This window comes from Aquarana catesbeiana, linkage group LG05 (assembly GCF_042186555.1).
Source record: "Aquarana catesbeiana isolate 2022-GZ linkage group LG05, ASM4218655v1, whole genome shotgun sequence".
Taxonomy (NCBI): domain Eukaryota; kingdom Metazoa; phylum Chordata; class Amphibia; order Anura; family Ranidae; genus Aquarana; species Aquarana catesbeiana.
This window is the reverse complement of record NC_133328.1, coordinates 167057572-167201750: the sequence shown is the minus strand read 5'-3', so window position 1 is coordinate 167201750 and position 144179 is coordinate 167057572. Positions and strand designations below refer to the sequence as shown.

At 41.3% G+C, this 144179-nt stretch overlaps 1 protein-coding gene across 1 annotated transcript; it reads right to left on the bottom strand.

Moving 5' to 3' along the window:
- Positions 1-25386: 25386 nt before the first annotated feature.
- On the bottom strand, positions 25387-102409 carry ENTPD3 (ectonucleoside triphosphate diphosphohydrolase 3). The gene is made up of 10 exons (XM_073630329.1): positions 102199-102409; positions 68754-68887; positions 64888-65005; positions 48536-48686; positions 48171-48330; positions 38751-38981; positions 35025-35297; positions 28762-28872; positions 28112-28249; positions 25387-26555 (listed from the first exon to the last, which is right to left on the bottom strand). Exons 2-10 carry the CDS (start codon positions 68877-68879, stop codon positions 26367-26369), a joined length of 1497 nt encoding a protein of 498 aa, XP_073486430.1. The 5' UTR covers positions 68880-68887; positions 102199-102409; the 3' UTR covers positions 25387-26366.
- Between the last annotated feature and the right edge of the window lie 41770 nt (positions 102410-144179).

The window sequence follows — 144179 nt, the reverse complement described above, 5'->3', positions numbered from 1 at the left end:
AAAGATTCTATGTAGGCTAAAAGTTTTGTCCTTTTTTCTTCTGATACCGGAAGCGTAGTGGGTACCCACCTGAGTCTGGGAGGGTCGGTAAAGGTCCAGGCATGACCAGAGGAGACTGTCTTGATTGTCCAGAAGTCGTGAATCGAGGCCGCCCAGACATGCCGAAAGTGGAAGAGACGGGCCCCCACACGGTCTGCCTGAGCGGGCCCACTTTCAAAAAGATTTGGAAGGTTGCCTCTCCCCTTTCGACTCACTACCTGCAGCCTTCTTAAAGGACGATTGCCTTGATTTCCAGGATCTGGAGAATTCCCGGCCTGGCTTGTAAGTACGAGCCTCTCTGGATCGATCTTGATATTGCCTCTTCGGGAAGGATCTTCTTTGGCCTTGCAGGCGTCTATCCTGAGGTAGGAACCCCGACTTCCCGCCAGTAGCCCGTGTAATGGCCTCATCCAGTTTGTTGCCGAAAAGAGAAGAGCCCCCGTAGGGAATTCGGCACCATACCTGCTTAGAGGCTGGGTCATCCAGCCAAGGGCGGAGCCAAAGAGCCCGCTTGGCGGTGACCGACGAGAGCATTACTCGGGCCGCCAGGTGAATGATGTCAATCGAGGCTTCACCCAGAAAAGCCGATGCTAGCCTTAATTCTTGAATAGGCGAGTTCTTCGCTGTGTCATCTGAAATATTCCTTAGCGTATCTTGAACACTATCCGTCCACACCTCCATAGCTTTGGACAGGGCTGCCAGGGCTAAGGCTGGTTTGCAAGCCATGCCTGCTGTAAGGTACACTCTCCTCAAATCAGCATCAATCCGTCTGTCCAGAACGTCTTTAAAGGACACTGTGTCCTCCAAGGGGAGTGTCACGTGTTTCACTAGCCTCATCACCGCTGCGTCCACCAAAGGAGCTGATTCCAGATGCTTCACTTCTTCCTCCCGAAAGGGATAAAGCTTTGAAATTTTGGTAAGCATGGAGTTTTTCTTCTCCACCTTGCTCCATTCATCTGTGATGATCTCGCCCAACTCAGAAAAGAAAGGAAAGTTAACTCGCTCCTTCTTTAGCTGTTTAAAGAATTTTCTCTGTTTGGGAGGGACAGCCATCGCATCCTCCCAATTTAGAGTTTCTCTAATCGCCTTGACCAAGGGAGGTAGCAGAGTGAAGTCAAAACCCACACAGGTATTATCTTCATCCGAGTCACTGTCAGAGTTGACCACTGAAGGGTGGCTAGGAACAGAGGACTCCCAGGTGTCCTGCAACTGAGTTTCCCTCACTGGGGAACCTGGTGGCTCTGCCTGAGGGGTAACAGGCCGGACTGCCTCAATACCCTTAAGTGACTCCTTCACAACCCTCTCAACTAGGGCTTTAAGTTGCTGGTCCGAATCACCTCTTTCCCTGGAAGCTTTGGCGAAGCAGGAATCGCACAGCGATTTACCGACAGGTACTTGTGATCTGCATCCCCAGCAGACACTTGAAGAGTGGCTGGAGTGGGCCACTGAGGAGTGCGAGCGCTCCTCACTACGGTGTCCTGATTTTGAGGAGGAGCCGTAATGTTTAGATTTGGAAGAGGATTGCCGGTAATGCGACTTTGACGAATCACTTCCTTTGTGCGAGCTGCGACGCTGTTCTGACCTGGAAGGGCTAAAGCAGAAGACAGAGAACCACAGAAACAAAACAGAGCAGTTAGAAAGAACGATCATCTGCGGAAATACACCCCCCCCCCCACCCGCCTAAGGACCCTCGGCAATGGGACCTGCCCTTGTACCTTGTGAGAGGAGGCTGGCCAGAGGCAGGCGGTGGAGAGCTCATGTCTTGAGAAATATCCATCTGACTGCAAAGTTAACGTAAGGCATATAAATTAACTCTGCTATGAGCCAGGGAGCAACAGCCCTCCTGTATGTAAAGCTACTTACCAGTAGCTGATTCACTGGAGCGTGGGGAAGAGCCAAAAACAGCTTGCAGGCATTCCCAGAGACTGCAGGCTATTTCCCCAGTTTAAATAGGGCGCCCCAGTGACGTCACCGCCCGTGACGAGCGAACGCCAGTGCGCATGCGCGATTAGCGGCGATTTGCCGCTATCGCGCATGCGCGAAAACCAAGCCTCGGTTTTGTGCCGTCCGCGCATGCGCAGTACGGCCGGACACAAAGTGAAAGTAAAAACGGCGGCTGGAACGCAGGAAGAACCAGCCGCCATGCCTGCAACCACCTGAACGTTAAGACGAGGGGAAAAGACACACAAGGGAGAGGAACAACAAGGAATTCCAACAGAAACTGCTGCCATGATAGCAAGGAAACATCTCACCAATCCCACCACGATCATCAGGCCGAAGGTAAACACCGGACTTTCCAGGGGCAACAAGGGGTCACCTGCTAATAGCTGGCTATCCAACCCATGCGCGGCCTCGCCTGCCAGTGGCCAGGGGAAACGGCTTCTTCCTGCGCCTCTTCCAACGCCCCACTCCATACCCTGCTAATAGCTAGGGCTTAGCGGAGTAATGCGACTTTTCCCGATCCAAGTCGCAGCTCGGCCAACCTTGATCGTGGGGATAAACATCTTCAGGTAGGAAGACCAACACTAGGTCTTGCGAGGAGGACAAAAAAAGAACACGGCCGGGGGCAGGGAGCAAAGATTTATGGGAGTAGTGTCCTATAGGGTAGTAGAGGCGGGACTTAACCCACACGTTGCTGCCATGGAGTCTGTCAGGAAAAAATTTTTTTTTCTTAAATACAAAAAAATAAAATAAAAAAAAAAAAATATATATATATAAATAAAGTAGTATAAATAAATAAATAAATAAAACGTTTCGGCCTCAGCCAACACCTGCATCAGAACTTGGTTAGCTATCAGTCGCGGCATAACCAGTTCATGCCTTTGCCAGGGCAAACATTTCACTATTACATACCGCACTCCAATTCAAATCTAGTCGCATCCGTGAGGCACCAATTAATTCCGGCATGCACCAGCGTTTTTTCTGTTGCCTCATTTCAGTACATGCTCCAGAGTCTGGGTCGCTGTCAGTCGCAGCTGCGGCACGACCGATTCGTGCCTCTGCCATGGCGAAATGTTTTCATTCATTTCACTCTAAGGCAAACATTTCATTCATTGCGTTGTCGCATGCCGCGCCCCGATTCAAGTTTAGGGCATCCATCAGGCATCGATTCATCCCGGCAAGCCCCAGTTGGCTTGGCCTCATTGGCGCAGTCACGGCACACCGATTCGTGCCTCTGTCATGGCACAAACATTTCTTTCATTTTATTTAATGCCATGCACCTGTCGCTTAAACATGTTACAATTTACCTTTCAAGTCAGGTAGTCAAACCCTCCACCGGTTGTCATCTGTCATTTTCCTCTAGGTCAGTCAAGTAAAAAAAAAAAAAAAAAAAAAAAAAACAACAAAAAAACAAAAAACAAAAACAAAAAGGGGGGGCCACACCCCGTCTTCCTTCGGAGCTCAGTCATGGTCCCGATTCATTCGTTGAAACCTTCGCCTCACTACTATACCCCCTCGTAGTCACAGCACACATCCAAGTATAACTTCTTGCAATCGTAGCAAAAACGCATCCAAACACAACTTCTTGCATTTCGTTGCAAGCACACATCGAAACATAACTTCTTGCAATTGTTGCAAGCACACATCCCATCATGACCTCTTTCAATCGTTGCAAGTACGCATCCAAACAGAACTTCTTGCAATCGTTGCAAACACACATCCAAGCACAATTTCTTGCAATCATTGCAAACACGCATCCAATCATAAACTTCTGGCGAACGTTGCAGGCATGCATTCAAGCATAACTTCTTGCAATCGTTGCAAGCACACATCCAAGCTTAACTCCTGCAGTCTGGCAAGCACATGCAGCAATACGAACTTTTCACAGTCACTACAAACACATCTCCAGCGACAGGAACTCCCTTGCAATCGTTGCAAGCACACATTCAAGCACAAATCTTACAATCATTACAAGACACGCATCTTAGCATAACTTCTTGCAAAACGTTGCAAGCATGCATCCAAGCATAACTTCTTGCAATCATTGCAAGCACGCATCCAGTCACAACTTCTTGCAAATGTTGTAGGGACACACCCAAGCATAACTTCTTGCAATCATAGCAAGCACGCATCCAAAAACAACTTTTGTAATCGTTGCAAACACGCATCCAAGTATAACTCCTCGCAGTCCGTGCAAGCACATGCAGTAATACGGACTTCTCGCAGTCACGGCAAACACATCTCCATTGACACAAACTCCCTGGCAATTGTTGCAAGCACGTATTTAAGCACAACTCTTGCAATCATTGTAGGGCTCGCATCTTAGCATGACTTCTTGCAATCAGTACAAACACATTTCCAGTGGCACACAATCAGTCACACATCATTCTTCAGTGGCACTTAATCGGCCAGTTGTCTCCAGTGGCATCTTCATACGAACCACTCATCAATTTCTGTATCATTTCTCGCCTAGGTCAGTTGAGTTCAGGTTCCATCCCGCACCAGGTATCGTATTGCCACACACATCTGGCTCCTCATAACACTATCAGGCTATACCTAGCCAGCATCCAGCATTTCTTGCCCTTAGAGTCATCCGTGTTTACGACTCATACAGTAGGATCCTTTCTACGTGACGTCTGGAAGCATCAGCCCATAGCTAACGGCAAACGCTTGCCCATCACAACTGCCATCTTCAGGGACATGTCAAAACCTCAGACATTCCCCAGTCTAGTCATACAAGCAGCCATCTACCTGGCCCTCTGTGGTTTTCTACGGCCTAACAAATTCACTTGTACAGGCACAGGCAGCCAGGTACTATGTAGACACCACTTGACTCGCTGGTAATACCATTTTGTCCTTCAGCTTGTAGTCTCTAAAACGCAACAACCGGAACCAAGGTCTACAATAGCCTCCTCCGAATTAACAAACTCCACGCAGGCCAGCCTCCCCCTTGACAAGCTGACCCATATTAGGTTAGTTCCCCAAGACTTCACCCATACACGGGTGTGTACTAAGAAGTAGCTGCAGTCTTTCCTGACAATGTGGACCTATCAATGTCGGAAGGTCCCGTACTACGTAGATTGGTGTATCAATGATTATACCATCTACCTCGCCCTTGTCACCCCAGGTAGTAACAGATGCCACAGCCACCACAGGTATCGCGGCAATTTTTGGCCATCATCGGTTTACAAGTACATGGCCCCCAGAGACACTCCTAAACCCCGGGTTTACCCGGACTTCCTCCCTCTTCAAGCTACACCCGGTCACGACAGCCGCTTAACTCTAGGGTCTTATCTGGACAGGACAGGGCGTGGCTTGCCACCGACATCCAGTCCGAGGCGAGCCTCTTAATGAAGCCAGGTCCGCATCGCTCTGTTATGTCCTTCCTGCGCAGGCTGGTGTAATTATCTTGGCAACACCAGTTTAATGTCCACTGCACATTCGTCCCAGGCTGCCATCTTCTGGAACATGTCTACTATATTAACCAGTTCGCTATTTGGCCTTCTCCCCAGTTTGGTCATACAAGCAGCCATTTACTTAGCCTAACACAGGTTCTGGCGGCCCAGCGAGTTCACCCGCAGCAATCCCGTAGGCCAAGTTCTGTGTAGTTGGCTCGCTACCAACACCATTTCATCCTCCACCTTGCAGTGTCCAAAACCCAGCAATCTAGCTCCAGGATAGACATTCATCTCTATAAAATAAACAACGTCCGGGGGCCAGTAACCATACTCGACCGCCTACTGTCACTCCTACCGGAACACTCAAACTCTAGTCCCCTATTTCCTTTTCGGGCAACCCTCGAGTGCCTGCCACTTCATCAAACACCTGGGGGTTCTTCTACGCTGCCTACACCTCAACCCCAGTCAGTACTCCGGTCACTCTTTAGTATTGGGGCAGCCTTGGCAGCATTTCGGCATGGGTCCCAGACCACGTCATTAAGAGACTTAGCAGGTGAAACTCTGCCTACCTCACCCGGTACGCCCCCACTCCTTAGGTGAAAACGGCACAAGCATTCACCAAACTTGCTCAAATAAATAAAGCCAAAACTAATAAAGCTACACCCCTACCTGAATGTTTTTGCCCCCTTATTTTGGCATACCGACCAGCAGACCAAGGCACACTTTAGGTCCATTTCATATGGTAAGTCCACACTTCCAGGTCTAATTCCGATGGCAAGTTTCATATCGGACATAGGGCTCCAACCATAAGTAGGAAGGCCAGTATGGTGGCCTAAATTTATGGGAGGAGCCCGGGGGGTATTTAAGCAGCCCGCTCACCTGTGGTGCTTGTCGGTTTCCTGTGCGCGATATCCACTCTCCCATCCCCATTTCAAGGCATTCATTTCATTCATTCATTTCATTCATTTCTCTCTACAGAATAATCATTTCTTAAACCAGGGTATGCCCCCTTATTTTTGGCATACCGACCAGCAGACCAAGGCACACTTTCAGGTCCATTTCATATGGTAAGTCCACACTTCCAGGTCTAATTCCGATGGTAAGTTTTATGTTAACTACAAATGTTATCTATGTCCATATCAGACATTGGGCTCCAACTATATATATATATATATATATATATATATATATATATATATATATATATATATATATATGTGTTTATTGTTTTTTTTTTTTTCTTTTTTTAATGGGAGAGTTTGTGGACTAATAATTAAAACTAAAATAAACTGTTGTCTACAAAGGGAAAAAAGGGAAGAAAAAGGGAAAAGGCTGTGATGCAACACAAGGGAAGCAAAAAGAAAAAACTAAACTCCATACTCCATAAAAAAACATACAGGGGGTCCCCGGGTTACAAACAAGTTAGGGACTGTAGGTTTGTTCTTAAGTTGAATCTGTTTGTAAGTCGGAACAGGTACATTTTTTAAGTGTAGCTCCAGCCAAAAAAACTATTTTTAAGCTTTTTGGATAGCATAGGGAAGGGTTAACACCCCTGTAACATTTGTTTTGCTGTGTGTGCCCCTGTTCAGAAGATTTCACCTCCCTTTCTGTCCCAATGACAATTGGATTTTGAAAATTTTGGGTTGTTGTGGAAACAAGGATTGGTGATAAAGCATCAGTGGAGGTACCTTTTCCCCATAATAGCTCTTACAGGAGTGAATTTCCCTTCCTAGGGGTAGATTTGCTCTTACTTCCTGTTATCTCCCTCCGTTTGTAAGTAGGAGTCGTTTGTAAGTCGGATGTTTGTAACTAGGGGACCCCCTGTATTTATTATACACCTTTAAAATATAGCGCCATCTCTTAAAAACATGTCAGCAAGACATACTGGTTAGATCAAACAAATAATATAGCAGAAAAACCCTGTACAAACAAGCTTGTGGAATCAACGCATTTTGGAAGAAATTGCTTCTTGAGGATGCACGCTTGATGGTGATCAGCTGAAATATATAGAATATACTCAGCAGCAGAATTAAACAAAATTTTTATGAGTAATGAGTAATGCAGTATATATGAAAAAAATATAACATATAAAACATACATTCAAATGCAAAGCATGAAAGTAAATTGGTTCTTACAGTTTGCTAAAAATATGCTTTTTTTAAAAAAAATCACAATACAGTTTTTAAATCACATACAGTTTGTAATAGCAAAATGTGTGTCCTAACTACTATTTTAACTGCTTGTAGAGTTTGCTAGAAATAACTGCATTTTCTAGTGCAATGCTTCCTAGAAACTCATTTGTTCTCAGTGGGCTTCTGATGGCACCCTCGCACCTGAAAAAAGAAGAGCTCCTCTGTATTTTAGTAGCCTTGCAGCTTGTTATTTCATCTCATTGATGGGGGTATATGAATGGGCTGGTTGCACCTAGATTTTCTACTTTTTAGCTGGAAGCAGAAAATTTCTTTAGAGCTCGAAGCATCTTCTCATATTTGACTGCATTTCCCAGGCCAAAGAAAAAACATTGTTATTCATGCCAAGGTGTTGCCCTAGGGTAAAATAAAAAAAGTTTTGCCTGGCTGACCTGTATTTTCCAACAGTATTGCTCCTTCAGGGGCTCCTTCAAAAATACATCATGTCCACAGACATGTGGCAACATGCAGTATTTCAGCGCTGTGTGCATCGTAAGCCCCATCTGATTTGATTTGAGAAATTGAGAACTTTACTGATCTGATTTTATAATAAGAAATAGATATTATTTACAAAAACTGGAAAATATCTTGCATCTCTAACAGCCAGATGTTAGCTCTCTAATAAGAAAAAAATTAGAGCAAATACAGATTGGTTGCTGTGATTGACATACAATACATACTTTTCTTTTGCTAAATTTAGCAATAATGTAAATGTCACTTTGCTTTTCCTTTTGCCTTAACACATCATTTACATTTGCCACATTTCAGCTGTAAAAGAAAATGGTAAGGATTAGATAAGGACTGTTAAAATTACCACAAAACTTAAAGCTGAACTCCAGGTAGATATAAAATGCAAACATTTTATATAACTCTATGTTCACTAATACATTATAAATTTTTTTTTATAATAAAAATGCAAACAGCAAAGTAGCTGCATTTGACTTGTTATCCGCATCTTATAATATAAGTCGGATTGAGGGAGGGAGAAGCAGCACAAGTATGAGTTTAACACAGAACTTACTTAGTGCAGAACTCTTTCCTTCCACAAGATGGCAATGGCAGCTATGCCTTGTTTAGCTTTTACTGACTTTATGTACCATTTTTGAATGGCCTTTTTAGGGTACTGCAGACAGTCACTTAGTTTATGTTAAGAAGTTGTCTTAAAGACCAGAGATAAGGGTCTGGAAGTTATGCAGGTATTCATTCCAATCCATAATGACAGAGAGGAGGCAATTTTTACCATACTCCTTGACTTGAAACTTTTCTGTGTTTGGGGTGAAACCTTCCACATGTAAAGTATTCTTATCTGATCATGGGCTTGTGGCATACAGATGTCCCTAAGCTGTAATTTTTAATGTGTATATTTGTAAGAGGGGCTTTGTGGTTGTTTGGTCTTGGCACTAAATCACAAGTCCCTACACCCTCTCCAGCCGTGCTAGAACACGGTCCCTCGTGCTGAGGCAGAACTCTGTCATTTTGTGCCCTGTTCCTTGCCATTAGAATCCACACCACATTCCCAGCCATAGACATTTATATCCCGAAGAAGAAATCTTCACACAATAAATAGATTTACTGCACTTTAATGGTGTTGTTCAGGAAACAGCATCACATTCACATCAAAAGAACATACTGTACATTCCAGAGTCAGTTGACATACCCAGTGAATCACATACTGTAAAGTGGACATCCACAGTAGTCACAGGTGAAAGCACTTGCAGCATTTTAGCAGCCATCTCCCATCTCCTTTGCCCAGGACTCACAGGACTGTGCTCTCTGTAGTCACCCCCTTGCTAGGTACTTTTCTGCCAGGAAGCAGTCTCACACAGGGATTTGGTGGTATAGTTGAGTATGCCTCGTCCAGTCTCATCATTAAAATATTTGCATATTGTGGCATAAACTGCGTGTCCATTGCTTTTCCTGATTGCAGCTGGTAGAGGTCCTCTCCAAATGCAAAATAGTCCTTCAGAACCAGTCACATGTATTAGCCATGTGACTGGTTCTGAAGAAATAGTGGGCACCTGCTCCATGCCACTATTTTATCCTTCGCGTGAATGTTTTTGTACAAGGATTTCACATCAATAGTGGCTATGATGGTACCATCAGATATCGAGCACAGGCATTATTGAAAAAAAAAATATATATATATATATACCTAGGTATATGGGCTGTGGTGCAATGTTGAAAAAAGAGTCACACTTGCTGAGGGCCTAAAGGAGAGTGCACATACAGTAAAACACACAGCAAGCTACCACTGGTTCTCCCTACAACCTTCTAAATCCAAGCCTGCACAGTGAGCTTGCACTACTCCATGCCTAATTTTGTAATGTTTAGGGTTGAGGATGGAGCTATGAGAGAGACAGCAAGTTTTCTAAAAGTGGTATTTCAGCAGGAGGGAAAACTTGGCATTGTGATAGCTATTGGGATGTGTGAGCTGATAAACAACATTGGACAACTATGAACTGTCCTAGACCATGAACCATGTGGCATAGTAACACAACCAGCCCTGTTTCTTTTATGAGAGATTGGTACAGACAGGGACCTAAGCTCAGATGGAAGTCTGGAGAAACTTTTAGAAGTTGGTGGGCGGAGGCCAGGAGGGATACTTAGGGGACCCTAGCCAATACTTAGGGGAACTGCATACTTAGGGGAACCAAGTCAATCCCTAGGCATACTGTCCTGGCAGGGTGGCTAGGCCAGCCCTTAAATATGAATTTATATCCATATGGTCATTCTAGCAGGGGAGATGGGTGAAAGATGAAAGAGTGCTGAGGAGGCTGTCTGTGTCTCCTAGGTCTACGGGAGACCCCAGCCCCAGGCTGGGCTCGGGCTGGCTCAGGAGGATCCATTCAGCAGAGGTTTGATTTGGAATCTTGCCTGAAAGCAGTGGGAGAAGGAGGACAGAGTGAGTACATCATCACAACCATTTTCAAGGGGAGAGACTGCCACATGTAGCAAGCTTTCCAAAGGACAGCATTGTGCTTCAGGGCAGCCAGGAGGGCTGGTAGTGCTTGCAAGCAGTGTAACTGGGAGCAGTTCTACATAAGAAGAGAATACACTCCTGCATGCAGTTTGCCTCATCTTTTTGTGCTATTTCCAAGTGAGGCTGAGAGCTCCTAGTCTGTAATCGACTTTTGCTACTAATCTACTAAGAACTGTGTGAGGAAAGGAAAGGAAGCAGTTCGGGATCTTTTTGTACAGAAGAAGGAAGTTGTCCCCTTTTCTTGTTCTTTGCTTCAAGTTGGGCGTCCCATAAATCCCTTCACCCCATTCAAGCTGTTACCCCTAATAAAACATAAAAAACAAAGCCAAGGGACTGACTTTTTGTGTTTGGATGCAAGCGGAGAATGTGTGTTGCCTGGCTGTGCAGGAGTAGGGGAGCTAGTTACCAGCAGCTCCTGTAGGGGTAGTGCTACAGTCATATTTGGCCAGTGATGTTAGACACCATTTGTTTACATTCACTTGTCAGCCAGCATTCTTTGGCTGACAGCTGTTTGAGCTAGGGGGGATGCATTACTGATAGCTAAAATGCCATCAGTCGCCATATCTCCGAAAAACAGTCTGAGAAAGAAGCTGTCATATTTACAGAAGCAGCAGTAGTAATACCACTGCTAAGGCAAAATTCATTCTGAATTCAAAGCTCATCCCTGCTGGCTGCATTTGTTTTAATTTTTCAAGCTAAGAACAATTTAACAACTGTTAAGAGAATAGTTATTTAACCGCTTCAGATCCGGGCCATTGCCAAATGACGGCAACAGCGCGGATCTAAATTGCCGGGACGACGTCAATAGACGAGCGGCCTGCGCGCCCCCTGCAGGGCGCGCGGCGCGCTCGGTGATCAGCAAGTCTATGAGACTCGCCTGATCACAGATCAGAGTAAGGGGTCGGTCCCGATCCCTTACCACATGATCAGCTGTCAGCAAATGACAGCTGATCATGTGATTTAAACAGAGCCGGTAATCGGCTATTTTTCCTCCTTGCGCTGACAGCGTGAGGAGGAAAAAAGAAACCCGGCCACCGGCGGCCGTGATCGGGACATCAGTCCCGATCACGGCGCTCTTCTGATACAGAACAATAGGCAGCAGTGCCGCCTACCAGTGCCCACCAGCGTCACCCATCAGTGCCCACAGTGCCATCAATCAGTGCCCACAGTGCCACCCATCAGTGCCCACAGTGCCACCCATCAGTGCCCACAGTGCCACCCATCAGCACCCACATCAGTGCCACCCATCAGCACCCACATCAGTGCCACCCATCAGCACCCACATCAGTGCCACCCATCAGCACCCACATCAGTGCAACCTATCAGTGCCCATCAGTGTCACCTACCAGTGCCCATAAGTGCCCATCAGTGCCGCCCATCACTGCCCATCAGTGCCGCCCATCACTGCCCATCAGTGCCACCCATCAGTGCCCCCCATCAGTGCCGCCCACCAGTGCCCCCCATCAGTGGTACCTATCAGTGCCCATCTGTGCCACCTATCCGTGCCACCCATCCGTGCCACCCATCAGCGCCCATCAGTGGCCATCAGTGCCGCCTTATCTGTGCCCATCAGTACCGCTTTATCTGTGCCTATCAGTGCGGCCTTAAATGTGCCTATCAGTGCCGCCTTAACTGTGCCTATCAGTGCCGCTTTAACTGTGCCTATCCATGCCCATCAGTGCAGCCTATCAGTGCCCACCAGTGCCGCCTCATCAGCGCATATCAATGAAGGAGAAAAATTACCTGTTTGCAAAATTTTATAACAAACTATTAAACATGATTTTTTTTTTTTTTCAAAAATTTCCATATTTTTTTGTTTGTTTAGTAAAAAATAAAAACCCCACCTGTGATTAAAATATATATAAAACACAAAGCGCTGTGATGCTAAATAGCTGATAATTACACATAAAACCAAGTGAGGCTGCTATCAAAAGAGAGTGTTTTCAGAGTCACTTAAAAAGAATAAATAATGATATTTGAAGCGCTTCACAATGTGCATGAAAATGAATATATAAGAATAAATATAAATAGTCAAATAAATCCAGCGGTGAGTAAAAATTCCTATAAAATCCAGCAATCAAAATAGTGTAAAATTATAAAAAATTAGTGACACCAAATGTGTAAAAAATTCACATAAAAAATCCACATAAAAATAAATATATAGGGATGTATTTAGAAGGTTCAATTATACAGGTGTAGAATCCTGATTGGTATAGAGCTTTTGATCACTAGCAAAGCTGTTTAAAAACACTTGCTTAATTAAGGTGCTCATTGATAGTACCAATGTGTTTTTTGCTTCTATTCACAACCAATGTGAGAATCATAAACAGGCAGATAAGAGAAAAAAAACAATCATTGTGCAATAGTTAGGATACCAAGGTACACAGGCAAACTTCAATCCACTCACGTGTGCCTTATAATGATAAGGCATATGCAGGTTTTACTATAGCAGTCAGCCGCCTTAGACAGGAGCAGATTCAGTGCAGTACACTGTGTGAAACTGCTGATCTGCACAGAGCTTCCTTGGCTCCTCCCACGCGTTACATCACAGTCACGTGACTTTTTCAAGGATAATACAAGCTCTGACGGACTCAGCTTTATAGCACAACAGCAGAGTGGTTGCCATGGCTACAGCATGAGTTTGTCATCATTCTGCTTCCTGCATAAACTTCAGTCCTGTTAAAACCTACTTTTATTAGACATGTAATTCATATGAATATCGTTGGTTTATCAAAACCACGATTCAATGTGTAAAAAACGCAGTGTGTAAAAAGTAAAAAATATATATATTGAGATCTCTAATCACGTTTAATTCTTCAACTCCCTCCAGTGGTCACAATTGGTATAACATCTCACAGAGGGAGTATATGGCAAAGCATTGTCTCTAATGGTTTTGATAATTGACTAGTGCCCCATGATATCACAAAAATGGGGTATCCACATGCTCTGCTCATAAATGTATGGAAAACGGAGTAAACAAGATGACATGATATATATATATCTATAAAATATACATATATAAAATTAAAATAAGATATGATATAAGAAATAGGGAAATAATATTAAAATATAAAATTAAAATCTAAAAATTCCATGATAGAATATTGCAAAAATGGATAATGACCATTATTTATATGCTAGAACTGAACCAAATATTGCCACTCAGAAAAAACTGGTATTGGACAAATAATGAGAATATTGGACCAAAAAATAAATAAAAATAAAAAATAAAAAATATTAAAATAAAATATATACCATAAAAATATTTATATATATATAGATCTGAAAAACCTCTAAAAATCAGAAATAAAACAATTCAGGTCGAATTCAATATTCAAACCATGGGGTTCTAATGTACCCATCTGGAATATCCATTTGGATTCATTCTTGCTGAGTTCCCTCACTTTATGGGAACCCCTCCAATGAGCCTAATACTTTTGAATAGCCCAGAATTGGAGACCCCTAGGGTCTCTATTATGATACCTATCAAAATGTTTTGAAACACTGTGTTTTGGATAGCCTTTTCTAATGTTCTGGATATGCTCTCTTATTCTCTTCCACATTGGTCGCTTCGTTCTGCCAATGTATTGGAGGGAGCAGGAGCACTGTAAAGCATATACCACCCCCTCAGTCCTGCAAGATATAAAATCCTTTATTTCAAATTCTTGTCCAGTATTTGTTGAAGAAAATTTCTGACATCTGTATCCATTTTGATTAGTATTTATGCAGGCATAACACCTTTTACAGGGATAGAATCCTTTACCCTGAAAAAAGGTTAAATCAGTTATTCTCTTGGGTGGGTTGGGTACATTTTTAGCTATGATGTCCCTTAGAGTTTGAGCTCGTCTATAAATGAATCTCGGTTTTTCTGGGAGTATATTTGCTAAAGTAGTATCAGTTTTTAAAATAGACCAATGTCTTTTTATAATTCTCTCCATCCTCCTGTGTTGTATACTGAAGTCCATTATCAGAGGTATGTCATCTGTTTTGTCATTTACCTTGATTTTATCTTGGATCAGCGCTTCTCTTGAGGTTTGATTGACTTCTGTTATTTTTTCTTCTATAAAACATTTATTGTACCCTTTTTCTTCAAACCTCTTACCTATCCACTGAGCTTGTTTAAGATAGTCATTATTTTCTGAACAATTTCTCCGTAAGCGAATAAACTGGCCCTTCGGAATGTTGATTAACCATGGCTCATAGTGGCAACTCGTTACTGGTATATAGCTGTTCCTTTCCACCGGTTTGAAGAAAGTTTTTGTGCTGATGATATTGGCTGTTAGTTCTATTTCAAGATCAAGGAACTGGATTTTAGTCTCACTAATTTGATGTTCAAGTTTAATATTTTTTTGGTTCATATTCAAACGTTGGAAAAAGGATCTTAAACTCAGTTCATCACCCTTCCAAATAAAAATACAATCGTCTATGAATCTTTTATATAGAACCAGTTCCTTTGGAGTATTTAAAAAGATGGCATCCTCCTCCCATTTTGCCATGAATATGTTGGCTACACTTGGGGCATATTTAGCTCCCATCCCAATACCCGTTAGTTGTCGAAAATAATTGTCATTATATCAGAAGTAGTTATGTTGAATACCAAAGGCCAGGCTTCTAAGAAGAAATCTTTTCTGTTTAGAAATGAGATGGCTGAATGAATCCATAGCCCATTTAGATGCTTCTATTGCATCGCTATGTTCAATTATTGTGTACAGTGAAGCAACATCAGCAGTTGCTAACAGATATCTTCCATTAGGGTCCAGGGTCAGAGATTTTAATATTTGTAATAAATGTTTGGTATCACGAAGATAAGCTTTAGTGTTAGGTATTAGGGGTTGCAAGAATTTGTCCACATATTCCCCTAGTCTTGCATTGATCGATTGAATCCCATTAATGATGGGTCTTCCTGGTGGTGCCTCAGCATTCTTATGGATCTTCGGGATGGTGTAAATGATTGGAACTCTACATGTATCCGGTACTAAATATCTAGATTCTTTTTTGGATAGAATATTTTTGTTGATTCCTTTTTGAATCAAAGAGGACAGATCTCGTTTGTATTCTCTAGTAGGATTGCTACTGAGTTTCAGATATGTGTTATTATCGTTAAGTTGTCCCATCAGTTCCTGGTGGTAGTATTCCTTTGTTAGTACTACAATGGCGCCCCCTTTGTCGGCCGGTCTAATTATAATATCTTTATTTGCTTCCAATTGTTTTATACCTTGTTGTATATGCTGGGATTCCGAGATTCTACTGAACTTGAGTTGTTCCAGGTCTTTGATCACCATTTTTTTAAACACCTCAATATGTTCGTTATTTGTAGAGGGTGGATTGAATAGTGACTTATTTCTTAAATCACTATGCTGTACTCCTCTGCCAAGTTCCACTCCTTTGTTCAATGTAGATGGTGGTCTGGATAATAAGTATTTCTTGATATTCAATTTCCTGGTGTATTTTTGTATGTCAATATACATCTGGAATTTGTCCAGATTCTTTTTTGGTGCATATTTAAGGCCTTTGTCCAGTGTGATTAATTCCGCTCGTGTGAGCTCTTTGCCGCTGAGGTTGTAGATGCCTTCCCCTAGTACTCTCTTTTTCTTTTGGGTTTGCCATCCTGCTCTGCATCCCCTTTTATGGTGTTTGGACTTCTTTCTCTGTTTGTATATTCCTGTAGGGGTGGGGGATCTTCGTTTCTGCGGAAATCTAAAAAAGATCTTGACTGTTCTTCCTCTATGTAATTTCTAAGAGGCTCGTATCTATTGGTGGTAGGCAATGGGCTCCTCCTATCAGGATATCTGTATTGGTCGTATTCTCTGGTCCCATTCCTATTACCATTGGACTGGTGGTCTCGAGATTCACCATTGCTCTGTTGATAGTCCCTATGATCTCTCCTATCCTGATCATACCGATAATCCCTTGGCTGATCCCTATGAGGTTGTTGGTAGGAGTTTCTGGGGTCATTTCTGGAATTATATTGATTTTCTCTTGGTTCAGTTCTAGTTGAATGTTGATAGTATCCTTGTTCCCCATACCTGGGGTACCTGCCATTTTCCACCTGATCATATTGCGATTCATTACCTGATTGGTGCGATCTTGATTGATTGTAGGGTGGATAGTGGGGTTTGTTTGGTCTTTTATTGGCATTATTTTTCCAGTAAGGTCTTCTTGGTGATTTATTTTTTGTTTTGTTCCTCCACCAAGGTTTTGTTGTTCTTGATCCATTGTCATGTGTGTTACTTTGTTCCCATTGTTTCTGTTGGTTATATCTTGGGGTTTCTGGTGTCCTGGATCTCCTTTCTGGAGTCCTATAATATGTATTTCTCCTGGGGCTCACTATCCTCACCGCTCTATCTGGTGATGAGGCTATAGACCCAGTTTTACCTTGTTTGGCATTGATTTGCCAATTGAAAACCTGTTCTAACTGATAATCATTGGTGTCTCTGAGGTATTTTCTCTTTTTCCTTTGTTTCAATTCAACATCTTTCTGTTCTAACACTTTATTCAGTTGTTGAGTTAGTGATGAAAAAGGTGCTGTCTCTTTAAAAGGGTCCAGTATGGTTTTGCATTTAGCAATTTACTGGTTAATCATGTTTAATTTCCTTTGTTTCCTTTTTAAGGCAAAATGTACTAGATCCAGACCTTTATCGTTAAAAAATTTATACCACTCATTAGTTGCGTCTTGATCTGTCAAACCATCACAGATAGGTACATCCCATCTCAATCTTCTCGGGACAATTTTATCTTTAATGTATTGTTCATGAGCAGCTATGTCCCACCATAGGCTCACCTTTTTTTCCATTAGGTGGCCGAATTTCCTAAAATTGGTGTTTAAATCACCCTTATCGGTGCTAGGTGCAGTGGAAAAAACATTTTCCAAATTAATTGTGCGTTTTTCAATAAAATCAAAAATATCCATCACTGCAGCTATATGTGAAAAAACTGAAAAATAAGTGGAAAAAATATATATAAAACACAAAGCGCTGTGATGCTAAATAGCTGATAATTACACATAAAACCAAGTGAGGCTGCTATCAAAAGAGAGTGTTTTCAGAGTCACTTAAAAAGAATAAATAATGATATTTGAAGCGCTTCACAATGTGCATGAAAATGAATATATAAGAATAAATATAAATAGTCAAATAAATCCAGCGGTGAGTAAAAATTCCTATAAAACCCAGCAATCAAAATAGTGTAAAATTATAAAAAATTAGTGACACCAAATGTGTAAAAAATTCACATAAAAAATCCACATAAAAATAAATATATAGGGATGTATTCAGAAGGTTCAATTATACAGGTGTAGAATCCTGATTGGTATAGATTGCTGGATTTTATAGGAATTTTTACCCACCTGTGATTAAATACCACCAAAAGAAAGCTCTATTTGTGGGAAAAAAATGATAAAAATTTCATTAGGGTGCAGTGTAGCATGACCGCGCAATTGTCATTCAAAGTGCGACAGCGCTGAAAGCTGAAAATTAGTCTGGGCAGGAGGGGGGTTTAAGTGCCCAGTAAGCAAGTGGTTAATGTGGCTTCAAGGGCGATAATGAATCAACACCAATCCTTTAATTTACATACTTGGGGGATACCTTTAACCACTTGTCCACTAGCACCATTTAGAAACACACTCCCATCTGCTACAGTAGCTGAGAGTATGTTAATTTTGTAGAGCAGGTGATAGGCTTTCAGGTAGAAGTGATTTGGGTAGTTGTAAAATTGCCCAATCACTTCCGCAGCCTGCTGAAGGTACTGTATCGGTCCTGCCTGACTGCCCCCACTATGTACCCTGGGCTCCAATGTCTCACCTGCGGGTAAAACAGAATGAGATTGGTCCAGTGAATGAACACAGAAACATTATATCACTTCCATGTTTGGCTGTCACTTTCCCCGATTGTCCCAGTAATGAGGCCCTCTATGTGATAGCAAAAGAAGTTAGCTGTTAAAAAAAAAAGAAAAAAGTTACAAAAAAAAAAGTAACATGTAAAAAAAATAAAACACACACACAAAATTTCCCCTGCCCAAACATACATGTACATAAAAATAAATACATGGTGCACCTACACAAAACGATGATTGCTCTATACATGTTACATATTGCTGCAAACATCAGAGCAATAGCAATAATCCTATGGCTATCATTCATGGTTAACGCTAAACTATGGACACTAAACTAATTACATGTCTTGGTGCACCAAAACTAACTTTAGTGTAATTGTTTACAAAAATACAGAAAATACACAATACACAGAAAACAATATACAGAAAATAACTATCACCATTTTATTCTCCAGGGTCTTAGCTTTCAGAAACTATATTGTGTATGGAGGGGTTTAACTAATCTTCGGGCCTTAAATGTGCTGTTTTAATAATATGTGTGCAAAAGTGGAAAAATTGCTCTGGTAGAAGTGGTTACGTTGTATGTAGTGTTACAGAACCAAACAACTTTCGAAGATATCGTCAGCGACACTGTATTTTGCCATTATATAGTTTGGATGTGTTATCTATTTTTTAACTTTTGCATTTAGCTTGGCTAAATTAAATACAGCAGCAGCCTAATCTGATTTATTTAAACTTGAAAAACTGAACTTTTTGGGAGTCCTGAGTCCTATATTTTCATCAAGCAGTAATGAGCCTGCATTGACCAGTGAAAGTGGCAGCCATAACAGATCCAAAAGCTATAGAAGAGTTTTCTCTTCAGGACTGATTAACACCAGGTGCAGTCCAGTGTGTTTTTATTCTGCATCAAAAACACATGCACAGTGTTTTTCATGGATTCAAGTGGCCCTAGTTCACACCAGTGCATTGCATCCCAGTGTAGTGAACAAAGGTAGAACATGATACATTTTTTCTGAATGGAACATATTTGGAATGCGGCAAAACACATCATAAACACATCGAAATGAAAATGTCCTGCATTGAGATGAGAAAAAAAAAGAGGGGGAAAAAAAACACACCGAAATGCAACAAAAACTTACCAGAATGCTTTAAAAATGTGAATGTAGAAACATATCCGGAACACAGTAATTGTGGTGCCCCAAAAAAATCAGGCTGGTGGAGCTGCCCCTTGCTGAAATCTTTCTTGGAAAAAATAGCCCAGATCCACATACGGGTAACTTCCCCATGGTTAATATTTATCCATGCACTAATTATTCACTCAAAATTCCCAGGCTTGATATCTCATGCAAATAAATCTCAAAGGATATTCTTTATTTCGGTGGCCAGCCAAAGCACTTATCCCTATACACTGGTAAACCAATGTAGTTTTGACTATTTCAGAGTGGATTGACGAGGTTTGCCGACTAATTTAGGATGGAGGAATTCATAGCTTATAACCTTTATAAAAATATTGGTACAAAGTAAGCCTTGGGTTTGCACACAGGTTCTTCTCTCTAATGCCCTGTACACACGATCGGACATTGATCGGACATTCCGACAAAAAAATCCATGGATTTTTTCAGACGGATGTTGGCTCAAACTTGTCTTGCATACACACGGTCGCACAAAGTTGTCGGAAAATCCAATCGTTCTGAACGCGGTGACGTAAAACACGTATGTCGGGACTATAAATGGGGCAGTAGCCAATAGTTTTCGTCTCTTAATTTATTCTGAGCATGCATGGCACTTTGTGCCTCGGATTTGTGTACACACGATTGGAATTTAACCGATCGGATTTTGTTGTCGGAAACTTTTATAGCCTGCTCTCAAACTTTGTGTGTCGGAAATTCCGACGGAAAAAGTCCGATGGAGCCCACACACAATCGGAATTTCCAACAACACAATCCGATCGCACTTTTTCCATCGGAAAATCCGACCGTGTGTACAGGGCATAACCCTACCCACACCTCCCTTCACCCCTATCCCTCCTTGTCTCACATATCATCCTCTCTAGTCCCCTCTTATCTCTTCTTTTTTTAAAGACCTTTCTATTACTTCCTGGCAAGGTAACAATGGAGTAAAAAGTGCTTTTTTGGACAAATGAAGATTTGTTAGCTTGTATTGGTTACAATGATTCAGTTACATGATTGTACTTGTTTCCATTGGATCTGTATTTTTTATCATAGTCATTACAGTGATTAATATAATAGTCTTTAACAAATAAAAACTAAATGTGTAAAAAGAATAATTTTAAAACTAAGGCTCTCAACTTCTTACAAAATGGCCAGTAGCAAAACAATTTATTAGTATAGTTTGTAAGCTTCTTTTTTTTTTCGCAGTACCACACTGCATTGTCTTAAAACTTTAATCAAATGTCATTGAGGAAAGAGAGCAACGGGTGGTCACATTACTGCTGATCAGGGAGAAGAAATAAGTACACCTTCTTATGAAAGAAGAAAACAAATGCAGTCACCACAGGTAAGGGTACACCTTCTTATGAAAGAAGATGAAAACAAATGCAGTCACCACAGCTAAGGATCGGGAAAAATCGCCATAGAGACTGCTTGGAAAAAAACAGTAGTTGACCTAGCTGTTTTGAAACAGAAGCGAACGTGAATCATGCTTAATGAAAAGTTGGTCAGCATTCCGAAAGATCAGTCTTCAAGTTTAGACCGTGCTTGGGACCCTTGGATTAAATACCTACAACTTCCAGCTGCTTGAAGTGTGCAGGCAGGAGGAGTGGGCCCTCTGTTCCTTTTTCTTTCCTGTTCTTTTCTCTGTTTTCTCCTTTCTCTTCTTAGATTCTACCTAGTTACTCTGATAGTACTATTATATAGAGCATCTTAAAGAATTATATAGAGCATTATATAGAGCATCATGACCTACGCCAGTTGGCCTGTGGGTTGTTGAAAAGTTGAGATACTATTTGTTTTCTGAGTCCCCTATGTAGAGCTGTTATATATACTCTGGCGGGGTGACTTTTTGTTACGTGATCGTGTGTACACAAATCCGACACACAAAGTGCCACGCATGCTCAGAATAAATTAAGAGATGAAAGCTATTGGCTACTGCCCCGTTTATAGTCCCGACGTATGTGTTTTACGTCACCGCATTCAGAACGATCTGATTTTCCAACAACTTTGTGCAACTGTGTGTATGCAAGACAAGTTTGAGCCAACATCCGTCTGAAAAAATCCATGGATTTTGTTGTCGGAATGTCCAATCAATGTCTGATCGTGTGTACAGGGCATTAGTCTGTAGAAACAGCAGCATGTGTCTTGTAGTCATTGCAAATTTATGACTGGTTCGTTTTAATGAAAGTGAGACAATCCATACTCTCAGAGGACGGGTGGATTTGCCTCCCCAAAACTAAGACCCCTTTCACACTGGGGCGGTTTGCAGGCGGTATTGCGCTAAAAATACCGCCTGCAAACCGCCCCTAAACAGCCTCCGCTGTTTGTTCAGTGTGAAAGCCCGAGGGCTTTCACACTGAAGCGGTGCGCAGGCAGGCTGGTGAAAAAAGTCCTGCAAACCGCTTTTTTGGAGCGGTGAAGGAGCGGTGTATTCACCGCTCCTAAACCGCTCCTGCCCATTGAAATCAATGGGACAGCGCGGCTATACCGCGGCAATACCGCGGCTATAGCCGCGCTGTACGAGGGATTTTAACCCTTTTTCGGCCGCCAGCGGGGGTTAAAACCTCACCGCTAGCGGCCGAATACAGCTACAAGAATGACGGTACAGCAGCGCTAAAAATAGCGCTGTTGTACCGCCGACGCCCCCACCGCCTCAGTGTGAAAGGGGCCTAAAGCTCCAGCCTATAATGTGCAAGCTCCAAGCAGTGGTCTATTCTGAACACCTAAGGCTCCATTCACACTAGTGCATTTTTTGATGCATTTTGCATTTTGCAGAAATGCACGGGAATTTTTTAACATGGGTTCCTATGGAACATGTTCACATCAATGCCTTTTTGTTTCTCTGCATTTTTGGAAAGGGTCAGGGACTTTTTTTCATGCAAAATGCAGCGTTTTGCATGTAATAGAATTCAATGGACAAGCATCAAAAACGCAAGTGCACCGTTTTTGCAGCGTTTTTGATGCGTTTTTGGTGCGTTTTTGATGCGTTTTTGCCGTTTTTTTTTTTTTTATTTTTATTAAGACTGTAAAAAAAAACTGTAAAAAAAAAAAAAAAAAAAAAACGCAAAACGCAAATCGCGGCAAAAACACCGCAAAAACGCCGCAAAAACGCCGCAAAAACGCCTAAGGCTCGAATCACACCTATGCATGTTGCTTTTGAGCGTTTTTGGAGGTTTTTTTTCATGCTTGCCACGTTTTTGAGCAGCGTTTTTGTAGCGTTTTTGCCGCGTTTTTGCCGCGTTTTGCGTTTTGCGTTTTTTTTTTTTTTTTTTTAGTTTTTTTTTACAGTCAAAAAAAAAGTAAAAAAAAACCGGCAAAAACACATCAAAATCGCATCAAAAACGCTGCAAAAACGGTGCACTTGCGTTTTTTGATGCTTGTCCATTGAATTCCATTACATGCAAAACGCTGCATTTTGCATGAAAAAAAGTCCCTGACCCTTTCCAAAAATGCAGAGATACAAAAAGGCATTGATGTGAACATGTTCCATAGGAACCCATGTTAAAAAATTCCCATGCATTTCTGCAAAATGCAAAATGCATCAAAAAACGCGCTAGTGTGAATGGAGCCTTATAGTGCATGGGGTGTGTCAGCAAGAGTGTCAGCACCAGCCCTAGACTCAAATGAATCAGCAATCTTATGGTGCAGGCGCTGCATGACTGCTGAATCTGTTGGTTGTGGTTAAAAAAAGTTGAAATAGTGGTGCCTCCTCAATGTACGTCATTTTTTGGTCCCTAGGGGATGGTGGCAGCAGAATGGCCATTTACCCTTGTATCCAGGGTGTCATAGGGTGGCCACCCAATAGTGGGCTCTCTTTTTGATGACCCAAACCCTGGGGTTTTTCCCTAAAGTATTTGAGCATGAAAAACATTTGCCGCGGGTTTCACCCAAGTACAACAACCAGGGGCTGGAAGGAAATATTGTCATTGTTCTAAACCTGCCTCCTTGCTGCTAGCACCCAAACCCTCTTCTTCCCTTTATTCCTCCTCTGCCTACTGCTGCCTTTACCTCATAGGGATTGTCAAAGTTTCCAACTGTCTCTGAGACAGCGGGAAGTCCTCCTCTTCTCCTGCTGCTGTGCCTGCAGTGACCTGTCTATTAGGCCATACAATGTGGGCTCTAGGAGGAACACGAGAGGCATTGTACCAATCCATCGGGGCCTACCATTTTGGTTGAACCTTCAGAAAGTCCCAAAATTCTACACACATCCTAAATTATGAGCCATTGATGCAGTGAAAGAAGCCCAGCTCCCCAGATCCTGTGCTCATAACATACCTGCAGAGGTACTCAAGGTGCTGATAAAATGCTGCACCATCAGATTGAGAACACTGTACATCTGATTTTTCCCAGGTGAACGGTGGCCAGCAGGTTACTGTTGTCACACAAAATCCTGCCAGACTGAAGATGTTGTGGGTTTAGCTGCCTCCTGGCCTGGGTATGGTGGGTTTGGGAGATGTTGTATATGTTCAAGCTTTTGCTTTTTTGCTTTACCCTTCTCAGTGTGGCCCTGAAATCCTCTCCCCAACTCAACCTAGCATTACCTAAGCCTCTGAAACCCCCTGCAAGACTTAACACTGGTGGCTGCAGATGTTACAGCAGATAAATGTTGTGGAGGGGGAGAAGTGATGCAGAAAGTGAGGAACAAGGAGTAGTGCAGGCCTTTTGCTGCCAAATTGTCCCATTGAGGTGCTGCTCCCACTGAGCTTTGCGGTGCAGAGTCATTTGATTCCTCATGCATGTAGCAAAAACTAAGAAATGAAAAATAAAAAATGTAATTTAAATAAAAAGATGTGGGTCCAATGTTAAACTGCTCATGAATGTTACATATATACTGTATGTGCAAGGTCTTTGTAATCTTCAATAGATTTACCATGCATGAGGGCCAATGTAAAATATTCCAATTTATATCCAATCAAGTAGTCCCTGCCACTACATAGATGTTTTTAAATTCAAAAGATATCATACTGCACTTATGTGTGGGCAGCAATCTGCCTAAAGATGAACTCTTGGCATATATATAAGACACAATTATTGTTGCTCTGCATTTATTTTTCATGCATTATTAAATGTATTATATTTTAATGCAAGCAGTGTGCACATGAATTTTACTTGGTATCAGCCTCTTACAGTCGCTGTACAGCAGAGCTCAGATTGGGAAAGGGATAAGCAGCACAAGGAACCAATCAGAAAAAGTGTTAGAGGTATAGACAACGCAGCTTCTTCCTCCAACAAACTGTCACAGTGGAGGAAGGTGCTGGCAACACCATCTGCAGCATTGTCATAGCCAGCATTGCCCCTACTCAATGTTGACTGCCCCTCCTCATGGACAGCAGTGGCTCCAAGTCATGTACAGCAGAAAAGGTTGATATCTAGTGGTGTATCAGTGTCAATACTCCTCACTCAAAATCCCTGTTGTAAAACCCAGAAAGGACAGCGGAAGCATTCTTGTGACTGCAAAAAGAATTCCCAACAACAAAGCCAAATGCGCACTTTAAATAATTTATCTACGATGTTACACGGGTGGTGCACTTTATAGATTCTTTTTTTTTTTTTTATCCTTGAAAGCTACTTTAAGGAGTTATCCTGAAAAGCATAACCCTATTTAGAAGGGATATTTTAAAAAAAAGTGCAAAGTGGGAGAATATAGTGCAATTGGTCCCAAAGTCAACAGACCTTTCTAAGAAAATACTAGTTAAAAACTCATACCTGGTAAATAAGGCTAACCACCACATAGTTTTACATACCTTCATTGTTTTCACTTTCTGTTTCTCTTAAAAAATGTTTAGGCAGAAGATTGTAGTAACAAGCTAAATATGCCACAAAAAATGTACTTGATATTGTAAAGAAAACAAAAGAATAGGCTTTATTACATTTGACCTGTAATGTCAGTCACATAAAAAGTCTCTTAGCCATATACAATATAATTCTACACATTACAGTATAATAAAACTGATCAGCTGACCTTATTCTGTTTTAGATAGGAAACCACCTTACTTAAGTTGTGTATACAATATAAGAAAATTGAGCAAATAATAGTCTGGTTTTACTCAATGTTTCACAGCAAGTTGGAACCAAGGATGGAAATAATGTACAAAAATTCTCGTATGACAAATGCTTTTTTTTTGTTATTGTTTAATCCATCTGATCACGCGCAGTCTTTCGTATCTGATTTTTCTCGTACGAAAACAGTACACATTAAACAAAAATCTTTTGTTCAATTCACGTACGAGAAAACTTTTGGAGTTTGTCCCTTTGGAAATTTTCATTTGGAAGTCAAAATTTGTGTACACACTATACGAAAATTGATCGATTGTACAGAATTTTCCTTCTGATTTTCTCATAGTGTGTACCCAGCTTTAGAGGATGATTTACTGAAACTAGAGAGTGCAAAATCTGGTGCAAGTGTGCATGGTAGCCAATCAGTTTCTAACTTTAGCTTGTTCAATTAAGCTTTTACAAAAAAAAAACGATAAGCTGATTGGTTTCTATGCAGAACTGCACCAGATTTTGCACTCCCCAGTTTTAGTAAATCAACCCCTCCCTTATTTTCCATGAATAAAATTGCACATTTTCATGGAGTTTTAGTCATCATACACAAAGGTTCCCAAGTCTCTGTTATTGTCCATAAAACAATCCCTGAGGTGTGTCCATACAATGAGACCTAGCCATAACATGCCATCTTTTGACACAGTACATTGATAACATGACTATTAATATTGAACATCTTTCCAAGACAAATGATTGTCAAAATGTCCATGTGTAATAAGTAAACAAACTCCTGTTCTTATAGTCCTTGGAGAAAACATTGCTAGTATCCTCAGCATGCCCGGATTAGCAGTACCACAAGAAATATCAGACAAAGTAAAGATATTGTTGCAAACAGGAAAAGAAGTCCAGCAAAGACCGTGGGCCTCAATGGGAGAAGAATCAAGGGTCTCTCTGCAGGGATCATATTGGTGAGGTTCAGCATGTAACCCAAGGACCAGGCAATGCTGCTGTTCCCAACCTGTTAAACAAAAAGATGTTTAATTTATTTAAAAAAAAACATAAAATGAAAATGTTAGTTTGACTAAATCAATTATGTTTTAAAGTAAAACTAACGATATAATTTTATTTTCATTTTGTATAAAGTAAGAAAGGGATATAACCCCTGTCAGGTCAACCCACAGGTGAAAAAATTCCAACAGCTGTAAAGACTTAGTGAGACATATAGCCTTGCCCACTTAAAAAAAAAAAAAAAGATCTGTATGGTATGTGATTGCTCTTTAAAGTAGAGCTTCACTCACTCAATCAACATTGGCTGTTTTTAATCCTTATGCTGCTAGAATTAGTAAATAGGATATATGTACAGGAACATTGTTAAGTGGGATTTTTAATGGTGCCAGAGACAATATCCATGAAGAAGTTGTCTTTAAAATTGAACACATTTTATTTATACATCTTAAAATTTATTTAACATAAAAGTAATCAGAAAATCATTTTATCACGTCATGGGAGACATTTTCAAGGTAAGGAAATGATACAATATTTTTATCCCGACATGTTTCTCTCATAAGGGCTTCCTCAGGGGATTAATTTGATGAATCACCAGACAGAAACTCCCAAATAAATGCCAACCCGGAGCCACCGGAAAGCCACAGAGGGCACAGAGTTGAACGAGGATGCCAAGATGAAGTATAGATTATCGCAACCAACCAGGGGTAAACCTGGTGGTATTTGTATGGTATAGTGGTCACCCTCAGGCTTCCCACCAAAAAGATAGGAATGTATATCATAATTACTTGTTTTAAACTTTTTTTTAATTTCTTCAGTTACTTACTGCTGTCTATGCCTAAGCAAATTATGTCATACATCATAGTAGTCTTCAGGAGTTGAGGAGGGCTTTTCTCAGCTAAGCACAACCTCCTGCATGCATGCCTGAGCTAAGGGCAGGTGGATTCCAGGAAGAGTGAATGCAAGACATTTGTGATTGGAGGAGGGGAGTAAATACTACCTGAATCATCTGGCCTTACTCAAAATGGCCACTGCCAGAAATGCTGGGGTGTGTTTTTTCAAAGTGAATTCTCAGCAAAACAAGGCATAGAAATATGAATAGATGGGGAGTTTGCTATGAATAGTAAACATTAATTAAATAGCATTTTTGGTTTGTGGTGCTCAGATGCAGTGTAGTTCTGCTTTAATGCATGCCAAAATGTCCACAGAATGTGTAATAAGAAATCAGGCATCTGTGATTGGGGGAAAGGTAGATGAACGTCATGATCTCCCCTCCTCCAATCACAGATGTCTTGCATTCACTGAGCGAGTGCTGAGTGAGCAAGCCACTGTGATCAGAATACTGAGTGTATTTGCAGCTGGGTTTACAAGCTTTATCGCTGGACATTCAGCTCCAACAAGAGGATGCTGCCAAATTAAAGTAAGATATATGTAACAAATGCTTCAGACTCCAAGTATGGGGCACACATCATTAAAGTTCACGTATTTTACTGTGCAAATGGCAAAAAATCATGTTTGTCCATAGTTCACTTTTAAGCAATTTCAGTATGAAGTAATTAGTAAACTTACCTCTTTCTGAAACTGAATCTGTGGCCAAGACTCGCTGTCAAATTTATATCCATGAACCAGTAGATAGTAAATATAATTAGCTGAAAAGCAGTAGGACCTTGCATATTTTTCATCAAACTTTAGAAGCAGTTGTGGAAGCTGTAAAAAATACATGTTATTCATTATCAGCATCTTCTGAGCTCCTCATGTTGCTATAATTCAGATTTCATTACAGAAGAATTCCAGTTATGGATGTTTTTACACCCACGCTGGACCAATGTAACTATGCATATACCATACCTGTGAGATCCCCTTGGAAGCTGGAAATCCCTGTGGTAGAGACTGCTACTACAATGATCTCCGCTAGCTTCTGGGTCCTGTGCCGAGAGGCTGCCCTGTTGCATTGTGAGCACAGGAGGTCATTGTGGCCCAGGCACCATTCAGAGAATTTTTTGCATTTTCTCAATGAATGCATAGCATTTTCTGATTGGACAAGGTGGAGAACATGATGTCATTCTCCACTTCTTCCTATTAGAAAATGCTAGGAAACACTACTCTTTTAGTAAATTACCCTCTATGGCAATACACAGAGCAATAAAACCAATTTTTTATCATTCACAACACGGCACCATTAGTCAGCTCGTGCTATGATCTAAGAGAAAAATACAGACCTTGTTCCAATCTTGAGAACAGAAAGATGACATACTTGAGTTAAATTCCTCTAATGAGAAATGTCCAGTAAGATTTAAAGCATTTGCCGTATAGTAAAATCCTGAAAATGCCTGTAAAATAAATAGAATAAAAAAACACATGTATAGCATAAATTCATTAATACATTAATATGTTAGTTTTATTGTATGGTGATAAAGCCTTTTTCAGGTCAAGTTACAGTTTTTGTTTTCTTTGCAAGGTTCCCCTTAGAAAAGTAGGCTTGTGTTTCGAGTATTTTTTTGGGGGGCGGGGGTTTGTGATTTTTATTATACAACCCCTGGCAAAAATTATGGAATCACCAGTCCCTGAGGATGTTCCTTCAGTTGTTTATTGTTGTAGAAAAAAAGCAGATCACAGACATGGCCAAAAACTAAAGGCATTTCAAATGGCAACTTTCTGGCTTTAAGAAACACTAAAAGAAATCAAGAAAAATAATTTTGGTGGCCAGTAACAGTTAGATTTATAGAACAAGCACAGGGAATAAATTATGGAATCACTCAATTCTGAGGAAAAAATTATGGAATCATGAAAAACAAACAAACAAAATAACACTCCAACACATCACTAGTACTTTGTTGCACCACCTCTGGCTTTTATAACTGCTTGCAGTCTCTGAGGCATTGACTTAATAAGTGATAAACAGTACTCTTCATCAATCTGGCTCCAGCCTCCTCTGATTGCTGTTGCCAAATCATCTTTGCAGGTTGGAGTCTTATCATGGACCATTTTCTTTAACTTCCACCACAGATTTTCAATTGGATTGAGATCTGGAATGTTTGCAGGCCATGACATTGACCTTATGTGTCTTTCTTCAAGGAATTTTTTCACAGTTTTTGCTCTATGGCAAGATGCCTTATTATCTTATAAATGATTTCATCATCCCCAAACATCCTTTCAATAGATGGGATAAGAAAAGTGTCCAAAATTTCAATGTAAACCTGTGCATTTATTGAAGATTTAATGACAGCCATCTCCCCAGTGCTTTTACCTGACATGCAGCCCCATATCATAATTGACTGTGGAAATTTGCATGTTTTCTTCAGACAGTCGACTGCATAAATCTCATTGGAACGGCACCAAACAAAAGTTCCAGCATCATCACCTTGCCCAATGCAGATTCGAGATTCATCACTGAATATGACTTTCATCCAATCATCCACAGTCCACGATTGCCTTTCCTTAGCCCATTGTAACCTTTTTTTTTTGTGTTTAGGTGTTAGAGATGGCTTTCTTTTAGCTTTTCTGTCTGTAAATCCCATTTCCTTTAGGCGGTTTCTTATGGGGCGTACACACGGTCGGACTTTTCGTCTACAAAAGTCCAACGGACGCCGACGGACTAAAGCTGGCTGACAATCCGATCGTGTGTGGGCTTCTTCGGACTTTTTCAGCCTCAAATCCGACGGACTTTAGATTTGAAACATGCTTCAAATCTTTACGTCGTAACTACGACGGACCCTGAAATCCGCTCGTCTGTGTGCTAGTCCGACGGACAAAAACCCACGATAGGGCAGCTATTGGCTACTGGCTATCAACTTCCTTATTTTAGTCCGGTGTACGTCATCACGTACGAATCCGTCGGACTTTTGTGTGGTCGTGTGTAGGCAAGTCCGTTCGTTAGAAAGTCTGCCGCAAGTCCGCCGAAAGTCCGCCGGAAGTCTGTCGGACAGGCTGTCGGACGTTTGTAGATGAAAAGTCCGACCGTGTGTACGCCCCATAACAGTTCGGTCACAGATGTTGACTCCAGTTTCCTCCCATTTGTTCCTCATTTGTTTTGTTGTACATTTTCTGTTTTCAAGGCATATTGCTTTAAGTTTTCTGTCTTGACGCTTTGATGTCTTCCTTGGTCTACCAGTATGCTTGCCTTTAACCAACTTCCCATGTTGTTTGTATTTGGTCCATGTTTTAGACACAGCCGACTGTGAACAACCAACATCTTGTGCAACACTGCGTGATGATTTACCCTCTTTACCTACATACTAACAAGCAGATTTAATCTGATGCAGGTGTTAGTGTTTGTAATGAACATTTACAGGGTGATTCCATAATTTTTTCCTCAGAATTGAGTGATTCCATAATTTATTCCCTGTGCTTGTTCTATAAATCTAACTGTTATGGGGCGTACACACGGTCGGACTTTTCGTCTACAAAAGTCCAACGGACGCCGATGGACTAAAGCTGGCTGGTAATCCGATCGTGTGTGGGCTTCTCCGGACTTTCAGCAGACTTTTTCAGCCTCAAATCCGACGGACTTTAGATTTGAAACATGCTTCAAATCTTTACGTCGTAACTACGACGGACCCCGAAATCCGCTCGTCTGTGTGCTAGTCCGACGGACAAAAACCCACGCTAGGGCAGCTATTGGCTACTGGCTATGAACTTCCTTATTTTAGTCCGGTGTACGTCATCACGTACGAATCCGTCGGACTTTTGTGTGGTCGTGTGTAGGCAAGTCCGTTCGTTAGAAAGTCTACTGCAAGTCCGCCGAAAGTCCGCCGGAAGTCTGTCGGACAGGCTGTCGGACTTTTGTAGACGAAAAGTCCGACCGTGTGTACGCCCCATTACTGGCCACCACAATTATTTTTCTTGATTTCTTTTAGTGTTTCTTCAAGCCAGAAAGTTGCCATTTGAAATGCCTTTAGTTTTTGGCCATGTCTGTGATCTGCTTTTTTTCTACAACAATAAACAACTGAAGGAACATCTTCAGGGACTGGTGATTCCATAATTTTTGCCAGGGGTTGTATGTTAATAGGGTTTTTTTTTTAGTTTAAGGTGCTGAAAGCAGCATTCACTTGTTGCTGATCATGCTGCTCTTGGAGATGCCTTTTGTTCACAGCAGGCCAGACATAATTTGAAAGAAAAGTACATATGTGCAAAAATAGTGTACCTAAACCACATCACATTAATCACCCATATTAAATACACTCTCCTATCCCCATGGATAAAAAAAGTTAAGCATATACCAGTCATTCCTGATTAAAATTATCCTGCTGCTGGCCAATTTAACACTGTAGTAAACTTTGCACTTATTTCTTGTAGTTTCTTTGTTTGATTATACTTCAGTGGGCCCTCCTTTAATGCCACTATATACATTTTTCTAGATGATGTAATTTTACAATTCAACGGCCAACCTACTGTAATCAAATTTAATAAAATTACCATTTGAAAGAGACTAAACATGATGATATACACTGGATGTATATATCCTTTAGGACATTTAATGTCACCACTTAGCCTTCTGTACTTGATAGTACAGCAATGTTTGTTCTTTACTGACTGGTATTTTTTTATATATCTAAACACTTGTTACTAGCTTAGCACAGTCATTGCCTTAATTATGGAAATGGTATTAAACATAACTCTAGGCGGCTCATCTGTAGGTTTATATAGGTCATTAACCCCAGTCTAACAGACATGTATTATGGAATTATATACCAGACAGTTATTTTATGGACCCTGGATTAAAAGACATTCTGCATCCACTTAGTTATTTACAACTGGGCTCATTGAAAAGCTGTGTAAATTCTGGCTAAGGTGGATTTATGTTTAACCTGTTTTTATTGTTTTAGCATACCAAAGAAATATATACAGAAGATAACCAGTTCAGCATTAAAAGAAACACAAAAAACAGCATACGTCGTCGGACAAGGCAAAATGAGCAAAAGATCAGAGTATACCCTAGGAGGTAGCAGATTAGCAACCTACATCCTGAGCACATGGAAACACCACTTGGACATCCAAAACTGAGACAACCAGATACAGTAAATAGGATGTTGTGGGATCCAATATAAGGGCCTCCATGTGCTAGTATGAAAATAGCCTCTAAGGAGCCTATCTTATACATATTCCATATTAAGCTCACTGCCATTCCCTAGGTCTATGGGATCAAATGTATCCCTGTGTATCAAGATAAGCAGGTATGTTTATTCAACTTGTCTTTTTAACCACTTCAGCCCCGAAAGGCTTTACCCCCTCAATGACCAGGCCATTTTTTGGGATACGACACTGCGTCGCTTTAACTGACAATTGCGTGGTCGTGCAACAATGTACCCAAACAAAATTGATGTTCTTTTTTTCCCACAAATAGAGCTTCCTTTTGGTGGTATTTGATCACCTCTGTGGTTTTTATTTTTTGCGCTATAAACAAAAAAGTCTGACAATTTTGAAAAAAAAACTATATTTTTTACTTTCTGCTATAATATATATTCAAAAAAAATATACAAAAAAAACCTAATTTATTCATCAGTTTAGGCCAATATGTATTCTTCTACATATTTTTGGTAAAAAAATTGCAATAAACGTATATTGATTGGTTTGCGCAAAAGTTATAGCGCCTACAACTATGGGATATATTTATGGACTTTTTTTATTATTTATTGTTTTTACTGGTAATGGCGACGATTTGTGAGTTTTAGCGGGTCTGAGACATTGCAGCGGGCAAATCTGACCCCAAGTGACATTTTTTGGGGACCAGTGACATTATTACAGTGATCAGTGCTAAAAAAATGCACTGATCAATGTATAAATGACACTGGCAGGGAAGGGGTTAACACTAGTGTGTTCTAATTATGTGGGGGATGGGCTTACTGGGACAACACAGAGATCGCTGTTCCTGATCACAGCAGATCTCCTTATTGTCCCCTGTCAGAACGGAAATCCGCCTTTCAGATCCACATTCTGCTTCTCTGTACCGCAATCGCAGGTGGCCGGCGGACATTGAGTCCCACTGTATCTCATACATGGACCGACGTACAGGTATGTGGGTTTGCGCAGCCGGACCGCCCTGCTGCAGTATATGTGCGGTGGGCGGTCCGGAAGTGGTTAAGCTAGTTAATTTAGTGGAGATTAGAGATAATGTGTCTGTTTTATGCCTGGCCACAAAAAAAGTTGCATTGCTTTCACTAAATCTTGTGTCCCTCACTCGGTTTGGGGTTCCTCAGACATTCCATCATATTTCCCCCCATATTATCCCCACCCTTTTTTTTTCTGGCAACAAAGGTGGGAAAGGGACTCAATATCGGGAAAAGGGCACTTTGCGGGGGGGGGGCTTTGTTACTCCCCCTTGCTAAGTTTCCTCCTTCCATGTTGAAAGACATGTGGCATGGTCTTCTACAGGAAGAAGGGGAGGCACAGATCCGCAGCTCTCCCTTTTCTCGCCACGCAGGCACGCAGGCTGTATGCTTGGATAAGGGGCTTTTTTGGAATATTACAGAGAACCCCATTTCATTTTTCTCCTTTGTTATTTTACTTACTACATCCCATTGAAATAAATCAGTTTGGGGTGCTGCTGCATTTAAATCAGGCTACTTGTAAAAGAATTAATATCAATTCCCCAGCCAAATATGTGCTGCCAATGTACAATGTCACTATGGGGGGGGGGAGGTGCATTGGTACTTGTGATCACTGGCATCCTATGCCCATTGTATTTATAGTATTTTGCCTATTATCAAAAAAAACATAAGCGGAACTTGCTAACAAGATTTTGCTTGTCAATGGCCACAGCAGCAGGACTTGGGAGCTGGCCTGCACGAGTGCCCCCAGGGAATGCGGGTCTCCGTGGGGGCACTTGAGAAGAGGAAGACCCAGGAGCGCCTCTGGGGGACCCCAGAAGAGAATGACCCTTGCACAAAGGAGGTAAATATGACAAGTTTGTTATTTAAAAAAAAAACCTTTACAACCCCTTTAATTTGATATCACAGTAATAATATTCAGGTGGTATGGTCAAACTTTCGATATTCCTCTGATTTTGACTCCTTTATCTCTACAAAGGTAAGAAGACCCAGTCGCGTAATGGAACCTCCCAATGTTCCTTTTCTTTTTATCCCCACCCTTTTTTTCTACTTCTTCTTTTTCTCTTTCATACTTTCCTCCTTCTGTTTTCAATGTATACCTCATTAAATATATGATTTTCTCACATTGACTGCTACCTAAGATATCGTACTTCCCATCTAGTAAGTACCTTTTCCTTTCCATTTGACATTTTTTCTAATACACTTTCATGTTTTTTGGCAACCTGGTGGGTATGATACTGTACCTGATATATACGTACTGTTGACACTGGTTAAACCCATGCCATGATCTATATTGTACACTGAATATAACGTAATAATCTAGAATTATATGAGTTTGGACTCGTTTGACTAGATGAGACTTGTAACTGTTCTGTGGGATTGTATTGTTTGAAAACTCTTTAAAAAATGTAATTAAACATAACTATGCTCCTTACCGAAAATTTTCCTTTTACGTTGGGTTGGTAAACACCATCAAAAGAACAGTCTTGTTCCCCATGACATGCAGTGAAATTAAATAAAGTTGACACCCTGTGCAGGCACTGATCTGGGTCTCCTGTCCCCTTAAAACGAACAAACTGATCCGGGTTGTAATTAGCTGGCCGGAATTTGGCTGAGCACAGACTTCCAAATATGTAATTCATTGTTAGATTCAATTTGTAGTTGCGAGGATAGCATGGGTTATCAACAAAGGCTTGCCCACGTATTCCCTGAACAAAAAACAAAGCAAACGGTAAAACCATATATAAAAAGTACTAAGCATTTCAGTGTCGATATATATATAAAACTAGTTACTGGAAAATATATTTATAGTTCCTCTTTATAAAATTATACAAACACAAAAGGGAATGAAAACAATACAAATTAAAGGGATTTCCAAGAAAAATGGAAAATCCACCGTTTGATTGGAGCCCCTCTGTGTTTTGTACCATAGAATGGTTGCCACTTCTCAGATTTAGAAAGCTGTTTAAATAGCTGAGACACAGACAGGCTGCTTCAGGAACTGATCTTACAAAAACTTGAGAACACTTCACTTTTAATACAAATAAGGATCAAGGTAGCAGCTTCAGGTGGTTAGCCCAGTCTTCCCTCTCTTAATACACATATAACTGCATATATAATACATTTAATGTATGTAGTATGTATGATAAAAGGCCCATTATCTTCTGGTGTGGAAATTGGATCCCATCTTCCCCTTGGGGATTCTACTATTATAGATACTATTCCATATATTTGACATGTAAAGTATTGAACTGTAGAGTAACTTATCAAAGTGACCTACTTTTATAGTGTTACTAAACTCAGGACTAGGTATAGGCGAACAGTTCGGCCCGAACTTATGCTCGGGCCGAACATTTGCCTGTTCGACCGTTCGCCGAACACCCAAATTTGCAGGGTGTTGGCTGGGTTTTCACCCCGATGAACACCCTCAGCGCTGTGCAGTGCATTCTGCGCCCTGATTGGGCAAAGCTTTGCCTAATCAGGGTGCAGTGTAAGCTGGTTGTTAAGGAGTGGAGCTGGGATGCTGGCCGCGGCATCCTTAACAACCAATGACCCCAGCAACCACAGCCCGGGGTTATGGGGAAGAGGCCCTTGTCTGCTTTTTTTTTTAAATGTTGGCATGGGGCATGGGGGGCATGGGGTTTCCCTAAAAAATCTATACCAGACCTGAAGGGCCTGGTCTGGACTGGGGGGGGATACCATGCCGTTTTTTTCTTCATTGACAAACCCATTGACACACTGCACTGACACACTACATTATACTGCAGTAAAACTCCACTGACGCACTTCAATATACTGCAGTAAAACTGCACTGATGCACTTCAATACAGGCATACCCCGATTTACATACCCTCACTTTATGTGCACTCGCGAGTATGGACAATTTGGCGTCTATGGGAAATCTTGGTCAGCTTGACATGGCACTACTCCCAAACCATAAGTGACAGGGACACCAAACTTGGGGAGCAACAAGAGGGGACACAGAACTACAACCTATCCAATTTTGGGGCCAGCTTGCCTAGGTAATTAGTTATACGGTATGCCTGTAAATGACTATTGCAATGCAGTACATGCATTGAAAAGTGAAAAAAAGGTAGCTTCACTTTAAATACATTTTTGTTTTACAAACATGCTCTGGTCCCATTGTGTACCTAAAAGTGGGGTATGCCTGTATACTGCAGTAAAAGTGCACTAACGCACTTCAATATATTGCAGTAAAAGTGCACTAATGCACTACAATATACTGCAGTATGTTGAAGTGCGTCAGAGCTATTTTACTGCAGTATATTGTAGTGCATTAGTGCACTTTTACTGCAATGCTCTGGTCCCATTGTGTACTTAAAAGTGGGGTATGCCTGTATACTGCAGTAAAAGTGCACTAACGCACTTCAATATATTGCAGTAAAGTGCACTAATGCACTACAATATACTGCAATAAAATACCCCTGACGCACTTGAACATACTGCAGTAAAAGTCCACCGACGCACTTCAATATACTGCAGTAAAAGTGAATGACGCACTTCAATATACTGCAGTAAAAATGCACTAACGCACTTCAATATACTGCAGTAAAATAGCCCTGACGCACTTCTAAATACTGCAGCAAAAGTGCACTAACGCAATGCAATATACTGCAGTAAAAGTTCCCTGACACTCTGCACTGACACACTTTAATATACTGCAGTAAACCTGCCCTGACACACTAACTGATTGGGCATAGTCATCATCACTTTCTCTAATCATGACTCTTACAGTGTTCTGTGCCCTAATTGGGCAAAGCCTTCATTGTTTCAGCCAATGGGCGAACAGCCAATGCTCGGACCGAACTTATGCACGGCCAGAACCATTCGCCCAACGCTACCCAGGACTCTGCATTCATTATATCGGGTCTCCCACAGTACACAGAACATGGGAATGCAATTATTTTAGTAAATACAAACTGTTTAATACCTTTTCTCATCAGCAGTATGTAGCAGTCTTGTGACTTCTACCAGTATCCAGCTGAGCACTGGTTAAAGCTTGAAGGAGGAGTTTTCATTCTCCTCTGACTGTCCTACGAGGCTGCATGGCTCCTAACCCCCTATCTGGACAGTGCTGATTGGTCCTGTGCTGATCACATGCACTCTCCCCCAGAAAAATAACTCTCTAGCAATACACAGCAAACTAAGCATGTACAGAGTGCACCCAAAGATGTGTGCTATCAGGAGATCCATTGGGCACTGTGGTAGAAGGGGAGGATCAGAGAAGACAGGCTCAAATAGCCTTTTTACACAATACACCAAATTAACCCCTTTGGTTCCACAGTGAGTATAACAAGCATGCTTTACTGCATATGTAGACTGATTTTACTGTTGTAGGTTTAGTAACACTTTTATTTCTGAAAATATTTCCATGATGTAAGTTTTAGCCCGGGGATTGTACAGTTTGGTCATTATCTACCTTATCTTTTACACTAAGGTTGTTTCCTGAAGCACAGGAATGTAGTGCCCATTCCTGTGTTCTCCCCTGCAGTGCGATTTTCAGCCCATTCATTTGAATTGGCTGAAATCGCACCAGATCACACAAAAAGTAGTGTGTGCACTACTTTTGAAAAACACACCGCACCAAATGGCATGGTACTGTAGTACTATGTAATCTGGTGCCAGCAAACTCACTGCATTTTCAATCTGCATTTGGGGTGCTGTGAATATATTGGCACCCACAGCAGATCACGAAGGCAGTGTTATTTTAACCAGTCCTATCAGCAAAGTCAATTAATCCAACACTCTCAACTATTTGAGACAAATGTCCATCTTTTATCACTCTTTTTTTTTTTTCCTGATGTCTGGGCCTATAAAAAAAAAAACACAATTTACCTGTCAAGTGTTATGCCACACTAAACCTTCCATCTAGTCTCTAAATTATTGTGTTTATTTAGAGATGTTGCATAAAGGAAAAAAGGAGTGGTGAAAAAAGCACTCACGGTTTTAACCTATCACTTTTGACATATTGATCCTTCATAGTCCGCATACCTGATGACGTAGTAGGAGTTTGTCCTTTGCCTACTTTGGTCTAAAGGTGTCCTCCTTTCTCATATTAGAACATTAGAAGGAGTTTGTGCATAGCGCTTCCCTGGCAGAGCACACACACATATACCATGTCTATGTACATATCCTAATACCTGAGCCAGTGATGCCAGCAGACGTTTTTCAGATTCATCTCTACCATAGCACTGAAAGCTGTGAGTGTATACATTGTATTTATAACCATATAGAGTCACTTCCAGTGTGTTGTTTGGGTTCTGTTCAGACTTCTCTGGAATAAAAGATATCTGCGTTGAGGCACCACCCAAATCCAAAGCTCCTGTTGTCTCTGCACCATCAGGATGTACCCATGTACTCCAAATGTTTTTCTAAAAGAAGAAAATATGATTATATACACATTCTATGTTTTATATAAACAGTCAATTATTAAATCAGTTTTGGTATGTTGCTCAACAAGGTAAGCATAGGTTTCAAGGAACTAAAGTATAACTATACGTTCACATTTGAAAAAACCAGAAGCAAAAAAATAGGCACATTTGGCACAGCTTTCACATAGAATAACACTATCAAACAGAAACTGCAGCCTTAGTAACTGTCTAGAGGAAGACAGAGTAAAGCAAACGCATAAACCTGAACTAAGAGCACAAGAACTACTCCAAAACACAATACAGCATGGATGATAATAGCTCCTAAAATGTAGTACAACATATAAAGAAAAATTAATATTATATAAAAGAATTATATAAACAATCAAAAGGAAAGAAAAAACTGCACTTAATTACAGTGAAACCAAACCATTATTTGTAAAAAGTGAAACCCATTGATCAAAACTGCAACTCTACTGTGAGATATAATCACAGTCATATCATATTCACGCTATACATAACACAACATCAGGGCCATCTTTAAGGCAGGGCAAAGGGGACAGCTGCCCTGGGCCCCTTCATTGTTGTGGGGCCCAAATCAGCTGCCTCATACTTGCCAACTATCCTGGTTTAAATTCCCATGTTCCTTGAAGTTTTAGTCCCCTGCTGTGTCCCGATATCTCAGTGTGAAGTTCTGTTACTAATGCTGCCCAGCTCTGCCCTATTCCTGTGTACAGATGACTCACCTGCAGACCCTGCGTTTACATGTAAATAACTTGCACTGAATGTAAACAGCGGAGGCATTAATATGTAAATAGCTGTGGACCGGCTGCATTTATATGTAAATAATATTCATGTGTATATCATGCCCCCCTGGGGTCACATCCACCATCACTTCTGCTGAATGCTGCCCACTGGGGAGGTAAAGGGGCATACTTGAAAGTCTTGCCTGCAACTGTGCTCATTGAGACTAACACCAAACTGTTCTGCAAAGGTAAGCAAATTAGAGGTGGAACCCTTTTTCAAAAAAAATGGTGCCACAGCACCCTGAATTTTGGTGCATGTGAATACACACATCTCAGCAGATGCGTGAGGGTGTCAGTAACAATCAATGGCACTGCTGTGTAACTGCTAAAGGGTAGCACGTTTCTGTGGTGTCAGGAAAGCAATTTTGCATGAATTCCCGGCACACACAAATATGAACACAGGCTAAATGTCTCAGTTACATTGGTGGCCAGTTTAAATCTCCTCATTACATTGGGGCTTGGTGTACAATCCCTTCATTCACACTAGTGGTCAGTGTGAATGTCCCCCTTAGAAGTGGTGGTTACTGTGAATGCATTAGTGATCAGTGTAAATCTGGTGGTCAGATCTTACCAATGTAAATGTTACATTGGTGGTCAGTGTAGAAACTCCTCTTTATATTGGTAAAAAAAATCCAAACTTGCATTTGTGGTCAGTTTTAAATCCTCCCTTACATTGGTGGCCCATGTAGAAGCCCCCCTTTAAATTGGGGGTGAATGTAAGTCCCCCTGTACATTGGTGGTCAGTGTAGAAATCCCCTTTTATTGGTTGTTGATGTAAAATCCCCCATTACATTGGTTGTCAGTGAAAATTCTTCATTACATTGCTGATCAGTATACATTTCCTTTTACATTGGTGTTAAGTGCAGAATTGAACTTACACTGGTGGTCAGTGTAAATCCCCTTTACATTGGTGGTCAGTGTAGATGCGTCACCTTACATGGTGGTCATTGTAAATTTCCCATTACATTGGTGGTCAGTGTAGAATCCCCCACTATATACTTGCCAAATATTTCCAGCTTTGCTCTAAATGATTCATAATTTGCCACAGTGTACTTCCCCCTAACAAATCCCACCCCCCACCACTGCCACTGATCACATTAACCCCCCAGCATTGCCACTGGTCACATCCCCCCTCACCACTTCCCCAGCATTTCCACTGATCCTAGGATTCCTATGAGTTTTATGTCTATTTTCTATTTTTCTGTCTATTGATGGGCCTCCCCAGTCCATGGTATGCAGGCAGTGAGGAGATGATGTACCTTTAGAAACCAATCAGTGAGCAGCAATGATCTGCACTAACCTCTTGCAACTAATCATTGAGTGGTAAGGATATGCAGTAACCTCTAGCAACCAATCAGTGAGCAGTAATAATGTGCAGTAACCTCTCGCATATAATTTGTGCGTGGCAAGGATATCCAGTAACTTCTAGCAAGCAATCAGTGAGCAGTGTTCATGTACAGTAATCTCTAGCAACCAATTAACAAGCAGCAGTCATGTGCTGTAACCTCCAATAATCAGTGAGCCATAATTTGTTCTGTAACCTCTAGCAGCCAGTCATTGAGCAGTAATTATACACTGTAACCTCTGGCAACCAATCACAATCGCTGCCTGATCTGATTCATTAAAATGATTTGGAGTCTAGCTGCTATTTACTGTATGTCTCAGGGCAGGTGGACAGCGAAATTGCATGTAGAAAATGTTTGCCCAGGGTCCAATCAATATTAAAGGTGGCCCTGCACAACATATAAATATAATGCACCAATAAGTGCAAAAATTGTAATAATTTCAGTAAAAAATATGATGAGAAGATGTAATCCAGTGAAAATACAAAATGAAAAATGTAAATAATAAAATAAAATCAAACACAATGAAATACAATTAAGTAAAGTCCTCTTCATATGTGACCGGGATATCAAAACAGTTGTGTGTAGACACCATCCGTCACCAAATGTGAAATCTTGACAGGAGCACCACCACCCGTGTATGGTAAAAATGCCTGCTTACCAGCTATATGGGACCTTATATGATAGAAGGTCAACAACGCTTGTGGCTACACACCCAGCCAGGGCCTTTCAAAATTGCTCTTATAGGATCCCCCCAGGGCCAAAGGTGCTGGTCATTCAGATATTGCAGCTAGCTTGCATAAAAATTACCCTGTCCACTATATCAAAACACCATGGGTATCCCCCATCACTTATTACCTCTCTTCCCACTAAATGCCTTGCATCTTGTTATCCCAGATATATTGCTGATGGAATGGCATGCTAGTGGCATCACCACTGTTGGAGATCTATTTCAAAGCTCCCTACTGCTTCCCTTTCCAACAACTACAAGCTAAGTATCAGATCTCATCCAAAGACTTTTTCAAGTACCCCAGGCTCCGCTTGGCTCTTTCCCATATACAGGTCAGAAAACCTCTTCTTCACAAACCTCCTCACATTCTACTATTGCTTATCTCCCCACAAGAGAGGTATCTCTCACATCTACAAGTACCTCACTGACTCTCCTCACGTACCAAAAACTTCTGCAATGGCGACGATCTCCCCAACTACCCCTATAGATCTCTCGCTGCATACTCCACTGGAAATCGCTCCAGAAAATCTTCTACAATTATCATGGGAGCTGGGCTGCATAAAAACAGGAAGCGTGATGCAGTCCATTAGCCTGAACCTTTGAGAAAGCTCATTGGGTGCTACGCGCGAGGTGGGCAGTGACGTAATCACGCTGGGACTAGGTGGAGCTGTGTATGCAGAGGATTGTATTGTGAAATGCTTGTTTTTTACTTCTGAAATGTGAGTGGATTTTTATATTGAAATTTTAACCATTTGCACTATGGTTCTTTCCGGTTGTCTCCTATATGATTGGCACCGTGCTGAGAGCTGCTGAGAGCCATGGATTTGGAGTGTACAGCCAGTGGGAGTGGTGCCATTTATAACACTGCAAAGCGCATATAGACATCCTTTAAAGAGTGAGGTCCATTCAAGCAGGTGAGAAGACACCCATAGGTGGGGTGAAGGGCACTGTGGTGATCAGTGGCAATTACTGAAGAGTTTCTGGTGTATTGGACTGCACTTTTTTTTTCACGGACATTGAATCTTTTATTGATGGACTGTATATATATTTAAAAGAAAAGATGGACACGTAAATTTTTTATATACAGTTGTGCTCATAAGTTTACATACCCTGGCAGAATTTATGATTTCTTACCCATTTTTCAGAGAATATGAATGATAACACAAAAACATTTATTTCACTCATGGGTAGTGTTATCCCCCGTACACACGATTGGACTTTCTGCCAACAAAACCCTGGATTTTTGTTCAAAGGATGTTGGCTCAAACTTGTCTTGCATACACACGGTCACACAAATGTTGGCCAACAATTACGAACGTGGGAACATTCTGACGTACAAGAGGTATGATGAGCCGAGAAAAAGGAAGTTCAATAGCCAGTGCGGCTCCTTCAGCTTGATTCTGAGCATGCGTGAACTTTTGTGCGTCGGACTTGTGTACACACGATCGGAAATTCCGACAACAAAGTTTCATTGGCGGAAAATTTGAGAATCTGCTAGCCAACATTTGTTGGCAGAAAGTCCGACAACAAATGTGTGATGGAGCATACACAGGGTATGCTCACATTCAACAGCCAACAAGCTCACATTCAACATTTGTTGTCGGAAAATCCGATCGTGTGTACGGGGCATTAGGCTGAAGCCATTTATTATCAATCAACTGTGTTTACTCTTTTTAAATCATAATGGCAACAGAAACTACCGAAATGACGCTGATCAAAAGCTTACATACCCTGGTGATTTTGGCCTGATAACATGCACAAAAGTTGACACAAGGGGGATTGAATGGCTATTAACCACTTAAGGACCGAACCTTTTTCTGAGATTTGGTGTTTACAAGTTACAAACAGTTTTTTTTTGCTAGAAAATTACTTAGAACCCCCAAACATTATATATATACTTTTCTAACACCCTAGAGAATAAAATGCGGTTGTTGCAATACTTTATGTCACACCGTATTTGCGCAGCGGTCTTATAAGCGCACTTTTTTGGAAAAAATACATTTTTTGAATTAAAAAATAAGACAACAGTAAAGTTAGCCCAATTTTTTTTTTTATATTGTGAAAGATAATGTTACACTGAGTAAATTGATACCCAACAAGTCACGCTTCAAAATTGTGCCCGCCTGTGGAATGGTGACAAACTTTTACCCTTAAAAATCTCCATAGGTGACATTTAAAAAATTTTATAGGTTGCATGTTTTGAGTTATAGAGGAGGTCTAGGGCTAGAATTATTGCTCTCGCTCTAACGTTAAAAAAAAACTAAAAAAAACTATGTCTTTAACGTGAATTGTTCTCTAGCTATGCTGGGAACTCTCCTCCAATGATCAGACTTGTCCTGACACCCCCCCTGTACGGCCATTCACTGGGAAATTCAGTGTACTGCTGTTTCTCCTCCCCCAGCTCACGTGCAGCTGAGAACAGAGGGAATGTGATCACTTATAAAAAAAAAAGGGGTGGGCATGTGTATAATTTTTTTTTATATTTATACACAAATGTTTTGCCTTTCTTTTCTATATTAAACTGAATGGGTTGTTTCACGTGGTGTAAGTTTACATTTACTTTACGAGATCATGTGCATATAACACTTGTGCTAAAGTTTACATTGGTTGCTAGAAAGTAGGCAGCTCATTCCACTTAGTTACCAGAATTACTAGGATGCAGGTGGCTTCTCCCACCGAGCGAACTTGCTTGCTAGGACACAGCCAGCTTTAGCCACCTAGCGTCCTTGGTTGCTAAGATGCAGAGAGCCCCAGCTGCCTAGTATTCTGGGTTGCTAGGATGCAGGCAGCCCCAGCAGCCTAGTGTCCTAGATTGCTAGAATGCAGTTGGCTCTAGCTCCTAGAATTGCCAGGGTAAATTTTAGGAACCTCATTCATCCTAATGCTGCCTACACATATTACAATCTGATGGTGCAATCCAGTGGCGGGTGGTGCTCCATCGGTCAGGAGGGGATGGCAGGCAGACCTGACCACAGACATCTCCCACCCGATTCTCCAGCCCGCCACCGCACACTAACCCTCCCTTCACCGTCGCTCAAGCCCGCCACTACACACCATACCCCCACCCCCCCAGTTGCCAGCTTGCTCACCCTCTGGCCCGCCAGGCCCCCGTCAGCCCTGCACTTACCCCATGCAAGTAACGGCTGCAGCAGCGGCCTCCACCCTCCATATTCTCCTTGTCCCGGCTGTCGCTTCTCCTCCCGACCAATTGGGTCTTTGGACTCCTGGCCAAAGAAGTAATGGCTGCAGCAGTGGCCTCCACCCTCAGTATTCTCCCTGTCCCAGCCGTCGTTTCTCCTCCTGACCAGTTGGGTCTTTGGACTCCCGGTCAATGGTGTCTTAAGACTCCTGGCCAACAACGGGGTCTCAGAACCCGCTTCTTGATTGGGCGGGAGGAGAATCAGGAAGACAATAGTTAATATTAATTCGCTATTGCCACACAACTGGGTGGGATTAGCCCCGAGCCCACCCTTTTTTGAAGTCAAGTAGAGCCTCTGGCTCTAATCACATGCTTCAAATGTGTCCGGCACCCTGCATGTAGATTAGGGGCTGGGCGCATGGCTTAGAAGGCACTCGCCCCTGAGCCCCTAAAGAACTGCTGCCACTGGTGCAATCTCTTTTAGATTTACAAACAACTATGTGGAGCAAGCACCTGACTGATTGTATATAAATTAAATAGATTGTTAAGGTAGACCCTATCACTACATAGTTGTTCAGAAAATAAAAAGCAGATTGTACAAAAATGATAAAGACTGCGCATGTGTAGCTTTAATCTTTGGCATTATACAAATGCGTAATGCAAGTGTCTTGGCTATAGTAGAACAGCAGAAGTGGCTTCAGAGAATTACAGCCTTAGATGATAGAGCCCCTAGTGTTCAGGGGGGCTCCATGGGACAGTTTAAAGGGAGCTCTGCATGCTGTTTCTCATCCCCTTGTCTTTTACAGATTGCTCCAAGAGATGGCAGCATGCAGAGATGCCCAGCAACCAGTGTCCCATTGGATGTTTTTTGATGGGCTGGTGCAGTACTCAGAAAATAAATAGTACTGTTTCCCGACTCCAGTAGCTGAGGAGAGAGAGTATCAGTGGGGGACAACAGTCTGCAGCTCCCACCCACCCTTCCTTTTTACTATTTTCCTTTTATCACATTGTTTTTTAGTGGGGGTTAGTCAAAATTAATGGGCTCAAATTGCATTGCACTGAATTGCATGTGAATTGCACAGGAATGCACTGCTGTTACTATATGACAGTTATATCATTGTACAGTACATCTATAATGCTTTTCTGATATATATGCATTATCTACTTTTAAGATGTATGTAAACCCTAACAATATTCTCTTGTTTTCTCCTGTTTGATCTGCTAAATATATAATTGAAAGCGTTTTGTTATATCTGTTCCATAAGTATAAAAATACTTGTTGATTTTGCCAGAAATGTGGTGATATCAACTTCCAGTGCACAAGAAGGGGTTGTGAAGATGAAGGCGGGGCGGGGGGGGGGGAGTGAGAAGAGATCTGTTCTCCTTGTAATTCATCAGAAATGAAATAGGCATGACTGACACCCTGGGGGTTATTTACAAAAGGCAAATCCACTTTGCACTACAAGTGCAAACTACAAGTGCAAAGTGCACTTGAAATTGCACTGAAAGTGCACTTGGGGTAGATCTGAGGGGTAGATCTGAAATGAGGGGAAGCTCTGCTGATTTTATCATCCAATCATGTGCAAATTAAAATGCTGTTTTTTATTTTCCTTGCATGTGCCCCTCGGATCTACAGCGACTGCAGAAAAAAAAAACTCTCCATGTCGACAGGTTTTTTTTCTGCAGTATATTTAAATGAATAAAACATGGGAACATGTGTGTGTATTGCAGAGATGTACTAGATGTTTTTTATTTATTTTTAGCTTTTTTAGCTTTATATGTGCTTAAATAAAACATCTGCTTTAATACAAATTAAAAAGCCTTGCACACTCCTAAAGCCTAAGTACAGTCAAAATTAGGGATCCACTGATATGAATGTATGAGTACCAATACTTTTATTTTTAGTACTCACTGACACCAACTACCAATACCTACCACAACTGTTTTGTTTATACTTCAGCTGTCAGCAATGGTACAAAGCACTGAAAAGTTATTTATAAATGAAATAAATAAATAAAAAATATTTTACTTTTTTTTTTTTTTTTTAATGTGAAACGTGTAAATATATGTTAAAGGTGTAAAAATATCAATGAACAAAGCAAAAAAAAGTTTTAATTATTAACAGTTTAAAAAAATATAAGTGAACAAAACAAAAATCAGCAGGAAAATAATAATTAAATGGAGGATAATAGGGAATTAATTAAGGCTGATTAGAGTAAATTAAAGGTTAATAAGAGGTTAAACAGAAGAACATTTAATAAAAAACAAAAAAAAGTTGCCCGGCTGCTTTTTTTTTTTACAGCTCCATTTGCTGAGACTTCAGTTACCCTTCAGCTGTCAACAGGGGAACTCTGTTTATCGGGTTGTTAAGAACGTGGCTGCTCTTTACACTTCAGCTGTCAGTGGGAGAATCTCGCTGTCAGCTGAAAGAACCGAGCCTGAAAGTATCAGTTTCAGATATCAGCACATTTGCACAAGTACTGATGCTTGTGAAAATCCTTAGTATCAGCACTGATACCAATATTGGTATCGGTGCAGCCCTAGTCAAAATAAAAACACAAAAATCAGACCAAAGGATATAGCCTAAATCAGTAAGATTTGTTCCTTATGCTGACACCTCTTCTGTTACATTAAATCTTCCTCCATCAATGCCCCCCATCCCCACCAGAGGTGTGGGGGCAGTCACAGGTTCTCATCAAGAGTGCACGACAATGCCCGCCTTTTCCGCCCAGCTCCTTCATTCATAGAAGCCAGTACTAAAGCTTCTATGAATCAAAAGCAATCTATGAATGAAGGGGGTGGTCCTTTCACCTATCCGCTGGTCTTCCATTGATGGATCACTTTTCATTAATAGAAGCTTTAGTACTGTCTTCTATGGCTGGTGGATCTGGGCAGAAAGTGTGGGTACAGTTGGGTACCCTTTATGGGATTCTGTGACAGCTCCCACAATTCTATTAACCCCTGCCACACCAGAAGATTATTGATTATACATCAATGGAGGAGGATTTTACCTAACAGAAGAGGCATCAGCACAAAGGATACATCCTACTGGCTGCAAGTTAATCTTTTTTGTGTTTTTTTTATTTCACTCATGCTTTATTACATTATTACATTTGTATACTGAAATAAGATAATGTGATGTCAAATATCATGGTATAGAAAGAATTCACACACCTCCAAGAAATTTCCCAGTAAGTAGTTGACTGTGATCCATCCGTAAACACCTTCCTCCTGACCAGTTATGATGTGAGCTCCTCTAAAATCAAAAGGCTGGGTTTGGAAGTAGTTCTCAATACTGGCAAGGACTCCTTGAGCAGCACTTTCATTTTTTAGCCTATGTGGTTTACAGGAGACAAAATGCTGAGAAACTAGAAATATTGATTTGCAATGCAGCCATAAACAAAAAAAGTAAGAGCTAGTATTTTCTGATCATAGACTTTGAATGTAAAATCAAATGTGTTGTGTGTGACTTGATATGTCTGATGCTGCTGTAGTGTCATTTATGGGAGGACACCTCTTTCTATAAACGAATCACTCACCGGAGAAGCCTCATTCCTGCAGTGGCTCCCAAATATGCCGGAGTGCTGTTTTGCTGATTATGTGGTATTGTATCTTTTACTTTCTTCATGCAGTTATCTATATTTTCTGCAGCTTTTTCAGGTTCAGCAGCATAACTGGAGATGCCAAGGCCTGAAGACAGCAAAAGTCAAATTATAACCCTAGCATGGTAATGTCCTTTAGGATTGTAATGTACCTTTTAACAGAACTGTTAAGTATTACCTGTCTTTAAGCCATGTATGGTTACTTAAAGTGAACATGTGCCCAGATCACGTACAATAAAAAGGTTTATACATTTTATATATGCAGCAAAGGCACTTTATTACAAGCCCTCGTTCATCAATGCATCTAAAGGCATTGTGGTGAAATTAATTTTTAAACTTTGCACAGAAATCTTATATTTCTTCTGAGAGCAGATCTTGTCAGCAGCTTGACAAAGGAGTGCAGCCGTCATGCCATTCACGGCTTGCTGACTCAGGAAACGTATCGCATGTGTGTGATGTCATCGCCCCTCGCCTGGATTGCTGTTTGCCTTCCAAGCCTCATTCTGGTATTCCTCCATCATTGCCGGTCGGTGGACACAGTGCATCTGAAAGACCAGTCTGATTACACATCCATGGCAGGGATGATCGACCTCATGGACCCCTCCAGTTACATCTGGGACTCTCATATGCCTTTTTAACTCAACACAAATGTGAGTGCAATCTCTGTTGCTGCTCTTTTTATTAAAATTGTTTTTAAGTCTGCACCCAGAGGCGCTTCCTTTTTTTGTTTCTTACAGTGTTTTTTGGGAATATGGTTTCCAATCCCATTGGAAGGCTGCCGTGAATGTGGGCTTTATACCTCATCATCGACTTTATGCACACCATCATGGACTACTATTATCTTTTCTTATCCCTTGTTCCAGTTCGTCATTTATATGCATAATATTGTCATTTATGTGGATTATTGCTTTTAACCTTTGCGCCAAACACTTGTTATATTCTCACATGTAACCAGCAAGTGTTTCTAAGCTGTTAGAAACCAATTGAAACCCAACTTCAGAGCCTTTGTATGGATCTTTGAGAAATAATTACTTAATCTCTCAAGCAGCTAGAGATGTGAGTGAGAGCTTATTTTAAAGTGTGTTTACTGCTTGTTAAGTATATGTAAATAATTGAAGAGTTAGGACCTGGGTCTGAACCTGCAACCCCTGCTGTGTCTGGCAATGTCTCTTCTTGCTGAGCCTCCTGAGATGCTGAACAGCATCCTTTCTGATCCTTTGAACAATCCTGCCTTGTGCCTTTTTTCTACAGAACCTTGAACGCCTTGTTTCTCCCATGAACTTCGTATTTAAGCCATGACTTTGCCCATCCTGTTTGCCAGATTTTTGTGCTCTCTTCAGCCAAATCGCACTCTTGTCGCTCCTGCTGCCATCTGTATCTCTTCTACCACTCATTACCCACTTTTGGCTTGATTGTCGCCTATGCTTCTGCTTAATCCCAACCTGTGACCATTGTTACTGACCTTTGGCTTGTTCACTGACTACGATTCTGCTTGATCCCTACCTGTTATATCTGCTATTGGACCTAGGTTTGCTCACCTTCTGGTGGTGCAATCCTGAGGACTGCAACTTGGTACTTACATGCAGCAAAACCCAGCTCCACCACCAGGAGCTCTGGTGAATACCGGTTAGTGTTTGGACGCCACACCTCGGGTGAGTCATCCGCCAAGATGACCTGCTGCTGAACTTATCCAGCTGGTTTAGCTACTGGCTTCCCAACCTGACCCCTGACTTTTACGTAAAGTGGTATTAAACCCCAAAACAAAAATTGTGCATATTGCAGCTTACCATTTTTTAGATGCGAAGGCTTCATTAATTTTCAATTTTAACCTCTTCCCATCTGCGTTATAGCTGAATGACGGCTACAGCGCAGACCTACTTTGCTGGGAGGCCGTCAATAGACATCCTCCCATTTGCACGCTCCCCACGCCCCCCTGCATGGCACGTGCGGTGTGCGCTGTGGTCACCAAGTTAATGAGACTCGGGTGATCACAGATCAGAGTAAGGGGCTGGTCCCAACCCCTTACCATGTGATCAGCTGTCAGACAATGACAGCTGATCACATGATGTAAACAGAAGATGGGTAATAAACAGAAGATCGGTAATCTTTTTTTTTCTCCTCACGCTGACAGTGTGAGGAGAAAAAAAAGCCGATCACCGACTTCTGCGTAAGGTAAATCAGCCCCGAAGAGAAAGATGCACAGCCATCTCATCTGTGCCCACCAGTGCCGCCTGTCAGTGCCACCTGCCAGTGCCCACAGTGCATAACAGTGCCACAAATCTGTGCCCACCAGTGCATAACAGTGCCAGCAATCAGTGCCATATATCAATGCCCACCAGTGGTGCTAATCAATGCCTCACTAGTGCCATCTAGTAGTGCTGCCTATCAGCGCCACCTACCAGTGCCGATCAGTGCCCATCACTGCCACCCATCAGTGCCCATCATTGCCACCCATCAGTGCCCATCACTGCCACCTATCAGTGCCCATCAGGGCCAGCTATTAGTGCCATCTATCAGTGCGACCTATTAGTGCTCTTCAGTGCCACCTATCAATGCCCTTCAGTGCCGCCCATCAGTGCCACCCATCAATGCCACCTCTCAGTGCCCACCAGTGCCACCTCTCAGTGCCCACCAATGCCACCTCATCAGTGCCCACCAGTGCCGCCTATCAGTGCCCATCAGTGCCGCCTTATCAGTCCCCACCAGTGCAGCCTATCGGTGCCCATCAGTGCAGCCTCATCAGCGTACATCAATTAAGGAGAAAAATTACCTGTTTGTAAAATTTTATAACAAAGTTTAAAACTTTTTTGTATTTTTTTCTAAATTTTCAGGCTTTTTAAATTTTTTTAATAAAAAATAAAAAACCCAGAGGTGATCAAATACCACCAAAAAAATCTCTATTTGTGGGGAAAAAATGATAAAAATTTCATTTGGGTACAGTATTGTATGACTGCGCAATTGTCGTTCAAAGAGCGACAGCGCTAAATGCTGAGAATTGGTATGGGCAGGAGGGGGCTTTAAGTGCCCAGTAATCAAGTGGTTAATACTTGTTTTCCCTTTGTTTTAACCTGGTGATACAGCCAGTAATCAAATTGGAAAAATTCTGTGAGCCACAATGATCTTATGCCTTGCTTGTGCTACCTCCAGCTGCATGCGCTAATCACGCTTCATATAACGTGCATAGGATAAATTTACAAGTTATGCGCTGCGCTTGGGTGACCCCAAAAACAAAATTAATAATAACCAACTCTGTGCTTACTAGTGCGATAATATTAAATACAAATAATATGGATGTTGAATAAATAAACAAGGTGTGAAAAAACAAGTGCTGGTTACACCATAAATTAGTGCTTAATAGTGCTTTGGTACACCATACATAGTGTCTTAATCAACATAAAAAGTGCTTAGTGCTCAATATAAAGTATCCTGCTTGTTTAAATGAAAAAACTAATAAATAATAAATAATGAAAAAAAGTTCTCTTTGGCACTCTAAATAGTGCGTGCAAATAGAGTCCAGCTGTGATAATAAAACAATGCGTGCAGGTGGTGTTCAGCTGTGACAACAATTCAACATCATGCCGAAGATATCCTGAGTGCTGCAAAACATGCTCCGGTGCTCCTTCGCGACTCCCTTAAGCTAATGTGCTCACCTCAGAGCGTGTGACTTAGCTGCTACCCTGAGTCCAAATATGCTTTGGAGCCACCCCTGGGCTCAGTCTCAGTGTTTGCTGCACTCCTCCAGCTGGAAACAATGTGGCTCCATACATATAAATGAAAAGGAAACTATATAGTGTAATATAGTCAAAATACTTTTATTAAAAGAAAACGCTCCCCACATCGGGGTACTCACATGGCACTGGTGCGTCAGTGCACCATACTATAACGGCTTTCTATGCAAAATCACTGGATGTTTGGTGCAGTATGCTGTGCTGGGACAGCGCTGGTGTAAAGTCCATGTCAGTCTCTATGTCCTGGCCCCTCCCCTACGCGTCTTCGACACAGGGATCATGTGTCATCATCAGGGGGATCCCCTGATCCAAAGAGAACTTTTTTTCATTATTTATTATTTATTAATTTTTTCATTTAAACAAGCAGGATACTTTATATTGAGCACTAAGCACTTTTTATGTTGATTAAGACACTATGTATGGTGTAACAAGCACTATTAAGCACTAATTTATGGTGTAACCAGCACTTGTTTTTTCACACCTTGTTTATTTATTCAACATTCATATTATTTGTATTTAATATTATCGCACTAGTAAGCACAGAGTTGGTTATTATTAATTTTGTTTTTGGGGTCACCCAAGCGCAGCGCATAACTTGTAAATTGATACAGCCAGTAATGCCGTGTACACACGAGCGGAATGTCCGACAGAAAAAGTCTGACAGAGGCTTTTCATCGTCTATTCCAATCGTGTGTATGCCTCATCGGACTTTTTTTTTTTGAAAATTCTGACGGACCTAGAAATAGAACATGTTCTCAATCTTTCCGACGGAACCAATTCCTATCGGGAAAAACGATCGTCTGTATGCTGTTCCGACGGACCAAAAACAACGCATGCTGTGAAGCAAGTACAAGACGGAAGCTTGGGTTCTGGCTTTTTAACTTCCTTTTTCTAGTCCCGTCGTACGTGCTGTACGTCACCTCATTCTGGACGGTCGGACTTTGGTTTGGCCATGTGTTGGCAAGACCGCTTGAATGGAATTCCGTTGGAGTTCCATCGGAGAAACCTTCGGAGTTTATTCCGACGGCAAAACCGGTCGTGTGTACAGGGCATAAGTCTTTTTTTTAACAGACCAAGCTTTCCAGAAAAGTGGCCATTAGAGGGTTGAGACAAATCACTTAAACACTGAAAGGGGTACTCTTACAATGGTCAGATTTTATTAATTTACAGTATCTCACAAAAGTGAGTACACCCCTCACATTTTTGTAAATATTTTATTCTATCTTTTCACGTAACAACACTGAAGAAATGACACTTTGCTACAATGTAAAGTAGTGAGGGCATAGCTTGTATAACAGTGTACATTTGCTGTTCCCTCAAAATAACTCAACACACAGCCATTAATGTCTAAACCACTGGCAACAAAAGTGAGTACACCCCTAAGTGAAAATGTCCAAATTGGGCCCAATTAGCCATTTTCCCTCCCCGGTGTCATGTGACGCGTTTGTGTTACAAGGTCTCAGGTGTGAATGGGGAGCAGGTGTGGTAAATTTGGTGATATCACTCTCACTCTCTCATACTGGTCACTGGAGATTCAACATGGCACCTCATGACAGAGAACTCTCTGAGGAAAAGAATTGTTGTTCTACATAAAGATGGCCCAGGCTATAATAAGATTGCCAAGACCCTGAAACTGAGCTGCAGCATGGTGGCCAAGACCATACAGTGGTTTAACAGGACAGGTTCCACTCAGAACAGGCCTCGCCATGGTCGACCAAAGAAGTTGAGTGCACGTGCTCAGCGTCATATCCAGAGGTTGTCTTTGGGAAATAGACATATGAGTGCTGCCAGCATTGCTGCAGAGGTTGAAGGGGTGGAGGGTCAGCCTGTCAGTGCTCAGACCATACGCTGCACACTGCATCAAATTGGTCTGCATGGCTGTCATCCCAGAAGGAAGCCTCTTCTAAAGATGATGCACAAGAAAGCCCGCAAACAGTTTGCTGAAAACAAGCAGACTAAGGACATAGATTACTGGAACATTGTCCTGTGGTCTGATGAGACCAAGATAAACTTATTTGGTTCAGATGGTGTCAAGCGTGTGTTTCAGCAACCATGTGAGGAGTACAAAAACAAGTGTGTCTTGCCTACAATCAAGCATGGTGGTGGGAGTGTCATGGTCTGGGGCTGCATGAGTGCTGCCAGCACTGGGGAGCTGCAGTTCATTGAGGGAACCATGAATGCCAACATGTACTGTGACATACTGAAGCAGAACATGATCCCCTCCCTTCGGAGGCCGGGCCACAGGGCAGTATTCCAACATGATAACAACCCCAAACACACCTCCAAGATGACCACTGCCTTGCTAAAGAAGCTGAGGGTAAAGGTCATGGACTGGCCAAACATGTCTCCAGACCTAAACCCTATTGAGCATCTGTGGGGCATCCTCAAACGGAAGTTGGAGGAGCGCAAGGTCTCTAAAATCCACCAGATCTGTGATGTCGTCATGGAGGAGTGGAAGTGGACTCCAGTGGCAACCTGTAAAGCTCTGGTGAACTCCATGCCCAAGAGGGTTAAGGCAGTGCTGGAAAATGATGGTGGCCACACAAAATATTGACAGTTTGGGCTCAATTTGGACATTTTCAGGGGAGTACTCACTTTTGTTGCCAGCGGTTTAGACATTAATGGCTGTGTGTTGAGTTATTTTGAGGGGATAGCAAATTTACACTGTTATACAAGCTGTACACTCACTACATTGTAGCAAAGTGTCATTTTTTCAGTGTTGTCACATGAAAAGATATGATAAAATATTTTGTGAGATACTGTATGTAAAACCATTATCCCAAAAAGAAAAAAAAAAAAACTTTTCCTGAAACCGCTGTTACTCAGTCTCCAGCTGACAGTGAGACACGTAACTACACATTGTATCAACCAATGGAATTGCATTGCCTAATATATTTTGGTCATTGTGTAGCCATCTGGAAACATTTGTTTTATGCCCCGTACACACGGTCGGATTTTCCGACAGAAAATGTGTGATAGGACCTTGTTGTCGGAAATTCCGACCGTGTGTAGGCTCCATCACACATTTTCCATCTGATTTTCCGACAAGGTTTGAGAGCAGGCTATAAAACTTTCTGACAACAAAATCCGTTGTCGGAATTTCCGATCGTGTGTGCACAAATCCGACGCACAAAGTGCCACGCATGCTCAGAATAAATAAAGAGATGAAAGCTATTGGCTACTGCCCCGTTTATAGTCCCGACGTACGTGTTTTACATCACCGCGTTCAGAATGATCGGATTTTCCGACAACTTTGTGTGACCGTGTGTATGCAAGACAAGTTTGAGCCAACATCCATCGGAAAAAATCCTAGAATTTTGTTGTCGGAATGTCCAATCAATGTCCGATCGTGTGTACGGGGCATAATACTTTGCTTTTCATATGAGTATCTGACCGCCTCCAGGAGCCAACCTATGTCTTCAGTTCATTTCCAGTTCCTTAGATCTGTCAGCGGTCACGGCTTTGCAACTTCAGCTCCCCTCTCCCATTTCCCAAGTACTGTTCCCAATAGTAGTGTCACCTCAGCCTGGACTGAACCCTGACATTTTGCAACGGCTGTTGCTTTCATTCAATCCAGTGTACAGGACTGCTTGGCCCGGTGGTGCTATTCCCCTCCATTTGCACTTACATATAATGCTATATAGGATAATTTTGGATGCATGGATGGTGTCTAGACGCTCTGTTTGTGTTTGTCTTTGTCCCCAGATAACATTGTCTTTAGATGGTGTAAGGTGCAGGATTTGTTATTTTTTATGCGATTTTTGTAATTATTTTTCAATAAAATTTATTTTTGATATTTATTAACTCTATCTGGATATTATTTCCCTGGGCTCTATCAGTGTGGCCTCCTCTCTGGTACAGTATTTTACTATTTTTACATACCTCAGTTCATCCTATTAGACATATGCGGTTCGTTTCATTCCGAATTGAAATTTGGACTCATTTTTTGTTGTTCGGAAATTCAGATGTATCCGAAATACCGAATTACAATAGTAACGGATTTAAAAAAATCCGAAATTACAAACCAAAGTTCGGATGAAATTCGATTTTAATTCGAAACAAATTTTAAACGAAATCGAATTCGAAAAAATTAGAAATTGATTTTCGAAAAAAGAATACAATGGAATGAATAGTAAAGTATAGAATAGAATTTAATAGAATAGAATAGGGATGAGCTTCGTGTTCGAGTCGAACCCATGTTCGACTCGAACATCGGCTGTTCGATCGTTCGCCGAATTGCGAACGTTATGGGCCGTTCGCGCTAAATTCGTGTGGCGCATCACGGCCCATAATTCACTGCGGCATCGCAGTGCATTGCTGGCTGATGATTGGCCAAGCATGCACTATGACCCGCATGCTTGGCCAATCACAGCGCCGTCAGTAGAGAGAGCTGTAATTGGCCAAAGCCAGGGTGGCTTTGGCCAATTATGGCTCAGGGGATTTAGTACACACCCCACACTATATAAGGCCGCCTGCACGGCGGCCCTGTGTAGTGTGTGTTCCGGTGTGCTGAGAGATAGAGAGAGAGAGAGACAGTGTCATTTGATTTGAGTTAGATAGATTAGGCAGAACAGTCAGTCAGTTAGCTGCACTTACAGTGTATTGTGTATATATATGCATCCCAGGTGTTGCATATATATATATACACTGTATTCAGTTTAGCTAGATCCGTTCCTGTTATCTTCTATCTAGACTATTTACATTTAATGCAGTGCGTCCTGCTCACAGTGTTCAGCTAGATCCGTTCCTGCTATTTACATTTAGTGCAGTGCGTCCTGCTCACAGTGTTCAGCTAGATCCGTTCCTGTTATCTTCTAGACTATTTACATTTAGTGCAGTGCGTCCTGCTCACAGTGTTCAGCTAGATCCGTTCCTGCAATTTACATTTAGTGCAGTGCGTCCTGCTCACAGTGTTCAGCTAGATCCGTTCCTGCTATTTACATTTAGTGCAGTGCGTCCTGCTCACAGTGTTCAGCTAGATCCGTTCCTGCTATTTACATTTAGTGCAGTGCGTCCTGCTCACAGTGTTCAGCTAGATCCGTTCCTGCTATTTACATTTAGTGCAGTGCGTCCTGCTCACAGTGTTCAGCTAGATCCGTTCCTGTTATCTTCTAGACTATTTACATTTAGTGCAGTGCGTCCTGCTCACAGTGTTCAGCTAGATCCGTTCCTGCAATTTACATTTAGTGCAGTGCGTCCTGCTCACAGTGTTCAGCTAGATCCGTTCCTGCTATTTACATTTAGTGCAGTGCGTCCTGCTCACAGTGTTCAGCTAGATCCGTTCCTGCTATTTACATTTAGTGCAGTGCGTCCTGCTCACAGTGTTCAGCTAGATCCGTTCCTGCTATTTACATTTAGTGCAGTGCGTCCTGCTCACAGTGTTCAGCTAGATCCGTTCCTGCTATTTACATTTAGTGCAGTGCGTCCTGCGCACAGTGTTCAGCTAGAGCCGTTCCTGCTATTTACATTTAGTGCAGTGCGTCCTGCTCACAGTGTTCAGCTAGATCCGTTCCTGTTATCTTCTAGACTATTTACATTTAGTGCAGTGCGTCCTGCTCACAGTGTTCAGCTAGATCCGTTCCTGCTATTTACATTTAGTGCAGTGCGTCCTGCTCACAGTGTTCAGCTAGATCCGTTCCTGTTATCTTCTAGACTATTTACATTTAGTGCAGTGCGTCCTGCTCACAGTGTTCAGCTAGATCCGTTCCTGTTATCTTCTAGACTATTTACATTTAGTGCAGTGCGTCCTGCTCACAGTGTTCAGCTAGATCTGTTCCTGCTATTTACATTTAGTGCAGTGCGTCCTGCTCACAGTGTTCAGCTAGATCCGTTTCTGTTAAATTCCTACTGACCGGCAGGCTTGTCTGGTTACAGTATATAAAGCTACCTGAAGAAAATTACAGGTGTTCTATTTGATCCTATTAGTACCACGGTCAGGCAGCTAGACTATTTACATTTAGTACAGTGCGTCCTGCTCACAGTGTTCAGCTAGATCCGTTCCTGTTATCTTCCTACTGACAGGCAGGCTTGTCTGGTTACAGTATATAAAGCTACTTGAAGAAAATTACAGGTGTTCTATCCCAGCTTAGTGCAGCTACAGGCCATTAGTATGTCTGGAAGGCCAAGAAGGAGAGGCAGACAGTCACAAGCCAATAAGAGAGGGCAAGCAGGCTCTGTGTCTAGTGCTGGTCGTGGAGACGGTGCATCCTCATCAGCACGTGGCCATGGGACACGCTTGGCCTTTTTTTCGGCAGCTGGCCATGTTGAGCCGCAACATGCGGAAGACTTGGTCGAGTGGATGACCAAGCCGTCCTCATCCTCCTCATCCTCTCTCACCCATGCCCAGGGTGCTTTGTCTGGCAAAGCAGCGGCCTCTTCCCTCAGCTCAATGTCATCAGTGACTCCTTCCCTAGCTCCACCATGTCCTCATGAGGATTCCCTCGAACTGTTTGACCACAGTGTTGGGTACATGCTCCAGGAGGATGCCCAGCGTTTGGAAGGCTCTGATGACGATACTGAGCTCGATGAAGGCAGTAACATGAGCGCGGACAGAGGGGGTGCCCAAGAAGGACAGCAATCTGGCAGTCATGCTCCCCCTGCTGCAGCATACTGCCAGGTTTGCTCCAGTGATGAGGAGGGAGGGGATGATGAGGTCACTGACTCAACGTGGGTGCCTGATAGGAGAGAGGAGGAGGAGGAGGAGGAGGAGGAGGAGGCGGCAGCACATCACCAACGAGGCAGGATGCCCTCCAGGGGCCAGCCTAAGGGCAGCACATTGACTGCATCACACCCCAAAGCTCCACATGTGCAGGGCGCTGCAGTCTCTGCGCGTTATTCAAAAAGTTCTTTGGTGTGGGCCTTTTTTGAGACGAGTGCATCAGATCGCACCGCTGCTATTTGCAACATATGTCTCAAGCGTATCTCGCGTGGCCAAAATATCTCCCGCTTGGGTACCACATGCTTGACCAGACATATGTTGACCTGCCATGCAGTTCGTTGGCAAGCGTATCTAAAAGACCCACACCAAAGAACAAAGAGGATCTCTCCTTGCTCCTCATCAGCTGAGATTTCCAACCCCACTAGACCTTCAGTCCTCTCTGAGACCTGCAGTGAGAGGAATGAAGGTGTAGAATTAGGTGTGTCACAGCCAAGTACTTGTGGGCAATCTGCTTTTGGTACACCGACGTCAGATTGTACCAGGCAAATTTCCCTGCCCCAGCTGCTGCACCGCCGAAAGAAGTTTGCTCCCAGCCATCCACATGCCCAGCGGTTGAATGCTAGCTTGGCAAAATTGCTAGCACTTCAACTGCTGCCTTTTCAGTTGGTAGACTCTGCCCCCTTCCGTGAGTTTGTGGAATGTGCGGTTCCTCAGTGGCAGGTACCCAAACGCCACTTTTTCTCACGGAAGGCGATTCCGGCTCTCTACCGGCATGTGGAAGGCAATGTCCATGCCTCGCTGGACAGGGCGGTCAGCGGTAAGGTGCATAAAACCGCTGACTCATGGTCCAGCAGGCATGGACAGGGACGTTACCTAAGTTTCACGGCGCATTGGGTGACTCTGCTGGCAGCTGGGAAGGATGCAGGACAAGGTGCAGTAGTGTTGGAGGTTGTTCCGCCACCACGCCTCCAAAATGCTGATTGTGACACACCTCTCTCCTCCACCCCCTCCTCTTCTTCTTCCTCCATGGCCTCTTCCTCGGAACCAGCGGTGCTCCGTAGGCGTTCAAGGGGCTACGCAAGTACGCAGGCCAAAAGATGCCATGCGGTGCTTGAGCTGGTGTGCTTGGGGGACAGGAGCCACACTGGGGCAGAGGTTCTGTCAGCTCTGCAGGGGCAGGTTCAGAGGTGGTTGACGCCACGCCAACTTAAGGCAGGAATGGTGGTTTGCGACAATGGCACCAACCTCCTCTCTGCCCTCCGACAGGGACAAATGACCCATGTGCCCTGTTTGGCTCACGTCCTTAACTTGGTGGTGCAGCGGTTCTTGGGCAGGTACCCGGGCTTACAGGATGTCCTGTGGCAGGCCAGGAAAGTCTGTGTGCATTTCCGCCGGTCATATAATGCCAGTGCTCGGCTGACGGACCTCCAAAAGGAGTTTAACCTGCCCAAGAACCGCCTAATCTGTGACATGCCCACCAGGTGGAACTCAACGTTGGCCATGCTGCAGCGGCTGCACACGCAGCAGAGGGCCATCAATGAGTACCTGTGCGACTATGGCACCAGGACAGGGTCAGGGGAGCTTGGTTTTTTTTCCCCACGCCAGTGGGCCATGATCAGGGATGCATGCACTGTCCTGTCACCATTCGAGGAGGCCACGAGGATGGTGAGCAGTGACAGTGCATGCATCAGTGACACTGTCCCCCTTGTCCACCTGTTGGAGCACACGCTGCGTGGAATAATGGACAGGGCACTTGAGGCAGAACAGAGGCAGGAAGAGGAGGACTTCCTTAGCTCTCAAGGCCCCCTTTATCCAGACAGTGTTCCTGCGTGCCCGCCGATCACACAGGAAGAGGACGAGGAGGAAGAGGAGGAGGAGGAAGATTGTGTCAGTATGGAGGTGGAGCCTGGCACTCAGCATCAGCAGCAGTCTTTAAGGGATCAGTCCCAAGAAACACATGGACTTGTACGTGGCTGGGAGGAGGTGGCTGCGGACCATGTCGTTCTTAGTGACCCAGAGGACTCCGGACCGAATGCCTCAGCAAACCTACGCTGCATGGCCTCCCTGATCCTGCAAAGCCTGCGTAAGGATCCTCGTATTCGTGGTATCAAGGAGAAGGACCAATACTGGCTGGCAACCCTCCTTGATCCACGTTACAAGGGTAAGGTTGCGGACCTTATCTTGCCATCGCAGAGGGAGCAGAGGATGAAACATCTTCGGGAGGCCTTGCAGAAAGGTCTGTGCAACGCGTTCCCAGAGACTGGGAGGTTACAAACTCCTGTTTCTGGACAACGTGTTGCTGAGGCTTTGGTCAGTCAAAGAAGGAGCGGTGGAGAAGGTGGCCGTCTGACCGATGCGTTCAGACAATTTTTTGGTCCGCAGCCCCAAGGTATGATCGGTTCCAGCAACCATCGCCAGCGTCTGTTTTACATGGTGCAGGAATACCTAGGGGCAAGATCAGACTTGGACACCTTTCCCACCGAAAATCCTCTGGGTTACTGGGTCTTGAGGATGGATCACTGGCCAGAGCTTGCACAGTATGCAATTGAGCTACTGGCCTGTCCTGCATCCAGCGTTCTTTCGGAACGCACATTCAGTGCTGCTGGAGGCGTGGTAACCGATCACAGGGTGCGTCTGTCCACCGACTCGGTCGATCGGCTGACCTTCATAAAAATGAATGAGTCTTGGATCACCACCAGCTACCAAGCACCTGATGCTGATGTAACCGAATAATTTTTTTTGAAATCTCAGATCCCTTCAAAGACTGCCTATGCTGATGCTGAGTGACTATCCCTGAGTAATTATCCTCTTCCTCCTCAATCATCACGCTGATAGCTTGTAAGAACATTTTTGGTTCTGGGCGCCACCACCAGTGCCTAAGGCACAATTTTTCAGCCCCTGTTTAACAGGGGCGTGTAATTACAATTTTTGATGTAATACTTTGCAGCAGGGCTCGTTCCTGCATTCCAACTAGAGTGTCTGTGAGGGGTTGCAGTGTTGTGGCACCAGCACCAGTGCCTAGGGCCCAATTTTTCTGCCCCTGTCTAACAGGGGCGTGTAATTACAATTTTTGATGCAATACTTTGCAGCAGGGCTCGTTCCTGCGTTCCAACTAGAGTGTCTGTGAGGGGTTGCAGTGTTGTGGCACCAGCACCAGTGCCTAAGGCCCAATTTTTCTGCCTCTGTCTAACAGGGGCGTGTAATTACAATTTTTGATGCAATATTTCACAGCAGGGCCCTGTGAGGGCTTACAGTGTTGTGGCCACAGCAACACCTAAGGCCCAAATTTCTGCTGAGTATATAGGGCAGGACCCTACTTTCAAACATCTAACTTACAAACGACTCCTACTTGCAAACGGAAGGAGACAACAGGAAGTGAGATGAAATCTACCCCTAGGAAGGGAAATTCTCTCCTGTAAGAGTTAATATGGGAAAACAATTTCTCCTTTCCACTGATGCTTTCCAATCCTTGTTCCACAAAAAAACCCAAATTTTCAAAAAACATTTTTCATTGGGACAAAAAAGTGAGGTGAAATCTTCTGAAGAGGAGGAAAGACAGCAAAAACAAATGTCACAGGGGTGATAACCCTTCCCTATGTTTTCCAAAAAGCTTAGAAAAGATTTTTTGGCTGGAGCTAAACACGTTAAAAATGTTCAAAATTACAAACAGATTCTAACAACAAACCTACAGTCCCTGTCTTGTTTGCACCGCCTGTATACTGCTGTTCAGAGTATATAGGGCCTGGTGGCCCCACACCTTTCCTTATTTTAATTTGGGTGCGGGGTTCCCCTTAATATCCATACAAGACCCAAAGGGCCTGGTAATGGACTGGGGGGTACCCATGCCGTTTGTCTCACTGATTTTCATCCATATTGCCATGACCCGACATGACATTAAACCCGCAAGCAGTTTTAAATGAGATTTTTTCCTTTAAAAATGACATTTGGTGCAGGGACTGTTCTAAACATGGGAAACACGCGTCACTTTACAGGCATACTATAGACACCCCCCAGGTACGATATTTAAAGGAATATTTCACTTTTTTTTTTTTTACTTTAAGCATCATTAAAATCACTGCTCCCGAAAAAACGGCCGTTTTTAAAAGTTTTTTTTGCATTGATACATGTCCCCTGGGGTAGGACCCGGGTCCCCAAACCCTTTTTAGGACAATACCATGCAAATTAGCCTTTAAAATGAGCACTTTTGATTTCGAACGTTCGAGTCCCATAGACGTCAATGGGGTTCTAACGTTCGTGCGAACTTTCGGTCCGTTCGCGGGTTCTGGTGCGAACCGAACCGGGGGGTGTTCGGCTCATCCCTAGAATAGAATAAAATAAAATAGAATATGACAGTTTTCCTGAAACTCGAATAAAATACATTCAAATTCGAATAGAGTAGATTTGAATTTAATTCAAAACCATGGAATTCAAAATAATAGAATAGAAAATAAGATAAAAGAATAGAATAGAAAAACAATAGAATATAATAAAATATAAAGAATATAACCATCTTCAGAAATTTTAATTTCGAATAGAATAGAAAAACAACAGAATAGAATAACATATAAAGAATATAACTATCTTCAGAAATTTTAATTTCGAATAGAATGAATAAGGATAGAAAACATTTATATAGAAAAGAATAGAAAATAATAGAAAAACAACTAATATAGAATAGAATAAAATAGAAAGAATATAACCGTTATATTGTTTTCATTTTATTTTATTCTATTCTGTTGATTCTCTATTCTATTTTTTATTATCTATTCTATTTTTATCGGAAGATGGTTATACAGTATAGTTTCTTTTTTATTCTATTCTGTTCTATTGTTTTCTATTCTATTATTTTCTATTCTATTCTTTTATTGTTATTTTTTATTCTAATCTTTTTTATTCAAGTTTGACTTTATTCTATTTGAATTTTGAAAGATGGATATATATTATATTCTTATTATTTTATTTTATTCTATTCTTTTCTATTATTTTCTACCCTATTCTAATCTTTTCTATTCAAATTCAAATTTGAAATTCGAATTTCGGAAGATGGTTATATATTTTTTCAATTTTATTCTATTTTGTTCAAATTTTGAATTGTCAGACAGTCAGTATCAATAGTCTAATGCAACATATGCATTTAAATAAAAACAATTTGAATTTGGAAGCGTTTTTCGAATTCGAATACCGATTCAACAATTTTTTTCCAATTTTTTTCGAATGCGGTCAAATTTTTCTAATTCGGTTGAATTTTTCAAATTTGAAACTAACAAAATAAATTCCAAAAAGGAATTAAACAAATTTAGCAAATTTACCTAAACTAATTTATTTAAATAACCAATCAAAATGAAATGAAACAAAACAAATGTTTTCATTCTGCACATGTCTACAGCCTATAGACATATAGAAAATGCAGGGTAGCCTCAGTGAATCCCTCCCCTCAGCCCAGAGATTTGTTCATCAGGTGACGACATTACAGGGGCTTAATAAAAAAAATAAACCCAAGAACAAGGTAAGGGGAAAAAAAAAATACTGGATGATGGTATACATTGGAAGAGGGAGGCTTGGATTAATGATAGCTGCTGCCCGGAGCTTTAAAAACTACAGCACACTAATGTTCATACTGTCAGATTAATTAGGTTTTTTTAGCCTGCGGAGGCAAACAGATTGCGTTTACGGGAATTATATTTCTCTTTGAATTATGTCTATGTTAATTTAATTTAGCTGATATTTCATTCCGTGTAATTTGATACCATTAACAGTAGGATAAAGGTCAATCTATTGCCCTGGGTATATTTTACACCATGGTGAATTATGGAAATTAAGCAATGACACAACATCATTTCATCCTTTTTTTTTTTTTTTTTTTTTGGTGGAGAATGCGGGCAACGATAAAAAATCATCCTTACCGTTAACATTGCACTTGTTGGTCTGGCTCACCACTCCAGTATTGTTTTCTTTCTCTGCAGGCCACTGGTAAACGTAGACCGTTGTTCTTGAAGATCCTGCATCCAACACTATGCCATACTAATCAAATATAAAAGACATAATAAGCATGTTTAGTTTATTACTGGTAATCATAACCATAAAATATTTGCAATAAAATACTTTGGGCCTTTTTTGTTAATGCCTGAAAGGAAACATTTGGTGCTGCTCTTAAAATCAAGACAGGTTCTCTTTTAAAAGTGAATCGCAAGCACAAATATTTTCTTTTAAATGTATTCCTCAATTGCCAAAAAGAATATTGAGCATTAAATGCCTTGTACAAGTAACAGTGACATAATCACAGTGCTGCTCATAGCCTGTGCAGAGCTGGGAGAGGGACTCAGAAGGTCTTCTCACTACAGGCTGCCTGCAGAAAACTACAGGAGGGGGCGGATACAAAACCAGTCATCCTGCACAAGGAGAGAGAGCTACAGTGACCGAATATTATTTCAGGAAGCTCCCATACAATGTGCAGAAGCTGATTCATGATGGATTACTTTACAGATCTGGAAGAAATACAGGAATAACCAGTGGCGGCTGTTTTTTTTTGGGGGGGGGCAAACAACCACCCCCCCCCCCGCTTGTTGTCTACTGGTCGGTCCAGCACTTACCCCATCTATGCAACGGGCAGCAGGCATCAGGCATTGGGCAGCGGCCATCAGGCAGTGGGCAGCAGGTATCATGCAGCTGCTCCTGTGTCCTTTGCTCCATCAGCTGTGCATCTCCTCCCCCTAGGCATCCAATAGGATCACCTGTCCTTTCAGCCAATCGGGTGACAGGTCTCAGACCGGCTTTCTGATTGGCCGGGAGGAGGATCAGTGTTACAATAGTAAATATACATTTGCTATTGTAACACACCTAGGTGGGCTCCGAGCGCATTCTCTGCTCCCTGAGCCCACCCTATTTTGAAGCCTATTAAAGCCTCTGGCGCATGGATATGGAGGGCAGCGGCATGGATGGGGGGGCGGCACCCATGCGCTCTTATTGACCGGCCACTCCTGGAAATAACACCATGATTCAAGTAAGAATACACATCTCCCTTGTATTTAGACAATTATTGCTTAGCTCAGATTTAGCTTTAAGGCCCAACTCCAGATTCAGGGCTTCTCCCACAGGTGAAGACCCAACTCAAAAGAGGCTTTTCCATATCATGCTTCTATGTTATGTCTGTCCTGACAGATACACTGTCCTGGGAGTGATAACTTTACATCTGCCTGAATATAGTGGTCCTTAGTTTTCCAGGTCCTTACCCAGCATGCTTCAACCCGGAAGACAGGGCATCTTATGGGTGGGAAAAGAAGTATTGTGGTGGACAGCTCTATATTGATTGTAAGTATTGCAGGCAGGCTGAGATGCTTTTAAAATTTAACTGACTGGGGACCCATAATGTGGGAAACAAATGTCTGGACTTGACAATGTGCTCTGAACAACACAAAGGGGCTTATTTACAAACTGATGAACAAAGAAATCAGAAACAAACTGTGAAGTTTCCTGTTACCTGTGGTTAACTGTCCCATTCTTACTCCAGCTTTCGTTGAGCCACAGTTTATGTAAGTCTGACCCTTTGTTATGTCTTATATTAATTATAAATCTAAGAAATCATATGGCAAAAAAGTCAAAAATGCTTATTTGGCACTAGTGGAATCAAAAAGCTGACAAAAGTAACAATGGAGGATGTAATCTGTAGAAGTTGGTGCGGGGGGTGACTTTTTAAAGGAGTACATTTGTCACTTAACCAAGTTGTATGCTGTATGCAGGCAGTCTATGTTAAAGGGGTTGTAAACCCTCAAGGTTTTCCACCTTAATAAGGTGAAAAACCTCCTGTCATGCAGCAGCCCCCCTGAGCCCCCCTTTTACTTACCTGAGCCTAGTAATTCCTGCAACGGGAAGGAGCACACCAGCTTCGGCTGGTGTCTCGTGTCCTGACTGCATAGATTGATAGCAGCTCAGCCATTGGCTCCCGCTGCTGTCAATCAAATCCAATGATAGGGGCGGGGCTGAGTCCTACTGTTTGTGTCAATAGACAATAAACGCCTGCACAGGTGTCCCGAATGAGAGCGTTTCCCGACGAGGGGCACTCGAGAAGAGGAGGACCCACCAGCGCCTCTGAGGGTACCCAGAAGAGGAGGATCGGGGCCACTCTGTGCAAAACCAACTGCACAGAGGAGGTAAGTATGATAGGTTTGCTATTTAGAAAAAACAAAAAATGAGGGTTTATTAACCCTTTAAGCTATAGAGACACAGCAACTGTAAGAAAACAGCCGCGGGTCCTAATTTGACATGAATGTTGATGCACTTGTATGACCCCAAACACAGACAGTATGCATTTGGTGTCACTCACCTGCACACCTGTCAAATTAGGACATGCTGCTGTGTTTTTACAGCTGCTGCATCCCCATAGATCAAGGGCCAATTCACATTGCATCGCAGAGCGGCCGGACCAAATCTTTGCATTGCTGGCTGTGCTAGGGAGCAGTGTGGTGTGAGATTAATTGTTTTATATGAGCTTTATTCGAAGTGTACAAAATGTCCACTTCATTAACTGCAATGTACGGCAGAGTGCTGCGCTGCCTGACATTGCAGTGCGATTTGGGCCAGTGTGCTGCGATAAAATGCAGCATGTATGCAGCAGTGTGAGTGGAACACATAGGAAACAATTCCCTGCAGCAGTCGGTGGGAAAGAAGAGGAGGGAAGTCAGCAGCTGTGCGGGGGGAGGAGGGGGGCCAGGGGAGCACACAGGGGGGCCCAGGCAGCAGGGGGAATCCAATGGACAGTTGGGGACGATTGGACAGGGAAGGGGGGCAAATAGAAAAAACAATCTCCCTATATGGATCTCCATTCTGTGGGTTTTGGCACAGTTCATCTGTGGAGCGGTGTGGAAAAATGCAGCGTTGAAGTTGTCTGCACCGCTCTGCACCACAGGTGACAGCTGCGGGGAAGTGTGAACAAGGCATTGCTTCCTGTGTGCCCTTGCAGAGTGCTGTGTTTTTCTTATGCAGAAAAACACAGCTCTCTGCTATAGCATGAACAGGCCCTAAACCGATACTAAGAGATATGGGGGCTGATTTACTAATACTGGAGAATGCAAAATCTGGTGCAGCTGTGCATTGTAGCCTATCAGCTTCTAACTTCAGCTCAATAAAAGTGTTACTAAACCCAGTAATATGAAAATAGTTAATCCACCCCCCAGTGCCCTTGGCTTATAAATCTCCTTTTTACATAAAATATTGCCACTATATACCTAATATAGTAAGTAAATGTTCTCTCCAGCATAAAAGACACAACTGAGCATGTGCAGGTCGGCTATCCTGCCTGTGTTAGCCGGCCTTCCCCAGATAGACAGTGCAGGAGGGAAGGATCTGTGCATACAGGATAAAACAGCTTTTTTACACAATGCAGAGGATTAAGCCCTTAAGTTCCACCGTGAGAATAACAAGCACCCTATGCTGCATATAGACTGATTTTACTGTTGTGGGTTTAGTAACACTTTAAATTAAAAAAAAAAAATGGAAGTTGATTGGATTCTATGCAGACCTGCGCCAGATTTTGCACTCTCCTGTTTTAGCAAATTAACCCCATGGTGTCAGCCCGGCTATTTAGATACAATTGTGCTCATCTTGCAGGTACCTGTAGTTTGGTCTGAAACATGCCTGCGGTTTACTATATCTTCAAAAAAGCCCTAGTTTTTTACATTATATCGAACAATCACTTTAATTTCATCTTCATTAACATTTATTGACTCATATGAATAGCAAATAATGTTTCAGGTTAATTCGGGGTTTTTTTTACCTTTGGACCAGGAGAAATGGCCTGTTCTTGGTGAATCTGAACATAGGCAATGGCAATAATAACAGATACACTGATTAATAGAAATAGAACAGAAATAACAAGAGATATTTTCCTTTTTAAAGCCATCCCAGCACCTGCAAGGACACAGATAAATATTAATAAACACAACAATAAAATAACAATAAAAATAGTCATTTTATGAGTAAATAAATTCTGATCGAAACATAGCTTCAGACATTAGCTAGTAAACTATGTCTGTAGGCAGGTGCAGATTTTCCTCCATCCAGTAGGTGGCACTTTGGAGTGAAGTTGGTTAGGGGAAATTGTCCTTTTGGTGTCCCAGAGGGAGCAGCTGTCTGATTGGATCTTGCAACCTCTGGTGACCTTCAGTGGCCGTCTTTTCTTATTTATTTAAAATCTCTTTTAAATAAGGGTCCACGCATCGTTTTGCCGTGCGTCTAGTGAGTCAATGGTATGGAGAGGACCCCGCTTGTGAGGGACAGTGAATAGCTCAGGGTCAGGTTCCTGGCGAGGAGGGATAGTTTAGGAAAGGCTCTTTCTTCATTATACACACGCCTGTGATCAGTGCAGAGATATTATCCACTTGCACCCAGAAGGAGCATTTCATTTGCTAACAAAAGCCATCCTCTGGTAACATACTGTAAATGCTGGGAAACTGTACATGCTCTGAACTGTTTATATCATTGCTGAAGATCAGTTTATTTGTTACTGTGGACCACTGTGCAAGAGTATTATAAAGACATTAGAGCTATATACACTGCGGGGTTGATTTTTTAAAGGCTGCAAGAGCAGTTGCTTCAGAGCTTAGTAAATGAGCAGAAGCTCTGCTTACTTCCATCATCCAATCGTGTGCAAGCAAAAATAGAGTTTTTCTTTTCCTTGCGTGTGATTGGGTATTCTTTACAAAGTGAAGCTTTACCCGATTTACTAAGCTCTGGAGCAACTGCACTTTGCAAAGTGCACAGCCTATTTGCCTTTAGTAAATCAACTCCTGTGTGCGAGAACTTCTTCCCTAATACAAGACACCCAACTTAGGCCCTGTCCACATGCCCGGTGCATTTATAAAAATAATAACTTAATAAAACATAACTTTAATAAGTTAATAATTTGTATGTACAATAAGGACTCTTTACATTGGTGGTCAGCAGTGGCGTCTCCAGCTTTCAAATTTAGGGGGGGCACATGGGGGGACAGGGACAAAAGTAGGGGGGCAACTATAAAATGTATATATATATATATATATATATATATATATATATATATCCTGGGGTCCTTTACTACGACCCCACAACGGGCCCTTTCACATGTTCTGCAGTGAGCTCCCTTCCTACTGTATTGGGGTCCCCCAGGGTGGCAGAAAACAAGAGATATATGTCACCAGCATATCAAGAAAATATAAGGATCCAAAACAGTGGGAGAACTATCAGGGTTGCAAAGGTTGTCTTGCCTCCGGGCCCTGGTGTTCTGCCACTGTGGGGTTCCCCAGCCTCCTCTTGCTGTCCTGCCCCTACTATTGACAGCTCTGGTCTGGCATCTCTTGGAATTTACAGGCTGGTCCTCCTGTCCTAAGGATGGGAGAAATCAGTCTGTTTTTTCAGTAACTGAAAGTCCTGGTGGAGTCCTTCCTGCAACTCGCTCTTCTCCCTGCCAATGAGGATGCAGGTGAAGGAGCAGATCAGGCAGCCGTGGTTGTGTGAACGCTCGCATTATGCAGTGTCAGCGAGCAGGGGAGGGGGGAGGAATCACCCGCAGGAGCTGTCTGGGGACTCTCTCCCTCTTAGACATTGATTTTTTGTAAAAAAAAAAAAAAAATTATTTTTTTTTGGGGGGGGGGGGGGGGCACATGGTGGGGCACAGCATAATGTTGGGGGGGTCAGGGCCCCCTCTGGCCCCCCCCTAGGGTCGCCATTGGTGGTCAGTGAAAAGAACACAGGGGTTTAGTGAGATTACGCTGTTACATTAGGAGTCTGTAGGAAGAAACTTTCTTTACACAGGGAGTCTATGGGAAGAATAGCCCTTACATTGGTGTCCAGAGGAAAGAACACCAATCTTACAGAAAAGTATATTGCTGTCAGTGATTATTTATTTATGTAGCACCCTGATGTTTAGACAGGGCTTAAGTGAAGATTGGAAGAGCTCAAGGGATTCGCTGGCAGTGAATCAGCAAGTCTAGTGAGAGAGACTGGGAGCTCAGTGGGTTGAGAACCTACAAGAAGTGACTGTAGAGAAAGTAAAGTAGTTTGTTACAACTAGTGTTAGGAACTGTTCTAAGACTGTTGCCATAGGAGACAGCATTCCTACACATGCAGATGTGGTGTTTTGCTGGATGCCTTTCCCTGCATGGCTGTCTACCTGTAGAAGTCTCAGAGTCTGCCAATTAACATTGCAACTACCTTAAGGGTCTCCTGGCCCTAAACCCTCTCTCCCAAAGTTCTGTTCAAGAGAAATAAAATCTCTTTGCATTCAAGAAGTGTCTGGCACCCATGAATATACCTTATACTACACCCACTATGCCTTACAACCCACTCTGTATGAAAGGATGTCAACAGCTCTTGGCTCTGGAGGTTCTCATTAGACTAAAGGAGGCCTGGGACCTTGCTACATTTAAAAGACAAGAGAAGAGGTTCAACTGGTCCCCTGTCTTTGCCCCTGCCAAGTGACGCCAGGCATCATCACATGGATAGCCAATCTGCTACTACAGATTGCTCAAGGAACTCCCATGTTCTACAGAAACAACAAGAGTAAGGTAGCCAAACCTACACACTGCCAACATCCCCAATTAAATATCTAGCAATCCCTGTTAGGGGATGCACCTGGATTGGGGACCAGTGCCAACTAAACAAGCACCATATAACACTATGATATCCCCTAACAGGGATTGTTGAGTATTTTTTTAATGCAACGTACTGTACAGATATATGTGACATACTAGCCGATACCTTTTTTGTATACAGTATTTTTCAATTTGCATTGTAAATAAAGTTTTTTTATATTTTATCATATATGTTGGTGCTAATGCCTCTGAAGTCCCATTTGAAAATGTAGATTTTGTTAGATGAGAATGACTGAATTGATATACAGTGCCTTGAAAAAGTATTCATACCCTTTGATACTTTCCACATTTTGTCATGTTACAACCAAAAATGTAAATGTATTTTATTGGGATGTTATGTGATAGACTAACATAAAGTGGCACATAATTGTGAAGTGGAAGGAAAATGATAAATGGTTTTCAAAATGTTTTACAAATAAATATGTGAAAAGTGTGGCGTGCATTTGTATTCAGCCCTCTTTACTCCTGATACCCCTAACTAAAATCTAGTGGAACCAATTGCCTTCAGAAGTCACCTAATTAGTAAATAGAGTCCACTTGTGTGTAATTTAATCTCAGTATAATACAGCTGTTCTGTGAAGCCTTCGGAGGTGTGTTAGAGAACCTTTGCGAACTAACAGCATAATGAAGGCCAAGGAACAGACGGGTCAGGGATAAAGTTGTGGAGACATTTAAAGCAGGGTTAGGTTATAAAAAAATATTCCAAGCTTTGAACATCTAACAGAGCACTGTTCAATCCATCATCCAAAAATTTAAAGCGTATGGCACAACTGCAAACCTACCAAGACATGGCCCTCCACCTAAACTGACAGGTCGGGCAAGGGGACCATTAATCAGAGAAGCAGCCAAGAGGTCCATGGTAACTCTGGAGGAGCTGCAGAGATCCACAGCTCAGTTGGGAGAGCCTGTCCACAGGACAACTATTAGCTGTGCGCTTCACAAATCTGGCCTTTGTTTAACAGTGGCAAGAAAGCCATTGTTAAAAGAAAGCCATAAGAATTCCTGTTTGCAGTTTGCCAGAAACCATGTGGGGGACACAGCAAACATGTGGAAGAAGGTGCGCTGGGCAGATAAGACCAAAATTTAACTTTCTGACCTAAAAGCAAAACGTTATGTGTGGTGGAAAACCAACAATTCACATCATCCTGAACACACCATCCCCATCGTGAAACATGGTGGTGGCAGCATCATGTTGTGGGGATGCTATCTTCAGCAGTAACAGGGAAGCTGGTCAGAGTTGATGGGGAGATGGATGGAGACAAATACAGGGCATAATGCCCTGTACACACGGTTGGATTTTCCGATGGAAAATGTTTGATGGAAGCTTTTGTCGGAAATTCTGACCGTGTGTAGGCTCCATCGGACATTTTCCATCGAAATTTCCGTTGCACAAAATTTGAGATCTGGTTCTCAAATTTTCTGACAACAAAATCCGTTGTCGGAAATTCTGATTGTGTGTACACAATTCTGACGCACAAAGTTCCACGCATACTCGGAATCAAGCAGAAGAGCTGCACTGGCTATTGAACTTAATTTTTCTCGGCTCGTCGTACGTGTTGTACGTCACCGCGTTCTTGGCGTTCCCAATTTCCGACCAACTTTGTGTAACCATGTGTATGCAAGAGCCAACATCCGTCGGAAAAAATTCCATGGATTTTGTTGTCAGAATGTCCGATCAATGTCCAATCATGTGTACGGGGCATTAGAGTCTGCAAAAGACTTGAGACTGGGGCAGAGGTTCACCTTCCAGCAGAACGACCCTAAACATACAGCCAGAGCTACAATGGAATGGTTTAGATCAAAGCATATTCATGTGTTAGAATGGCCCAGTCAAAGTCCAGACCTAGATCCAATTGAGAATCTGTGGCAAGACTTGAAAATTACTGTTCACAGACGCTCCCCATCCAATCTGATAGAGCTTGAGCTATTTTGCAAAGAAGAATGGGCAAAAATTTCATTCTCTAGATGTACAAAGCTGGTAGAGACATCCCCAAAAAGACTTGCAGCTGTAATTGTAGCGAAAGGTGGTTCTACAAAGTTGACTCAGGGGAGTTAAATACACTTTTCAGATATTTATTTGTAAAATATAAAATACAGTTATGTTTGTTGCTGTAACATGACAAAATTTGGAAAATTGCAAGGGGTATGAATACTTTTTCAAGGCACTGTAGTAGTTTGGTAATGATATAAGATTACCCGTACTCGTGCAACCACGCTTTTTAAAATCTTTATGGTGATTGTTTGGGTTCTGGAAAATGTTATTGTGCTTTTGTTCCTAGGAAGTTCCTAGGAAGCATGTCTTCTAAATGTTATAAATGGAAAAGGCCTAAGCAGTTTGAAGTGAAATAAACCATGAAGTACATTCTTCCCCCTCTCTCATTTATTATTTTATTAGTTTCACCCTTGTGTCTCATCCTTTATACTCCCCATCCAGATTATTGGCACAGATTAGCAGAAATATTCAGTTGTTCATATCCAGTTTTAGGCTCCATTCACATGCATATGATGTGTCATGCAACTTTGGACATCAAAGTCGCATGACAAATCTTTCCCCATGTTTTCCAATGATAACTATTCATATATGTGCAACTTAAAGTTGCAGCAGCTTCAAAGTACTACTTTTAAGTGATTGTAAGGCTCCGTTTTTTTTTTAAATAACAAACATGTCATACTTACCTCCACTGTGCAGTTCATTTTGCACAGAGTGGCCCAATCCTCATCTTCTGGGGTCCCCAGTGGCTCTCGCGGCTCCTCCCCGCATCGTATAACCCCCTAGGAGAAGCGCTCTCCTGGGGGGTTACCTTGCGGGGGCGCACTCCCGAGTCCAGCATCCGGCGTCCATAGACGCTGAATGTAGGACTTGGTCCCATCCCCCCCCCCGGAGCCCGTGTCATTGGATATGATTGACAGCAGTGGGAGCCAATGACCGCGCTGCTATCAATTTATCCAATCAGGACACGAGACACTGGCCGAAGCTGGTGTGCTCATTCCCGTTGTGTGAATTTCGGGGCTCAGGTAAGTATAAAGGGGGCTCGGAGCTCGGGGGCATTGCTGCAGTAAAGAAGGTTTTTTATCTTAATGCATAGAAGGCATTAGGGTGAAAAACGGCAAGTGTTTACAACCCTTAATGCAACTTCAGGGCCATAGACCTAAATGTTGCAAGAAAGTCGTACCTGAATGTTATACAATGCAACAGTTGCGCAACAATTGTCATTATCATTGGTCAAAGCCAAAGTCGTATCCAAGTTGCAGCCATCCAATGTTGTGTCAAAGTTGCACCAAGGTTGCACTCCAAAGTCGGAGCAACTTTGAAGTCGTACAAGTGAGAATGGAGCCCTAAAGCTATGGCTGATATAATAGATCATAGTTCCATCATTTCACCCTGGATTACATACTGTACATCATTGCTCACTAATGTGGTTATCAGTTCATTTTAAATATCATTTTCAACCTTTTACCTTGAGAAGGTTTAATGTGTCTTAAAGGACATGCATAGTGTTTTGTATATTTTTTTTATTTTAATTAGAGCTAAGTGAAGATTTACAGTTCTGGACTGTGGTAACGTGCATTGCTACAAACCACCCAAACTTAGACTATGGATGCTGCCTTGCCATTTATTTTGAAGTACACCTCACATACACAGCAAGAGAAAATTCACCTGTGCTATGGCGCACTACTTGTTAGGGTCGAATCACATTTTTTCAAAGTGTGAATGCGCAATTTACCACAGCGTATGGTAATGAAACGTACATGTGATAGCTTGTTGTGATTCCATTCAATTTAAATTGTTTGTACCCACCGACAAACTAAGACAATGCAGCGCCAACGTGCATATGTTATAGTGCACCACAACACACAGTAAGGGTTCATTTACACTAGCTTTAACCTTAATGCTCCGTACACACGGTCGGATTTTCCGACGGAAAATGTGTGATAGGACCTTGTTGTCAGAAATTCCGACCGTGTGTAGGCTCCATCACACGTTTTCCATCGGATTTTCCGACACACAAAGTTTGAGAGCAGGCTATAAAATTTTCCGACAACAAAATCCGTTGTCGGAATTTCCGATCGCGTGTACACAAATCCGACGCACGAAGTGCCACGCATGCTCAGAATAAATAAAGAGATGAAAGCTATTGGCTACTGCCCCGTTTATAGTCCCGACATATGTGTTTTACGCCACCGCGTTCAGAACGATCGGATTTTCCGACAACTTTTTGTGACCGTGTGTATGCAAGACAAGTTTGAGCAAACATCCGTCGGAAAAAATCCTAGGATTTTGTTGTCAGAATGTCCGATTAATGTCCGATTAATGTCCGACCGTGTGTACAGTGCATAACACACATTAAATTGCCTGCTGTTTCAGCATGCTTTTTTGATGTGTGTTTGATGCTTCTGTGATGCTTCATTTATTCATTAATGAAGCTTGGCAAATGTCCAGTGTGTGTTGATTTTCTATTTGTTTCAACGGGGTCCAGTAGAACCCAGGTTTAGTAGTTCAGTAGTACCCCCCCCCCCCATCAGATCCCTAGCACATTATCACCCCTGTTCGGCAGATCCCCACCTTATTAGTAACCTTGTTCAGCAGATCCCCTGCTCAGTAGTACTTCCAGCTTTGCTGATCCCCTGTTCAGTAGTAAATCCCAACTCCGCTGATCCTCCTCTCTCTCTCTCTGGTCCCTGCTCAACTCCCAGCCATATTGCTCCCACACTCTCCAACACATGTGACTTGTGCTAGTTTCTCCTGCTCTGTTCCCCCAGCTCTGTTGATTCTAGGGTTGCCACCTGTTCGGTATTGGCCCGGACAGTCCGGGTTTAGACACTCGTGCACAGTTTTCAGTCCGCTTGATACCCAGACACGGGGTCAGGACAAGTGGCAGTGGAAAGAGGGTGGAGCCCCGGGCAGAGCAATTTACTGGGGGGAGGGGCACAGCTGAAATCCCTCACCATACAGAGATGGCTGCGGTATGCTAAGTGCACTCCTCCTGCACCGGGCACATTCTCTTCCCTGTCAGAGGGAATGAGCTCCGCCCGACAGATGCCTTCTAGTGCTGGCCCCGCCGTGACATCATTCAGAAGAGAATGAAAAAGAGGAGAAGAAAGTGCTGCCGGCGCTGTGAGGGAACAGTGTGTATGTGTTTAATACCTGCAGATGATCTGTTCACACACACACTGCATACTGCGAGGGGCCCAAGAGCAGCTCTGCCCCCCAGTTCGGCTCTCACACTTCCCTCCTTGCAGGGGCTCCCGAGTCCCACTGGTAAGAATGGATGTCTTAAAGAGGGCAGGGGGTGCTGTTATAAGGGAGGAGAGGTCTCTAAGGAAGGGGGGGCTGTGAGCTAATGGGGGTTTCTAAGAGAGGGTACTGACTGCTGATCTAATGTGTGGTAACCAACCATTAGATCAGCAGCACCCCCTTGGAGACCCCCATTAGCTCACAGCCCCCCTTATGTTAATGCCCCACCTCCTTATCAGTGATGCCTGTAAGTGCCCATCATTGCCGCCTATCAGTGTCGCACATCAGTGTAGCCTTTATAAGTGCCACTTCATCAGTGCCCATCATTGCCGCCTATCTGTGCCCATCATTGCCGCCTATCAGTGTCGCACATCAGTGTAGCCTTTATAAGTGCCACTTCATCAGTGCCCATCATTGCCACCTATCAGTGTCGCACATCAGTGTAGCCTTATAAGTGCCACTTCATCAGTGCCCATCATTGCCGCCTATCAGTGTCGCACATCAGTGTAGCCTTATAAGTGCCACTTCATCAGTGCCCATCATTGCCGCCTATCTGTGCCCATCATTGCCGCCTATCAGTGTCGCACATCAGTGTAGCCTTTATAAGTGCCACTTCATCAGTGCCCATCATTGCCGCCTAACTGTGCCCATCATTGCCACTTATCTGTGGCCATCATTGCCAACTATCTGTGCCCATCATTGCCGCATATCAGTGCCCATCAGTAAAGGAGTAACATTTAGTTTGAGTACAGTGTAATATGACTGCGCAATTGTCATTCAAAGTGTGACAGCACTGAAAGCTGAAAATTGGTCTGGGCAAGAAGGTAAGTGCCCGGAAGGCAAGTGGTTATAATAGCAAACCCCCAGAGACACCCTCATTGTATCAGAGCCCCCCTTTATCAGCGACCCCTCCCCCCCCTTAGAGACTAGTTGGTCTCTAAAGGGGGGGACTGGAGGGAGTCACTGATATAGGGGGCCTCTGATCTAAAAAAGATAAATGAATGAATGAAAAACTCAGTAAATAAATTGCTGCCATCACTGATATATGTTCGCACACCTCAAAAGAAAAAAAAATGTAAAAATACAGCGACCCCCCCCCCCCTATAATTATATTTATTAATTCATATGTTAAATATATGAATGAATGTGATTATAGGAGGAGGGTGTGCTGCATTTTTTGATTTTTTTTTTTGTTTTGATTTTTGGGGGGTCTCTAAGGAGAGCACTGATATAAGGGGGTTTCTGATCTAATGGGGGTCTGTAAGGAAGGGGGGTCACTGTTATAAGGGGACACTAATGGTGGTCTCTCTCCTGGGGGGGAGGCTGCATTATTAAGGGTGTGACACTGACCCCTGTATTATGGGGGTGTGACACTGACCCTGTGTTATGGGGGTGTGACACACTGACCCTGTATTATGGTGGAGGGAGTAGTGACACTGACCCTTGTATACAGACAGTCTTTCAAAGCCCAAATAGTGTCTTTCTACAGCAAATAATTTGGAAAGTCAGGATTAACTTAGTAAATGATTAGAAATGTTATCTAATCACAAAATATATGCTTAGTGTATACTAAGAACAAACAAACAAAAAAAAAATTGCTGTGCGTCGCCAGTGTTGCCAACCCCCCAAAGTGAAATTTACTGGCAGGTCACCAAAATTTGCAAATGCCACCAATTTTTTTTACTGACAAAAGCCACATTTTTTACTGGCACTGCAAAAAAGTGCCAAAAATGCAAGTTTTCACTGCTAAACAGTGCAAAAATAATTATTTAAACTATAAACATGTAGCTAGTGCTATTAGCAATGTGTTTAGGTTAAACAAAAGTCAAAAAACATATTTTTCAATGTATATGATACAGGGGTCAGAGGCTGTACAGACATGGTACAGGGGTCAGAGGCATGTGCGAATATGGTACAGGGGTCAGAGGCATGTGCGGACATGGTACAGGGCTCAGAGGCGTGTGCGGACATGGTACAGGGGTCAGAGGCATGTGCGGACATGGTACAGGGGTCTGAGGCATGTGCAGATATGGTGCAGGGGTCTGAGGTGTGTGCAGACATGGTACAGGGGTCAGAGGCATGTGCGGACATGGTACAGGGGTCAGAGGCATGTGCGGACACGAAACATGGGGTCAGAGGCGTGTGCGGACATGGTACAAGAGAGGGGTCTGTCTCTGGGGATGGACCTGCTCCTGCTCTGTCTTTCTGTCCTACCACCTTGGTTCAGTATAGGTCAGCAGCACAATACATGTCTGAGGTCTGATTGACCTGGATGGATGGTCAGTCAGCGCTCCATTCCAGAATACAGGCAAAGGCAACCATCGACCTCCCTGGACGGACCCCTGATGTGACGAGGCGCCACTGAGAACAAACGCTTGCCATTCAAAAAGGGCGCCAGGCGGCGCCATCACATCACTACACATGCGTCTGCCCACGGTGCCCGACCGAGTGTGTGCGAGTTCTGCCGAGTCCTGCAGGCTTCGGAATGGCGCATGCGCAGTTGCGCTGTCAGCCCGCAGCCATCTTTTTAACGGGCACGGCTGCCCATATCAGACATTTATGGGCAGCCGAAAATAGGCTGAAATTTATGGGCTGCCCGTAAATTAACGGGAGGTTGGCAACACTGTGAGCTGCTAAAGTGTTCAGGTTTGGCTAGAAGAAATGGTGGCAACATTAGTTGATGCTCTGCCTCTAAGTCCTCTCTCACTAGTCGCTCTCACCTTCTGCTATAGCCAGTCCGGACCCTGCTCGCCTTCCTGCTGCTGAACACTGCACATCAGATGTGATGTCTGCACCAGACACTTCAAGAATATATACACATGAACTGGAAGTGACTGCTGATGACGTCTTTCCGGTTCGCATGTTTGTTACCCAGTGCAACCTGGGATATCTCATATCTGTAATATCTCCACAACAAAGCGAAGCTAACACTGAATAAAAGCCTCTCAAAAGCTTCAGGTTCTCAAGCATTGTCATAGACTTCTATGGAGGCTTTGGAGATGCTTTGAAGCACCAAGAAAGCAACAGGTGCTTTGATTGGCATTCAGAGTCCTTTAAAAAAGCATGTCCAATGCCACATTTTGAAGCAAGTGTAAACAAGCCCCAACGCACCTTGCATTGTGACATGCCACACCAGAAAGTATCCTGCATTTTTGTCCATTTGTTTAGTTATTTTTTGTCCATTCTGGTGAATTGGCAGCCTATTTAATGCACTTTAAGATGCACGTATTGACACAATGCACAAAAATAGCAATGTGTGGATGGCCCCCAAAAATAGTGAAGGTGCTTGTTCCCTTTACTTAGGTATGTTGAGAGACCTTATTGCAGCGTATCTCTACACACAAAATACAGCGCAGATTAATGCAACATAAAAGCGTACAAAAATGATCAACAGGTATGCAGGCATTGCTGGGTTTTGCTATTAGAAAGCCCAGCATACTTTGGTAATTAAGTCCTATGGAGTCACTAGAAACAAATAATAAAAACATTTTTTGAAATTCACATAAACTTTAAAATGTAAATTAACTAACAAAAAAAATGACAGCTTCACTTTAAAGAAAAAACAGCTAAGCATGCCATGCACTTTGAATTGGGGTTATCAATAGACTGGGAGTGCTTCGAAAGTAGCTGTCTCACCTAAACATAAAAAGATTCATAGTAGTATCAAAGAAACACTATTTTAAAAACATTGGAGGATAAGTCTGTAAACTTTGATAAATACAAAAATAGGCAGTTGCACTGTTCCCTGCCACTGTACAACTCTTAGGCAATTACTTTACTAACTTTAGTTTTCCTCTATTCCATGTACAGTAATACCTTGGATTGTTAGCATAATTTGTTCCAGAAAAATGCTTGTAATCCAAAGCACTCGTATAGCAAAGCAAATTTCACCACAAGAAATAATGGAAATTCAGATGATTTGTTCCACAACCATTTATTCATATCAAAATGATTACAGCAATACAAAATACAATACATATAAAGTATAAAGTGTATGGTGTCAACAGTATGTGGTCACAGAGGTCCGGGGGCAATATGAGCAGTAGAAGGATCACAGTTTTAATGTAAAAAAAAATGAAATTACACTCACAATGTGTATCCCGTGTTAAGGAGTCTGGTGCTCATCCATGTAAATCTGCTAGTGTATACAGTAAAGCCGCTGGTGTATACAGTGAGGCTGCAGGTGTATACATTAAAGCTGCTGGTGTATACAGTAAAGCCACAGGTGTATACAGTAAAGCTACTGGGGTATACAGTAATGTATGCATACCTCCCAACATTTTGAGATAGGAATGAGGGACACCTACTAACAAAGGTATGTAGGCATAGGACACGACCCCCTGCCACGCCCCCTAAAGGAGAATTAACCAAAAAAAAAGGTTAATTAAATCCACAAGTGCTTTTTTTTACCACTACCATTCTTTTATATTGGCCTTTAAAATGTACAAATGCAGCAATTTAGAAATTGGATGAAAGGTTTAGCATTGGGAAACACTTTTTGAAAGATAAAAAGTGCATTTTATATACAACTATATGGATCAGAGCAAAATGAGGGACAAATGAGAAGGAAAGAGGGACAGGGGGAAATTGCTCAAAATCAGGGACAGTCTCTCGGAATCAGGGACAGTCTCTCGGAATCAGGGACAGTTGGAAGCTATGATGTATGTGGCCATAGGTCCGGGGGTGCTGGTGGCTCCCAGCGCTTCCTGGAAAACTCAGAGACACTCGGGAACTGCTGACACTTCTGGGTGCTCCGAGTGCTCCAGGAAGCACTGGGAGCCACCAGCGCCCCTGGACCTCTGGCCACATACAGTACTGTATACACCAGCAGCTTTACTGTATACACCAGTGGCTTTACATGGATGAGCACCAGATTACTTAATGCGGTATATACATTGTGAGTGTAATTCCACTTTTTTTTTAATTAAAACTGTGAAACTGTAATCCTTCTACTGCTCATCTTGCAAGACAGCGCTTGCATATCAAGTTACAATTTACCACGTTACTCATAAACAAAGGTATTACTGTATTCTGTTTCTCCTTTTCTGTAATATTTTCCTATAGGATTTTTATTTTGGGTATTGTTGTAATGCTTCTTCTACAATTATTTCAAATGGGTAGTTATTATGGACAAAATGTGTGCTCGTTAATACTATGAATATATGTATAATGAACATTAAAAAGGCTGCATACAGAAAAACCTGATATAGAATCCATTACTGTAACTACTGTAAGTAATAACTGCAACACGTTCCAGACAGGTAGACCCCAAGACATAGGAGGCCAGAACTTGTTTGTGAATGGATATCCAGTATAGTAGTTATTCCATACACAAACAGGTTTTGACCTCTTAAGTCTTGGAGACTACCTGTCTGATAAGCCCACTGGAGTCTCACTTATTTTGCTGAGATACCTCACAACTGATTGAAAGATTCTTTATATTTATTGGAACATTATTCATATGTTCATTTTTCATTTTCATCACTCAGCCCATTCTCCAAAGACGTCATTGATGACGACATCACACACGCCTAACCAATACCTAGCTGGATTGTATGAGCCGACAGCCTGCTGCAAGTTCCATCCACACTATACATGCTGTTTAACGTCTGTATTGAGGTAATTGTTGCTATTTTAGTTCCTGCTGCTGAAATTCACCCCCACAGCATGATGCTGCCACCACCATGCTTCACTATAGGGATGGTATTGGCCAGGTAATGAGTAGTGCCTGGTTTTCTCCAGACATAACGCTTGCCATTCAGGCCAAAGAGTTCAATCTTTGTTTCATCAGACCAGAGAATTTTGTTTCTCATGGTCTGAGAGTCCTTCAGGGCCTTTTGGCAAACTCAAGGCAGGCTGTCATGTGCCTTTTACTGAGGAGTGGCTTCCATCTGGCCACTCTACCATATAGGCCTAAATTGGTGGAGTGTTGCAGAGATGGTTGTTTCTCCTGGAAGGTTCTCCTCTCTCCACAGAGAAATGCTGGAGCTTTGTCAAAAGGACGATCAAGTTCTTGGCCACCTCCCTGTCTAAGGCCCCTCTCCCCCGATCGCTCAGTTTGGCCAGGCGGCCTGCTCTAGGAAGAGTCCTGGTGGTTCCAAACTTCTTCCATTTATGGATTATGGAGGCCACTGTGCTCATTGGGACCTTCAATGCTGCAGAAACTTTTCTGTACCTTTCCCCAGAGCTGTGCCTCGATATAAACCTGTATCAGAGGTCTACAGACAATCCCTTGGACTTCATGGCTTGGTTTGTGCTCTGACATGCACTGTTAACTGTGGAACACTATATAGACAGGTGTGTGCCTTTCCAAATCATGTCCAATCAACCAAATTTACCACAAGTAGACTCCAATCAAGTTGTAGAAACATCTCAAAGATGATCAGTGGAAACAGGATGCACCTGAGCTCAATTTTGAGTGTCATAGCAAAGGCTGTGAATACTTATATACATTTTTTATTTTTAATAAATATGCAAATATTTCAAACAAACTTCTTTCATGTTGTCATCATGGGGTATTGTTTGTAGAATTTTGAGGAAAATAATGAATTTAATCAATTTTGGAATAAGGCTGTAACATAACAAAATGTGGAAAATGTGAAGTGCTGTGAATACTTTCTGGATTCACTGTACCTCACCCATGGACGTTTCACTCATTATGATTATTTTTGTTATTTTTGTTATTATTGTGCTGTATTTTTGTTTATATTTACTTAGTCACGTTTTTATCTATTAAACACTTGGTTGTGCTTTAATGCAACACATGCTGCCTTTTTAGGTGGTGTTTTTTATACAGTTGCTTTGAGCACTGCTTATATATTCTTTTATATTATTCATATGTTATAGACTGTGCTGGTAAAAGTTTTTTTTATATATATATAAATTGAAGCACTGCAGTTATTACTTAATTTAGAGCCTATGAACTTTTCTTTTCATATTCAAAGGTTTGATCAGTCACTCCTGTGATCCAGCTACCTTACAGAGCTTCAGTTGCCCAATACAGCTTGTTGATTTGACAATAGAGGAGCAGCACTACATTGATTTGAGTCATCACTCTCCTCTTGTCTGTAAGTTACCAGTCGTAGGATTAGATCACTTTTTTAATGCAGTAAAGCTTTATTGGCTTAGAGTGTCTTACCAGTCTGGGTAGGACATTAAAGAAAGCTATAATAAAGATAAATTCAAATACTTACAGTAGCTACATTTAAGGATATATTAAGTGGATATAAAACCAGATTAAATTAATCTTTTATATCTGTCAAAAAAGGGTTAAAATCCTGCGCTTATCCTATTCTCCTGGTGAAGGGAAGTGTGACTATTGAAATGGAGAAATCAAGCACATAAATAAATAAATGAAAATATATATAGATAAAGAAAAGCTGCAACCTAAAAGGTCCAAACCCCTACAATAAGAATAGATAATTAAAAGAAACAGGTGCGCTAATCTATAATATTCACAGTGCACAAATACACATGACAAAAATTTAAGGGCATAAAGTCCACTCCTACAAAAACAAGTGTATAAAAATAAATTTAAAAAAATGGATGAAATGACTCATAAAGTGAAAAATATACGATTCAGTTCACAAAAGGTAAAAAAAAATGTGCATAAATAGATGTGCATGAAAAATGTCCAACTGACAAACCCTTATACAAAAGGTAACTGAGTGAACCAAATATGTGAAAAATTCTGTGCTCTTCAAGGGAATTGGGTGAACCAAATATAAGGGAACTTCAGTGCTCTTCAAAACACAAAGACTTTAATATCCCATCATCACATAGAGTCACTTCTTACCAGATAGCAGTAGTTTCAAGCATTGGATAATAATCCCACCATGCTTCAACAGACTGGGCTGTAAAAACTAACCAAATTCCAGTTAACAGCGGTATCAGACACTGGGCAATGATCCCATCAGGCTCCAACACCTTAAGCTGTAAAAGTGGACCCGGTTTTTCAATGGATGCAGGAATCACGGTATCTTTGGAAAAGCTGATATCCAATCTGGCAGCTCAAGGAAGGCTGCAATCCCAGAATCAGTACGCAGGAGGACAGGGGGAACGTTCATGGTATCCCCAAGCGGGAGTTTAGATGGAAAATCGATATGAGCCCCTATATGAACAGGATAATGAGGAGGATTATGATTACAGTTATGCCGTATGACCCACCACGCATGGAACATTACCCTACAGGAGGAGGGGCTCTGGAATGGCCCCCCTAAGAACCAGATCTGATAATTTTTTAGGCAAAAGCCAGGGACCACGAAAAGGAAAACAAAGAGGACGCAGAAGAGGGAAATGGAAACATTCCCAAGAAAAGGAAGCGATAAGTAATGAGGGTATTTTCAATCTCAGTAGGATCCAACTAACTGATGTAGAAATTAAAACTTCAGGGAAAGGTCTCAAGTTTGCTCCCAATAAATCCTTTAATAAATTTGACACGTTCATAGATGTTCAGAAATTTGTTAGAAAATTAAGTATCAAAAGACATTTTCTTTCCAATAAGGTAACCAGTGGGGGGCCACAGGGGTCTTCTGATAGGGGTTCAAACCTTAGGAATGCATCCTTGTTTAACCCCCCCCCCCGGGTAAACCTTCACCAAATCTATTGGTTTTTAAGGATTTGGTGCTGAAGGATTTACATCAGGCTAAAACCAAAAAGGTCTAACAGAAAAATATACATCAGGGTATCAAATCTCTCTGTGATAGGAAAGACTCATTCACTCCACCGATAAGGGGGGGGGGGTATTGTGTTGCTGAATAGACAGGACTATGAAGGGGAGATGAACAACCTCTTAGCGGGTAGGGCTACTTATAGCATTCTAAAAAAAGAACCCACTAATATGTATGCTAAACGTTTGAACCATATATCATAGAAAAGAAAAAAATGGGTTCAACAAGGACCCCCTGAGCAGACTTTAGAGGCACAACAAACCTAAGAAAGCATAATCGAAATAACAATATAATACATTTTATTAAATATAAATGCATACAGTACAAAGACATTGACAAAAGGTAATAAAAGATCATCTATATAGAAATATACATGATACAAGCCCCGATGTGTCTACGCGTTTCGTAGAAAACTTCTTCAGGACACATTCAGGTTTCAGTTAATACACAAGAGGGTTTCACTTGTATAGAGGCTTTCACAAGTTCAAAAACGGTAGTTCAAATTTATTCAAGTATAAACGTCAAGGTCTTAGCAATAGAGGTGGATGACCATCAACTGTTTCCATTTACAACCAATCTTGGGGTTCAATTCCAGCAAAGAAAAAGCCAATATATAGCAAATAATAAATAGTAGCACTGCAGCAACCATAGGAGGGCACCAAGGAGCCCATAGGCCGTATCTGCTCAATGGTCCATGTGGAACCGTGCAAATGCACTGAGGGAGCTTAAGGTCGAATTGATTGTAAATCCCCAGATTCAGAGATGTTCCTGGAATGTTGTTCAGATGTTCCTGACCTGGCGGGCTGCATGCTTGGATAAGGGTCTGGTATTTTTTTTGGGCGTGACCCCACATGTTTTTTTTTTGTAACTGTGGTGTGAGGTTCCCCTGAAAATACATACCAGGCCTGAAGGCCCTGGTATGCATTGGGGGGGACCCCACGCTGTTTTTTTTGTCATTATTTTTAATTGTCAACATGTTTTTTTTAACATTCTGCTGTCAGCCGGGGTACTACCATAATGTTTGTCTTTCACAATGCCTGGTCTCTGGCATTGATGAGCGCATACACAAGAAAAGTACACCCACGTGCAGGGTGAGTAGACCCCACCCACATGCATCTTATGACTAATTTTACGTTAGACAAACAATATCAGAAAGCATTTGTATGTCATGAAGCATTTTTAGCTAATACAGAGGACTTTTTTTGTTGCCCATCACATGTAGCTTGTGCTATTTTTTGTAAACATTAACTGTACTTGCTTTCATTTCTGTATTCTCAGTGTAGAACAATTTCACATAAACACTAAAGTCTCATTTACTGATATTTACAATCAAAGCGATTACGCTTTTATGACTAAACTTAACACCTGCTAAGTAGCAATAAAGTTGTTAGCCTCAAATCTGGCTATAGAAATCCACAAGGTGATAAAGAGAGCTGTTTCTGCTTGTGATCCCCCAGTAAAGGAAAAATGTCTTCTGGTTTCCAAAAAGAAAAAAAAAATGTGAGATACTGGCTGGCGGGATTGTGGACGGTGTATATGTGTCACCTAGATTTGTCACATACTGTACACATAGTGAGATGCCTCAGGGCTTAGTACTGTTCTGGGTCCTGGACCCCCCCCCGAGGCTTTGTAGTAATTTGGATGGGAATAAGTCTCCACTCCTAGGCCCACATCTTACCAGGTAGCCAGGCTTCGTTATTAGTTTCTGCTGTATGACAGCTGACACTCACTTGCCTTCTCTGCTGTAGGAGTCTGCATCTAATTAACACGGTGTAGTACTGACAGAACACTAAAAAGATACAAGTACTAAATGGTAGGGGACAGAGCATAGTGCAAAGGCAAAGAGATTAAGGCCAGAATATGGACCACGTGTCTGAAACTGAGGATTTTGTGGGCATATCAAAAGTACATACAAGGTATAGGTTCACTTTACACTATGGATTATCATAAAATGGGTGCATATGCAGTCAGGTAGGTGCCAAACAAAAAGTTCTAATTGGCAAAAGATAAGACTTGTAATCCTGAACTGAGTAAGATCACCACATTACTACATGGCCAGCATTTGTTTGTAGATATAAACTACAGTAGAAACAGCTGCATAATAAAGAAGGATGAAGATATTATGTGTGTTGCTTTACAGAGAATTTAGGCTCAGTGGTCCACTTTATGTTAAAAGTAAGGACCATTTTTAACGAGGACCATATATTCTGATAAGATTACAATAACAACATTTGTAAAACATATCCCATTTGAGCCAAATATAACTGCATACCAAAGGGATCTATGACTGCCGTAAGGGAGCTACTTCCTGGTTAACTGTGGCCCTCACTTTCTCTGTGTAGCAAGGTTCCGGGTCCCCTTTGGTCTAATGGGAAACTCCAGAGTTAGGGACAGCTGACATCCTTCTGTGTAGAGTGGGTTACAAGGCATAGTGGGTGTATTGCAAGGTAGATTCATGGGCACCAGACACTTCTTGAATGCAAAGAGATTTATTTTCTCTTGAACAGAACTTTGGGAGAAAGAGTTTAGGGCCAGGACACCGTTTAATAGTTGCAATGTGAATTAGCACACTCCGAGACTTCTATAGGTAGACAGCCATGCAGGGAAAGGCATCCAGAAAGACACCACATCCGCATGTGTAGGTTCACTGTCCCCTATGGCACAGTCTTATAACAGTTTCTAACACAAGTTGTAACAAACTTCTGTACTTCCTCTACAATCGCTTCTTGCAGATCTTCACTCCACTAAACACCCAGTCTCTCTCACCAGACTTGCCGATCCACTGCCACTGGATCACCCAAGCTCTTCCAACCTTCTCACTGAGAATCTTCCTCAAGTATCAACCCCCTGGCCTGATCGGTCCCTAGCTTGGCACACAAAGCTGCTCTGCAATCGTCACCTCCACTGGCTGGGTCCCTAGATTGGCACTCACAGATACTCCTCAAGCTTCACCCCACTGGCCTGCTCGGTCCCTGGCTTGGCACACAAGGCTGCTCTGCAAGCATCATCTCCACTGACTGGGTCCCTGCCTTGACACCTGCTGAAGTTTCCCAATTCTTTACCGTCCCTGGTTGGTGAGAATACTGTTCCAGTACTTGCTTCAGCTACTCACTGTGGTCCCGGGTAATAAAGTGGATGGTCCCTTAGTGGCGACAGCTTCCCTTCTACCTCCGACCATGACCATGCAGAGCCGGCACTTTTGGTTGGACTGCAAACCTCAGTCCCAACCCTACGCTGCTCTCTTGCTTCTAGATGGGCTCTCAGACAGCCTAGCAGCCAGATGTCCCCAGAATAGGCCTCAGGCTCTGGACTAGCAGCCTGGAGCAGCACAACACACATCCACCCAGACAGCCGTCCAGGTAGCACAGAACCCAGATCACCTGACCTCACCCAAATAAATAGGCTCTTCCAGCAGGCTAAGGGACCCAAGAAGATCCCTGCCCACTGGCTGAGATAACCTATCTATTCCTAATCTGTCCTTGCAATGCCCTTGTCTTATCTAATGTCACCAGACAATCAGCCATCTAGTGACAGAAAAGAGAAGTTCAGCAATTCCAGAATTAGGGTGGAATCAATTGATCCCCTAACAATTGGCCAAGACAACTATGCCTGGGAGGTAAATGTACTAGCAACCCTGCCTAAACATCAGGGTGCTACATCTGAAACTTAAAAAGATTTTAAACAAGGAGATTTGTGAAGGAGAGGTTTAGAGTTAAGTGATATGCGGAAAGTCAATTCTAAATGACCTGTAGACCAAATCTTTAATGTCATCAGATGAAATTAACAGAGTGAATTGAATCGCATTGTTTAAACCACAAATCAAGGTTAACAGCATTGTAGTATATGACAGTTTCTCAATTTGAATACGAAACCAACTACTTATAAAGTATAATAATTCGCAGTGATAGTGAAATCAATTCCACACACTATGCAGTGCTGTGTAAATATCCAAATAAATAATGACCATACACTATTAAAAAAATATTTTCCATACAATGGTATAAAATAAATATGTGAATCCTCAATTCATACATGTATACCAATAAATAAAATTAATAAAAATTCCAATTTCAAAAGTGCTCTTGTGCTGAATTTTCTTGTGCAAAAGTCTACACATTAGTGTTCACTCTGTGCTTGGTGACCCACACCCATCAGACAGAAACTCACCAGATCAACATGCTTGTATTGAAGTCAAAGTACAGCAGTTCACAACAAACACAGTGGAAGGAGGCCCAACCAGGAAACACTCACGATGACAGCAGCGTGTAACTGAGCAGGTCACAGCCAAAGAGACAGCTTCTGTCTCGATGGGCGGAATGCAGCCTGCCCAGTCTTAACCCAAGTGGGGAGGTTCCCGGGAGATTGGTGAATTCCTACACTTTCTCTCCTCATCTGGAACTTTTTTCTACCGCTAATACTGTTCCTAACAGACAGGTTATTCTGCCACACCTAAGATGGCCCCCAGAATCACATGGACTTCCTCTCCCTCTGCAATGGTGCTGCAGTTGAATGCCACCTGCAGTGGAGAAAGTGGGCTGCATCTGCCTACATGCTAGCCGCTAGGCCACACCCCAATGTGGTTCATCCACAGAGGACTTTCCCCTTGAGAATAGCCCTCTGCGGACAAAACATGTCAGTGTGTACCCTAGCGGTGGCTGTGTACGAACGGTCAGTGCAGCTGAGATCTCCTGTGTTCAGAGCTGTATGGTGAGCGGTTGATTCATGGCTCTGGATGCAGCTAATTAATTTAGTTTGGGTTTCATATTGCAGCAGCAGTGGAATTATTGGTTTGCACATTAATTATACATTGAAAATGTATTATTTAGCCATAATAAGCGTGGAGTAGGGGTGTTTTAAGTACTTAAAAGTATACGCGTGGGCAAAATAATTTTGTAAGCTGCCACTTTTACTAAATAGTAAGCACCGACATGCATAATAGTTACACCGCAATCCCCTATAGAATGTCCTCAAACCCCCAAAACCCAAGGCACTTTAATGCCCTGTACACACGGTCGGACACTGAACGGACATTCCGACAACAAAATCCATGGATCTTTTCCAAAGGATGTTGGTTCAAACTTGTCTTGCATACACACGGTCACACAAAGTTGTTGGAAAATCCGATCGTTCTAAACGCGGTGACATAAAACACGTACGTCAGGACTATAAACGGGGCAGTAGCCAATAGCTTTCGTCTCTTAATTTATTCTGAGCATGCGTGGCACTTTGTGCGTCGGTATTTGTATACACACGATCGGAATTTCCGACAACGGATTTTGTTGTCGGAAAATTTTATAGCAAGCTCTCAAACTTTGTGTGTCGGAAATTCCGATGGAAAATGTGTGATGGAGCCCACACACGGTCGGAATTTCCGACAACAAGGTCCTATCACACATTTTCCGTCGGAAAATCTGACCGTGTGTACAGGGCATATCATGTAAAAAGTGACAAGCTTTCCTGGTAACCCCCTCCTGCACACACCCTCCTACTACTGCATAGCTCCCAACTGTCCCTGTTTTCAAGGGGCTAGCCCTCTGTCCCTCTTTCCTCCTTATTTGTCTCTCATTGTGGTCTAGTTGTATATAAAATGCACTACTTATCTATCAAAAAGTGTTTCCCAGTGCTAACCCTTTCATCCAATTTCTAAATTGCTGCATCTGTAAATTGCAAAAAAGCCAATATAAAGGAACAGTGGTGGTAAAAAAAAAAAAAAAAAGCACTGGTGGGTTTAACCAATCTTTTTTTTGTACAATTCTCCTTTAAGGGGGTGTGGCAGGAGGTGTGTCTTGTACCTACATACTTTTGCTAATAGTTGTCCCTCATTCCCAGCTCAGAACGATGGGAGGTATGCTACTGGCTAGTAGACATCTGCGCCATCAATAAATTTGTTTCGTTTCGTTCCGTTCCGCTTCGTATTAAAATTAATTTGTATTTCGTAATTCTTGTCCGAAATTTCATACGAAATACGAATTTTCGTTAGGTTCGTTAACTTTTCGTAACAATTACGAATGTTCATTGTGATAAATTTATCATTATGAGGGGCTCCCACCATCCCTGTGCTGTGCTGACTTCCTGGGTTTTTAACTTTTAGGTTTGTTAACTTTTCGTAACAATTACGAATGTTCGTTAGGAATTTGGATCCGAAATTCATAAATTAAATTTCATATTTCGTACAAAATTCTGAAGCATAGCAATTCGTATTTCGGATCCTCCCGAATGTACGAATTTACGGAAATTCGTACGAAACGAATCGCACATGTCTACTGGCTAGTGAGGCCATGTATCTTAGTCATGGCCCAGTTCTAATATATATGAGGAAGGTGGGGACAAGACAGATTTGGAAACAACAGAAGCTTGTCTAGATTTGCATGTCAGAGCACCCCAAGTTACAGAGGTCTGAGGGGCCTCTATATGGAGTCAGGATGGACATGCAGGCACAATATGTGTCTTCTATGCAGAGTAAATGGCACTTTGCAAAGTATTTATTGTGCACTGTTAAGCTTGCCGAATATAGCCATTGATAGCTCCTTGCTAAAAGAATCTTTGCTATTTATACCTTCACACACAACCTCTTATCTCATTGCAACAAATAACCTCTGATCCAACTGTATTTAGACTCTAATTAAATGCTTTTAAATAAGCTACTGCAGAGAGGCTGTAATCAAGTCTGCATGTGGTTCTGGCTACCACACTTGATGCCTGGCTGTAAGAAATGTGGCCCCATGCAGTTTTCCCCTGCTCAGGGAACATTTCTCCTGCAGTGACATCATCTCTGCATCTAAGCCTGAATAAGCCAAGGTGTACTTCTGTCATTTGTTCTACCTCTTGTATTTTGCTTGACAAGGTCATTATGTTTTTGCAACACATTTTTTATGAATAAAATTTTGACAAGCTATTTGAAGAAGAGTTATAATGTTTGGCTTGTGTTTGGAATCCTTATCATAAATTCTATAATTAGCAAAGAGGAAACTGGTGATAATATGAGAGTGACTGAGATTAATGGCAGTGAACTGGGCCATTGCCCATAGGCATTTTATTCTCTGCAGAGTCTGCACTGCTAGCACGAGACTAGAAACCACAAGATCTCAGATTACAGAATTTTTTTGTTTAGTTTGTATACCTGAGAAATAGATCATTTATCTCATTTGCAAGTGCCAAAAGACTCTTAGGGGTTAATTTAAAACATTTTTTTGCACAAGATTCACATAGATTTACATTTTTCTAATTGTATTTGGAAACAAATCCCTTCATTCTTTTTTCCTTCTCATTTGTTCCTATTTTTTGGTCTGATGTAAAAACTTCAGTTAAAAAAATTATTATTTAAAAGTAGAACTAAATCGACCAATTTAAAGTGGAAATTTAGTCAGAAAATTAAGTTCTCCTACTGTAAATCACTCCAGGCTGGCCTCTTTTTACAGGTATATATGTAAAACTCTAAAAATAAAATCCAGTAATACACTGTCTCACACTGCTCTGCACATCCTCAGTTGCTCTCCATTTTTAGGCACTGCCGAGTTTGTACAGGCCAATCTGCTGACAGCCTTAAAGTGGAATTAAACCCTCTTATCCTTTACAGCCAAGGAAGCTGCTTCTATTTGATCTGCAACTGCCACGGTCTTGCACGTTTGATCAGTTATAATACCAGTCAGTTAACAGTTTGACTTTGATTGGTTGAGGACTCAAGCAAATGTGACAGTTAGCAATACCGGCATTCCAGGAATGTAACTATTTTTTGAAACTATTAAACTGATGGGTTTAGTTCCGCTTTATGATTTACTGCTGTTCAGGAGCTCTGGGCTTCAGCAAAATGGCAGCAATGCAGGAGGCCATTTACATCACTTTAGCAATTTAGCATGTTCTTTGCTAAAGAACATTATTTTTTATTAAATTGTTATGGGTAAAGTTCCACTTTAACTGTTACTTAAACCAGTTACATTTAAGGCATGCTTGCATTTGGTTTGGCTGTACTTCTCTTGTGGATCACAGGAGTGCAGTTTGTTGTGCATTACTGTGACCCATTTTCAGCAGACAGCGAGCTGAAGCCCGCTGTCACCTGATGTCACAGAGTCGGTCCAGGCTCAAGCAAGATCGCGACAATGAAGTCGGGATCCGCCCACACACCTAGACTTGCACACAGCTCAGCCTCTCAGAGAGCCGATGGGAGCCTAAGCCAGCTGCTCCTGCCCACTCCACAGCCCAGCGCTCCAGTGAGCGAGGAAGGCCAGAGCGGAGAGCTGTGAGAACCGAGCGATCTGCAGTCTTAGATCACTTGGTTCCCAGTGTTAGAGCCGGCGAGGGACAGATGCAGCATCGGACTGATGCTGCATCCACCCAGGTAAGTATAAATGTGCAAAAATAAAAAAAATCCATACTTCTCTTTTAAGACAAAACATATTTTGGGTTTTGACTAGAGGGTAGTGGGATTAGAACACGTCAGGTTTTTATTTTTGTATGTTTCCTTGTTAGTTTTATTCACCCTCTCTATTTGTCCTGGTGACTACTATCACCAAAAGTGAAAAAAACACTGGGTTGTCACTAGAACTAGAATAAAGGAGAAATCTTCCAACGTGGAAACTAATTTTGGGGACCTTTGTGACTACCAGGGATTTCCTCACTTTGAAGGAATTCCCCCCTGTTGTGGCAATGGAGCAGGAGGTAAAGGAAAATGGGGCACAGATGGGCAAAAAACTGACAAGGGCTACAACCCTCCCTTAATTATTCAAAATGAACAAAAATGCCCTTCCATTCTACTTTAATCATCTCCTGAGTGTTTGAGAATAATTATTGATTTTTGGACCTGGAATCTCACTCCTGTTTCGTAATCATTGGCAGTTACCATTTAAGAGCATATTAAACAATTGTATAGCCTATAAATTATCTTGCTGAAGGTCTATTGAGTGCTTAATTGAAAGCTACAAAATTGCCTAAGTGCAAAACTGTGAGCAACAACAGGATACTGCTGGTCGGGATTAGGGATATTGGAAACTCCTAGGGTAAAGTCAAGGGATATTGCAAACATTATATTACCTATTTACCATAGGCAATATCAAAGTAGATAATGTCTGATAGTCCCAAAATAGACTAAAAATTTCAAGACACATTCAATCCTGACTGGTAGCTGTGAAATAATTCCAGTTCCTAGTAAGAACGTACTGATGCATAAAGAACAAAGCAGTAACTAGCGCATTGTGAAGTTCAGGTTCTGTTCAGGTCTAAACGTTAGCTTTTCCTGTGAGTTGCCTTCTTCCTACCTGGCCCACACCTCCTTCTATGGTCAACTGTGTTAGTATTTTTTCATTGTGTATTTTTCTTTTCACTACTTCTAGTATGACAAAATCTCGACTTGTTCTACACCACTGGTCTTCAGGAGTGAAGACTGGTGATCCACCGCTGCAGTCTATCTGCACTATTGACTGATCTTCTACCCAGCACTCTTGGTGACATCATCTCACCACTGCTGTATTTTTCTGGACCTGTGACGACCATCCAAATGAACACTCTGCAGTCCAGAAGATTATTATTAAATAAGATGAATATAGTTATATTACAATTATCATTTTTTATATATATATATATTTATATATATATATATATATCTTTTGTTGCCATCTTTTATCTGTTAAACAAGCAGTTGTCTACATTTGGCTTCACTGTGGAAACAGAATTACTGTTTGTACTGAATCATTTATTACATTTATTATGGATTCAGGGACTGGAAAAATATTTAGAGTGAATCTACTACAATATGTTATATATTGCATAGTAAAAGTGTTAGACTAAGCAGTATTACCCTACGTCATCCTATCATTTGAGTAGTCAAAAAGAGGAAAGTTTAATGCATGAATGTTTAATATGCGGTATTATGCCTTATTATCTAAGCTTTTTTGCAGTGAAAGTTCTAATTTTGGAGCAAAGATTGCTTTAGCATTTGCTACACGTACAATTGGCAGAACTGTAATATTATAGGACTCGTTTGAAAATATCTAGAGAACATAATTTTAGGTTTTTTTTAATGTAAAATAAAAAATATTACATTTTATTTAAAGTCCCACTAAAATCAAAACTAGAATCAAAACCTTTTTTAGTTGTGAGGCGACTTTAGAAGGGTAAATACTTCTGTTAAATTTTTATTAAAAATGTTATTGTTGTTTTTGACCCTGTTGGGGAGATTTAACCTCACTCATGTCCATATGATGATGACAAGAAATAAAAAAGAGTTGTCACAGAGAAGGGAAGACAATGAAACTAATAATCTTTAAATAATCCCTTTGTTATGATCTTTGAGTTTAAAATTGCCCCACAGTGCATGCAGCTACAGAGGTCAGTGAGGGCTTGTTTTAAATCATTCTTGCCGCTTGTTTAAGTGCATCATGTTAATCCTAACCATGAACTTCTCCTAAACACTTGAATGTCCAAATCCAATCCCAGGTTAGGCTCCTAAACTCTAGTAAGTGTGACAATTATGTGTCCTGCCACGGTGTGAAAAGTGTTGTGTGGAACTTGTATCATTCAGAGGAGACTGACTTTTTAGTTTGAGTTGATAAAAGCTGGTTTGGAACCTGGAGCCTTGAAATTTATTAGAGATCTGGGTGGGATGAAATCTCCATCCTGGGTCCATATTTTGTGAAACCACTAGCACACTAATTAGGCAGGTGTGTGCTAGGCTTTAAGGAGAGACCTAACAGGGGTTCTGGGCTTCACCCTGGCAGACTGAGGAGGCACACTGAGAATCTGAGCCTGTGCCAGTCCAGGGATGTGGATCCTGACTTTCCGAGCCTTAACCAGCTCTGTGACTTCGGCCGACAGCAGGCTTCAGACCGCTGTCTGCTGAAAACGGGTCACGTGAGTGCCAAATGAACTGTACTCCTGTTATCCACAGGAGAAGTACAGCAAAACAAGCTTTGGCTGTACTTCACCTTTATGCCGGTTATACATGGATGAAAATTCGACTTCGGCTCAGCAAGGACCAGACAAATTGTGATCCATGTATGAGCAATCTGATTGTACACAAGTTGATCTATCAATCGACTTGTGTACAACCAACCTGTCAGATTTTTCCTGAACTGATAATGCCACTGGCTACAGTCGGAAACACTAATCACTGTGCACTGCTGGCTAAGAATGCTCCCTGCCAAATAAACACAATAGCGCTGCAGGAGGGAAACCCCCATCAACATTGACTGTGTTAATGGGGGAATCAAGCTATTTTCTTTCGTTCCACCCATCTATGGCCTGCCTATATATTGTAAATATACCATTCAAAGGGAGCAAATAAGAAAAGTTAACTGTTGGGGTGTACATAGCCTTGTCATTAGAACACCTAAGTAAGAACTTGTTAAGCAAACATACCGTATGCTCATCTACATGTGGTGTTCTCATCCATTACAGTTAATTACAATTGGTTTAGGATATGTACAATTGTGTTTCATTGAGCATTTTGTAACTTCTGTAGCTCTACAAGGAAAAGTCAAACAATGGATTGGATTTTCTTGGCTGAAGGCTATTGTTCTCTTGAGATAAGGGCAGTATCAGGGATGTCTGCTCAGTACATAGAGATACAGGCTCAGATGAAACTAGGATATATTAACAGTTGTTCAGGCTTTTCTAAATTCTAGCAACAGCCACCCCATTTGACTGACAATCTTATCCTAGCAGTACACAATCGCCAACCCACCCATGAACATCAACATTGAAATGTTTTTTTTTCTAATCATACTTACCTCGGTGGATGGAGCATCAGACCAATGCTGCAGCTGTCATCCGGCGTCTCTGCCACCGAACACCGCCAATGGCTCGGTTCTCACTCCTCCCCGCTGTCAGTGAGCATCGCTCCTAGTCTGCTTCTGCACGCTCATTGGAGCAATGAGCTGTGGAGTGGCAGGGAGAGGCCGTTATAGCGGCTCACTGAAGCTGCCATCAATCAAGGCAGCTAGCAGATCCAGACTTGGGAAAATGGGATGACGCGCTGCCTCGAATGATGGCAGTGACGTCAGCAGAGAGTGGACTCCAGACCGCTCTACGCTGAAATCGGGTCACAGGAGTGCAAAGCAAATTGCACTCCTGTGACCCTTAGGAGAAACCCAGCCTAAAAAGCTCAGGCTGGACTTCTCTTTTAATGGTATGTATAATACATAAATACTAAACAAAGGCACGGGTGTATCAAGAAGTTAATCCACTCAGATAGAGTTTCCACTCACAGATCACTCACCATGTCAGGTGTTGTTACCGTAACCAAAACCGAATTGTAAACAACATAACCTGGTATAGAGCACCAGGAAAAAGGGGTTACAATGGTAACAGACGGATCAGGCTAGAGCGTATCTTAAAAATATATACATTTATTAATAAAGACAAGGTATGGCAAAATGTAATGTGGTATGCCAAAATGGTAACACAGCTTCACAATGACAATGGCTAACACAATGGTGCTACATAATTACATACATGTTGAGCACCAATGTATGTATGTATAATACATGCATTCTAAAATGCTGTACTTGCCATCTGTTTGTCAGTTTGATGACGGAGTCTTTTAAAACTAAAATGTAGGCAAACGTCTAAATACACAGATGCTTTACAGTACATACAAAGACTTTTTTTTTTCCCCGTAAAAGTTTTACATTTCTTTTTCTTCTGTCCTGAGATTTACAAAGCCTTATCACAAGGTACAGCCTGGTGCATGGCACCACTTACTATCTTATAGTAAAGGAATACATTGGTGTCATCCTCTCATCCCCAGCTTGCTGACTGGACAGTGAAGGCGTAGCAGCAGACTGACTAAGTCATCCCTCTACTTTGGGGGTCAGCAACCTGTGGATTGCGATCTACCAGTAGATTGCGGCCAGGTGACTGGTAGATCGTGGTCCGGGCTTGCTGACCCTCCATCCCAGAGCATCAAACAGAGTGCAATGCAGAGGGACCACTTGTAAAGTTGGAGCTGTAGTAGGGAGCAAGAGCCACATAAGCCAATGCCTCCTCTGTAGTGCTGGCTCCTGTCTCATGCGGAGTGATACCAACTGCATGCCACCTCTTATCCCGGCTAGTGGTCTCCAGAGTGGTGCCAGCAGCAGGAAAGAAGAGATCTTCAGGTCAGTGTGAAGCAATACACTGGGCATAATAGTATAGGGCTGCTTTCACACTGATGCGCTGTGGTTTACCCACGCCGCGTGTACAGTGCAGTGTACCTGCAGCTTTTCTGCAGGTTTGCCATGCTTAGCCATAGCCTTCTATTATATCCTGCGGGTTTGGAGCACTTTCTGAATTCAGGAGTTTTGGTGCGCTTTAAGAAATTGCACCACACCTGCAGGATATAATAGCTCAGCTAACCCAGGAAAGTTACAGATACACTGTGCTGCACTCGCGGTGCAAGTAACCCACAGCACATCAGTGTAAAAGCAGCCTTATAGGGGGCTCAGAACAGTAAGGGTTCATTTACATTTGTAGTTTGGGGGGTAGTAAAACCCCATAGACATGTTTTTATCACCCCCGCCCCAACCGCCCCCTCTTTAGATGTAGTGGCCAGGGCTGTGACATGTAGCAGTCACAGAGTTATACGCCCTGTCATGGTTGGTGGGTGTAGCACCTGCCAAGCATGACCCCTTCAAGTGAATGAGGCCACTCTGCAAATGCCCTGCAACTAGGGTTGTCACCTCATCCCTTTAAACCCAAAAACATATGAATTACACATGCAAATTTAATGCAGGTAAGGCACCAAGTGAGTTTAATTACCACCTTAATCACCCACAGAACCTGTCTAATTAACATATGTTCGGCTGTAAAGGGATGAGGTGGCAACTCTACCTGCAACCTTGTGCAGTACAGCAAACAGGGAGTTTAAGCAGGCAGCATTGTGTTGCTTTCTCACCACCTGCTTTAACCCCTTGGGCTCCGCAGAAGCATGCAGTTGCGGGCACTTGTAGAGGGGCCCCATTGACTTGAATGGGTTGCGATTGGCAGACAGTAGCACCCACCAAAAGCAAAAGGGGGTTTGATTCTTGCTATGGCATGTGTATAACTTTGGCTGCTGCCTCAGCAGCTAAAGGGGGTAGGGATTGGGGGTGGTAAAACCGTGACTCACCCGCAGGGCTTTACCACCCCCCAACTTTACGTGTGAATGAGCCCTGAGAATGCTGAATGCAACTAAGGGCTCATTCACAAGTGCAGCAGCCACTGCTGCTCCTCTGAAAAGTGATCTGAGTGTGTTTGACAGGTAGTGATGAGGTGATATGTCGCCTCCTCACCACCTGATTTAAACCTATGATTGCTGTACACTGCATGCGATTTTGACATGGTAGTATGGCAATTAGAGGTTTAAGTCAGGTGTGAGGCGGCGACACTGTGCACGGTGGTCTATTACTTCCTCCATGTTGTTCAGGTACATCTCCACCTCTTTAAGGTTGCCTACCCCTGCTCTACTCACTCTACTCTCTCCTCCTCAAGGCTCTCCTGACAGGCAACTAGTACATTTTCACTTGACATTCACATGCTCTGGATAGAATATGTTGGATGAGCTTTCTAAACAATTTGATTTATGTCACTTGCTTATTGCTACTTGATAAGCAGAAATTAGAGGTATCATATTCCAATGAATCAAAATTAGGTTTTATTAATCAGCGTTGACATGAGGTAAATGTGATTCTGAATGTGCCACAATTGGACTCCGTATATTGGGTATCTTAAAGCATTTTTCAAACTGGCTACATGTGTAGTTTTGGTGTAGTTAAATGCATGATCACATGATCAGATCTGTCCCAGTATAGTTAATATTACTGTTCATACCTTTGTATTTTGTAATGCGGTTCCAGATCCAGTGACACTAAAGCCACAGCTTGAGCATTTTGCATATCATGATTTTTTAACTGCACTGGAAATAGACAGGCCTACAGTTGAATGTCAGCCCTGCTCAAGGGTTGTAGCACTACGTCCAATATTATTGCAATTCTCGAACAATGTGTGACATGTATCACTAAGCATTTTTACTTAATTTTTGAGTAGAGAACAGTTAGAACCCCTGTCAAAAATTTTTTGTCATGTCCCAATCGGAGATTTACCTTGATTTCCTGCCAAGGTGGCAACACTGTTACAAAGATAGTAAAGACAGGTTTTTTTGTTCAACCTAGCGGGCTGAACAAAAAAGAACTGAGAAATTTCCATACTAACACAAGAGATGTTAGTGCGATCTCCCTTGCTGTGCCTTTGTGTTCCCACAGGAGCACTACTCCCCCCCACCCCCCCACCCCCATTAGAACACACTGATCAGCGCTGCCAGCCATTGGCTGGCAGTGCTGGATCAGCTGCCAGCTCAAGGCTTAGTTTTCCAGCATGCCCTTTGGACAGAAGCCTGTTGTGATACTGGCTTCTGTAGAACAGACAGCTATACACACAGGCTAAAAGTCGAAAGCGAATTTCAGACATTATATCGGTCCATCTGTACAAGGCTTAAAAAAAAGGAAAAACCTCCCCAACAAGCCATAGACATCAAAAAAAATCTCACGGAGGTTACAACTGTTCTGATCTTTAGCCAAAACTACAAGTAAAGGTTAGAGATACAGATTAAAGCAGGGGTAGGCAATCTTCGAGAGGTGGAGATCTACCTGGACAACATGGAGTAGATCAAATATCACGGGGTGCTGCGCCCTTATTAAAAAAAAAAAAGAAATTAACTAGCATAAAGACGGCATGAAGAAAACTTAGAAAAATCCAATAAAACTAATGTTACTGTAGAGTACATGCACATAACAGAATCATGTAAATCCTTGCGCCTGTGCTGTTTCTGGTCGTGTTCACAAATGTTTAACACAATTCATCCCTTGCTCCAAAATTACAATGCTGCAAAGTCTAATCAGCGAGGGAAAGGAGAATGAGGAAATGCTTTCTTCTGCCTCAAGCAATCTGATGACATGATCTCAGCCTCAGCAAAGTCAGTTGACTGGAGCTCAAGGAAAGCTTTTTAATGATAAAGTGTATAGCTTTTCAGTAATATACTATTGTCAGGCATTTATTCGTGCAGGTTTGTACAGTTAGTAAAAAAATACAATGTAACGACATCTGAACCCAAGGTTTACATTAACAATGTACGGTAGATAAGTTCCTGTTTAACAATTTAGATGATCCAAAATTTAATTGTGGGATCCGATGTGGGCTATCCATTCAGAGGTTGCACTTAAAATCTTAGCAAGGCGTTGCGCATCAGAAAAACAGGAAATATTGTTACATTTAGCAGCGAAAGTGTATTTTGTTTTCTACAGTATATCTATTTATACATACAATTTGACAATGGTAAAATACAGGTTTTAACTAAGCGTGCTGCTAACCAGCCCTCTGTACTGCAGCTGTCACTATGAAGTGCATGAGAAAAGATGATTGACTATACATTTGAAGCAAACACTAGGAAATAAACAGCTCATTTAAATTCCTATACATTAAACATAATGAAAACACTTTACCAGCCAGCCCTTGCAACAGCAGAAACTATTCATGCCAGTGATTTAAAGGGATGCCATTTTCTAGCATTAACAAAAATCACTAGATAAATAAAAATAATATTTGAAAAGTACCCACAGAGACTTATATATTCAGCTTAAAAGCAGTATACATGTGAAATATCAGTGGAAGACATGTATCTATATATTGAGTAACCCCCAAACAGGTTCATAGAAATGAGAAATGAGTGTATCGTGCTCTTACCAATTCCACCAGCTCAATGAACAATCAGCCTGGACCTGACAGTTTCAAATCACAGTACGCTGCAGCTCAATTAAATTCAGTAAATACACAATCCCATTTCAGCGAGCACAAGCACAGAAGTGATGAAACAAGGATGCACCAAGCACCATGTAAACGAATGGGTGCAGGAGGTAGCATTGTGTTATACAGAGCTGGTAACCACTCCTCCAGCTGGGGAGTACCCAAGGCATACAAAGACAAGAAAAGAAGGAGATTCATTCCACAGCAGGTAGTCAAAGAAGCACTGTCTGTAACAAAACACATTGCTTTGTCACCTAAAAAAAAATTGGAGTCCCACTGTGCATTGTCTCCAGCACTTTTATCCTAACGTATATACAAACCCAAACACTAAAAATAGGATTTAAAGCTCCAATCCAGGCAGTGATAAAACACACTAATAAGTGTTGGTCTGCATTCATTAAAAAAAATAAATAAATACATTTTTGAAAAAGCCTAAAGCTGGCCATAGATGAATAGAGCAGGAACCAGCTGAATTTTAAACAGTGTGTGGCCCTCCATGTTGGACATAGATTCATAGATTGACTTCTGTTGAACAGACAAACTGGAAAACTTTCCTTGAACAGTAGCTGCAGCAGCTGATCAGTGTTGTCTGACAGCAGTTGGAGCCGTCAGAATACAATGTGCAGACACGGGGGATTCTACTATACATCTCATTTGTGTGGATGGAGGAATCGGTTATTTTTTTTTTTCATTCAGCCAGCTGAATAAAATTAATACAGGTGATACTCGAAAAATTAGAATATCTTGCAAAAGTTAATTTTTTTCACTAATGCAACTTAAAAGGTGAAACTAATATATGAGATAGTTCAAGCCGTGATTTGTCATAATTGTGATGATTATGGCTTACAACTCATGAAAACCCCAAATCCACAATCTCAGAAAATTAGATTATTACATGCAATCAATAAAACAAGGATTGTACATAGAACAATATCGGACCTCTGAAAAGTAAAAGCATGCATATGTATTCAGGACTTGGTTTGTGCCCCTTTTGCAGCAATTACTGCCTCAATGCGGCTTGGCATGGAAGCTATCAGCCTGTGGCACTGCTGAGGTGTTATTGAAGCATCCTGGTCTTCCATAGCGGCCTTCAGTTCTTCTGCATTGTTCGTTCTCGTGTCTCATCTTTCTCTTGGCAATGCCCCATAGATTCTCTATGGGGTTCAGGTCAGGCAAGTTTGCTGGCCAATCAAGCACAGTAATCCCATGGCCATTGAACCAGGTTTTGGTGCTTTTGGCAGTGTGGGCAGGTGCCAAGTCCTGAAAAAATGTATGTACCGTGCTAACTGATAGGGAAGAAATAATACAAAACAGCTGCAGCTCAAAAAATGTGAGATATACACAAATCAAACAGTAACTATAAAAACATGAGCAGCGCTACAGAAAGTGAATATAATGTATGAAAATTAGTACAAATAAATAAGGATCAAGAGTCCATGATGGACCAAAATTAACAATAATTACAATATAAGTGCCAAAAAAGATTGTGACATAAAAAAGGTGGTAACAACATAAAAGGGTAGTTAAAATTAGTCCCAACAGTAAAAATGTGGAAACAATGAAAACTCTGTGAAAAAACTCATCCAAACAAATAAAAGGTGAGGTAAATCGGTCACACCAATAGCGATTTGTGAGAACATCCACCACCATATGTGCTAAACGCTTACCAGATGGCAAGCTTTGGATAGCTTGTAAGAAGCCTGACAATCAATGATAAGCAGCGTCACACACCACGGCTTTTCAATGAAGGGCCAAAAACATACAGGGTTGCTCCATCCAATGGGCGATCAGTAGGCAGGACCCAGAAAAATAATAAAACAACGGCTCTCCATAACGAACAATAGCAGCAGCCGGCCGGCTAGCAGTCAACGTCATGACGATGTCTTCGTGAGACAAAACGTACGTCGGAAGGTTGATGCGCTAACGTCATTGCTGACTGCCTCGTCCCGAACGGTTGACTGCTAGCCGGCCGGCTGCTGCTATTGTTTGTGTCTATGCTTTTATCTACTAAACACATGTAAGTGCAACTTTTAAGCATCATTAAACGTCATTTTACTGATTTACACTATGGACAGCCGTTGTTTTATTATTTTTCTGGGTCCTTCCTACTGATCGCCCATTGGATGGAGTAACCCTGTATGTTTTTGGCCCTTCATTGAGAAGCCGTGGTGTGACGCTGCTTACCATTGATTGTCAGACTGCTTACAAGCTATCCAAAGCTTGCCATCTGGTAAGCGTTTAGCACATACGGTGGTGGATCTTCTCACAAATCGCTATTGGTGTGACCGATTTACCTCACCTTTTATTTGTTTGGATGAGTTTTTTCACTGAGTTTTCATTGTTTCCACATTTTCACTGTTGGGACTAATTTTTACTACCCTTTTATGTTGTTACCACCCTTTTTATGTCACAATTTTTTTTTGCCACTTATATTGTTAATTATTGTTAATTTTGGTCCATCATGGACTCTTGATCCTTATTTATTTGTACTAATTTTCATACATTATATTCACTTTCTGTAGCGCTGCTCACGTTTTTATAGGTGCCAAGACCTGCTGGAAAATGAAGTCAGCATCCCCATAGAGCTGGTCTGCAGAAGGAAGCATGGAGTGCTCCAAAATCTCCTGGTAGAAGGCTGCGTTGACCCTGGACTTAATGAAGCACAGTGGACCAACACCAGCTGATGACATCAACATCAACACAGACTGTGTAAACTTCACACTGGACTTCAAGCATCTTGCAGTGTGTGTCTCTCCATTCTTCCTCCATACTCTGGGTCCATGGTTTCCAAATGAGATGCAAATTTTGCTCTCATCAGAAAAGAGGACTTTGGACCACTGAGCAACAGACCAGGTCTGTTTTTCTTTAGCCCAAGTAAGACACTTCTGATGTTGTTTGTTTTCAGGAGTGGCTTGACAAGAGGAATACAACATTTGAAGCCCATGTCCAGGATCCGTCTGTGTGTGTTGGCTCTTGATGCACTGACTCCAGCCTCAGTCCACTCCTTGTGAAAGTCCCCAACACTTTTGAATGGCCTTTTCCTGACAATCCTCTCCAGGATGCTGCTTGTGCACCTTTTTCTTCCACGCTTTTCCCTTCCACATAACTTTCTATTAATTAAGTGTTCTTGCATAGCAAGACCACTTACTGTTATCTCACATATATATTATTATTCTTATTATAGCCAAATTTACCACCCTAACTCCTCCCACAGCTTTTACACTACATAGACAGTAATATATCGAAACGTGCGGATTGTTCCTGATTGGTGTGCTATTACTTTGTGGAACGTTTCACTGAATGGTTCACGAAAAATCGTTGTTTTTGCGGCAAAATTGATCCCATAGGAATGAATGGCGAAATGTTCAAAACTAGAGTGGAAGGTGACAAAAGCTGAAAAATCAAGACATGATTTCTAAACTGCCACCACTCCCTTATTTTCAAGCCCACCTACACAAATCTTATATCATAACGTTCAGCTATCCCTGCTGCCACTAAACATGTCCACGGCTAAGCCATAGTCCTGATAGTTTTCACAATATGACCATTTGTTTGTAACTCATGCCGTCCATTGACATTAATTGAAACTCCACTCTAGCCACTTCAAATTTTAAGGGCAATATCTAAATTGCGACTGTGCCTTCATTTTTAACACTTCAGAGACTAGGTCTGGGTCTTGTGATTCTCATAATATATAGCTCTTCACTGTAGGATTTATAGTTTTTAAAATATGACCGTTTGAAGTACTGCACAGTTATTACAGCTATCATGATCCTGTGTATTGTGTTTTGAGCAGTGGTTGTGAAGCATAAACAGGGCATGAGCGTTGCCAGGAAACAGTGGTTGTAAACACTGATTATCATCAAACAGATAGCACACCTTCACCTCCATTCTACGTCAAGATGCTGAGACCCCCCAAATGCATGTGGTCATACCTTCATCTGCTAGGCTTGATAATCCTGCTAATGTTTTTATAAAGGTATGTTTTAATGTAACTGTGAAGCACTTTGGGCAACAACGTTGCAATTAAATGTGCTATATAGATAAATAAAAGTTGAAATGCATTTCTCACTCTATCAAGCTTGTCATGTGCACTTTTTAAATTTGATCAATCAATTGGTTAGTGTAATATTTACTATCTTTACTCACTCCAAACACTCCACACTTACTCTGCCCACTCCATAAAGTTACTCTGCCCAGTCCAGTTACTCTTCCGCAGTTACTCCAGCCACTCCAACCACACAACAGTTACTCAAGCCACTCCATCCAGTTACTCTGCCCACTCCAGTTGTAGACTACTTGTGGAGGCAAGAACACTTCACACAATTTCCCCAGAAATTGTAGCTTTTCTAGTGTGCTTTGATACAGCACTTTGGGAACATCCAACTTCTTTTGAGGCTTTCCCTCCTTATGGAGGGTGTCAATGATGGTTTTCTGCACAACTGTCAGGTCAGCAGTCTTTCCCATGATTGTGATTCCTACTGAACCAGACTGAGAGACCATTTAAAGGCTCAGGAACCCTTTGCAGGTGTTATGGCTTAATTAGCCGATTAGAGTGAGACACTTTGAGCCTAGAATATTGTACTTTTTCACAATATTCTAATTTTCTGAGATTGTGGATTTGGGGTTTTCATGAGCTGTAAGCCATAATCAATCACAATTATGACAAATCACGGATTTAACTACGGTATCTTGTTTTGCATGTAATGAGTCTCATATATTAGTTTCACCTTTTAAGTTGCATTAATTAAATAAATAAACTTTTGCACAATATTCTAATTTTTCGAGTATCACCTGTAGTAGCTCAGGATACAATACTCACCTTCAGTCTGGAGTTGTTCCTTGCAGTAACTATTCTCCCCCGTATTCCCAGTTCAAGGTTGAATGATACTCAGTGTTGGGGGCAGAGGCCTGAACCAGGTTTCAAGCTTTAACACAATAATGTAATTATTCCCAAATGAAACCCATAATTTAAAAACACTTATAAAACCCCATATGCATACCACCAGCCCCTCATAAATACCTTATACTAACAGAGAATGCATATTAGGCCCTTGAATGCAAACATAATTAATGTAATGCAAATGTAAACAAGGTGCAAAAATGGGTGCAGAAATGGGAAAACATCATTCAATGCTGAAACCCAAAAATCCATTAATAATAATTCATAACAAATTCTGGAATGAATATATGAGTAAAGCTGGACCTGCAAGTGTAGGAGAGATGGTACATTCCAGATCAGTCAGTCCATAGTATAAGGAAATGAAGCCAGGAACATGTGTCAGAATACTGTACACATGTGCAATGGCTACTTCATCATTAGCCATGCCCTGTGGAGATGGGCCTCTTACAGCCCATAGATTATAGTCAAACTATACAATACAGGTGCTAGGATGCTGCTTTTGACCATACCTCCCAACTTTTTGAGATAGGAAAGAGTGACACCTAATAGCAGGGGCGGCCTGTCCATTAAAGGCGCACAGGCACTGCCTCCCCTTTCCATCGCCGCCGCCACCCCTATTCACGTGTCTGGCCCCTTTCAGGACACTGTATGAATTACTTTTTTTTTTTAAGCACCTGATTAGAGCCAGAGGCTCTAATAGGCTTCAAAAAAGGGTGGGCTCCGGATGCAGAGCATTGTGCTTGGAACCCACCCAGGTGTGTTAGAATAGTGAATAAATGTTTGCTATTCTAACACGTGAAAAGACGTTTAACCTTCCAAATGGGACAATCTTTAAACCGGCACATTTCACCAACTGTCAAACACGTGGCGTAGTGTACCTCATGTCATGTGAATGTGGAGCACACTACGTCGGCAAGACCAAACAAGAGTTTCACCGGCGCATATCTAAACATATTTATCACATGCAAATTAGCAACCCGTACTTACCGCTTGGGCGACATGTGATGGAAACTCACAATTATAGAATGCCTAAAGTATCTTTCGCCATGCTCGACCGAATTCATATACCAGTGCGAGGCGGCGACTGGAACAAAATTTTGCTGCAGCACGAACAGAGGTGGATATTTAACTTAAATTCCACCTCGTTCCCGGGATTGAACGATGCCATTTCTTTTGCTCCATTTCTAAAGGGCTTTGTTTCTGGCAAAACACAATAGTCATGTCCTTCCCTGGATTGGTTAGAATAGAATACTTTCTAAAAGAAGTAAAAACAATCAGTACCTCTGACCATGTCCTGTTCCCCCCTTTTTCCCTTCCCCCTGTTCCGGCCCTACTGTATCCTCAATCATATTTCATTTATTTTTATTTTCTCTGTTTTTTTCTAGTTTTAATCTGATGTTGTGAAGTTACCAATGCATGTGATTGAATTTCTCCTATTCTCACTGATGCTCTTTTTATACTTATATATATATATAAGATATGTAATATGTAACAATGGCGCTATTTTTGAATTGTGAGAAGTATATAAATGTCATGTTCACAACCTATAGTTGTGTCCCCCTTCTGAATTTGCCTTTCCTCCAACTAGGGGAGTTCTGGCTCTCTCTCCGCTATTGCTTCCGGAGCGGGGGTGGCCTGCGACGTGCCTTCCCGGCAAGGGGGGGGGACGGGCCGGCCTCCATAGGCGGCTCCTCCCCCCCCTTGTTCCCCATTGGATGCTTGGGTGGCCACCGAGCGCCACATTGGGGATCTCTTCCTCCTTGCCGGCGGCACTCCGGAACATTCTCGGATGCTCTTCGTCACTGCGCATGCGCGGGGCCCTTGCGCGTACGACGTGATGTCATGAACATCGCGAGATTTCGGCGAGAATGACGAGATTTCGGAGCTTTGCTCTTCCGGAACGCCGGGGAGACCACACTCGGCTGTCACAATGGCGGCCATGCCACCCTCCATGGGATTGCCTGCGGATTGCACACACCCGGGATGGCCTGTGACAAGGTATACACACCCCCATGTTTACAGATATAAAAACGGTATTTGCAACATACTTTCAGTCTTCTCCTGCTTGGTGGACTGCAAACACTCTCTGTTGCCTGTTACTACTTTTTTCTGTTACTTTCAGTTACCACTCAGTAAGTACACTGCCCTAGCCATGTGTTTTTGTAACATCTTCTTGCCCCACGCAATCAGAGCCTATTGACCCTTATTATTTCTTGACTATTAATGATATGGTTTGTTTATATTCCTTATAATTTTTTATATATATTTTTTTGCTTGTTCTTATAGGGCGTACACACGGTCGGACTTTGTTCGGACATTTCGACAACAAAATCCTAGGATTTTTTCCGACGGATGTTGGCTCAAACTTGTCTTGCATACACACGGTCACACAAAGTTGTCGGAAAATCCGATCGTTCTGAACGCGGTGGCGTAAAACACGTACGTCGGGACTATAAACGGGGCAGTGGCCAATAGCTTTCATCTCTTTATTTATTCTGAGCATGCGTGGCACTTTGTCCGTCGGATTTGTGTACACACGATCGGAATTTCCGACAACGGATTTTGTTGTCGGAAAATTTTATCTCCTGCTCTCCAACTTTGTGTGTCGGAAAATCCGATGGAAAATGTCCGATGGAGCCCCCACACGGTCGGAATTTCCGACAACACGCTCCGATCGGACATTTTCCATCAGAAATTCCGACCGTGTGTACGGGGCATTAGACTGGTTGACTCAGGATTGGATATTAACCCCCTGAGTCCTACACAACTTGTGACCAATTCCGGGTTGGCTAACAAGTAACAGTCTAGTTACATGGGGCATTTTGATGCATTCACATGCGCTATCTAGCACCCCTTGAGGTAATATTTTTTTATACTCACACCAATAAACCCCCGTACCACCCCCCTTTTCCCTTCACTCACCTGCACATGTTTGCGTCATTTTAGTTGTTTTTTTACACACCTAGACAGCATGCTTTATTTCACTCTTCACCTTCTCCATTTAATTTTCCTCACTTCCTACACCTTCTCACCCCCTCACTATTATTCTTACTCGAGCACAGATAAAGTATTTACCAATACCCATACAGTTTTGAATGACTTATCACCTTATGTTACTAGCTTCTAAAAATACACCATATAAACATGGTTTGGAATTTTTTTCTTTTTGGCTTGAGCCATATACATTATATTTATATATATATATATATATATATATATATATATATATATATATATATATATATATAGGTGATTTTAGTCCCCTAGTGGCCCTTTATTTGTCCACAGAATAAAACTGACTACCTTTTTATGGGCATTTACTTAGTTTGTCTTGCAAATCTTCATCGCAGGTGTGTATTGTGCTTTCCGGCCGGTCGTCTTTTTTGGCGGGCGGTGCCCAAGGGTGTGACCTCTCGTAAGACACGCTGCTTCTCACTACCCTGGTCTGGGTTGTGGTGGCGGTAGAGGTGTCTGGAATCCTCCCTTTGAGGAAGAGGGCAAAGCAACATATCTTTTTAAGGGATCTCCATGTGGGAAGTTTTCTCTTCTATTGGACATACATTATTTGGTAACTATATTATATTGGTGTATTACATGGTAAATGGTAAATGTAGTTATTGTTATATTTTTATAGTAATGGAATTTATACGTGTATATCAATTCTTTTTACGTGTTTTTCCCAGCAGACTGACCCTCTGAAGAAGACCCCAATTATGGGGGTTGAAACGCGTCAGGTTTAATGTTCATGATACAAAGTATTGTTATGAATATATGTCTGCTAATGTATGTTCAGCCCATTTAATATTCAATTTTTAAAGTACTCCCCACTGGAGCTCATTGTTTTATTCTTATGGTATTATTTAATAAAATTGCTATATTTTTTCATACAATACTGACTACATTTGTTACTGTGCTGCCGAAAAACCCCACTGTGGGGAAATTTTTCCTTTTTTGTGCTATTCTAACACTGAACCGCCTCTCTGCCAATCAGGAAGCACGGGTGTAAGATGCATGAGCACTGTTTGCTGCCGCCCCCCCAAACAAATTAGCAAAGGTATGTAGGCATAGGGCACACCCCCTGCTACCCCCATTAAAGGAGAATTGTACAAAAAAATATTGGTTAAACCCACAAGTGTTTTTCACCACTACTTTTTCTTTATACTGGCTTTTGAAATTTACAAATGCAGCAATTTAGAAATTGGATGAAAGGTTTAGCACTGTAAAATAATTTTGATAGCTAAGTAGTGCATTTTATACACAACTATATAGATCAGACCAAAATGAGGGACAAATGAGGAGGAAAGAGGGACGGGGGGGACTTTGTTCCGAATGAGGAACAGTCCCTCAAAATCAGGGACAGTTGGGAGCTGTGCTTATGACTTTCACCTATATTTGCTAGATTTTAGTTGACCAAGTGACCATTCTATTCATTGTCTGCACTGCCTATATCTATACATATAAGGATTAGTACCAGAGTCAGTCGAAATTGTCCAAATTAGGTGGCAGTTATCATCTATAGGTACCTTAGTTGAAAATGGCTAATTCGATTATAGCATGATGTAAATGCTGTATAGCCAGTGATGTTTGAGGATACCCGCTATTTAATCACATTTTGACTTTCTTCATTTTTCTGAATACAAAGGCTTCTTTTTCATTCCGAATATATTAACGGCAGGTGTCACCAACAGTGCACAAAATACTGCTGCAGCAGCTCCCTGTATTATGGTGCTCACAGAATCCCTAGTGCAGTGGTTCTCAACTCCTGTCCTCAGGACCCACTAACAGGCCAGGTTTGCAAGATAACTGAAATACATCACAGGTGATATCATTTGCTGCTCAGTGATTGCAGTATTCTAGTCTGCATCTCCCCAAGGTAATACATAAAACCTGGCCTGTTAGTGGGTCCTGAGGACTGGAGTTGAGAACCAGTGCCCTAGTGGGACTTCCAGAATTTCTACTTTCAGAGTCCCTGTCAGGACTCCCAATTGTACTTGCAGAATCCTTGCCAGGCTTCCAATGGGGCTCAAAGAGAGCTATGATTACTGCTATTAATTATTATTATAGTGACTGCCTTGCTTATTGATGATCCAGATTAACCCGAGTCCCCTCCTGCCTGTCACCTTCCCATGACCGCTACCTGGACCTGACTACTCTTTTGCCTGCCACTTTCCCATGGCCTCTGACTGGGCCCCACAACTCTTCTTGGCTAGCGTAATGTATACAGTCTCCACACCATACTCATTCTGTTCCAGCTAACGCCTTGGTGGGGAAATCCTGAGGGCCATGTCTTGCTTGCAGCTTGCAGAAAAAAAAACAGACCACTAGGGTTTCTCCACCATCAGGAGCGGTAGTAAAGACCAGCTGCCATTTAGACTGTCTGCTGTCCTTTGACCAAATGGGTATTTAAGCTTCATCCTTTGAAGTAGCTAGTGATGTGTCTTATTTTCAGCTATCCTTTGTGAAAAAAAGGATAATATACTTCTTTGCCTTGCTTGTCACTGACCTGGATTGACCTGAATGCCATGACCTGGGGACAGCTTGCAGTGAAGAAAACTGGGACCACTAGAGTTTCTGGGCCATCTTCATCATCAAGAGCTCTGGTGAAGGTCAATTGCCCCTTAGACAGTGCCTTGAGTAAGCCCATGTCACTTTGAGCACTGCAGAAGCTGTGGTGATCAACCCTCCACTGTTCCCTTTCCCGAACACATTTGGTTACTAGCATGGACTTGGGACAGACCTGTTTTGTGATTTTGGATGCATTTATTCACAATCTTTTACCCTTATATAATTCATATATAATTTATTTAGCTGCTAAAATTCGTTAACTTTTTTTTATATATATATATAAAAAAAAAGAAACTTCAGGACTGCATTTAGCAAAAATAAAAATGCAGTTCTAACCAACAACCTTCATCACCTTGAATTTAGCATAAGGTTTGGCTTCTTCATTCTTCTCCCTATAAAATTTTCAAAGTTTGCTTGTTTCCAATCTGAGACCAGGGCTCTCCAGGCTCTCCAGGTTAATATTTTTTAAAACTGTTTTCATGCACTCCCCATTTTTCTGTTACTAGCCGTCGTTCTCCCTGACCTTACATTTCATTCCAACTCTTTTGTTAATGCAGGAACATTATTCTCCCTGCAGCCCTATAACAGATTCTGGCTTTTAAAGCAGAACTTCAATTCAATGCATGCTCTGTTCTCTTTGCAGATAATGGACAGCTATTCATATATACACACAGTCATTTCCCCAATACAGAAAGAAATAAAAACGACTCTTACACTTCAAAGAAGCGTTATAATCTGTTCACATTACCTGGACATGTTCTATTCAGAAATCAAACAGCAAAGTAGAAATATAAATTCAGGGCCTCCTGGCATTAGCCAGAGTAACATGCTGACCTCATTGTGCACTGTATATTTAATAAAGGCAGGGATTGAGAATTTTATGAAAATTTGAATCTAATTTTTTATTTCCATTTAGCTGTGTGGACCAAATGTATGTGCATATAAACATACAAAAAAAGGTAGTTTACAAAAATGAACTACTGCATGTGAGATCAGTTGTGAGTAGAGGCTATAATATATATCATGCAGCATTCTTAAAGGAGAACCAAATCAGTAAAATCCCTTTAATCTTTAAAGAAGAATTCCAGGTATGGATATTTTTACATAGTTACATTGGTCTAGCTTGGACCAAAATAACTGTGAATATACCATACATTTGGGATCCTCTAGAAGCTAGAAATCGTCGTAGTAGACACCACTACTTCAGTGATCTCCACTAGCTTGCAGGTCTCGTGCGAAGCAGATACTCTGGTGTACTTTTCTCAATAAATGCAAAACTTTCTCTGATTGGGTGAGGTGGGGAGGCAGGGTGACGACATCACACTCTCCATCTCATCCAATCAGAGAATGCTTTGCATTTATTGAGAACATAACCCTACAGAACAGACAGTTCACAGTTCACATGGGCTTTGCTAATTAAAGAAGAACTGCAGTCCGCTCACATAATGTGTAATAAAAACATCTTTGCCATTCTGAAGCTTCTCTCCAACCACTTTGCATATTTTATATATACTGTGATTCTGTACTTGCCAAATATGCCGCAGAAAGCTCCCTCCACTGAGTCTGGCTGCAACCATTTTAACTGTGGGCAGCTGAAGCTGCTGCCTGTTCACTTCCTGGATTTACACAGACAAACAGAGGCACATCTCCAGCTTTGCAGCTCTCATTGGCAAACTCTCATGAGAGTGAAAGGGAGAGCTGTGCATAATGTCATAAGCCTAGGCTTTTTACCAGACATGAAACAGGAATTGGGCTGTATAAGGTATTTACTGGCAGAAAAAATGTTTTACTATCCAAAGTTAAAACAACAAGGGCAGAAGATTTAATAAATGGAAAGATGAAAAAATAACTGAAGTTTTCTTTAACTGCAATCAGGAAACAGGAACTTTTATTATAGAGAAAAGACATTGAGTTTAACCATAGATGCAACTAAAAATTTATAAACACTGCCATCTACTGGCTGAAGAATATATCTGTAGTTGTTGTACATGACCAATGTATTTACAACTACTCCTCATATCCTTATATTAGTCCCATCTCAGTTCTATAAATGTGTTTTTTGTAAACGATTTTGTCAAAGCTTCTGATCCACTTTTGTTTCTCATGGTTTGGAAATCATTGCATCTCATCCCATGAATCTGGCTCTGGTTTTAATGCTACGCGAGCAACATAGGACAGACAATTGGTTAGGATGTTTTTATTGCTTCTGGCGAATTTCCTAATTGAAGCCTCTTTGGTTTGTTCTTTTACAGGATTTGGATTGTCTGCATTAATTTCTATTATTGTTGCTTAACTTCATGTGACACTGATGTAGAATTTCCCTCAGTTTGAAGTGTTTGTGTTAGTCCATGAAATTTTGAACACGCTGAAGTTTTATCGACAATTACACTTCTGCTGATGGTTACCTTGTTTGTGTCTTGTAGAATTCTGTATATTCATGTAAATTGTCTGTTCGCAATAAACTAAGCAGTTTGCCAAACGTGTTGCTTACTTGAGCCTAATACTATTCAAGCTTCTCTGGTACTTCACTTTTGTTGTGTAACAAATATAGCATAGTATACCTGGAGTAATCATCTATAAAAGTGAGAAAATCTTCTCACTTTTATAGAAACTTCCTCTTCTTTCCTGGAGTCAATTTTTCCATTGGACCGCAAAGATCTGAATGAATTAAGTCCTGAGGCTTCTTAGCTCTGCTGTTATTCTGCTTTGGAAAGGCTTTTCTTCTCATTTCTCCTTCTATACAGCTAGTGCATTTCATTGTTTGATCACATGGACTAATTTGTATCCCAATTGCGTGGTCATTCTTAGTTATTTTTCCTTATTATGTCAGGGCTTCTGTGCCCAAGTTATCTATGCCATGTGTGAATGCAGTTTGAATTTTTTTCCTCCTTGGCAGTATTAAGCACCACATTGCAGTTCAGCTGATACAGTTTATCTGTAATTTTAGCTTTTGCAAGTAAGATATCCCCTTTTGTGATGGCACAACTGTCATCTTGAAAGGTCACTGCATTGCCTTGTTTTGTGAGCTTCTTCACTGACAAAAGATTAGTTTCAAAAGCAGGGACATAGAGGACATTTTTCACAGGTATCTTTCTGGGGACACTCTAAGAATCTACTGGATGAAGAATGCATTTGTAGTTTTTGTACAAAAATACATGAACAATGTATTCCAACGCAAAGCTATCTCTGCATGGCCACTGTGCTGAGAGGCTGACCTGTGCAAGGCAGCTGCTCAGCATGAGATCTGAGAGCTAGTGGAGATCACTGTAGTAGCAGTGTTTACTATGGTGATTTCCAGCTTCTAGAGGGATCCCACAGGTATAATATATGCAAAGTTACATTGCTACAAGCTGGACTAATGTAACTATGTTAAAATATCTATACCTGGAATTTTTCTTTAACATGCTAATATAGTTTTAAAAGTTGTCTTCTACCATAAGTTCCTTGTTCAGGAATTTCCTATTATGGGCTGATAACTTTCTCCCAACTGTGCTACTGCATTCTCACCATGTCACAATGTAGCCTAAAATGCTAGCATACATTGATTTGATTGTAGCCGTATTAGTGCAATTGTGACAGAGAAAATTGAGTACTGTCCGTGATACTTTTTTTATTTGCACTAACATACAATTTTTCAGGACAAGCTTTCGGGGTATGTCCCCTTCTTCAAGGTCCAAGCAGTACTGATTCACAAATTTTTAAGCAGCATGTTAAAGAAAAAAAAAAAAAAAAGGGAAAAACAAAACACATACAAATCAAAGGTAATAAAGATAGCAGCAGAGTTAGTGAGATAAGGCAGAGGAGAGAGCTATAGAATGCAGGGGGGATACTAGTCACAGAGGGGTCGTAAAACTTTAGCATAATGTGTAATTAAACCAATATCTAAATTCAGGCCGTTATTTTTCGTGTCAGAAAGAAGTATCATTCTTAGTTCAAACGTTTTCCTTTCCTGGATAGTTCTGAAATTCCCTTTAAGAACTAAAACATTGAGGTCTTCTATAGTGTGGTCCGGCTGTGAGAAATGATGTCCCACAGGTGTGCATAAACTGTCTTCTTTATGTTCTTTGATGGTATGTCTGTGCAAATTCATCCTCGCTTGCAACTTCTGTCCTGTTTCACCAACATAAGATCCTTTGCTGCACCTTTTGCATTGGATGAGGTACACAACATTACTGGAGGTACAGCTGTAAGATCCCATGATCTGTAAAGTCAGCATTTACACCAGGGATACCTTGGGATTCTGGTATCCCTGGAGTAAATGCTGACTTTACAGAAAATGTGGATATAAAAGAGGAACTCGGAATCATAAATTTGTCAAATCATCAACTTTCTACACCAGAAAGAACAATCCTCTCCAAAGGCCTCACATTCTGCCCAACCACCAAATTGGATAATTTACAGGTATGGTCAGATATGGAGGAATTCTTTAGGAGACTAAGGCTCAAAGAATATTTTCACAGTAAGGAAAGGAATCCTAGGACAATAGGAGGTGACAAAAAGAAAAAGAACAGCAACTACACACCTCCACAAGGACGCAACCCCAAACTGGATACCTATATTGACAGCTTCAGGCTGCGAGTTACATCCCTGATATCCACCCAGCAAAAGAAAATATTATACAACCTTTCACCACTGGAGCGAAGAGCTGTACATGATCTGCGCAATAATCAGGCCATAACCATTAAACCAGCAGATAAAGGGGGAGCAGTCGTTGTGATGGATACAGACAAATATATACAAGAGGGCCAGAGGCAGCTGGCAAATACTACTTACTACAAAAAACTGGATTATGATCCCACCCAGGATTTTACTAAGCAATTAAAAGGTCTCATTGCGACAATACCAAGCCACCTACATTCAGAACTCATCAATGCGATTCCGGATAATCCAGAAATTGGAGACTTCTACATGCTGCCCAAGATTCACAAGCCAGGAAATCCAGGCAGACCCATTATAACAGGTATGAATACACTTACCGAACATATCTCAGGGCTTGTAGAAAACATGTTAAAATCTTTAGTCATGAACACTGCGAGTTTCCTGCAAGACACCACTGATTTTCTGAACAAGCTTAACAATATACAACAATTACCACCTAATACACTTCTAGTCAATATGGATGTAGAATCTCTGTACAGTAACATCCCTCACAAGGATGGGTTGGCGGCATGTCACAGATTCTTATCATCCTCACCAAACCACAAATACACGGCTGAGGATGTGACACAGCTCATTGAATATATTCTTACACACAACTACTTCGCTTTCAATAATGACATCTATCTCCAGTGTATGGGTACTGCTATGGGAAGCAAAATGGCACCCCAATATGCAAACTTATTTATGGCTGACCTGGAGGATAAATTCCTGAACAGTATACAACAAAAGCCATACAGATATTATCGCTATATTGATGATATAGTCATGATATGGACTGAAGGTGAAGAAAATCTAAACCAATTCTTCTCATTGATCAACACTTTTCACCCATCTATCAAACTAAAAATGGACTATTCGAAAACACTTGTCAACTTCCTGGACAATACAGTATACATCAGGGATGACAAGCTTCACACGTCGATATACAGAAAACCTACTGACCGATGCAGCTATCTTCATAGTTCCAGTTTTCACCCCCAACACACTAAACGGGCCATCATACACAGCCAGGCCATCAGATACCATCAAATTTGTTCAGACCCAGAAGACAGAGATAAACATCTCAGAACACTGGCAGACTCCTTCCATAAGAAAGGTTACAAAGAAAAAAACATCAACAAAAGCATAAACACAGCCTTGAAAACCCAAAGAGAAAATCTCCTCCAATACACAGAGAAAAAAACAAATAACCGAGTACCTCTAGTCACCACATACAACCCAGCACTTGAAGGGATCAAAAAGATAATCAAAGATTTACAACCCATTATAACAGAGGATGAAACTCTAAAAGGAATATTCCAACAACCCCCATTATTGGCTTTCAGACAACCACCCAACCTCAGACACAAACTAATCAGCAGGAAACTTCACTCTGATTATGAAGTCACAAATAATGGAAGCAAACCCTGCAATAAAAAACACTGCAAACTATGCAACCAGATAAATCTATCCAAAAGTGTTACACACACAAATGGGACCTTCAATATCATGGGATCTTATAGCTGTACCTCCAGTAATGTTGTGTACCTCATCCAATGCAAAAGGTGCAGCAAAGGATCTTATGTTGGTGAAACAGGACAGAAGTTGCAAGCGAGGATGAATTTGCACAGACATACCATCAAAGAACATAAAGAAGACAGTTTATGCACACCTGTGGGACATCATTTCTCACAGCCGGACCACACTATAGAAGACCTCAATGTTTTAGCTCTTAAAGGGAATTTCAGAACTATCCAGGAAAGGAAAACGTTTGAACTAAGAATGATACTTCTTTTTGACATGAAATATAATGGCCTGAATTTAGTTTCCTTACACATTATGCTAAAGGTTTACGACCCCTCTGTGACTAGTATCCCCCCTGCATTCTATAGCTCTCTCTAACGCTGCTGCTATCTTTATTACCATTGATTTGTATGTGTTTTGTTTTTCCTTTTTTTTTTTTCTTTTTTTTTTTTTTCTTTAACATGCTGCTTAAAAATGTGTGAATCAGTACTGCTTGGACCTTGAAGAAGGGGACATACCCCAAAAGCTTGTCCTGAAAAATTGTATGTTAGTGCAAATAAAAAAAGTATCATGGACAGTACTCAATTTTCTCTAGCATACATTGCATAGGCATAGTCTAGCTCTGTACAATGGTCCACAGCAATGATGTGCATCTGCTGATACCTTGTTCAAGGAGCCAACACTCTGCCTCTGTCTCCCAAATGTTTAAGGCCATGTAAACTGGAGGTGGCTGAAAAAGCCTAGTGGAGATCAGCAGCACTGGGGTGTCATAAAGGATATTAAAGTGGAGGTCCATCCTGAAAAAAAAAATGCACAAAAAAAACCTAAAAAAATGGAGGAAAAATTTTTTTTTTTACTTACGTGAAATGGCTGTTGCTAGGCAGTCTTCCTAATCTGCCTCTTCCTACACCGCGGTGATCTTCAGTCTTCTGCTCCCCACGTTGTCTTCTGGGGAATGGGGTGCGGTGTGTTATGGGAACTGTGTGTGTCCCACAACACATCGCGTCCCATTCACAAAGCGATGCGCCGCTCGCGCGTGCGCAGTAGGAAACTGGCAGTGCAGCCGTAAGCCTGTTTCCCTTACTTAGGATGGCGGTGCCGGGACTCGAGAGCCGAGCGACGGGTCGGCCTTGGGCGACCGACATCACGGGCACCCAGGACAGGTAAGTCTACTTATTTAAAGTCAGCAGCTACAATGTTTGTAGTTGCTGACTTTAACAAAAAAATTTAGCTGGCCGGAATCCCGCTTTAAAGAAACATTAAAAATTGTTGTGAAAAAGCCATAGCAATTGAAAATTGTTTATGTTACACACCACTTCAGCAAACTAAATGTCTTCCAGTAAGGGGTTACTTTAATGGTATGAATGTATTTTTATTGTGTTGTCATGTAAGAAACATAGTAACATTAATAATGTTATTGCTAGACATAAAAACAATCAAAGACACAAATGGCATGGCCTTGAAAGTGTGCCATATTTAGGAATTCATTAGACACACATATTAGACTCTGGTTGACAATACTACAATAGGGCTGGTGATGACAAACTCGTGAGCAAAGAAAATGTACCAGCATGATAAGATGATTTTCCACAGTAAGAGGAAGGAAGGAAGCTGTTAAAACACTTAACACAAACAAGAAAGGAGTTTTAAGAGTAATCTGGTAAAGCATATTTGGATACTTCAATCACTCTTTTCTCACCAATGATAACCTCCATAATTAAAGACCTCTAAACCTCCGAAAGATGTTTGGACAAATGTAAAAAGCTAATTGCTACAATTTAAATGTTATCCAAAGGCATCCTTCTAGTGTTAGACCCTTTGTATTGGATATTATAAGGCAAAATTGAATGTAAAACGGAACTGAAAATCATATAGTTTGCTAAATTACTTTGTATTTAGTAGTCGTGTTCCTTTTCTTTTAGAAAATATTTTACAGTTGATCTCCTGCAGCCTCTTTTGCAGCCAATGAATACCTCCCAGCTGTGGTTGCGTCTCATTGCTCAGTGCGGGTTCCTCGGTAGTGACAATGGTGGAACGTATCCATGCAATAAGTATTGGCATCGAACCTCCACTGAAAGCACATGTGATAGGGTGACAGCGGAAGAACAATTGGGAGATGGGGACAAAGCGTTATCTCCCTAAAACAGTAATGCCTGAACAGGGACCCTAATATGGTTCTAAAGCCTAAAGGTTTTTTTGTACCTTAATGCATTCTATGCATTAAGGTAAAAAAACCTTCTGTGTTACCAAATCTCCTCCAGCCCCCCTTATACTAACCTGAGCCCATTCCTGGTCCAGTGCTGTGTATGATAGCAATGGCTCTCTCTGCTCTTTCCCTCCTCACTGAGAAGATTGATAGCAGCAGGAGCCATTGCCTCTTGCTGCTCTCAATAAAAATCTGTGAAGGGAAAGGGGGCGGGGCCGAGCCACCCTATCTGTGTCAATAGACGCAGCCAGAGCAGCTCTGGAGCAAGCCTGCACTAGTGCCCCCATTTGTGTCCCATTGCGGAAATTTCCCTTCACTTCCTGTCCCATAGCCAAACAGCAAGTAAGAGGAAAGCCCTACAAATTAAGGGAATCCCTTGGGGACACCAGGTCACCACAACTAGTGTCCCCAATGGAAGATTTGCCTTCTATTATTTTTTTGTGGACAGCCCAAAATGTGGATTTTCTTTTACTTTCACTTTCAATGACAATGGCTAACATGACAAATATAGAGGATGAATCTCCCTAACAGGGGCACAGACAGCAATAACAAATGACTGGCGTTCTAATCCCTTTGCACTCTATCCAAAACTAAAGAAAAAGTTTTGCCTTTAGTTGCATTTTACCCTTATATAAGATTTTACTGTTTGGGTGTACATCTACATTAAGGAGTACTATGTTAGTCATGGTAATGATCTCTTTTTAATATCATTTATAATTATTAAATATTGCAAATTAATATTTCATATTTAACAGTTGCAGCTAGCAGTGTGCGATGAGTGAAGCAAAAACAGACCTTCCACCTCTGACTGCTAGCAAAGAGATAAAAAAAAGGATTCATTCTGCCAGAAAGCAAAAATGTACTGCTGGGCTTGCATATTAGATTGCATAGCATGCTTTTTAAACAGTCATGAATGTATCCTGCAATTTGTCCTGTAATTCCAATATTTATATTCTCGCAAGGACAGAATACAAAGATAAATCTCTCAAAAAATACATGGTAAGCAATAAAACCCTAACAAAGATTTCTTATCCTTTCATTCAATGTAGAAAAATAAAAAGTTTTGACTGGGTTTAGGCTTTTATTGAGATACATTTATTTCGGCATGCAAAAAAAAAAAATCTCTGCATACTGTAAGGGCATTATTTTTTCTTCTGAACTATGAGGCACTCTTAGGCCATATTTGAATTGGCAAATAATCTCCATAATTACCAGCAAAAAATATATATATACTGTTTGAGAAACACTTAAAGTGGAGTTCCACCCCCCCCCCCCCCCCCAAAAAAAAAGAGAGTAATGTGCTTTAAAAAAATGTAAAAAAAACATTTGGAGAAAAATTTTTTTTTTTACTCACCTCTAAATGGCTGTTGCTAGGGGGTCCCTCATAGTCTGCCTCCTTCGGTGCCTGGGCTGATGACATCACTTCCCTCGGCGCAGGAAGGGAGATCGCCTCTCCCCCCTACCTCTTGTCATTCATCTGGGACACGTGACCGGTCCCAGATGATTACGGGGCCAGTGACGGCGAGCAGCACGGCTCGCGCATGTGCAGTGGGTGCCCGGCTGTGAAGCCACAGCCGGGTGCCCACAGTTAAAATGCCGACGCCGCCGAGCGGAGGGGGGGACGAGCGGGGCTTCGATCCCCCGCATCGCTGGACCCTGGGACAGGTAAGTGTCCGATTGAAAGTCAGCAGCTGCAGTATTTTTTTTTTTAAATGGGAACCCCACTTTAAAGTGGAGCTTGCAGTAAAACTTCCTGTAAAAATCAATTGTTGATAGTGTGGCCAACAGGTACTTGCAAACAAAAAAGTAGATTTTATACTTACCCTACCTACATCTTTTACCCGTGGCACCTAAGTGAGAATGAAAGTGGTATTAAATGCAAAACCAAAAATGAATTATATTGCAGCTTACCAATCATTAGATGTGGTGGATGCATTTGTTTTCTTTTCTTTGGCTTTTTCCCTCTGTTTTCACTTGGTGGTCTGGCCAGTAACATACTTCTTGTATTAGTGAGACACAACTCTGGATGAATGAGAAAAAAAGGCACAGCAGACAGCAGCATTGTCAGTCTGGGGGAAGGGGACGTGTTAAATGTATTATATATTTTTTTATAACTTTCTCCTTAATAAAATATTTTTTTTGTTAAAACGCATACAATGGCAGGGTACAGCAAAATTAAACATTCAAAGATGGAGTAGAGCACAATAACAGTACATGCCATACAGCAGTGATCCAAGAGATATCCAAAGAAAAGGCCAATGGCATTCTAACTAGGGAATTGAGCACAATGGGAAAATAAAACCACATATCATTATCAGTACAAAATCTAGGATTGAAAGAACACCTATATAGAAAAAAAATCAAAGCATGACTGTCACTGTAGAAATGTACATACAAGTAGGGAAAATAATTATTTGATCTCCTGCAGTTTTTGTAAGGTTGCCCACTTACAAAAAATGAAGGAGCTATAATTTTTATCATAGGTGTATTTTAAATGATAGAGACAGAATATCAACCAAAAATCCTGAAACAACACACAAGACAAATGTTATAAATTGAGTTGCAGCTCAGTGAGTAATATAAGTATTTGATCCGCTACCAACCAACAATAATTCTGGCTCCCACAGACTGGCTATATTATGTGTTCATGTGGTACACAGATTAGCCCTGTATTGTACAGAACTGTATCTTGGATGAGAACCTTCTTCCCTCACACTGAAGATGGTCATGGATGGGTTCTCTAGCATGACCCAAAACATACTGCCAAAGCAACAAAGGAGTGGCTCAAGAAGAAGTACTTTAAAGTGGATGTAAACTGCATTAATTAAATTTGACCTAGGTACAGCTATCTGTAGTGTTTACTTATCTCTCTCCAAAGCCCTAAGTCCCATGTCTTGCTGCTACTCGGTTCTTCTGTTATCAGCATGATAACTTCTGACAAGTTCACCGACAACCGAGATAAAACCAGCCTGACATTTGTGTCGGGGATGGTGCATAGGAAAAGATTAGCAGAGAGCTGGTCTATTTACAGTACAGCTCTGCACATTTCTTCCTTCCTCTGCCTACAGGGGATATAAAAAGTCTACACACTCCTGTTAAAATGTCAGGTTTCTGTGATGTAAAAAAATAAGACAAAGATAAATCATTTCAGAACTTTTTTCACCTTTAATATGACCTATAAACGGTACAACTCAATTAAACAGCAAACTGAAATCTTTTAGGTGGAGGGAAGTAAAAATAAAAAATAAAATAATATGGTTGCATAAGTGTGCACACCCTTAAACTAATACTTAGTTAAAGCATCTTTTGATTTTATTACAGCACTCAGTCTTTTTGGGTATGAGTCTATCAGCATGGCCACTCTTCTTTGCAAAAACACTCCAAATCTGTCAGATTGCGCATCTCCTGTGCACAGCCCTCCTCAGATCACCCCACAGATTTAATATTGGATTCAGGTCTGGGCTCTGGCTGGGCCATTCCAAATTTTTAATCTTCTTCTGTTAAAGCCATTCCTTTGTAGATTTGGATGTATGCTTTGGGTCGTTGTGATGCTGAAAGATGAAGTTCCTCTTCATATTCAGCTTTCTAGCAGAAGCCTGAAGGTTTTGTGCCAATATTGACTGGTATTTGGAACTGTTCATAATTCCCTCTACCTTGACTAAGGCCCCTGTTTCAGCTGAAGAAAAACAGCCCCAAAGCATGATCCCGCCACCACCATGCTTCACGATGGGTATGGTGTTCTTTTGGTGATGTGCAGTGTTGTTTCTGCACCAAACATATCTTTTGGAATTATGGCCAAAAAGTTCAACCTTGGTTTCATCAGACCATAACACATTTTCCCACATGCTTTTGGGAGACTTGAGATGTGTTTTTGCAAAATTTAGCCGGGCTCGGATGTTTTTCTTCATAAGAAAAGACTTCCATCTTGCCACTCTACCCCATAGCCCAGACATATAAAGAATACTGAAATAAATGGCTTAATATTGTATAAAAAGCCTTCAATAATGATGTTTTCTCGTGAGACGAATTTTGAAATTATTTCTGCTTGAGTCAGCTTAAATCAAACTGTGTGTTTTATTGTATACACATAAACTTGGAAAATACTTACAAAAATAGTACATTCATATTCAGAATTAGTGTTGTTTCATATATGCAAAAAATGTTCAAATATAGTTCATTTGTTTTAAAGATCTGAAAAGAGTTCTTAAAATCATTAGACCATGTGCTTCCTTTGTAAAAGCTCTTCAAAGATGGCCGATTAACTTCTTGTGTCCTGGAAGGAATTCTGTGTGTCTTGAATAGGTGTATGTGGCTTGGAACAGGAGATGTAAGCAAAGAGCAGAAGATGTAACAGAGAGACAGAAGACTGGTTCTTCTTCTGAATATATGAACTCAGTCTTTCAAATTCGCGCCCAAACACAAATCCCTCCCATACACTCCCCTTTCTCCTCCTTCCTAAGAGTGGGGGCTAACAGAGAGCAACATCTGGCCTACTTTACCAAACCTTTTAAACATGAAACCAGATATATGTGTGAGAGAGACTATAAGACCACTTAAAACATAAACGCATAAATCAAACAGAGTATTGGTTACATAGGAAGATTTTCAACCCATACATATATTATTTACAAAATCCATCAAATTCTGACAGGGTCTTGACCTGCATTTTCAGTCAATGAGTCGCCATCTGAATATCATTAGCTCAAAGTCCTATCATTCACACAATTATGGAAAATGCATATTCTTTTAAATAAAGCCAATTAAAATTTAGATATTAAGAATATAACATTAGCCTCTGAAATATGAATAACAATCATATTTTATCCATACATAGCATTCATGTCTCATTCATACTGACTTTGATCCAATAACTCCAAATGTATTTCCATCACCAACCGAGTTTGCAATACCAAAACCCATCTTTCTCTTAAGCTTATTTTGCAATAAATCATCTCCTTTCTTGATTTCATTTCTAATTCGATAATATAATTTTTTCATTCTAAACATCAAACATAACTGGAATATAATGAATAACATAATAATAATAAAAAGAATAACTATAGGATGTGATAAAATATTTCCTGCTGCTGAGGTTATTGAAGTTTTTCCCCAAATTGATACACTATTACTGAATACGCAATTACTTCCTGAAAATTCTGACCATTGATGAGATATCTCTTGCAAATTACCTTGTTCATGTTTAAACAATATTTCTGCATTCTGAAGTTCCTTAGCCAAAGCTATCAATAAACCTTTATCCTTATGAATTACATTTGCCCATTCTTCCCAAGGAAATTCATCTATCTGAGATATATTATATTGTGTGGGAAGAGCACTTATATTTTTCATAAGCATATTTGTTAAATTTGTTCTAAACCCATTAATACTTATTGCTACAATGTCTCCTTCTATACAATACAAGCCTTGATTTAGGTTTTCTGTATTTGTACAAGAAGAGAAAAAAGTTTTAACCCTTTCTGTATCTGACATGATCTGGAAACAAACCTTCTTTTTATCTACACGAGTAATTAATTCAGAAATTGTTTCAACTTTTTCTATTCTTGCTGAACACAATATATGATTATGATAACAAGAATGAAAAATACTTTTATCTTGATTAGGTAAACAAATAACTTTAGACTGAAATTGTAAACATGATGACAAATCTAATTGTTCTAATTCAGAATTTTCATTGTTAAATGCAAAATCTGTATACTGTAATTTATAATACAATAATTGTGTATTGCTGATGGGTAGTCCCAAGACAGTGATTGGAACCAAAATTTGTTCTTGTCCTGCTATTGGAATCATAGAAGAACTATAACAAACATCCTGTTTACATCCTATCCATTTATTTACCCATAAATCTGTATGATTTATAGCATATACATATTCTCTGGGTAAATTCTGTAAAATACCAAGAGGGGTTATTCCACTCTGAAATGCTTGTGCAATTATTTTAAAATTAGTGAAATATTCAGTCTGGATCTCTAAACATGCTCTGGCAATATGAGAATGTTGTTCACTTAACATTAAATCCAGAGTAATATTTTGAAGATGTAAAATAGATGGACCCATTATATTAGCTGTTTTAATAACCATATTTTCTAAAATTTCATTTAAATTTCTCTGTATTTTAATCCCATTACTACCCACTAAACCAGCTGTCTCAAGATCAGACTTTAAAGTATTAATGTCCATACTATTAGTAATACTCCCAATTGTGCCAATCCCTCCTAAAATACCTTCAACAATACCACGCTTATTTCTGTTATGATTTCTACTATTAATTCCAAACCATCTTTCAATACCCAATTCCATATTAACCAAATGTCCTTGACATTGTGGAAACCTTGTAGAAATTTTCCATGCTGAAACATTAAAGTTCCACAATATAATGACAAACTTTCCCTCTCTCAAAAGAGTTCTGGATTGGAAATGGTTAATCTGAAATGGATTTGCTGAGACACTTTTCTTACCAACACATGGAGTTTTCCTAGGAGACATTACAACAACACTTGCCTTTGCACATTTCACCGGATAATTTCCTATTGATATGCAACATTCATATATACCAGTATCATTCAAAGATACTCTCATTTGTTGATAAACAAATGTACTATTGATCCAATTCACACTACCATAAATTCCTTTATGAATTATCATAGTAGAACTATGAAGAAAACTTCCCAAAAATTCATCGTTCCTTTTCCAAGTTACCAATGAATCTTGAGGTACATATATTTTTGTTTTACATATCAAATGCAAACTCTCATTATCTTCCAAAATATTTAAAGATTGTTACCTTTTACAAATACTGACCAAAAACTCCTTCCCAATATATTATATTCAAAAGTTCCGGGTTCTGTTGTTTAACCTATAAAATCCCAGCTTTTTAACAAAATTTGTTTTGGATTCTATTTTAACGTTTACCTCAACATTATTACTACGAATTAAATATAATTCCATACAGCAATCATATCCCTGTCCTACAAATACATATCCATACAATTCTTCAGCTGTATTGTTATCAACGTATCTAGAATTATATTCTGTCATTTGTATTAAGATCAATATCTTTATCACTCTTGTCCTCTGTATTAATATCAATGTCTTTATCACTTTTATCATCTATATTGATATCAGTATCTAGATCTCTTTTGTCTCTGAATAATGTAATGACTTTGTTGTGTAATTCTTCAATCCTGTTAACCTCTGCATAGCTGGAACAGTTTGTGATATATTTTACCACAGATAAAATTGTCACTAGGGAAAAGATGAATCCTGTGATGATGATAAATCTTCTCTCTTTAACACTTTCTTTGTTGAACTGACATCTTTCTTCTTTTTCTGGAATCCATGATTCCTCCAGGTTAATGAAATATAATTCATTCCTAGGAAAAATAAAAGCAGCATCATTTATCTTAGAATGTTACATTTGTTATACCCACATTTTTATTTATCCATGCTTTTTCACTAAATTGAGAAATCCTTGAACTAATACCATTGTCCCTTGAACTTTCAAGATGTCAAATGGACCTTCCCAATTACTTTGCCATGGTCCACTTCTCCTGAAACTTTAATTCCGCCTGTGACATGTATCTCACCATCTCTGGGTGTGACCTTACACATGGCAACTCTTTGATCACCATATTTCTTTCTGTATAAACTTGTGCTAACAGCATCTAATTTTTGATTTAAATAAATCTTTTTGTTCTTAATTATCAATCTTGATAAACCATTTATCTCGAATAAAAGATAATTTTGGTTTTAATAATAAAATAACAAAATGTTACAAGAATCAGATATGTGTGTGTGGATGTAACAGCAATTCTCATGCTGTCTATGTGTCTTGTGTATACTGGAGTGAATATCTGTTGCAGCATCTGCTGGAGTGCATGTCTGCCAAAAAACTCTGTTACAGGCATTCTACTCCTAAAAAAAACAAACCCCCTCCTTTCTTATTCAGAAAGGTTTTTTTTGTCTTGTAGTCTCACAGATGCAGACTCTCAATGAGTAGTCCCCCCCTCCTTTTTAAAAAGGTGGGTGTCACTACACTCTCAAATTCCTAAGGTTGGGGCTATGAGCTCTGTGAGTAACCATTTAACTTATACAATCTACAAGTTTCTTTAAACTTCTAAAACAAATACTACATATCAGTATATATACAAATTGTCTCTTAATAATCTCTTAAACAAGGAATATTGTAAAATAAGGAAATTATGATCTTTTAACTCAAACTTAAAAATGTGTGGAAGGACTATTTTTTTCATACAAGTAACTGCATATAACACAATTCTGTTCAAATTGTCCTGTATCATCTATAACCAATACACTCTTATGCAAAAGGAGCACAAAATACCAAAAAGAAATATCATTTTCTGAATGACATTCAATACCTTTAAATAACATCCTAATATCCCTTCTCAAATCACAAGCATTGCAGTAAAATACACTTCAGAGGGACACTAACAATCCTTTCTATGTACTGCCAACCACACGTTCACTGTGAAACACAAGTGACAAAGTAAATTCTTCCTGTCATTAATTCAAATCAAGAATACTTTGTAAATGAAAAAAACTGTACCTGCAAACTGTGAATGATATGATACATGAAATCTCTGTCCTATTCCCAAGATTTTACACATTACCTGCATGATTTTACATATAAATGGAATCCTCTGTCACTACTGAGGTTTGCTAGTATACCCCAAACTAGAAAAACATTATTAATCCATATCCTGTCAGTAATTAAAATATCTTTGTACACAGATTAGACAATATTTAATTACTCTGTCTACCGTCTCTTCCATTTTGTCCCAATAGAATTTCTCTTTAAGAATTTCAAGCAATTTTTGCTTACCAATGTGATCTAAACTGTCATAATTAAATTTAGTGAATTCCACCTGTAGGTGTTGTGGTACATTAAAATATAGAAAATCCATCTAAGTCATGATATTAGATCCAGTTATCATTAACCAAAATTTAGATCTTATATCACCCGATGAGGACTCAAAAGATTGATTCAACTTTTAATCCTCTGAAAACGAAGGAAAATCTTATATTTGTTTTTTCCACAACATAATTTTGACCATATTCAGGTTAAAATCACTAATTCTCCATACAAATCTGCATCCTTTGCTAATTGAGTACAAAGCTGTTAATTACCCCCTTATCAGATGAACTAAACCTCTCAATGTTCCATCTGAACAAAAAATAAAAAATTAAAATCATAATAATCATAACTGGGAAAAATTAATAAAAAATTAATAATCCAAAGGATTATCCTTGAAAATACTAAAAATATATCAAATAAAAACCAAATCTCTGAACCCCAAATCATAACCTTATTATCCATAGCAAAGAATCAATAACCAGAAAATCCTTACCATCCATGCAGTTCATTTAAGGACTGCTAACATTTTTTTTCACAGTGTTATATGATACATAGTGATACCTTTCCTGTCTTAATGGACTATTTGCAGTTTGCAAAGGGATGGTGAACCCGCGCAGTGGACATAAAGACTTAATTGGTAAAGTTTGGAACTGCTGCCTCCCAACAGGCAGTCACCCTAAAATGGGGACAGCTGAGATATATTAGAAATGATAGAAGGGTTTGGCGCTGTTCCTATTTAGTTTCCTACCTCCATATAGGTTACTAGATTAAAATAAATTCTTAGGTGCACCGTGCATATATCAAATATTAAATACAAATTAACAATATGAATTCCCAAGTATACCGTGCATGTGTCAATTAAATATTCTGTTGCAATATTGTGCAATCATAGGTGATACATAGACATAACTTAAATGCTTACATATGTAATATTGCTAGGGAGGGAAGAAAGGGGGGGGGGGGTAAAAGTGTGAGTACCCTTTCATTTTGTGTAATAAAACTTTTTTAAAGCAATTTTACGCTATGGGCACTCCCTCTCTTTTTATATATGATATACCACGATCCTGAGCCCGCCAGCGATCGCTGTACAGTGGCGATAAAACTGTAACTGCCTACTACCCCCGCAGGGGTGAAGTGATCTGGTGAGTGGCTGCATTTTCAGAGCAAAGAGATATTATAAGTGAAGGATTATCACCACAGCACAAGAATATGACACAAGAGACTTACTAAAGAATTTTGAAGCACGTTTGCACTTTTATCTTGTCACTGTTGCCTTTTGGATTGCACCAGCACATTTGCACTTTATTTTGTTATTGTAATTTTCCTTAGGAACAGATTTCCTACACCCCTCTCCACCTCCCTATCTCACTCCCTTCTCCCTCCCCCCCCCCTTTCCTCCTCCCCCCCCCCCTTTCTTCCCTCCCTAGCAATATTACATATGTAAGCATTTAAGTTATGTCTATGTATCACCTATGATTGCACAATATTGCAACAGAATATTTAATTGACACATGCACGGTATACTTGGGAATTCATATTGTTAATTTGTATTTAATATTTGATATATGCACGGTGCACCTAAGAATTTATTTTAATCTAGTAACCTATATGGAGGTAGGAAACTAAATAGGAACAGCGCCAAACCCTTCTATCATTTCTAATATATTTGCAGTTTGCAATCTTTGCATTTGGGTCTTAAAAGGGAAATTAGTTTGATTATTATGGCCTCTATATCTCAAATTACTACACCATCGCACAGAATACACTTCATAGCGCCTTGGCATCATTTTCGGATAATACAACCTCTTTTGTATATCATTATTATTAGCCATCACACAAAACCTAGCTATGTGACCCTCTCTTTTGCAAACTAAACATTTAAGAGTTGTTTTTTTTGCATATACCTTTCTTGAGTATATGGCGATGAAAATTTACATTTCTGTTGAATATTACTATTATTCAAATCAACAGACTTCACGCTTTCATTGTCTGAGGAAATATTAACCTCCTCAAATGACTCCACTGAGTCAAATCCAGAATCAGCATCATTATCCCTCACCTCTGACTTTGTCACGTGTTCATAAGCTAAACACTGAGCATGTGCAGAAGACTGAGCTTGCAATAATTGCGTTTTAAGCAAACTTATAACATTCTCTTGTTCAATTTCTTTCTGAGTTAAAAAAGCAATACAACTTTCTTTTTCTTTAAACGATTCCAATAATGCATTCATTTTATGTTCCAATTTACCTTTCTCAATCATTAATTGTTCTAACTAACTAATTTCATCACATTGCTTAATTTTCTCTTAGATTTAGCTAATGAAAATCTATTCTTCTCAATTTCTTTATTTGCCTGTAGGCATTGATTATACATTGATTGCCATAACTTGTGTCTGAAATATAACTGGCTAAACCTTCAAATTCTAAATGACTTTCTTCAGCTATAACATTTATAAATTCCATATTTTGGTACTCACCGAATATAAAACTTTTCCGTTTTCCGCTGGACTCTAATTAAACCGTCTGTCAAGACTTCTGATCCAAAATACTCTGGTCTTCACGCAATCAAACATCAAAAACATCAATTTGGCGTTTCTAGGTTCTTTCAATAATTGCGAAATTAATTCTGTTCGTCACGTTTCCCCTCTGATCAACGTAAGAACGTGGCAAAAACTTCTGACGATTGAAACTGGCTGGCGTACGCCAATGAAATAAATGGCTTAATATTGTATAAAAAGCCTTCAATAATGATGTTTTCTCGTGAGACAAATTTTGGAATTATTTCTGCTTGAGTCAGCTTAAATCAAACTGTGTGTTTTATTGTACACACATAAACTTGGAAAATACTTACAAAAATAGTACATTCATATTCAGAATTAGTGTTGTTTCATATATGCAAAAAATGTTCAAATATAGTTAATTTGATTTAAAGATCTGAAAAGAGTTCTTAAAATCATTAGACCATGTGCTTCCTTTGTAAAAGCTCTTCAAAGATGGCCGATTAACTTCTTGTGTCCTGGAAGGAATTCTGTGTGTCTTGAATAGGTGTATGTGGCTTGGAACAGGAGATGTAAGCAAAGAGCAGGAGATGTAACAGAGAGACAGAAGACTGGTTCTTCTTCTGAATATATGAACTCAGTCTTTCAAATTCGCGCCCAAACACAAATCCCTCCCATACACTCCCCTTTCTCCTCCTTCCTAAGAGTGGGGGCTAACAGAGAGCAACATCTGGCCTACTTTACCAAACCTTTTAAACATGAAACCAGATATATGTGTGAGAGAGACTATAAGACCACTTAAAACATAAACGCATAAATCAAACAGAGTATTGGTTACATAGGAAGATTTTCAACCCATACATATATTATTTACAAAATCCATCAAATTCTGACAGGGTCTTGACCTGCATTTTCAGTCAATGAGTCGCCATCTGAATATCATTAGCTCAAAGTCCTATCATTCACACAATTATGGAAAATGCATATTCTTTTTAATAAAGCCAATTAAAATTTAGATATTAAGAATATAACAAATCCAGGAGATTCTTGTCACATGTACCACACAGCCAGTACTTGCCAGATATTCCTGTAGTTCCTTTAATGTTGCTGTAGACCTCTTTGCAGCCTCCCTGACCAGTTTTTTTCATGTCTTTTCATCAATTTTGGAGGGATGTCCAGTTCTTGGTAATGTCACTGTTGTGCCATATTTTCTCCACTTGATGACGACTGTCTTCATTGTGTTCCATGGTATATCTAATGCCTTGGAAATTCTTTTGTACCCTTCTCCTGACTGATACCTTTTAACAATGAGATCCCTCTGGTGCTTTGGAAGCTCTCTGCGGACCATGGCTTTTGCTGTAGGATGCCACTAAGAAAGACCTCAGGAAAGACCAACTAGAACAGCTGAACTTTATTTGGGTTAATCAGATGCACTTTAAATGATGACAGGTGTGTACTGACTCCTATTTAACATGAGTTTGAATGTGATTGCTTAATTGTGAACACAGCTACATCCCCAGTTATAAGAGGGTGTGCACACTTATGCAACCAGAATATTTAATTTTTTTATTTTTACTTCCCTCCCCTAAAAGATTTTAGTTTGTTTTTCAATTGAGTTGTAGTTTATAGGTCACATTAAAGTTGGAAAATGTTCTGAAATGATTTATCTTAGTCTCATTTTTTTACATCAGAGAAACTTGATATTTTAACAGGGGTGTGTAGACTTTTTATATCCACTGTATGTGGACACAGTGTATGCCAATAATCCACACCCAGTGGTGGGACAGGAAGGGAAAATTCTAACCCGATGTGCACTTTCTAAACAGTCTAGAAAGTTGAAGACAGCAGATATACATGTAAAACTTATGTAGGGAGATTTGTTTCATCTCTGTGTATCATCTGAGGCTGTAAACTTCACTAGGTATTTGTGATTGTTTACATCCACTTTAAGGTCATGGAGTGGCCTAGCCTATAGAAAATGTCTGGAGGGAGCTGAAACTTCAAGTTGCCAAGAGACAGGCAAGAAACCTTAAGAATTTAGAGAAGATCTGTGAAGAAAAGTGGACCAAAATCCCTTCTGAGATGTGTGCAAACCTGGTAACGAACTACAAGAAACGTCTTACCTTCTATGCTTTCCAACAAGGGTTTCTCCATCAAGTGTTTTGCTTGTGGATCAAATACCTGTTTTACTCACTGAACTGCAACTCAATTTATAACATTATATCATGTGTTTTTTTTTCTGGATTTTTGGTTGATATTCTGTCTCTATCATTTAAAATACACCTATGATACAAATTATAAACCCTTCATTTCTTTGTATGTGGGCAAACTTACAAAATCTGCAGCGTATCAAATAATTATTTTCCTCACTGTGTATAAGTGGAGTGGGGATAATTACTGCGCTAAACCCAAAAGTGGTTCGGATGTCAAGCAGCTGCAAAAAATTTGACAAACATATATAGAATCGGAAAGGTAAATATTGCAGCGCTAACCAAGCAAATACATAAATGAAAGGGGTGGTGGAGAAAAATAATGCAAAAAATCACATGGTGTAGATCAAAAAAGATGGTATTTTATTTCTTAAAACCAGCATACAAGTATAAAAGTGATCACACAAATAAATAAAAACTGTGGAGAGCGATAAGCCTAAAAAACCCTACGCGTTTCGACCAATAGATCTTCAACAGGGGTATATATATATATATATATATATATATATATATATATATATATATATATATATACATATATATATATATATATATATACATGTCGCCGACATAGGAGTCCACCCTTTCCGGTATGGGCACAGGCACTTCTTTATTATTGATGATGCAATATCTTTGATGTCTACCATATCTAACAGTGTTCTGGTCTTCATCACTCTTCACTAGAAGATCAGCCTTGATTGGACTATAACCCATTTTCCAGGGCCCCCTGGTGTTTGGTTACTCATTCACTGAGTTTATGTACATTTATTGGACACTTTGCATTTCTGATTTGTTGCATTATTTTTCTCCACTACCCCTTTCATTTATGTATTTGCTTGGTTAGCGCTGCAATATTCACCTTTCCCACTGTATATAATAAGAAAGAAAATCCTGCTTCATCATTGTTCTTCATCATCATCTTCTTCATCTTCAAGTTGTACAACCACCTTGTACTGCATATGTAAGAAGAGAGAAAAACAGACAGGGCCTCACGAATGTAGCATCAGTGATATGGTTCTAAGAGGTGCCAGGGACGCTAGATCTTATTAAACCTAGAAATCTTGTTATTTGAGGCAAGCCATTAGGTATTCCATATTGTAAATGTCTTGGATATGCTTATAAAGATTGATTTGAGAAGATGGTATTTGTTTCTCCTATTTCAACGCTATCAGACATCTAGCAGCTGTCAAAACATGATTATTCAATTTGATGTCCGAATTAGCCATATTTGGTAAGGGGAGCCCTAATAAGAAAAACTGGATCCAAAGGAATGGAGGAGCCGAGAAGAGGTTCCAAAAGGGAACCAGTAATTTCCCAAAAAGGGCTTATTTTTGGGCATTCCCAATAAATGTTATACATTGTCTCTGTAGATTTGTTGCACCTCCAACAAACAGAGGGCAATTGGCAGATTTAAATACACTAGCAAATGGAAGCTAAACTCCAGCTTCCACTTTGTAATCGGTTATAGCAAACAGTTTTTTTCTTTTTGGGATAAAAGCTTTACTTGAATAAAAAAAAAAATTATCACTATAAGCACCTGTCAGTAGTAAATGGTTTGTCTCATATATGTAAGCTCATACATTCTGCTCGAGAACTTGTGCTTTTGAAAAATAACAGACTTGCCCAGCTATCTAACATCTTTTTGACAATTACAAGAAGTCGTTTTATGCTATGTTTTGTACTTAAAATTTTTAAATAAAAATCTATTGAAAGTGAAAAATAACAGATTTGCTGACTGGATTACCAGATGAAGATAGAAGTAAGAAAGCCTAAAAAGAAAATGAATGCGGTCATCACATCTAATGCCCTGTACACACGGTCGGATTTTCCGCCGGAAAATGTGTGATCGGAGCATGTTGTCGGAAATTCCGACCGTGTGTGGGCTCCATCGGACATTTTCACAATATTTGAAAGCAGGCTATAAAATTTTCCGACAACAAAATCCGATCGCGTCAATTCCGACCGTGTGTTGACAATTCTGACGCACAAAGTGCCACGCATGCTCAGAAGAAATTCCGAGACAGAACAGCTCGGTCTGGTAAAATTAGCGTTCGGAATGGATATAGCACTTTCATCAGACTGCAATGTTTAAAATTGTTTAATACAGCGCACTCTCTTCTTCTTTATAATGCTAGAAGAATGAAGTAGTTTTGCTGCTGATATTCACACAGACTTCTCACAAACTTCTTTCTTTATTATTTATCGTGATTTCATCAATATATTTTGATTTGTCACATCTGGCAAAAAAGATATATGTTTTTTTTTTGGTTTGTATTGTTTTCAAGCCTGATCGTGTTTTTAATTTTTTTTATTTTTTGATTTTACATCCTGAATATTTTTGGGTGTGTTTTGTGTATCAAGTTACCACCACACCATTATTATCTTGTATTATTTAATCTCAAGGAGGTTGCTTGGTGTTGGTGTCTCTTGTTAATTTCACATTGTATTTTGAAATGTACCTGCCTCCTCACAAACAAACTGTCGTTTTTGATGGAAAACACACATAGGCAATTATAACTGAAACACAAAATCCTTTATTAAGGGATCAGAACCAAACAAAGAGGGAGGCAACGCTGGAGAAACAGCAGAAATTGGTGAAGCCTATGGCCCCCAGGGCACACATCAATTATTTTACTGCAAAATTGGTGGCCTGAGGAGTCCATATCTAAGGAAGTGCAGTCTGGTCCAGAAGTCCAAGAGATCCTGAACAGCAGCAGATGACATGTATGTCCCCAGGCTGTGGTCATACAAGAGCCTGCATCTTTTGTCAGACCAGACTGAACCCAGGGCCATCACTCTCTGGTCTTCCTTCCACGCTTCCTTCCACACTGTGTCTGTGGTGGTGGAGTTGTGGCAGGAGGAGGAGGAGGAGGATGGTCCAACTCACACAGGTGGGTTTTGTGTGTGATTTTGCTTCTCACCCCTTTAGTTAGTGTTTTGTAAAGAAGGTCCACACACATGAGGCGTTGGCCCTCCTGCATGCCCTGCAGTTTTGTGGCAGCCATGCAAGCAAAGGCCTCTTCAGGAGTGGGGAAGCCTCTGAGGGACGCAGAAGCCTCCTGAATCAGTCTGAGTGCTGAATCCTGCACGTTACTCCCCTTCCTGGGTCTTTTGGTTGGAAGGCGGAGGGGAGGAACCTGCGATTCTGTTAGGCTCCTACTGGGCCCAGCCTTCTCCTGGCTGCCACTTAGCCCCGCCTCCTCTTGGCTGCCACTAACCCCCGCCTCCTCCTGTGTGCCACATTCCACAGCCTCCTCGTCCTGGCTGAGGTCTCCCTGTGTATGAAAAAGGGAATTTGTTTTAGTTTTTTATTCATCAATCACACACAATTTTCACCTCATGACTGTTGCAAATTGAATATTAACAAATATAACTGATGATCAATCTGAGCCCAGCATTTTTCATTCTTGTCCCAATTATTTTTGCCCACCACTGTCTATTGATATGTAAAACATTTTAATAAATCCGCAATTAGTGATCAATAATAACATCTAGTAAACATCATTTATTTATTGCCCAGAAATCTGTAGAACAATGCTATACCTGGCTCCAGCTGGGCTCCTCCACTTCTTCCTGGCTGGAAGTCCCAGGTTGGACATTGGAAGCCTCAGCTTGGGTGGAAGATAGGGTGGAAGGAAGAGTGGAAGGAAGGGTTGAGAGGGATTCCCTGACATCAGTCTGATCTGACATAAATCGCAGTCTCTCATAGTACCACAGCCTGGGGACATAAATGTCATCTGCTGCAGCTCCCGATCTCTGGGAATCCGTGACCTTCTTGCGCTCCCTAAGATAAGTGCTCCTCAGGTCACCAATTTTGGCTTTTAAATAGGGGATGGTTGCTGTGGGGACCACCGGCTTCACCAACTCCAGCAGTTTCTCCAGCGCTGCCTGCCTCTTTTGTTTATTATTGTATTGGGGGTGTTTGACCTGCCACAGACAGGGCAGCTCCCTGTATTTGTCTATGAACAGGGGGAGGAAGTTGTGGTCATTGAAGCCATCCATTTTATCTGCAAGACACAACACAAGACAAACCCTAATGTCAGGCGAAACTCTCCTAATCTTGTTACAATATAGGCCTCAATCTAGAAGCAGTATAGGCCCAAGTTTAGATCTTACCTTCGTTATCACGATCGGCGCCTCCGATACTCCTTCCTCCGCTCACAGATCGTACGTGCTACGCACGCGTGTTACGCTTTATATACACTGCGCATGCGTGAAACTCTGCCCGCCCCTGAAGTTCTTTCTAGTCTATTCCCCGTCCCTTCTCGTTTGGCGCAGTGGGGGAAGAGCACATGGCGGAGACACAGCAGGTGCGTGCTAATTACTGCAACGAGGAGGAGGAAAGCCCAGAGCCAGAAACGTCACGATCCTGGAAGAGACGATTTAAGGCCTCAAATATGTCCTTGGGGGAGATGTTGGAGATGGTCGACATCTTGAAGAGGGCCAAATACGACGGGAAGTATGGACCTTACCCCAACCCCAATGTCAGAAAGGCCAAGATCATGGCAAAAGTAGTCAAAAGTCTGCAGAAGAATTTCGGGGTACGACGATCCAAGGATCAGCTCAGGAATTGGTGGTCAGACCTCAAAATCAGGGAGCACAAGCAGTACAGACAGGGCCGGTACAAGGCAGGGGCGGAGAGGGCACGTGCCCTGGGCGGTACCATTTGGTATGGGGGGGGGGGCGCAGCTGTGCGCTCCTGCATGATTCTCCCTTCCCTTCCCTCAGCACACAACTACACTGGTACTCCCCTACGGAGGAGTCCCGTTGTCTCTGCCAGCGCCGTGACGTCACTCACGGCCGGAGGCGAGGTGGGAGGACGCAGAGAGGAGCGCAGGGAGGCGGGAGGCGGGAGGCGGGAGGCGGGAGCTGTGCCGTGTCGTGTCGGCGTCTGTTATCTCAAGCTGAGCCGAGCTGAGGAGCTGCTGCCTGGCTGGCTGGATTCAATCTGGAAGGTAGAAGAGCGCAGTGCCAGTGTTCTGACTCAGATATTTAGCAGTGGTGGTCACTGGTCATTAACCTCGCCTCAGCCTCCTCCCCTCCCCCCAATCCAGACATTTATTAATCTGTTTTTTAGTGTTTACTTACACAAGTTCAGACTCATAACTTCTGAGTCTGAACTTATGTAAGTAAACACTAAAAAACAGATTAATAAATGGCTGGATTGGGGGGAGGAGGCTGAGGCGAGGTTAATGACCAGTGACCACCACTGCTGAATACCCCGCAATACTCTGCAATACCCCACAATACTGTGCAATACTCTGCAATACCCCACAATACTGTGCAATACTCTGCAATACCCCACAACACTGTGCAATGCTCTGCAATACCCCACAATACTGTGCAATACTCTGCAATACCCCACAATACTGTGCAATACTCTGCAATACCCCACAATACTGTGCAATACTCTGCAATACCCCACAATACTGTGCAATGCTCTGCAATACCCCACAATACTGTGCAATGCTCTGCAATACCCCACAATACTGTGCAATGCTCTGCAATACCCCACAATACTGTGCAATACTCTGCAATACCCCACAATACTGTGCAATGCTCTGCAATACCCCACAATACTGTGCAATACTCTGCAATACCCCACAATACTGTGCAATGCTCTGCAATACCCCACAATACTGTGCAATACTCTGCAATACCCCACAATACTGTGCAATGCTCTGCAATACCCCACAATACTGTGCAATGCTCTGCAATACCCCACAATACTGTGCAATACTCTGCAATACCCCACAATACTGTGCAATACTCTGCAATACCCCACAATACTGTGCAATACTCTGCAATACCCCACAATACTGTGCAATGCTCTGCAATACCCCACAATACTGTGCAATACTCTGCAATACCCCACAATACTGTGCAATACTCTGCAATACCCCACAATACTGTGCAATGCTCTGCAATACCCCACAATACTGTGCAATACTCTGCAATACCCCACAATACTGTGCAATGCTCTGCAATACCCCACAATACTGTGCAATACTCTGCAATACCCCACAATACTGTGCAATACTCTGCAATACCCCACAATACTGTGCAATACTCTGCAATACCCCACAATACTGTGCAATGCTCTGCAATACCCCACAATACTGTGCAATACTCTGCAATACCCCACAATACTGTGCAATGCTCTGCAATACCCCACAATACTGTGCAATGCTCTGCAATACCCCACAATACTGTGCAATGCTCTGCAATACCCCACAATACTGTGCAATACTCTGCAATACCCCACAATACTGTGCAATACTCTGCAATACCCCACAATACTGTGCAATGCTCTGCAATACCCCACAATACTGTGCAATACTCTGCAATACCCCACAATACTGTGCAATACTCTGCAATACCCCACAATACTGTGCAATGCTCTGCAATACCCCGAAACACTGTGCAATACTCTGCAATACCCTGAAATACTCTGCAATACCCCGCAACACTGTGCAATACTCCACAATACTATGCACTGTGCAATACTCTGCAATACTTGTATTGTTTTAAGTATATTCTTGTTTTGAAACGACATTGATTCTTTATTAAAACCGGGGGGGGGGGGGGCGCAGTTTGCCATCTTCGCCCTGGGCACCAAATGGCCTTGTCCCAGCACTGAGTACAGAAGGATCAGAAGAGTGCTGCAAAAAAGTAAGTAGTTGTCCTGTGTTCCTATTCTTTATTTTTATTACGTTCGTGCTGCTCCATGTGCTTTTCTTTACTGTTGTACAGTTTAAAATGGCAACTTTCATGTTCATGGACACATTGTTCGTTCGTATGAAACATTGTTCGTTCGGCATAGAAAACACCATTGTTTTGGCCATATGCATTTGAATACATTTTTTCTAGCCTACTTCTCTTAAAATAATTTTGGAGTCTAGATGGGTTTGTAACTAGAATGTAATGCAAACTAGATTCTGTGTAAGGAGAGGACACTCAGCAGCTGTTTACACATCTGGATGCTGAAGCACTAATGGGGGAAACCAAAACACCCTTTTTATTAGGGGGGGCACACAGGTGCTCCAGTGTATACTATAGGGTGTCTCCATCTGTGAAGCTTGTACAAAACAGGTAAGTATTCAAGCTTGACAAAGGAAAACAATATTTCTTCATCTTGGAACTCTGCCAAAAGAAACAATTGTACCCCACTTCCAAGTGCTAAGTATACCTATTTTTTTTTACATAGGGGAGAAAAGACTCGGAGGACACCACTCAGCAGAAAATACAACAGACCCCACACTTCATGAAGAAGGTGAAATCCCCCAAAGCCAAGCAGAGGAGAAGGAGGAAGGAGACGTGGTGGAAATAGTCACCACAACAGGTGAGTGTCTGCGACCACAGGCTCAGGTAAGAGATGGATGCCGGCATATTTATAATACATGGTATGTTTTTATTTCTCTGTTTTTAGGTGATCATGATGTTGTGGATCCAGGTCATTACACCAGTGAAAGTGCACAGATCCTGATCGGGGAGATCATGGGGTGTAATAGGGACTTGGAAAACATCCAGAAAAACATCAATGACGTTAAAAACAAAATGAAGATCATTGATGTTTTAGGGAGAGTTTAAAACACCTCCAAATCCCTTCCTTTTTTGTGGTATTTGTAAAGTAAAAGTTTTTATCATTTTTTGCCATTTTATAGAAAACCCAAATTTTGAAGATGCACACAGTGTGTCAACATGTGCTATCTGCCATCACAGGAGATCAATGTAGGCGTTTTGGGGGTGCAACCCCTTCCTCAATAATAAAGTAGCTGAGAGGAAGGGGTTGCACCCACAAAACACGTCCCTTGATCCCCCATGATGGCTGCTAGCACATGTTGACATTCGGCAATTTGTGTGCATCTTCAAAATTTGGCTTTTCCAGGGGTGACTTCACCCCATCTGAACGCAATATCAAACACAGTTTGATATTGCAGGGAAAGCAGATTAGACACAAACATTCTTGGCCAACATCAACATCATGTCTGATATTGCCTTCAATTTCTACAAAAGTTGAACTTTGTAAGTTCCATATTTGTGTATTTCTTGTTTGTTTGAAACATGCCTGTTTTACCTTAAATGGACATTTCAATATTTATTAATGTTACAGAAACAATTGTTATACAACAAACATGGTGGTTTGTTTTAACAACCTTTTAGAAATGCACATGTGATTGTGCTGGTATTAAAAAGATTGATAATCAAGAATGTGTGGATTATTGTTTCAATGCTCCTAAAATTTTGTTAAGGTAAAATTGGTGTTTTCAGTGACAATGGGGGTTATTTCCTAAGGGCAAATCCACTTTGCACTACAAGTGCAGTTTTAGTGCAGGCTCAAGTGCACTTGTAGTGCAAAGTGTATTTTCCTTTAGTAAATTACACCCAACAGTGATTTTTAAGGTTACACAAGTACAACATTTTCAGGACTCCCCACATTTCTGTCAGGATCAGCTAAAAGAAACACAAGCAGTAAATGTCACCGAAGAATTTAATAGTTAAAATGATTTTTTATTTTAAAAATGTATCAGACATTGTCTGGCATATTGATGGCCCCCCTACCCGCAAAGTAATCAAGGTATCTAAGACGGACCTCGCGGGGGGTAAGCCAGGACGGCCACTTTCAAGCGCCGTCAGGGTTGGTTCATTTACTTGAATTCCGGCCTCAGGCCCAACTGAGGCAGCATAGTTTTCGCCTTAAAAAGTTGTGGAGAACACAGCACGCCAGGATGATATGATTCAGTTTATACTCAGTCATGTGTATGGGTGTAATAAATAGGCGGAACCGGCTGGCCATGATTCCAAATGTGTTCTCCACCACTCTTCTGGCTCTAGCCAGCCAGTAATTAAAAACCCTCTGGTCCGGGGTGAGGGTCCTCATCGGGAATGGCCGCATAAGATGGTCCCCCAGCGCAAACGCTTCATCAGCAAGGAAGACGAATGGGAGTCCTTCCACATTGTCTTCTGGAGGTGGCAAGTCCAAGCTGCCATTCTGGAGACACCTGTAGAACTCCGTCTGGGCGATGACTCCACCATGGGGCCATTCTTCCCCACGTCCACATACAGGAACTCGTAAGTAGACGACACCATTGCCAACATCACAATACTATTGAACCCCTTATAATTATAATAGTATGACCCAGAGTTGGGTGGTGGGACGATGTGGACATGTTTCCCATCAATTGCCCCTCCGCAGTTAGGGAAGTCCCACCGCTGGGCAAAGTGGGAGGCCACAGTCTGCCATTCCTGTGGGTTGGAAGGAAACTGTGGAGTCAAACAAGAAAAATAAATTAATCATTTTGCACATAAACAGGGAAAGCAGATTAGACACAAACATTCTTGGCCAACATCAGTATAACATTTATTTTAGGGAGTATTTAAAGACAAAGGTATAGGGTCCACCTATCAGATTCCCCCCCCCCCCCCCCCCATGGGCCACTTAAATATATTTATGGGGGAGAGATGTTTTGGACAGGTAACCA

Bases quoted from the DNA above. Each gene is read 5' to 3' on its own strand.
- ENTPD3 (XM_073630329.1), bottom strand. From the start codon at position 68,879: ATGGCTTTAAAAAGGAAAATATCTCTTGTTATTTCTGTTCTATTTCTA. The intron at 38,982-48,170 runs GTGTGTGAATTC...TTCTTCTTTTAG, and splicing joins TACTGGGAAATTTCTTGGAG to AAAAACATTTGGAGTACATG. The intron at 26,556-28,111 runs GTAAGTTTACTA...TTTGTTTAACAG, and splicing joins AGATTCAGTTTCAGAAAGAG to GTTGGGAACAGCAGCATTGC.